Consider the following 116,855-nt stretch of genomic DNA (forward strand, 5'->3'; position numbering starts at 1 on the left):
CAAATATCCTTTATGTTCTTCTTGCTGCTCAGGTTTACCAATTCCATGAATTCTCTCTGATCTCTTGAGTTTTCTGAGTGATTCTTGTAGAGACCACTGTTCCTTCGCGATGCAGTATTTTCGGCTTTATCCCGTATTTTACTGGGAGACGCCGCTCCCATTGCCATGGCGATGGAAGTGGAGTCGGCGGAATGCCGACGCGACGTGACTGCTTCGGCAGGCACCAGCCCGAGGAAGAGAAATTGCCCTCGTAGTCAAGCTGACAGTGAGGACACTGTGTTGTACACTGCTCAAGCGATGACTCCTCAGATGAGGAAGGCTTCGAAAGAGTGGCACACTGGAAGGCCAAGAGAAGAAACATCACTGGACGGTCTTCGTCAAGTAAGTCTACCATCATGCCACAGGAAAGGCCATCGGTGCGCAGAATTCTTTTTGTGCCAGACGCACCTGCCGACAACCACAACCACCTTAATGGACCAGCGATTTCCGTTCCTCTGGAGGCGCTTGTCCCTGGAGAAATCAAGGATATTAGAACTAATACTCGAAAGAACATCCTGGCTATTAATGTCAACAACCGAAGCGCAATCAATGCTTTCATGGCAGTAAAGCTCCTCGGCAACATCAATGCCCACTACCTCATTCCGCAGGACAACGAAACCGCGGCTGGCGTCGTTTATGATATTGAAACATCGATTAGCGACAGCGACCTGCCAATTTTTATCAAACCTGCTACAGATGATGTTGCCTTACTGCAAGCTCGGCGCCTTGGCAAGTCGACCTCTGTAAGGCTCGTGTTTGAAGGTGGCTGGCTACCATCACATGTTAAGCTAGGCCACTTTCCGCATGTGGTACAACCTTTGGTACCGAAACCACTTCAGTGCAGAAGGTGTCAAAGAAGTGGACATGTGAGTGCTGTCTGCCGAAATACAACAATATGCCCACTATGTTCCGACCAACACGACACTGTCTCTTGCTGTGCAACAGAGCTCAAGTGCCCAAAATGTCAACGCTCGCACGCTGCACCCTCAAAAGACAATGCATGGCTAAAGAAAGACCGGAAAATATTGAGAAAAATGGCCTGAGACGGATCATTACTCAGAAGTGCTTCTTCGGAGGTAAGACGACATCGCTCCCGGAAAGAAAAGTCTAAGAAATACTCTTCCCGTTCAAGGGTAATATCTAGTCCGGCAACACCACCACCGGTTCCATCTGTCTCCAATAAGAGCACAAATGACAGCGAGAAAAGCGGCCGTGCTATTCATGCTTCATTAAGTGAGGTGTGGCCAGCACTGCCGAACACATGCCACGAACCAGAACCACAGCACATGACTCGCCACATAAAGTACAATGTCGCTGCAGTTGGCCACATGCGAGACGAGGATTCTCAAGTGATTGCTATGCTAAAGTCACTCGCGAATGTCATGCGTCTGCTAAGCACAAAAATGAACGTTTCGGCTGCTCGTAGCGCACTGCAAGTATTGGACGCGCTGACTCCAGTGCTTGAAAGCTTCGCATAGCACCATCACCTGTCCCTCGCTGCCCTTCTACTAGGGAAGCCAAGACAGCAACTGCATTGCAATGGAATGGCTGCGCCTTCAAATCGAGAATTTCGCATTTCAGACACTTTGACTTCGAAAACCGTTTTGCTATCCTCGTAATTTGCGAGCCGAGCGTACATTATATCATACGTATTATCTGACTATGATGCACTCATGTCCTCTACCTGTGATGATGTGAACAAGGTCACCGTATATATTAGATGTGATTTGACGTACGTGCTGCACCCAGTGCCGTCTCACGACTACAACCACTACTTCTGTTTACTTGTAAAAGCTAAGAAGCTTACGTTCACTCTCGTCCCTGATAACATTGCTCCTTCAAGTTTCTTCGACTTTAAACGACTTCACGGCGTGCTAACAGTGACGCCCTGCCCTGCGATTGTCATCGGAGATTTTAATGCTCACCATCCGCTTTGGGTGAGTTTGAAGATGGAATCCAGGGGAAGGGGACTAGCATCCTTTGGTGCACAGCACGACCTATACTAGCTCAACGATGGTAGTCCGACATATTTACGCGGGCTTACATACAACAGCTGCCTAGACTTGACCCTAGTTTCTCGGCGTCTTAAAAGAAACATGCAGCGGTTTCCAGACTTCGAATCACATGGAAGCAAACATATTCCCGCATACCGGAATATCAAGGGACTATAAGATGCTCCTCCACGACCCTCCGGCGAATTGACTGGTTCGCGTTTCGGTCACACATGGAGAGAGTATGTCAGGAAGGGGACCATTGAAGTGTGGAACACGAAATTCAAAAACCCATGCAAGAGGCTACGCGGGTTTTCAGGCTTTCCAGAAATATTATTACGATATTCTCCGCGACATGCTAAAGAGACGAGCAACCGCGATAACGACGAAGTGGGTCTGTGCCTTGGCGCGAGTGACTGTCGTCCTGGCTCTCTGGCTCCAGTATAACTAGCCTGTAAATAGCCCCTTTCGTCTCTGTCTTTCCACGCGTAACATTCTGGTGGAGGTTAGCGGTCCCCGTCCTCGCGATGGAACTGCAAAGTGGTCAGTACATCGAGCTTGTCACCATGCCTCCCGGTGACGAGACCACCTCTGCAACGGCTTCAGCTTGTCCGACTGCTCCAGTCGTCACGGTTTCCCAACAACGCCACCATGGTGTGTTCTCTGGCCTGGAGACACAGGATGTTGACGAATGGATCAAGCTATATGAACATGCCAGCGCTAATAACAGATGGGACACAAACAATATGCTCGCCAATGTCATTTTTTATCTCGGCGGCACCCCAAGCGTGCAGCACCAAAGGCATGACGACGAGATAACCAGTTGGGGCAGTTTCAAAGAAAAGCTACGGGAACTCTCCGGTGACCTCACTGGGCGCAAGGTTGCCGCGAGAAAGGCTTTTGCTCCTCGTGTTCAGACACCTACAGGGTCATACGTTTCATATATACTCGACATCTTGGCTCTATGCCGCAACGCTGACAATGCTATATCTGAAGCAGATAAAGTGGCGCAAGTGCTAAAAGGCATCGCCGACGACGCTTTCAGTTTGCTTGTTTTGGCAGCAGGCCCCCCGGGCCAGCCTCGAGCGCCGATCCCAGCATAAAGAAAATGGTTGCGATGGAGCTGTCCTCTAAGTAGTCTGAAGAGCTTTGCCAAGTATTGTCGTCCTACCGAGATATTTTCGACTTCGACGATCACCCTTTAGGCCTGACGCTCACGGTCAAGCATCGGATTGTTACTGGCGATGCTACACCCATTCGTCGATGACCGTATCGAGTTTATGCGTCGGCACGCCGAGTAATTAAAAGTGATGTGAACGAAATGCTAGATAAAATCATCATGGAGCCTTCTTCGAGCCCCTGGGCGTCATCTGTGGTGCTGGGTAAAAAGAAGGACGGCACTTGGCGCTTTTGTGTAGACTGCCGTCATCTGAACAACATTACTAAGAAAGACGTCTACCCGCACCCACGTATAGACGAACATCTTGACTGCCTGCACGGTTCCGGCTATTTCTCTTCTTTCGATCTTCGTACTGGATACGGGCAGATTGCTGTTGATGATATGGACAGAGAAAAAACCGCGTTTATCACACCTGCTGGCCCATACCAATTTAAAGTAAGGCAGTTTCGATTATGCAACACCCCTGCCACCTTCGAGCGTATGACGGACTACTTGCCCCAAGGTTTCAAATTTTTCATGTGCCTCTGCTACCTCCACGACGTCATCGTCTTCTCGCCAACGTTCGACACTCACCTTGAGCTTCTAACAATTATACTTCATGTATTTCAAAAGGCGAAGCTGCGGCTTAACTCACCCAAATGTTGTTCTGGCCACCACCACATTTCTCTTCCGGGCCAGCTCGTTACGTTTCCGGAGTACAGCCTCATCCCGACAAAACTCTTGCTGCCCGAGACTTTCCGGTTCCCAAGACAACCACAGACGTTCGATGTTTTGTAGGGCTATGCTCGTACTTTCGTTGTTTTGTTCAAGATTTTGCGGCACTTCCTAGACCCCTCGCTAATCTTTTGAAGAAAGGCATGAAATTCTCGTTGGATACTCCGAAAGCCGCCGCCTTCTCTCATCTCGTCACTCTTCTAAGCTCACCACCCATTCTCGCTCACTTCCACCTTGATGCCCCTACAGAATTGCGTACAGATGCCAGCGGTCATGACGTAAGTGCTGCCTTAGCCGAGCGTCAGCGTGGCCAAGATCGCGTTATTGCTTATGCGAGCCGCCTCCTAGTGCCTTCGGAGCGCAACTATTCCATTACGGAACGAGAATGCCTTGCTGTTGTATGGGTGGTGGTGAAGTTCGCTCCTTACCTTTACGGTCGCCCTTTTTCTGTAGTCACTGACCATCACGCTCTCTGCTGCCTCTCATCACTAAAATATCCTACAGGAAGGCTTGGTCGATGGGCTTTGAGGCTGCAAGTATTTTCAGATTCCGTGATGTACAAGTATGGCCGCCTACACCAAGACGCTAACAACTTATCCTGTTACCCTGTTGGCGAATCTGAGTCCTGCAATATTACCAGTGCTGCTTGTATATTCTCTGTAACACAGCTGCTTCATTTCGCCGACGAGCAACGTTGGGACGCCTACATCAGAGTACTCATCGACCGTTCTGAACACTCTCCCGCCGATACTACCCTACGACTCTTCGTCCTCCGCAATGGTACTCTGTACCATCGTAACCTTCATCCGGACGGCTCTGAGTTCCTACATCTCCGCTCCACCGTTCTAGAAGAGCTTCACAACGCGCCAACGGCAGGCCACCTCGGCATATCTCGAACCTATGACCATGGATGTCGCCGTTTTTTTTCTGGCAGGGCCTTGCCCGTTCTGTACGACGTTACGTCGCCGCTTATGAACTTTGCCAACGACGCAAGAAGCTTTCTCAGCTCCCCGTGGATACCTGCAGCCGATCGACATCCCTGCTGAACACTTCCATCGTGTCGGCTTGGACCTTCTCGGCCCATTTCCAGAATCTACATCAGAAAACAAATGGGTTGCAGCCACGGCGAACTACGCGACTCGCTACGCCGTAACCCGCGCTCTTCCGACCTGCGGTGCAACTGATGTTGCGGACTTCCTTCTACATAATATCAATTTGACGCATGGTGCTCGGCGTCAATTGCTAACAGACCATGGCCGTAAGTTTTTGACCAAAGTCATTGGCGACATCATGCGTACCTGCACAATACCGCTTAAATTTACCACTTCCTACCACCCTAAAATGAACGGCCTGACTGAGTGTTTGAACCGCACCATTACAGACATGCTATCCAAATATGTTTCAGATGACCACCATGACTGGGACCTGGCTATACCTTACATTACCTTCGCGTACAACGCTTCCCGTCTCGACACTGCTGCCTTTTCGCCGTTTTGCCTTTTGTCGGGCCGATAACCAACGCTACCACTGGACAATGTGCTTCCTTCCAACACATCTTCAACCAGCGGGTATGCCCGGGATGGAATCGCCCATGCTGACCATGCTCGTCAACTAGGGCGCACTCGTCTACAAGTGTCTTAAGATAAATAGAAGGAACGCTACGGCCTCCATCAACTAGATGTCCATTTTGCGCCCGGCACCCTCGTGTTGCTTTGGTCACTATCGCGTAAAGTTGGCCTTTGTGAAAAAGGCTTTCCTGTTACACAGGCCCGCATCGCGTGCTCCGCCAAGTGACCGATGTCACCTATGATATCGTTCCAGCCACGCCCACCACGTCTTCCGCTGTGACAACCAGTGACATTGTCCACGTCACCCGACTAAAGCCCTACACCTCTCCACGCGCTTTGGATATTTGACAGCACCGTGACGGTGCTTTTGCTGCCGGGGGGGGGGGGGGGGGGGGGGACTTTTACGATATTATCCGTAACATGCCCAAGAGACGAGCCACCACGAGAACGACGAAGTGGGTCTGTGCCTTGGCTCCAGTGTAAATAGCCTGTAAATAACCTCTTTCGTCTCTGTCTTTCCACATGGAACGATATGCAGAATTTGCAGCCGAACTGCAGTGACTACAAGCGATTCGCCGAAGGTTGAAAGAAAATACAGGACAACTAAATCCATCCATCGTCTCAAGAGAGGCAAGGCGGATGCAAAAGAAGATTCAACGCAGCAGTGATGCAATATAATCTCAAAGATGGAAACGTTTTTGTGAGGCGTTGCATCCACATGCGCGATTATCTACTTTTATCTGAACCGGCCTGCTTTTTCCCGATTTTTGTATTAAACTCGCCCTTTACTCTAGTACACTGAGTTTGTACTTTTCTGATAGCTAATTCGACATCTTCATAAAACTGATGTACTTCATTATCATCTTGACTGGAGGTTGAAGCATGGGCTTGTACTACCTTTAATCTCTACCGCTTATTGAGTTTCATTACGACTATTGCTGTGATCTCATTAATGCTGTTGAAGTCGTCAAGGTTGCTTACTATGTCCTTATGTAAATTATATACGTATAGGAATCCTACTATGTATAACTTCCTATCTGGGAGTCCTCTATAGCAGAGGACGTGGCCATTAGTCAACACTTTATAAGCCTCGCCAGTTCTAACTTCACCAAGGCCAATGATACCCCAAACAATGCCTGATATTTTTGCAAACAGCCCTGCTATGTTAGCCTTACTCAAACGAGTTCGGGAGTTAAAGGTTGCAAGGGTCAGTTTCCCTTGGTGGAATGTCCGGGTGCAGAGATTCTTAGCAGCCTGACCGACACCTTGGTCAGGAGGCGGTCAGTCCCGCAGCCGCTGGGGACTGAGAGCCATGGCTTCATTGTAGGAATCATGAGGAAGGGAGGGGTCGAATACTGCACCATGGAGGCCAATTTGTGTTCGGGTGAAGGAATGTACATCTTGAAGCTTAGTAGGTTCTTTCCTAATTGGATTAATATAGCCCCACTGGTTCTCGGGGTTTTAGCTTGCATCAGGCGCCACTCTAAGCCTGGAGATCTTTGAGTACTAGAGGTGGTGAATTCAAGATTACCATATTCACTATGAAATAAAAAAGCCTCGAGGATTTGAACTTCTAAGAGAACCGAGCATACAAGTTAGCTCAGTCAGATAACGCTGCAGGCTGTGAGGCTGCCTTGTGGCGGAGAACTTCGGCCGAGAGTCTTAACGTGCCTAAAAACTCCTTAACGCAATATAGAATGATTTCTAAACGGTGCTGACCTCGTAGTTCCGGAATATGATGTATGCAGACGGCCGTCCGCTCGGCTAGGTACATGAAGCATTTCGGTGTCCTCTGACAGCATAAAAACGAGAATGGGACAAAATAATGGTGAAACTGGTCGCTTCTCTGACCCGAAAGGCGACAAAACACGGCGTACTTCAATCTTGTGCTGCGTCTAACGCCGAGCCATCGAGAGCGGATAAACTGAGCTGTCATATACATATACGTATACATAAAGGGAAACTTTCCCTCACGAACGAATCGGAAGGTTCCAACACCGGATCTCCTGCCACATGGAGCCCCAAACGCTGCTTGCGTTTCAAAATACCTCAGTGCCTTTCCACTCTGTGAAAAAAGATGACCAGCCAAGCTATGTATGTCGGTCCCTTAATGGCGAACGGCACCTCCAGCGCGGACTGGCACGGCATTACCCTATCTTCGGCATTGGATCACGTGTGGGGAGTGCTTAACGTCTGCTTCTCCTCCGCCGCGGGTTGGCCCGGCATGACACACGAATTAGGGGTGCTTAACGTCTGCTTCACCTCCGCCGCACGTCGGCCCGGTATGGCACTATCTTCGGGATCGGCCGACGTTTGGGTAGTGTTTAACGCCTGCTTCCCCTCCGATGCACGTCAGCCCGGCATTGCACTACACTGTAAAATAATTTACACCCCTAAGGGTTTTTTTCGGTGTCTATAACTAACCCCCTAGCACCCTTGAAAAAGGTGGGTTCTATAGGGAATTACACCCTTATGATGGTTATTCTATATTCCAATAACACCCTATCCCTTGAGGGTGTTTTGAACAACATATTACCCTTCGACCCACGGGGTGTAAGGGTGTGATCAGGAATATATTACCCCTTCACCTATCGGGTGTAATGAGCAATATAATAACCCTTGAAGTATGGCATGTGGATGCGGGTTCATATGCACTTCATTGTTTGTTTCGTAAGTCCACAGTCAGGCTAGCACACAGAAATGTTAAGTATGGTGTGCATACAATAGGTAATGTGTTTCCAAACGCACGGCATAGCAACTTTGAGAGAAAACACATAATCATGTGTGATGGTCCCATTTACCACAGACACAGAGTGACTGCATGGAGGGTCATTTATTCTAGCCTCCTGTACAATATTTAGAGCTTGCACTATGCCTTGTATGTGGTGACAAGTCTTGTGGCCGTTCTACGTTGAAGAACAGTCTCATTCAAACCAAAGTTCCAGGGCAGAGGCAAGGATGATGCCTTTGTGTAGCTGCATTCCAATGTCCTAAGGCGAGCCATCATAGATGAAGCCATTTCTTCACTGATCGCTGTAGCCATCTGCTTCTTTTCTGCCTGCAAAATGATTAGCAATTTAATGTCAGAAAAAGTACACAAAACATGACAAGCTGTGCTTCCCTGCATCATTCACCTTAATATTTCAAGATCACATGAAGAGCAGGTTAAAGAAACAAGCACAGATAGTGCTTACTTCCAAGAAATCGTTATTTCGAAAGAATAAGGCATTCAATCTGCCACATCATGAATGTAGGAGAGACAGGCTACAGAATTACATGAGGGCAATTCAGAAATTATTGCCTCCAAGCCCACTACTTTGCTAATATTACAGCAAACATTTTGAACTCTATCATTTATGTACTTTTGTTTAAGCTATCGAATGTCACTTGCCTCGCCTTCCTATCTCTTCTCGTTCCAGAGTAATCGAGCAATTCATGGCATCCAGTGGTGACGTCCAGTTGAAACAACAGGCTGTAATTGAATTTCTGACTGTGGAAGGTTGTGCGCATATCAACATTCATGGCCATCTGACTGCAGTTTACAGGAATGCCTGTGTTGACATCAGCACTGTGCGGAGGTGGGCAAGGACTGTGAAAGACCAAAATCCTGCCTCATCAGATCTCCCGGATCAGCACCGAAATGGACGGCCCACAATGGCTTCTGATGAGGGTCATGAACATCAGGCAGATGAGTTGACTCGGGGCAATCGCAGGATCAAGCAACACCAGATTGCAACAACACTCGCCATTTCCGTTGGCTCAGTGAACCACATCATTAACGACCTGCGTTACAAGAAGACTTGCGCTTGTTGGGTCTCACGGCAACTGACAACTGACATGAAAAAGTCGAAGCATAGCCAACAAGTTCAATTCTTCTTGTAACCCAGGAGGTTTTTAATTATGTGGTTCACTGAACCAATGGAAATAGCGAGTGTTGTAGCAATCTGGTGTTGCTTGATCCTACGATTGACCTGATTCAACTCGTTTGCCTGATGTTGATGATCCTCATAAGAAGCCGTTGTGGGCCGTCCAGTTCGGTGCTGATCCTGGACATTTGATGCGGCTGGATTTTATGCGAAGCATATTACGAGGGCTCAACCCAGCTCCTCAGGCGCGGCGGTGACCATGAAATCACGTGACACCGTGACGTCACGACAGAGGAGAAGTGGCTTTGGCTCAACTCTTGCAAGACGGGCTGGGTGGGAATCGAACCAGGGTCTCCGGAGTGTGGGACGGAGACGCTACCACTGAGCCACGAGTACAACGCTTCAAAGCGGTACAAAAGCGCCTCTAGTGAATGCGGTGTTGCCTTAGAAACGCGCTGTTTCTAAGGCGTGCGTCTCTTGCTCAGGCGCACATTTCGTTGCCGCGCCGAACGCTGCTTTGCTCGACGCTCACCGCGTCCAATGCGGGGCGCGTAGTCGCTGCCCTGTAGCCCATTGTCTTACACCCCTTGGCGGGTCGACGGGAACGCTGTCGCGTTCCACTCTTGAAGGCGAAGAAGTAATGCATGAGTTGTTTCTTCGTCTAGCCGAACCAAATATAGCCAAGCAACAGCAGTTCACCAGGCTAAACAGTGGTTCAACAACTAAAATAAAGGCTAGTATGCTTCGCATCCTGGGCTTAACCTTACCTAAGCCACAGCCATTTTTTGATGTTTCTCAGTACTTGCCCACCTACGCACAATGCTGACTTCAACACCGGCATCCCCGTAAACTGCTTTCGGATGGCAATGAATGTTGAAGGGCGCAGAACGTTCCGCAGTGAGAAATTCAATTCAATTACAGCCCACTGTTTCAACCGGACATCACCACTGGATGCGATGCATTGCTCGATTACTTTGGAAGGCGAAGAGATAGGAAGATGGGTAAAGTGACATTCTATAGCTTAAACATCAGTGCATTAATGATAAAGAGCCAAAATGTTTGCAGTACTACTGGTAAAGTAGTGGGTTTGGAGGCATTACTTTCTTAACCGCCCTCATATTACAGCAATAACGCTGTAAGTTTGTTTTTGTGTGTGACATTTGACCCAAAACTAGAATTTAGTGATCTTAGGTTTCTAAATTCGCCTCACTGGTGTGCTGTTGATCCCTAATTGTCATGGTGGTTGCTCTGCAAATGTTTATCAAGCATGGTTCCTCTAAAATATTTGACACAATTATTTGTAACATATTCAACGAAAATTTTAAAATGTGAGTTGAGAGCATTACTTGTTTCGTTTTCCTGTTCTCTTTATACTAAGCATCACTAAGCTGACCTTTATTTTTTCTTAATCTCTGACTTACACAGTGGCTGGTAACAACCCCTCTGTCAGAACTATTTGGCATCTCTACTACAAAGAAGCCCTACCTACACCTTCTGACATCATCTTAGCCATCTCCACTAAGCAAGCACATAATCCTGCTGGTATTTTTATTACAGAGGTTTTCCCTAAAGATCTTCCAAGCAAGAACACTTTAGCATTTGATCAATTAGGTGCTTTTAACTGAAAGAACACAGTGAATCCATCATGCTTAACAGAAGTTTAGCTATTTTAATCAAAGCACAGTTAAAGCCTTTCATGTATGAAGTTTGTGATCTGCTTTCACTTGATCTTGCTGGTTATATGATTGTGAGTTACACTGAGATCAAACATTCTAATGGCCAACATCTTTCATCTGTGAAGCGCAGAAAACTTTAGTGCACTTGTCAGTGTTGTTACGGCATTCTTATATGTGATGATTAGGCTGCTGGCTGTTTAGCACTGTAGTAGGATTGTACAGGGTGATCATTTTTAAGTTTTATGGAATTTAAAAAAATGTCCTGCGGCAGATGGCATAATTCTTGTCCTTGAGCTAGATTATTTGAAGAGGTGGACATTACTAGCATGAGAAATCGAAACACATGCTCAACTAAATAAAAAAATCACTAATTAACTTCGTAACTAATTATATTACTGCACATATTGCAATTTATTAATTGTAGCCAGTGAGCTTGGAAGACATATGCATTTGAACTTCCAGAATGACACCAGTTTAGGAATATTTCCCTTATAAAGACCAATACACAAGGGTGTTCCCGTTACTTTTGTGCATCAGTGCATAAAAGCACATTTTGTTAAAAAAGTAAGTGGAACAACAGTGCATTTTTACAGCAAGTTTGATGGTGCATATCTCCAAACTGACGCCATTCTGGAAATAAATTCTAAGTAGATACACCTTGTAATGTCACTGGCTATGATTCGTAAATTACAATATGTGCCCCAGATATGTGGTGGCGCAGGCAAACACTCCCAGGGTTCTACTAGGAAACATAAATACCCAAGAAAGTGATGGGGAAACGGCGCCCGCAGTAGCTCAATTGGTAAAGCATCTAACGCGTAATGCGAAGACATGGGTTCGTTCCCCACCTGCGGCAAGTTGTTTTTTCATCCACTTTCATTTCCATTTATTTATCATTTCTTTATTTCATTTGTTAATAACAAGTAATTTACCCTAACTTGTCCTTGGTGTCAGTGTTTGCTGGTTTCTCAGGATATGATTAATAAGCATCGGGTTCATCGGTTAAGCCGCTTTCTTTTCGTTTATATTAGCTATAATGTAATTCATTCGAAAGATAATAAAATTTTCTAATTAGCTTGATATGTTTCGATTTCTCGTGCAAGATATGTCTGCCTGTTTGAATATTCCTGCTCAAGGACTAGAATTATGCAATATGCAACAGGGCTATAGTTAAAAATTCCACAAAACTGAAAATCATCACCTTGTATAAAAACAGTGTGAATTTAAAAACAAGCTTCAGTGAACCTTAATGAATGAGCAAATGGCCAGTGTAACTAGTCTGATCATCCTGGAAATCTTTTGTAGCTTATAAGCATAGTGCATTTCAATTCCACATTTAGGAGTGCAAATTTTTCTTGAAGTCAGCTTTTTCTTTTTAACAGCTAGCATCCCGGCCAGTTTGCTTAAACATAATGTAGCATGACTTCAACAGTACTGCACAATCAGACTTTTCTGCTCACAGTGTCTAGTGATGTGTCTTTAGCAGCTGAGATAATTAATGTTCATGCAGATAAACATCAGAAAACATTGCAATAACTGCCAAGAAAATGCAATCATGCGTTTTGTTTACAAAACAGCATGTGCTCTATCTTCTGCCAGGTTTGTTCTCCATGTCAGGCTAGCACGGAACTTGCACAAGAGGCACCTTTTGAATCCATGAAGATATTTTATGAGGTTATGGTGGTGTCGAAACATAATATAAACCATAACACTTTAAACTATTTTACGAAACAGTTGTTTGTACAAAGATAGAAAAGGCACCAATTTTGAATTTATCACATTTGGTTTAGAGTGCCATAGTATAAATGGCCCGACTAGTACAGGTACGCAAACGGGCTAGTTGGTACTGGTCGATGACGTTAGACAATGTGAACACGACAAAGGATGGAGAAAGAGGCGATAGCATTTGTTCGATTTCTCGCCACTTTTGACGTCCCTTGTACAAGTCTGCGCTGTCGAACATTGTGGATCAACTAGTACAGTCTGAAAAAAATATGTCATGAAAGAAAACTTGGCTTTCAACCTCGACAATTCTGCCTGTTAGGTATTATGGTTTCTTTAGAACTTATTTCTTTATACAAAGTCAGACCCATCAAGTAAAGCTCGCTGAGAAAGAAATGAAGAACAACATCAACACCTCTCAAGGCCCATGCATTAAAGGAGTCAGAGCATCATACACATTACCTTTAAGTGCAAGAGTATTCTCTTTCTTAGGCAAACTGCATTTCTAGTTTCTTAAAGCCTATATATTTATTTGCCGCAGCTATGGGAAGATCACAAGGTGGAAAAGATGTGTTGGTGCAATTTCAACTATTATGTACAACAACAAAAGGTAAAGCACAGGAAGTCTCACTGCTCTTCTGTCTAAATGACATTCAGTTTCATTTGTCATGTCCACTCCTATCCTGATGGCAGCAGAAACAGGAAGACAGCAGCGTGGTTCAGAAAGCAGACGAAGGAGCTGATATCCTAGCTGACATAAAGAGTAAAGAAGGGAGCTGGTCAGGCCATGTAGTGCAGACTTGAGACATCATTAACTAGCGCGAAAAAGACAACGGACGACAGCTAGAAGCACACAGGACAGAACTCTAGCCTTCAACTGAAATTTTCGCTACACAGAAACATAGGATTCAGGGGATGCGACCTCGACGCATGGAAGCAACATTTATCTTTCCTTTTCCCTGCCTGACGCAGGAGGTATCGGAGCAAATCGATGGGCAGGTTCATTTCGAGATACGAACACTCTTTTTTGGCGAGAGCCAGGGATGGGGTGCTTACACACCTATCACCCGCTTTTCGATGTGAAGTGCTTCGAATATTTTCATGTCGACCTGCATCTAGAGCCGCCTGGGCAGATGAGTGCTTTGAAACTGCTCAGTGCATGAGCACTTACAGCAATGATGGGCCAGATGGCCACCAGCCATGACAGCTGCCCTATCTTTGTTCCCCCAAGCAGTCGTTTAAACACCGACCTGTTTGGCTTGAGGAAACATAGGGCAGCTTTGAGTGCCTTGGTGGCTGGTGGCCACATGGCCAATCATCGCCATATGTGCTCATGCACCGAGCAGTTTCAAAGCAATCGTGTGCTCAGACAGCTCCAGAAGCAGGTACATAGGGAAATATATGAACCACTTTGCATCAAAGAAGCGGGGAATAGGTGTGTAAGCACCCGTCTCTGGCTCTTACCAAGAATGTTCGTAAGTGAAATTAACCTGTTCATAAATTTGTTCCGATAGCTCCTTTGTTGTTTCTGTCCGTCGGCATTCTGTGCATTCCATGTTTCAGTGTAGCAAAAATTTCAGTTGAAGTTTAGAGTTCTTCCTTATGTGCTTCTTGATGTCTTTTTCACGCTAGTTATTGATGTCTCAAGTCTGCAATGAGCACCAACTAGCCAAAGTGCCTTCTTCAACCATGTAATACATAGGGCATATAACCGGTGGCACATTCGAGTTACAGAATGGATGCCAAGAGAAGAGAAGGGTAGTCAAGGACGGTAGAGAAGTAGACTATGATGAAGTCAAAAAATTTTGCAGGCTTCACTTTGAATCAGCTAGCGCAAGACAGGGGTAATTGGAGCTCACTTGGGGAGGTCTTCATCCTCCTGTAAAAAATATGTAGGCCAATTGTGATGAAAAAAGTATACCTGTCGGCTCAGACGTCTTCACTGCCTTTTCAGCAATGTGTAGGCCCAAGACAGCCAGTCGGTTCCCATGCAATTGCTTCATGCTGACTGTAACTGCATGGGCACAAGAAAACAACCCACCATTAATACCACCCGAGATTGACCACTCAATAAAAGAACCTCTCAAAACAGCAAATACAATTAAGCATTTACCAGCTTAATAAATACATATATAAAGGCCAAGAATAGTTACAATAACGATACCCTTTATACCTAGACATTAAAATAAGGTAGTGAAACGTACTCTAACCGTAGGACGCTCAGTGCAATTCATTTCAGAAATACTGCTGACAACTGACAGGACGCCTTAGGCAGGGTTCAGTCACACAACAAGAAAACAAATAGTAGTAGTAATAAGCACGCCTGCGTGAAACCAAGAAACGAGTTCAAGGACGAGAAAAAAATTGATTAGGCTCGGTGTGCTTATTTATACAAAAAGATAAATTTATAAACAAATAGCGCAACCACGCGTTCATCCGCAACAGCACAAGAGCTTCTAGGACAAACGAGCACAACTTAAAGCGAAAGATAAGTACATAGCCGGGACGGTCGTGGTTCTTTTGTTTTGCATTAGTTCTAGTCATGAAAGCACAAGCATTGCAAGCTGCCGGCGCCATTACCTACCACGGGACCTCCGACAAAAAAAAAGAACAATAACAATTGAGTGAAAGTACGCAAGCGACATTTAATACGGTTGTCACACTGCATACTTTTGGCCGCGATCGATCCTGACTGGAATCGAATTTCTGGAGGCGTTTGGCCTCGTTGCACAATCGGCGGACGGGAGCCAATCGCGGTCGAAAATTTCGATCCAGAACAGGCTCAATCGTGATCGAAAGTGGCCGTGTGACACCGGTATAAGTATGCGCCCATCTTTAGTAACAGAATGAACTAATTAGCCAAACCAAAGTATTATTTACCTGCCTGCGCCGGATACTGACGCGTAGCAGTACTTAATTCTCTACAACTCTAGTTGAGGACACGTGAACAATGAAACATTCTTTTTTTTTCTTTTTCACATTCGGTGCCCATAGGCTACGCCTGGAGTACATATACTACACTCGCATCCAACACACCTTGTGCTGTCCTTTAAATAAATTGCGCGAAGATTACTACCACAATGACGCCCCATAAAAATGCGACGCTGAACGTGGCTACGTACGTACCTTTTATATGAGCAGTTCATGCGTCTTGCAAAAGGCCCTCGGTTTGAAGGCGGAGCGCTGCCACGATGTGTACTGTGGGCACACCATTTCGATTACATAGTGGATGGACGATGTTGACGATGGATTCCGCCGAAAAACAAAACGTCCACTTCATCACTGTTCAGGCCGAATGGAAGATGTTTTTCTCCGTCGCCACGAATGACGGCCGTCGTAGGCGTAGTAAACACACTGTCACAAAGAAACACCGATGTCGTAGGCCGCTGCTGCCCTTCTTTCTCACGCACAATCGCGTCGTCTTCACTCCGGACGCTCACTTCGCGTTGATGAGCACAAAAGTACGCGAGAACAACGAGGTGGTACAACCTAAACGCAGCAAAAAACAATCTAATTACTCACAACTTCAAGAATGTCACGGAGAACACACATGCACCCGACGGCCCGACGGCCCGCCGCGAGAAGTAGGAAATGACGTAGCGGCGATAGCGGCGACACCCGTCGGGGGAAGTTATTTCAATTTCGGTTTCGTTTTCAAGGCATAAAAACAAATATTCTTTTCAACTACGTGTGTGTATTACTTTCAAAGCTATTTATTTTACGCTACGTCTAAGCCATTTTCTGTGTTTACGGGTAGTTTCACTGGAAATTTATTCCCAGAAACATGGGCTGATATCAAATCAAATGGGGCAAAGGTGGGCTGGTAACTGCGTGTAAGTGAATTTATTTCTCGATGCTTTTTTTTTTGTTTGCTTGGACGTTCATTTGTAAAGAGACGTGGCCCTTCCTGATTTTATAAGATACAGAGGTACTTGCGAGTCTGTCTTTTCTTTTATGCGCAGAGAAAGAGAGAGAGAGAAAAAAAAGCTGTAATTGGCATTTTCAAGAAGCTCACAATGCTCATATTTCTGAACTGGTGTGCTCACGCAAATTTTAAATAGCTTGGATGAACGGCAGATATAAAAGTACTTGCATAATAGCTTTCTAAACGGATAGGCGACACCACGAAATTTCACATGTGCAGAACTACACGAAAACCTTAAGTTTCCAAGTACGAAGTCTTTGCGTGGTGTCGTGAAAGTGCAACCGAAGCGAATCCAGATCTCGGGTTTTTTTTTTCTTTCTTTTTTCTTAAGAGCGGGTGAGCAAGTGCGGCCGATGACCGCTCAAAAGAAAGAACAAATATAACAACGACTCCTCTTTGGTGGACAGCTCCGTGAGTTGTCGCTTACAATCTGATGTCGGTCTTTGTCTTACTGCAGTTGCTTATAATAGCAGTTTGACGGGTAATGAGGAAGATATATTCACAATCGAGGTATTTTGTGCATGCGGTAGACAAGTCATTTTCAACCCAACTACTCTCGCCCTCAAACTACCACGAGCAGAGCAATTTAGTATTGTTCCTATTCAATAGCTGTGCCTATACCATCGCCGAACCCCTTTGCTCGGCGAGGGTGCAGCTGTGGTAAAGGCTATTGAATGACAACAACAATTTCTTGGTAAAGTGTGGGAACTGTGATGACATTTCGTCTGGGTGTTGGCTTTAAGCATTCGCTTGTCTCCCCTTAGTATCATACTGTCTCTCCTCTGCGCTGTTGCATGTGAGTACAAAAAAGTAAGTGCTGCACCTTCTGCACTACTTTTGCGGTGGGTTGGGGTGGGCAGAAGGGGGCTAACGCATAATTAGTCTTCCAGAGGGCATTGTGTCGATGGCCAGGGTGTTTCAGTGAGCATTGTGACGGCCAAAGAGGTCCAAGAACTATTGTAGCGATGCCCACGAAGTTCTCTCTAAAAGGACTCGCACACGCCTTCCCCGCGTCCCTCTCATGTTCATTGTGCACGCCCTTAAACCACCCACCGACGCGGCTGGCAAGCCAGTGACAGCAGCAGCAGCAGAATTGGAAAGAGTGACGGAGGAGGCATAGAAAGCTTCGTTTTAAAATCTGGCAGAACGCCCCTGTGCACGCTGTAACCTACAATCCAGAGCTCTGGTGTTTTGACAAAATTCAATTTCATTCTGCAAAGTATTTCTTTCCCGTATTCAGCATGCGCATCTGTCCTACCCGTCTAGCGAGGGGAGACGGGCGAGTCTCGCGAGACGGGTCTGCATATGCCAAGACATCGCGAACCTACTTGGCAGGTGGGCAGTAGCGCGCACACTTGAAAAATGGCTCACCACTCTTCCGTGAACAAAGATGGGTCTGCAAATGCCCCTCCAATTTCTGGAATCTCGTTATATCTGCAATGATTGGCTTAATATCCTATTCATGCATGCAATAATACTGTCTCCAGTTTGGGAGGGGAAATATTTGAGTAAATACCGCTGTTAGTCGGTGTTGTAAATACTTTATGCATCGCAAGTTGTACGTTGGTTCTCTATACTTTCTTAGATTATTCTCCCTTTCTTTTTGAGCACTCCGTTCAGGCAGCTGTTTGTAAGCCAGCAGAACTTTCCCTTACTATACAACTACAAACTTAACAGTTTCTTTTTGTACAGCCAGCATCGTAAATTGACGCAGACGCGAAGCCATGAGCGTTTTGCACGGCTCTTTCCGCAGATGCTGCTTGAGCAAAGCATTGTGGTGGGTTGTTTGCCAACGAACCTACCTTGTTTATAAACTTGAGAGAAGCAGAACGAATGGGGGTTATTGATTCGGCGAAAGAAGGTCAGGTGGGGTCAAAGCTTCTCGAATCGGCGTATCTTTTGTCCGCGTATTGTTCGTCGCACCCTTTTCTGCCTGTTTTGTCATGCTTGAAAGAAACCTAGACGACCGCACTGCTTTAGAGCAATTGTGGCACGTCCAGCTGCATGCTGTCACGTGGCCTATTCATTTTGCTAGATTCCGGGCGTCCCAAAAGCAAGAGCTCCACTAGTTCTGCCGTGCTGAAAACATTTTGAACATTTTTCTTTTGGTTAAATACTCAATACTAGAAAAAGTAGGTGCGCGCTTTTGGATTCCTCGGAATTTGTGCGTTAAGAACTGTGTGCCACCTGGAACACTGTGACATAGTAGATAGTAGTGCTTCAGCAACAGGTTTTTCGCAGGACATATTTAAAAAGGGCTTATCAAAACAGACAGTGAAACGGAGGGGGACTCTCTTCAGGAGTTTTGTCGGCACTGAAAGCCCGACATGTCTCGGGGGGAAGCGGTTGGGGTAGGGGAGGGCACATTTCTGGATCCGCCACTGGTTTTTAGTGCCGTGGGACACACCGTCTCTTCGTGCAACTGTATGTTTGTGAATGTGATAAAAACAAACAAAAACACCCTTGCACCCACCCCCAATATTCTTAGTCAGTGCACCCTTTCGGTGGGTAAAAGGGTGTTATGGCACCTAGAACTTCCCTATGCTTCGCAAAAAGTCGTGATGATGGGATGTTTCTTGAATGAAAACACCCTTCAAGGGTGTTATGATTCGCAATTCTCACCATCAAGGGTGTAAATTATTTTACTGTGATATCCCCGCGATCGGCCCACGAATGGGGAGTGCTTAACGCCTGCTTCACCTCCGCCGTGGATCAGGCCAGTATTGTACTATCTTCGGGATTGGCCCACGTGTGCCTGTTTTACCAGGACCAACGATCATGAGACCTACTACACCGACGCTAGCCTTTGCTCAGTAACACCACAAAGCTGCAGAAAATAAGCACACACAACGGCAGTAACCAACAAAAACAAGTTGGTGGCCTGCACGTCTATACGGACCACATTAAGCGCCACCACAGAGGCAGCAGCCATAGCCCTCCAACCAGAGAAGCAGAATGACGGGGTCGCCCTACATATATCCTGACGGATTCACAAGCCATTTGTCGGTTATATCTCTGAAACACACTTTCCGCGTGTGTCATCGATATCCTGGGCCCCGGATTGACTCAGGACCATGTCGTCGTCTGGTGCCCTGGATACATGGTCCTGGGTGGAACGAAGATACGGAATGCGTAGCTCGAGGACTTGCTGACCGAGCCACAGAACCCTCTTCAAGACCCCCTTCAGATTACCACGAAGAAATCATCACGAGCGGGCAGATATTGGACGACCAGCGCCTCACCAGACGGAAGTGCTCTCCTCCCCATCCCAAGTTAAGCAGGCAAGAAGCCAGGGACTGGCGCCACCTTTAAACAAACACATACCCGCATATATCTAGACTGCGCACAACCTTTCCAGACGTATAAACAACCATGATATTTCCTTGGTACAACAACCACACAGCCACACTGACACACATTGCTTACCAGTGTACGGAGCGCCCAGCTCAGGCAGTGTCCAGGCTGGTGAGCTCATCACAAACACTGACGATGCGGACGATGCGCACCGACCTGGACAAGGTCGGTGCGCCGCCGCCGCCAGTGGTGCTCTACAAGAGGGCTCCACCCAAGATTAACCACACCGAGTTCCTTCGTGCAATAAAGTTTATTCTCTCTGTCCCCCAGGGGTCCGCGCAGCATTGCAATATATCCGGGATCGACGCACGTATGGGGTGCAGCAAGAGGAGTATAGCGTTTTTTGCTTACCACGCCAACGAAACGGAAATTTCCTTGGATGGTAGAGGTATAGAGCGTGGCTGTAAAATAATAATAACGTGCGCGATGCGCTCACTTCGACCACAAAAGGGGGACATCTAAGTAGGCACGCCTCGGCAGCGCACTTCGGAAGTTACTGCTGCCCATTTCGTAAATCTTACATGTCTAAAAAATTCCTTCATTTAGCGTCGAAAGATGTGTTTTGCTGATGGCAATGGGTAACGCAACATAGAATTATTTGTAAATGGTTTTGACCTCGTACTTGCGGAATCTCATGTATGCAGGCTGACGTGAACTCGGCTATGTACAGGAGGCGTTTCTACAACCTCTGAGCGAACTTAAAACGAGAAGGGGGCAGAATAGTGGTGGAATTGGTCACTTGTGTCACCCGAAAGGCGGCGAGACATGGGGTACTTGCACTTGTGCTCAATGCTGGACTTAGTGCATGATTGTGTGGGCTATTTCATAGTAATATAGCGACTCCCAACGGGAGCTGATGGGATAGTGAATGGCAACAGGAATCAATGGGAATGGTAACGTCACTAAATTACTTGTTTAGCTTGCAGTAAATGATGCGATCGCAGTAAAGTCCACAAATAGATCCTATAAGTATTCCGGTGCGTAGGCCGTTTGAAATGAAGCTGAAGATTGCAAGATCACATACGGCTGTTGATGAAAGATATCAGAGTACAGATAACAGCTAAATGTGCTGCTCACCTCTCTCCAGGCTATATACGAAGTTTGCATAGCAACTAGAGAACCAAACAGACCTAAACTCATAGGAGGTAGTCGCAAGAATCAGGTCGTTCGTTTATTTTAGCGGTGTTCAAGCGGGTATAGCTGCCGCTGTAACACCAACACAAAAGCTTTGTTTGACGGCCATTTTGTTTATTATCTCTGAAATGAAAGTGTACTCCAGAAAGTTATTATTGAACAAGATATTGAATATATTGGCACGGACAGCCACCTTAAGACATGAGCCGAACATGCCCCGGGCAGAATTTATTTATTTATTTATTTATTTATTTATTTATTTATTTATTTATTTATTTATTTATATGGTGCCCCTTTTAGGCACGCGTTCGTGCGGCGAGCGTCGGCGTACCTCATAACCGAGCGAAAGCCCACAGCCCAGAATGAAAGAGCGATCATGATGCGCAGCGGGGAAAGAAAGACAATGATAGCAGAGAGAGCGCGAGGAGAAAATCGGAGGAGGAGGGTATGGTGAAGGCATGAGAAGCAAAGCATACTACCGTGTATGGCGTGCTCTGCGGCGACGATGGCTACGAGACGGCGTCATCGGAGCGCGCGTCGTCTGTTCACCGATGACACCACCAATAAGATACATGGAAACAAAGCGCTGCAAGAACGGAGGTCTGTCGGGGGCGGCTGCTGTGAATCACGCCCACACGTCACCTACGCGCTGCTTCTCGTGATCTCGCGATTAGCGAGGCAGTCATGCCACACTTCGCTCCGTTTACAACGTGCCGCAATGGACAGATTGTCCGCGCGAGCCAATATTTCACCAACTTCACAAACGTATAGAGCTGCGCTCAAATGTCGCATTAGCTAGCATCGCAATCATCAGTGAATTTGTTTAGTCACAAGCCTCCCAGGCTCCAGCAGGAGTAATATGGGAGGGGGTTAGTATACATTAAATTTGACAAGTTGAATCATTGTGGAGTTAGAATTAACGAGACCACGATATCAGCAGGATGTCGAGAAATACATAAAACAAGGTTGCGTTCTACAGTAGCTACGATGTTAAATATCAACTAATTGAACGGATGCAAGCACACGCAAAAAAATGGTGCATCTCGTAACACCGTGAAGTTATGCGATTTTCGAGAATCCTACAAGAGATTCACAAGCTATAAGAGAAAATAACAGTGAAACCAAATGCTCACGAGAAAATGACGGTCACTTCATATCGAAATATTACTGTGTCGCGAATGGTCATTATGACATCGGGAAGACCATTCCACAGTAGAAGTGCTCGTGGTAAGGCTGATGAATACGTCATACAATACGTTTGTAGCTTTGCTTGTTGTGCAACTGGCGAGGCGTTCGTAGCGGTCGGGAGACAGGGAGGGTGGTTTGGTGTGGAGTAGATGTTATTTTATGAAATAAAAAGACCAAAGCGATCATTGTGAGTAAATCTAAAGAATGTAGCGGCAGGCATAATTTACTGCTGGTAATACTGGAATCACTCATTGTCTACTATGCACTGAGGAGAACAAATGAAGGAAGTAGTTGAAGCAAAGCCTTCTTGTGAAAGGCACATTCATGGCTTGCGAGTCGCGGTATTTATTAGAGGCTAACACCGCCTGTAATAAACACCGTAATCATCGAGTCAACCAACCAAGCACCCAGCGATAATGATGCGAAAACATAGGCTTAGAAGGCCATGGAAATTCATGCTGTCTAGTTATATTATCAAGAAAAATTATAACTGCGAATAAAATGATTAGGTCTAAACATGAGCATATCCTGGTATAGGAACCAACGCTTACATAAAGGCAAACAGAGAATAAAGTAGGGCAGGTAAGTTGACGGCATGTGAAATCTCCAGGAGGCTCTCGACGCAAGGCTTTGAATCTCGTGAATGTTCAGTAGGCCTCTGGGTTTCCTGTCCGTTTGCCAGCATGAGAAAGATAGCGCCGGCTGTCCAATAGGTCCTTCGTACTGACCTGCTGTGATAAAGAAAGCACCCGTTGTTCCATATGTAATTTGTGCGGACCCGCAGTGAGGAAGACAGCACAGCTGTCCAATATGTACTTTGTGCTGACCTGCACTATGAACGAAAGCACCTGCTGTCCAATATGTACTTGGGCTGACCCGCAGTGAAAAAGATAGCACCCACTGTACAATCTGCACTTTGTGCTGAGCCGCAGTGAGAAAGATAGCACATGCAGTTCAATATGTACTTTGGGCCGACCCGCAGTGTATTAGAAATTGTGTGAAGATACAGTAACTAATCCGACCAACTTCAGAACAAATTCTCATATAATGCGGAAGATTTATTGCTTAGTTTTGTTGATTCACTTTAAGTTGTAATTTAAATTATGCAGTTGAAGCGAAGCAGAGGTCAACTTCACAATTGAGTAGGAGGAATCCCTATAGCAATTCCACCTTGTGCATCCTTTAAATAGGAGTTAATTGCTGTTCAAGTTATCATTGTCTCAAACTCCTAGAAAGATACCTTTAGGAAACAGTTACGTGGAACAGCACTCTATCTTGCAGCCCGTTTCAAGCACGCAAACCCAGAGTGGTGCGGCGCTCTTCGTATTTCCGTTTATCAGATCACAGCGGCTGCACTCCAATTTTGTATTTGCGACTTATTTCCCTAATATAGTAAGCTAATTACCTAATTAGTTAACATATTTACCTACGAGAAAGAAAAAACTGTTTTTATTGCATGTATTTTTGATTTTTAAAGAAATGCATCTGTGAAGGCAAACCTCACCACCTTTCACAATTAATTTTTTTTAAAGATGTGTTTCAACTGTAAAAGAAACAGGAAGTACGTTACTGCTCACGTGCTCACTGAAACTGCCAATTTGAAGGGTCAAGATATGTCTTGTCCTTGTCGTCTATGAGACGGTGCGGTACAGTTTTATTGCTATATCACGAACTCTGCTGACCAGCGAACTACCATATGTGCGCATGGACTATGTACTGTTGACTAAAGCAGCAGTAACCACATGTCACCGACACCGTTGAGAATAATTCGAACTGATAATTTCTGATAACAGTTGGGATCCAGCTTGTAGGTGCGGACAAGCGCACAAGGACGTGAAGAGAGTAGGGCAAATGCACATATAACATAAATGTACTTACATATTAGTACCAAACTAACTAACTTGCCACCCCTTGGTATGCCAAGTACTGCTATACATTTCCATAGAACTATCATTTGAAAGTATTCCTTACGTACTTACTACAACCAACAGCAATGTAGCAGCATAGTACACTTTAGCCAACATCAAAATATTACCACGCTCTTTCCCGACAAGGGGAACAGAAATTTACTGTATCTATTTATATACAGTGCCCGCACAGCCATAGATGAAAGCACAAATCATGAGTCAAATAAGACGCACGAAGATTCAGCGCTATCAGTGAGTCTATGCTTAAGTAGAGCGCAGTGATTCCCAATAGGTGCGCGTCGGAGACTGAATTAGGCCTTTTTAAAATTTGTAGTTGTAACACTCATTTCTAGGCGTGCTCGAACAAGACCTAATGGACGTGATGTTCAGTATGATTGCGTACAGTTGAGCCCATATCGGTATTTCTCTCAAGAAAAATGCTCTTATTCCGATTCCATTGAACGAATGTAGACGTATCTCGAGTGAGTGTCAGTGAACGAACGTTTGCGTGGGTCTAAGTGAGTTCAAGGTAGTTTTAAACAAACGATTTCCTGTGTTGTTGAGTCTATGAGAACACGTGCTGAGTGAGGCCGCATGATCGCCAGTGATTGTGCCTGTGAGTTCAAGAACGGGGTTCGCAGGATTCAGTAACGTTCATTGAGGTCACGTGAATACAGGAATTGCGTGTATTAAATTGTTAAACGTAAGATTTCACTGCAAAATACATGAACCTTTCATGTGAAAAGTATATTTGAGCACAGCTTTATAGCGCCCACAGTTGGCATTACACAGAGAGTGTCTAGGCTTTCTTTTCGGTGAGAGAGTTCAAACATGCGCGCTTGTCCACTATTATTTACGCTGTGTTTGCGTCAGTTCAATCGGTCTATATGAAAACAACAGTGTCCTTTCAAATAGTAATAACAAAAGCTGCTACATTGCACTATGCGTGAATCCTATACAGCACACAAAAAACAATGGGCGCGTTTTGTGCGATAATTCCTGCCACGTACGAAATTTATGTGCTCAAGAGAAATGTCTTGTCAAATATTTCTTTGGCGCATGAAACTATTCCTGTAACCTTTCCAACTCCGTCCTTCATCGTACCTTATGTAACCGGCATCATGAGCGCAATTCACCGCCCTCGTTTTTAGTAGAAAACTAGGCTGGCGCTTTCGGAAACTTCAAATGCGATATTGTATGCGATTGCCTCTTTAGAGTGTTCTCGTTTCTTGCGTCAGCAGCTCCCTCGTGGGGTGCCTGTTAAGGTAGTAAACGAACATGCAGCCTTCCCTAGTACGCAGTTCTGTAAGCGCTAAAGAAGAAAAAATTAATGATTATGATTACTTCGTTGGAAAATACGATTGAATTAAATATCACTAACGCACCATTTTATTAAACTGAGGCAGTGCACTGAAACTCTATTATTATTAGTCGCTTTCAACGCTTTCGTTAGAATGGAATAACGCTAGCGTTGTCAATGAAAAAAGAAAACTGATCGCCCAGAGGCGATGCACATATCCATGGCTGTACTGTTCACGCACACTTCTGTTACACCCAAAGTGGGCAGACAATGTGCCTATTCTAAAACGATTGCACAGAGACCTGACTCTAAAACGACCAAGTAGCTCCTTCGTGAGTTCTTTGTCTGTACTTCGGATTCGTTATGTGGTCTGCGATTTTGAGTCAAGGCGATTTTGATTCTTCGAGTTTTAGTGAGTGCGGGATGCCACAAGTCTGAGTCAATCTGAGCTGGTGATTTAGTAAATTTTAGTGAGTAGGCGAAACGGTTATCTCAGCATAACCGAGGGATTCTGAATGATGAGCGCGGGATATATCTGTGGCCTATTTTGCTCCGATCTCCTGTTAATTCAATTCCGAGTGACTTAAGGGGCCGAGGAGGTCTGATTTCGGTAAGCTAGTATCACACTGACATTGGCCGGATATTGTACTAGGCAGTTTTAGTCAAAAAGACCTTTTGTATGGTCTTGATGAACTTGAGTTGGAGTGTACAAAAAGCTATATCAAATAATATAAAGTTCTGTCGAGGTTTGTATATTATGCGGTTCTATTTCTGGAGCAGCCTGTACCCCTCTGTAGGATAGGGATAGGAATTAGACTGGTTAGTCAGACATAAAACACAGGAAGTCGATAATCTGACGCACAAAACCACCAATACAATTGCGTAAGATAAGAACTATATCAAACGATCATCTTGAAGCAAAACAACATTTGTTTACTATTAGGTCAAGAGGGGAGAAAAGGTGGAGAAGCTGGAAGCATTTGCTTGCTCCAGCTTTATTTGAGTTCTATTTGAGCTAAGGGATACTGTAAGTGAAAATAACTGATAGGGAAAGCAAACATTGTTATAGACGCAAAAAAATGTAAAAGACGCCTTGACATACAGAAGCAGAACGTTGAAGAAAAAAAAGAAGGAAAGCTTAGAACCTATGAAACCTACCCTGAGGCTAGCCCATGCGGAAAAATGGAGTGACAAAAGAAATTTCAAAGGTTGGAATGTTGGATAGAAGAGAAAATGCAGGTGTCTACCCCGCAGCCGAAGGCGAAGGAGAAAGATAAAAAAGGATCTGGGTAAAAGAGATGGAGAATCTGCACATGTAAGTGGTAACAACCGGTCACGATTAGCAAAAAATTCTGCACATGACCGAACGGAAATAACAATCGTTCAGTGCTCCATAAACGCACGAGATATGACAAGTATGTACTCTACGAATAAACTATGACAGTTCTGGCACAGAACCTAACGTCATCAAGTTATTGCTGCAAACCAGCATGAGACTAAACGCAGTTTCACATAATATTGCTACACGTCAGCTACACGTAACAATATAACAGACGATCTGACGGCGGCGGGGGGTCAGGGGTTGGAGGTGTGGTCCGACGTAGCAGAGTCACCGAATCTGTTTGATAATTTCGACAACACCCCCCCCCCCCCTCACAATGAATGTCGACGTTGACGCGAACACCATTGAAACAATGTAGCGATAGAATATTGCCAACGCGAAAAAGAGCAATGCAGTGGGATTCCTCGTGCTTACCGAGCACGTTGCGTCATCTAGAGGTGCCCCCACGAAGTCTGCGAATAGCGCGGGTTCAATCACGCCGATAACGGTAGGAATTTATTTATTTTTTTTATTTTTAGTCACACCGTAAAGGTACATAGTTGTACATTGCATAGGGGAGGGGCGAGAATACATTTCAAGAGTAAAAAATGCAGGAATAATTCTAAGAATTCACAGTGCAGCGAACAAACGCGATATGAAAAAAAAAACTAGTAGTGCATTCATAACAACCAAATCAGAGGCTTACGTAATATGAAAATACAGAAAGAGTGCACTTTAGCAAGCAGATAATGTTCACGAACACGTACGTAATTATGCCATTTGCCACCATACATTCCATACATTCCAGACGACTAAATTCCTAGGAAGAAAACCATGTGAGCACGTGACGTTGTTATGAGGGGGTATCTCAAATTTATGTACGTGATCACGACGAGCCGAATAATGAGGCGCATAGGGGATCCAAAGAGGGTGAAGAGTTGCGTTGTGGTAGTCGATTTTATGAAAAAGGGAAATGCGTGATTCCTGTCTGCGAAGAGATAATAATGGGATTTGAAGGGTACTCTTCATTAACGTAACACTAGCAGTGCGATGGTTGTTAGCTAAGATGAAACGAACAGAGCGATTTTGCACTGATTCGATTTCGTTAATTAATGTGATCTGATGAGGATCCCAAACAGATGAGGAATGTTCTAATTAGGGGCCGACGTATGGTGTGTACAACAGCCGTTTTAATAATACAGGTGCCAGCGAAAAATTTCTGTTCAAGTATCCTAAGCAGCGGTTAGCTTTATATATTAGATATTGTACATGCTGCTTCCAAGAAAGATGGCTAGTCATATGAATGCCAAGATAGTGGTAGCATGTAACGGATTGAAGGGGGCAGTCATTGGGGCCCTAAGTGGGGCAAGTTGTGTTAGAACGAGAAATCCGCATAGATTTGAAGTTATTAATGTTGATTTCCATGCAGAAAGTGAGGCACCGATTCTACATGTTATTTAAATTAGATTCAATGGTAGTTATATCAGGGGCACGAGTTATCTTTCGATATATAACACAGTCGTCAGCGAATAAACAAATTTTTGAGGAAACGTTATCAGACAAATCGTTAAAACATATTTTTAAAAAAAGAGGACCAAGAACAGACCCTTGTGGAACACCAGCTTCAATTGGAGCCGCGTTAGATGTGGATTCATTAGTTACAACAAATTGGGAAGGAGACGAAAGGAACGATTGGATCCAGCTAAGTACTCAAAGGTCAATGTTGAGTGCGCTTAGTTTGTGCAGTAGTAATACATGTTTTACCTCGTCAAAAGCTTTCGAAAAATCCAAAACTGTGCAATCAGTCAAAAACCGCTATAAGGTATACATGTAAGTCATTAGTGAAAGTTACCAGCCGAGTCTCACAAGAAAAGAACTTGCGAAAGCCATGTTGACTGTTAGAGAAAAAAATGGCTGTGGCTTAGGTAAGGTTAAGCCCAGGATGCGAAGCATACTAGCCTTTATTTTAGTTGTTGAACCACTGTTTAGCCTGGTGAACTGCTGTTGCTTGGCTATATTTGGTTCGGCTAGACGAAGAAACAACTCATGCATTACTGCTTCGCCTTCAAGAGTGGAACGCGACAGCGTTCCCGTCGACCCGCCAAGGGGTGTAAGACAATGGGCTACAGGGCAGCGACTACGCACCCCGCATTGGACGCGGTGAGCGTCGAGCAAAGCAGCGTTCGGCGCGGCAACGAAATGTGCGCCTGAGCAAGAAACGAGCTGTTTCAACTCGTTTCTAAGGCAACACCGCATTCACTAGAGGCGCTTTTGTACCGCTTTGAAGCATCGTACTCGTGGCTCAGTGGTAGCGTCTCCGTCCCACACTCCGGAGACCCTGGTTCGATTCCCACCCAGCCCGTCTTGCAAGAGTTGAGCCAAAGCCACTTCTCCTCTATCGTGACGTCACGGTGTCACGTGGTTTCATGGTGACACCGCCGCGCCTGAGGAGCAGGGTTGAGCTCTCGTAATATGCTTCGCATAAAAATTGTTATTTTCAAGAAAGTTGACAGGGTTGGAAAATATAATTGGATCCGTCATTTCCGCCTGTCACGCAAACGCTTTCGTTTTAGCAACATGTGCAGTGGCCTTTGACTGGGGGTTAGCATTCTTAGTGACTTATTGGATCTAGCTCTTTTCCAGCTTACCTGCGTCGCTGGGCAGTACGTGGTCGAATGGTCAGCGCCTAGCGCTGTTATTCTTAGTGACTTATTGTATCTAGCTGTTTTCCAGCTTACCTGCGTCGCTGGGCAGTACGTGGTCGAATGGTCAGCGCCTAGCGCTGTTATTCTTAGTGAATAGGGTTTGAAATCAACCATCGGAGCAACTTGGGTCACTGAGTATGTGCCAATGTGTACATACGTGCCGCTTTTCGACAATTTTCTGTCAAGCCGACATGGGTCACTGTACATCTGGGACTAGGTAGAACTCCATCAGGTGGCGTTGAAGCACTGCGTACGTACCGCTTGGTCTTCACTAGTCTTCAATAAACGTATATGATGCCAACTTAGGTCACTCGGTATGTGTCAGCAGGTGTGTGCCGCCCTTCAATGAACGTCTTTGGCGCCCGCTTGGGAAAATAGGGATGTGCCGCTAGAAAGGTGCCGCTCTACAATTAAAAAAAGACCCCCAAATGTCTCCGAGGCCATGCAGAATCAAAGCCACGTCACAAGAGTTCCTCAAGGGCAGCAACACGACGCACTAGCAGGCAGCGCCACAAATGCACTGGGTATGCGCCACTTTTCAATAAACGCCTTTCACGCAAACGCTTTAGCGAGATGTGTCATTGAGTGAAGTCGGTATGTGCCGCTATTCCGGGAAGGACTGGCCAATTCGGGTTACTGAGTGTGTGCCACTGAGTGCGCGGCAAGTGAGAAAACAATTGCCAGCGTTCGCAAGCATGGGTGCGCCACGGATCTCCTCTCAGACGCCATGCGCGGAGTTCTCGGCAGGTCCATTAGATGGCGCAGCGTTTCCAGAAAGCACTGCGAGAGAGGACCCCGGTTGCTGCATTAAACGATCTCTAGCGATCGCACACACCGGCGCACCATGCATTTCCGAGGCTATGCGCCGACTTCGCGGTGGCTCCGCTGGATGGCGCCGAGTGTATATAGATGAGTCGTGATCAACTAGGCTGCGCGACTGTTTGTCTCACTGGGTTTCAAAGAGGATGCCAATCAAAATCATCCACAGTGCCATCGAAGCTTGTAAGAGGGGTCCCGCTGCAGTACACGCCTCATGCGTTACTCGGTTCGATGCGTATTGTCTTATTACTAAACGTTTTACCATCGATATTTATACTAAAATGCGTTCCACCAATTTTTTGTGACAGAATCGTGGCATGTGCGCTTCGAAACGGGCCTTGTTACCCATGCTGGCGTCAATTTTATGTACTGAAGATCAACACATACCTAGTGACACAGATCCAGCGACGGAAGTTGCCCTCATAAAAGTGTCCAGGGGTTCAAGCTTAACTGACGGCTAGTTTATAAACATGTTCCCTTAGCATAGCAGACCATTGCGCTAACCATAGGCTACCCACTCCCGGTGACTGACAAAATATGGCTGGAAAACACATGCACAGACGGATAGATAGACAGCTGCATAGATGCATAGATTGGAAGACATGCCGTCGACAAAGAGTGCGCGATGTACTCTAACACTGCTAACAGGATTAAAATGATGTTATCCTGATATACGTCTTTTTTGCAAAAGCTTTCCTTCACTCTAGGCGTATCTGCTCCAGCGGATGCCCAGCCTGGCCTCGGCAAGTATCGCGCATGGCTTACTCTGTGAAGACACAAGGATGCGTGAAAAATGAATTCCGTCGAGCGAAAAAGGAATGTCTGTTGAACAATTCGCGTATTCTGTGAAGACGTGGTAGACGGCACATGAATAAAGCCCCCTCACCTCCCCCCCCCCCGGAATATGAAAAAAGACACACTGTTCCTTGCATACCTTAGCGGACCATCTGGCTGTTCTTAGGACATACAATTCATATATATAAACGATGGTGTGCGACCAATTAAGGGACCATAGTACATGGAAACTACAAGTATGGCTCGTTATGGAAGCTTCACGGTGAAATAGTGCCGTCGTCCGAATTTAGGTCGCCTTTTTCTTTTTCTTTTCTCAAACGTACCCAAAGTGCACAATCGAACTGTAGTCAAGAGCGAAGAATCTGCGTCTATATTCCTTAACAAAGCGAGGAATAACAGGCTTTCTCTGTCTCCATTACCGTAAAGCCAGTCTCAAGATTATCCAGAATAGCTTTATGAAATGTAGCATATCCAAAGCACTCAACATCACCGGGCACAACCTATGTTGTGGTGCTGGGGACGCTTGCGAAACCTCCAACTAGAGCGACATTTCTGGCAGTTCCGAAATGGATGCAGCTTGCGACTTCAACTCGCGAGACTTAGTAGTCGAGCTTGCGGTAAATAGAGGTGAGTGATGCTCAAAGCTTATGACGCTCAAAGTCCAAAAAAGAAAGGATGGATTGACTTGTGTTAGAATTAAAATGTTTTATTTCTCAGGAAGGTAAATGTATTTGGACCGACCTATCTTCGAGTTAATGCGGTCAGTGTTTCTGATGTTAGCCAGAAACCAGACCTAGTAGTAGCATTAATGTTTTCTGTTTGAAGGGTATCGCACACGCAATCCCGCTGATTGCGAGATACATGCGTTATGAAACTTCTTCCAGAATATTATTCGTACGAATCTTTCGTTAGGAGTTATCATAAAAAAGGCTATCTGGCATGAATTACGCATTGCTATGTAGCCTGAAACTGAAGCGCTGCATCTGCAAACGAAAATGTCGATGTACTAACAGCGGTATTTCATGCGCGACCTCACAAAAATTTTTATTTGATGTAATTTTAATTTGAAATGGTTCACATCGAAAACTTTAAAGAAAAAAAATAAAAAATAGAGAAATGCGCTATGTGCGCCTAACGTTCGAAACAACTTTTTCTCCCGGTAGTGTTAGCATCAGCCACTAAGAGCTGCGGCATTCAAGTCGTGCAATGCTGTTCAGGAATTATATTCATATCGAAAATTGTGCAAAGAGGCATCTGTTCATGTAATGCAAGGCCCTTCTGAAAAACAGGCGCTAAAGTCGAGAGTGTACTTGGAAATATTTTCCGCCTGTTGAGTCGCGAGGATGCGAGAACATAGGCTGAGTCACGAGGATGCAATACATTGCACGTGGGTGCTTCTTACGCAGTATGCTGATTGTCAAGTTTTGCGACACAGCAGAAAAACAGCCATGGCAGGGCTGTGGAAAGGGGAAGAAGCGAGCACACCGGGAATGACAATATTTTCATGAGTGTCCTCAACACCTGGAAGCCATTCAAATAAACAGCGCTGGCGGCGGAAAGTATATGCTCTATAAAAGTTTATAGAGAATTCAACACTTTATTCGGATTCACAGGTTTAGGATTTAGCTTCTCGTTGTACAGGGTGTCCCAGTTGTTATTTACTAAGTTTTAAAAGAATAAAGTTTTTTGTTGGCAACTTATACCAAGTGCATGTTGGTTAGAGCCGTGTTGAGAAACCATCAGTAATCTTTACCCTATGACATCACGTTAGCTAACTATAAATAATTATCCAAAAATTAATTTTTCTCATTGTCAAAAATCTGAAATGGGGTTTTAGTAATCGCATTTTGCATTGCTGGCCCTACCGTGGGTCCGGGATGGCGCTACAGGGCCGTCCATAAAGCAAGATTGTATGCATGTGTACGTATGTGTGTATGGGGCGGGGGGAGGGCTCAATGGATGCTGTGACGGGCATGGTGCAACGTAGACGCGGACGTTGTGATGTCGACAACGCGAATAGCAGCTCTGCGGCTCCGTGCTTAGCACTCTATTTCTTTCTTTTTTGTTTTTTCATACACTCCTGCGAAAGATGGTGCCCTCCTCTGTGATAAGCTCTTCAGGTTGCGGGCATTGCGCTGAATTTAGGGCTTAAAAAGATTACACGGCAAGGCATTCAAGGCTCCCTGATAGAAGATGAGTGACGAAATTTGTGCAGTTTGCAAATGCGTCGTTCACTTTACAGTATTGTGCACATTAAAAATGTATTGCATCGATAAGGGGATATTTCTAAGTAAATATTAAAGAGCAAGTTCTTTAGTGATAATCTCTCCGTCTTCACGAGCTGTGCATAGCTCCCACGCATCCTTACCTTGGCATTGTTGTGCCTGACAGTCCTTCTGGACAAGGATTCTTCACTGCCAAACCGACAGCTTTGAAATGAGGTTGTGACCTCGCCCCGGCAGACAATTACGCCCCGATCGCCGGCGCCCGGCGCCATACCTATCCGCCCCCTTCACTCTTTAGCGACCGAAGACAAACTGGGTGATGATACAATAGCGTACCGCACGTAGGTGGTCTGCACGTTTCGACCACGACCAGGATCGGAGAAGTGAATTTCAACCGACTGCGAAATTCCTAGAAGGGTTGCCAGAGATGGCGCAGGTTGTCAGCACTCAACCTTCGAATTTTTGCGCCGTCAACTGGACCTTGACATTTGAGAGGGGGATAGGTACCCTCTCCGTTCATGTGCGTGTTCGTCACTTATAATGTCCCTACAAGTGTTCCCGGATTGGAGCGATCCTGGCCACCACGTGGATAAAGAAATAGGGGAGGGACCATCTCGGCTAGTTAAGCCGGCGCACAGAGGAGCGCCTAAGTGTGTTCACTGTTTCTTCAAAGATGTAAATACATGTATAACGTTTTTTTTTCCGTCCCTGAACTTGTCCTGATGACTGCCTTGATATGACACCAACTCGACATCACATCGGCCAAGATAACCCAGTCGCGACATCAGCAACATACTAATTTTTTTTGCTTCTGCTAATTATTACTGTACTTAATGCGACCGAAGTGTGGTATACATTTTGCGGTGTCAGATACGGTGCGAATTCACATTTTATTACAAACATTACAACTGAAAGATTTAATCTGTAGTCAATAAAGATACCAGCATGTGATATTTTGCTCAGTTTGCCGCTATTTAACGTGAAAATTGAGGTAAGGACACGGATGTATCTAAACCATGAACAAAGACAGTTTATGCCAAACCAGGCATTGATCTTCCTTACGCATGCACACGTGATCTGTAGTATTTCGCTGGCTGTGAGGGGACAAATAAGTCAGAAGCACATGTAATGCGAGCCGAAGTATATTTTTACAGCTCAACGAGCCTTTTATTGTGCTTGGAGGTGGCAAACGTGCGTTGAATCATGAGACAAATAGTTACGACTCATGACGCTTCGTGCCGTTCTCACGCGGTTTACTACCGCACTGATCACACAATCAATACTTGACAGCATTTATTAGCGACCGCAGGTTTCCGGAAGCCGTGCAGCTGAACAGCCCTTTTTCCTATTTCCCGTCATCAAGAACACTGTTTCCCGCTGGCCTTGTATCGTGGCATGCATGTTTCACGCTTTGTCTAGTGAAAGTTAACAGGCTTCTGTTTCTCTCTTTACGCCTAGCGCTAAAGTCAACCGACTTTTAAGCAAATGAGAGTGAGATGGTCTGTTTAGCCCGCCATGTTATTGAACTCTCTCTTCTTCTCTTCCCCCACCCCGAGTCTCGATCGTCGTCTTCTCTTCACGGAGGTTCCGCTTCAGGCACTTCACATTCTCCGCGGCTTTGATTGTCTGCCCTACTGGGCAATATTTATTGTAGTAATAATAATATTAGTAATATGGTAAGGTTTATTGAAGTCTCGGAGTACTAGAACAGGATCTGACAATACTGTCTTCACTAGCTTGCGGTAAATATCCTCGCATTCCTTACTCCAAATGTACGGGGGTGTCTTTTTGTTTCAGGGCTGTCAAACACCTTCTTTTTGTGGCGAAGACCTTGGTGAAGGCCCTGAAACGTGCGGCTAGGCCAAAGAAAACCCTGAAAGAGTGCAAGTGACTATGTTTCATCAAAGTTTTATTCTTTTGCACTGGCTCTTCCTTCGTACTTTTTGTATGGCCGTCAAATGTCCTTCCTAGAAAAACTGCTCACCTCTTGAAAAATTCACTCTTTTCCTAAATTGATCTTCAACTTTGCTTTTGCCAAAGCACTCATAACTTGCGATAAATGCAGCTAACGTTCTTCTTTTGTTCTAGAACAAATAATAATGTCGTCGACGTGCACATTGTAGCATTTAGCAGTCAGAGATCCTAACACGCTTTTCATCATTTTGTGGAACCATGCCCTGAATTTTCCCAGCCAAATGGGAGCCGGTTATATTCATATATATCAGATGGGTTCACAGAGGCGGTGTATTTTCTGTACTCTTTCTGGAGTGGTATTTGCCGATACGCTTTACACAGGTGAATTCTTGAAAAACAATCACAACCCCCTGTTTCATTAATAATATCATCAATGCGGGACATAGGAAACCGAAACGGCTCTGTTTGTTCATTAATCATACGATAATCAGTGCAAAGGCTGACTCTTCCATCTTCCTTTGGCACTATTTAAAGGGAGAAGTATATGCCGACGTTGACGGACTTATAATGCCCGCTGCGAGCATCTTGTACAGATCCTTCTTCAACCACATGTTCTTCTCGTGTGATAGACTGTATGGTTGTACCTATTTTTGTCATCAGGATTGACGACCCATCCTGTTTGGGCCGCCGTAGTGGTTCGTAGTATGTAAAAATAAATAAATAAAATAAATAAATAAATAAATAAATAAATAAATGTTTTTTACAGACAGCAGCTGCCTCTCATAAATTAAATGGGACTTCAATAAACGATGTTGCATGAGGGTAAGGGCCGATGCATACGTGTTCTCCGTAAGTACTTGGAACATACTCTGACGTTTTCACAACGCGGAGATTTCTGCTTCTTCTCCTGTTATTTTTCTCTCGCGCGTGATCGATAGTGAGTTCGTCCTGCCATAGAATACTGGTCCTCAAAAGTTTCACATCTGGCCTTCACATTATGAACTTGAACTCGACGTCGTTCATTACTATTGCTTCAATAGGGATAGTGGAACCTATAAATTCAGCTGCAATTGTCGCCAAGTTCCCTAGGAGTCTTGCTTTTCCATCATGACTACGCACCTCAATAATCTTGTCTTTGCGGATTTGAGTTCTCTCTACCAAACTTGAGTTTATCAAGCCCGCGAATGCGTCTGCATCCACAAGAACATTTACCTCCTTTCTATTTAGCATCGTTCTCGCATAAAGGATGTTGTTCTTTATCAGATGTACAGTGTGATATTTTTCAGGTAGTTGGGGCAGCTGAGATGCAGCATGGGTGGGTATATTCGGCATTTACACATTCGGACATTTCACCCTATGTGGTGTATTTGGTGTAGTTGCACGATAGCTCTTTGACTGTCTGGTGGCGATGCTTCCGCGCTCACTACCGCATAATGTGGTTTCTATAACAATGTCTTTCAGACAGTAAAGAATGACATCTGCAGTCTCCACCTGCCGAGATTTCATTTGTGATGGACTCTTTACACATACTAAGCAACAGACAGGCACGACTGATGTTTCTGGTAAATTGGGAGCGGAGAGTTGAAGTAGTGTCCTTTTTCGAAATAGTCACGGACATTGCCACTGGTGTGCTTATATGGAATTGCTTTGTCCCACTGTTGTAACACATTTCAGGAAAAACAGGACAACAGGCTCTTCTTCCATTTAGTCCACTAGTCACTAACGTGTTCCACACGTCGAATGTCGCACCACTTATTTGCAGTGACACACAGAAATAAGCATAAGTTAAATATCTTGTCTTTGTCAGTCACCCACTCATTCTGCACACATGCGTAGTCACGAAACTCCGCCACTAAGTTGGAACTGCTGATGTCCCATCGAACATGTCTGGTTTTACGGTGTCTCTTCGCTGATAGTTCTTACGTTGCATCGCTTGTACCATAGAAGACATGAGCTGTTTTTAGTTTTCTATGAGTTCGCGTTGAGTCTGGACGAGCTGCACAATTTCTGCGGTGATGTGTGGCTTACGATCAATAGTACCTTTTAGTTGAAATGGTTGGAAGAACTTGAGTAATTTTCCATGTTAACAGAAACCTTCGCAGGATCTTGCTCAAGGAGTCCGGCCACAGTTGTACCGGACTTTGACGCGACCCTGGTAACGACCACCATTGAGCTGTCTCCACGTTCGAAACTGACTAGCTCTTTGCCTTCGATCTGGTAACTTTGCACGTATCTGCGTCCATCATGGTGTCGGCCGGTTTAAGTGTGTGCCCGCATTAGCTTCAGGTTGTAACGGCTGCGCCAAAAATGTAAGGAAATAAGAGTGAGACGGTCTTTTTAGTCCGCCATATTAATGAACTTTATCTTCTTCCCTTCCCCCACCGCATGTGGAAGGACTACATGGAGGTTCCGCTTAAGGAACTTCACAAAAATCCCAAACTGGCAGACTTCAGAGAATTATTGATTCCGTGGAGGCCACGAATCAAGGTTTCGGCTACGGAATTCACTTGGCATTAGGAGTGAAGAGTACACCGCTTCATGGCATAATTCTCTGAATATGTTGAACTACTTCACCTGATGTACTGATCACTTTTTTCTTTACTCGAAAACCCTCGAGGCCCATTCCGGGCATTCGGTAGGAGGGTTGGAGTGAAGAAAATCTGCAGTGTTTCACAGCAACACTAACTTTACATATCAACATACAACAAAAATAATCGCATCAAAAGAAAATTATAATAAAAACCATGTCTTTATCAAAATATAATAAAAACTATATATGTCAGGGGTCTGGACTTGTGACATCATTTCGATCGGCGAAGGCGGAAGTCCGGCGAAGCAGCTACGCGGGGAAGTCCAGGGAGTAGAGCTTCCGTCATCGGGTTCGTCTCCGTCTTACCCCGCACCTTCCGCCAATCTGTTAAGGGGCTGCTTTAATGATCAGCAAGGCACGAAAACCGTTAAAATTGTAGGAGCAACGTCGTCCTACCCATTCTCCACTCTCGCTTCCCGTGTGTTTCACTGGCAGTGACCCGTTGTAACAATGTATATATACAATATATATATAAATATATATATATATATATATATATATATATATATATATATATATATATATATATATATATATATATATATATATATATATATATATCCCGCTCAATTCGACCCGATGAATGCGCAACACAGGTGGGCTTGGCAGAGCTAGCTCGCTAAAAGATACTGCCGGCAACCCAGCAAATACTGCCTATGCTTCACCTTGTTAGCGACAATCACGTGTCCTTGCCCTCGTAAACCAAGCGCATCTAACTGACCCTGGCAAGAAGACAACAAGCGGTGGAAAGAGATAAATATTGAAGCAGATACAACCACAATGTTGGAGAAAAGGGGTATACTCAGAGGAATGGAGGGTGGCCAATACTATCCTCATACCAAAGCCAGGCAAACAACTCACTCTAGACAACCTCCGTCCTATTTCCTTAACGTCATGTCTAGGCAAAGCTATGGAACATGTCATCCTAAATCGACTCACGAAATACGTTGAGCAGAACGAGATCCTCCCATACAACTTGATCGGCTTTCGTCCAGGGCTGTCAACTCAGGATGCTATGCTGCTGATCAAACATCAACTTATACAGGCTAGCCCAGCGCATACGAAAGCTCTTTTGGGATTGGATGTGGAAAAAGCTTTTGATCGTATAAAGCATAAGGCCATACTTGACGTTCTCTCGGAGATGGGTTTGGGTAAGAGACTTTTTAACATGATTAAGGACTTTCTTAGAAATCGAACTGCACAACTCATGCTGGGTGAGCTTAAATCAGAAGCTAAGAATTTGGGAAATAGGGGCACTCCACAAGGGGCTGTGCTCTCACCCATGCTATTCAATTTAGCAATGTCCAAGGTTGCAAGAAATCTGGAGAAAATTGAGGGCATACGTTATGTGATATATGCAGACGACATAACCATATGGAGTGCCAAGGGCAATATAGGACAGACAGAGAACAGATTACAGGAAAGTTTATACGTTGTAGAGAACACACTGAAAGCCATGGGGTTGAAATGCTCGGCAGCCAAATCAGAACTCTTAGTCATTAAACATTGCAGAAAGGGTCGTAAACCAAGAGGTTACATTCCGGAAGATGAGCCAAGAGTGTGCTTATATACCCATGAAGGATCCGCAATCAGGCTAGTTGAAAAAATCAAGGTTCTTGGGTATCACATAGACGGAAACAATACTAACTACAGAACAATACAACATATCTCGAATAAAACAGATGAGGTCATTAGGTTACTAAGGAGAATTACCAATAGACACAGAGGCCTGGGAGAAGACAGCGCTTTGAGGATAATACATGCCTTTGCTCTCTGTCACTTCACTTATGTGGCTGGATTATTCAAATGGAAGCAGGCAGAACTTAACAAACTTAATGTGATGCTCAGGAAGCTCGTTAAAGTAGCCCTAGGTATACCCAGTAACGCTGCAACCGACAAACTCATGAGTCTAGGGGTGCACAATACAATGCAAGAAATTGCGGAGGCCCAACAGCTAGCGCAACACGAAAGATTGACAAAGTCACGAGCTGGCAGGAACATATTACAGGCAATAGGTGCAGAACTGAATACATCGAGGAGTCCGATAGAGGCTGAAGTAGAATTAATGACTGAAGTTAGGAGCAAGATCAGAACCAACCCTCTCCCCAGAAACATGCATCCAGAATATAATGTCGAAAGGAGAAAGGCAAGAGCTAAAGCACTCTTGAAGGAAATAGAGCAGCAGAACCAACTGGCAGCTATAGTTGATGCCGCCTGGGTGAACGGTAAAGAAGCCTATACAGCCATTGTATCAAATTATCAAGGGAAGGTGCAAGACGCTCTCACAATTTTTACCAAGGACCCCACGGTGGCGGAACAAGCGGCAATTGCTCTAGCCATCAGGAGTAATAAGTGGGCCTTCATTTACAGTGATTCGAAAACCGCTGTAAAGTGTTTTGATAAAGGCTACGTAGCTGGAGTTGCAGCTAAACTTTTTGAAAACATTGTGATTATGACAACTGAAATCCGATGGTTTCCTGCGCATATGGGGAAAGTGGACGAGACTCGGGTAAACCTCAATGAGGTTGCTCATGACTTGGCACGAGGACTTGCTAACCGTGACAGTCACAACCGAGCCGTTCACCATCAAGCGAGGGAATCCAGAGATCATTTACTAACATACAATGATGTTACCAAACATTACTATTTAGGACGCCGACAATTCCCATTGCCACATTCAAAACTGAACAGGGCTCAGGCAGTCTCACTGCGCTTATTGCAAACGGGTACATATCCCACACCGTACACCATTAATAAAATATATCCAGAGAGGGAGATTAAGATGGAATGCAATGATTGTAATGGCATCATTGGAATCAGACATATGCTGGCGGGGTGTCCCGCGACTCTCCCCAACCTCGTTGAAGAATGGACACAGTGGGAGAAAAGGATTCAAAGCCCATTGTTTCAGGACCAACTAAGGGCAGTCCAGAGGGCCCATGATGTCGCTGAGAGGCTTGGCCTGACAGTGCCAACGTGGGAGCCGCCCGCCTTGGCTTGAGAAGTCGAGCCTCCGGACCTCTGTACAATAAAAGTTTTCACACACACACACACAACGCACAAGCTCATGCATCTATCAGAAACGAAGCTTTCCTTAAGCGGCGCACACTTTATTAAATCCCCTCAACTAAGCGTCAGGCGTGAAACTTTGCTTATATTTCATGGTATGGGGTATGCTTATGTTTATATATCACGACGTCACAAATGTATTCTCGTGCGATTTCTGCAGTTTACGCAATACATCGCTCCCAAGCTACATGTACCGAAATGTGAACACCAAACTAGTCGAATGTACACTGTAAGGTCCCTGCGTAGTGGTGTCAAGCATACGAATGGATTGCATGATGCTTGACGAGGAAAGAATGATGACCACAGGGTTATGCACAGAAAGGTATGGCACATACCTGGCTACACTTAGGGATTCAGTACCTCTTGTGTCACAGTGGCGCACACTAGTACCGGAGAAACGGCCAACACCCAGCGCATGCATAAGAATGGCTACCTTGAAGACAATGCACACTTCCGTCAAAATGTGTGCGTGCTGTAGAGATGCATATAAGCAAACAATGCATAATATGTGTTCAAAATTTATGTTGGAATTTTTTTTCTCGCTATCCTCAACAAGGGGGCGCTTAACCGCACAACATTTTCGGTCAGCACACATGGGTTATACATGGGTAAGGACATGGGTACGTGGGTAAGGACATTTGCTGGTGCTCGCACTGTGCCCACATAATCTTTCTATATCAATACACAAATACTTCTGCCGAGCTACCGACTAACCCAGCAGCTGCTGCTGTCTCCTGGTGTCTGCTGCTGTCGCTTAACCTGGCGGGTTTGGACAGAGAAAGCTACGCTTTAAAGTAGGCTCAAAAAAGGTTGGTAATAATGTTACATTAGGCAACGTATCCGAGTATAAAGAAACTACAGGGGCAGCATGCTCATCGTTGTCCCTTAATTACTCATTTTTGCCATTTAGATGTTGAGATATCGTGTGCCTCTAGTACGTACGACTTAGCCCTTACCGCTCTAGGAGGGCCCGTCAATTCTGTCGAGTGACTCAGCCTGCTAGAGAGGCTGGCACTTACAAGTCGGCATTGCCATCTTCCATAGTATGTAGCTTTCGGTCATTGCCAAGGAATACGTGCATAGTTTGTTATTATTAGGTCCAAAAAGGGGAGCGGTATTCGGGAGGCATTCACTGTTGTTTGTGCACTTCTGCTTGTTAGCCGACACGTTCGCAGATAATGCATTCCTATTTACTTTGCCCCGTGTCGTTCGTTTCCCCGAATACCGCTGCTTAGGTAAGCGGTACAGCTGTTGTGCTTCCCTTCCCATCCATGTAGCGGTTTCTGCCAGACTTATTCGAGAGTCAAAAATCATCTCTAGTTCTGGCTGTAAAAATGGCGGGCTGCACCTGCACAGTGCCTGAGTACGAAACAAAACAAAGACATAAATTTAAAAAACGGAAGTGCGCACGTTGCCTTTACACGGAATGCGATAAATAAAAAAAAGCAACCGCTACAATTTCAGATCTGATCACTAGTTCTGCGCGGTAGCATCGTCGCAGCAATCCAGTGTAGAGTCGTACTACGCCGACCATGTATCCTGTTCCGATTCGGACCCATCATGAGGGCTGTTCTTGACAAGGTGCATATCTTCAAACTAGGGCAGTGCTGGAGCTGACAAAAGGTGCCATTTTTTCCTATATATTATTGTAGCATGCGACGTTACGAAAACTTCGCTTAACGTTTATTACGGAAGCGGTTGTCATGGTTCACAACTGCATTGTACTCAGGGCGAAGAGGAACCGTATACGAATGTTTGTCGAGGCTGTTGGCGTGCTCAAAAATACGAGCATGGACCCAGTGTGTAGTGATGCACCGTACCTCACTTCGTACGTTTTCTTGAATAGAACTTCGCCACGCTGAACTAGTATCTAAGCGATAGCGACAAAAACAAAACAGATGTCTCATCCTGTCCTCCAGATGACTCTACTGAACTAATGGAAGTTTAATGCATTCGCTGCTCCATTGACGGTCTCTGATGAGTCATCCGCAGCGACATACAGAAGCCAAGGCTGGGGCAGACAAATCTTATGGCGACTCTGTAAGTATGAACTTCCTTGTCTACACATCATTGAAATAGTTCTAAATATCGAAGATAGACGTAAGAATATTAGTAAACTTCGAACTGGGCCGTGTTAGAACAAGAACAAAGAAAAAAAGACTTCAGCAGCCAGGAAGGATGCGATATCTCTTCAATAATCAAACAGAACATATGCCAGAATTTTTTATACAGTTTAGTCCAAAATACACGCATCTGGTAATTTTTTATTACACCATGTGTGTTGCGTGTATACTCGTTAAAACAGAAAACTTCCGTCTTCATTTGTTTTCAATTGCTGTGGGATTGCAACTGTAGTATTTACTCCTGATGAACGTTTAGGGTGCCGGTACCGTCGTATGCGGAAATGTTGCAAGAAGAATCAGCATTCACGAGTACCTTCTTTCGCACCGTTACTTAGCACTGGGTAGTCACGCCAGGAATATGGTTGTTAACCTCCGTCTTTCTCTCTCTATCAAGTTATTTTGTAAATTTTTAAAAGCCAAATAGAGCTTTTTCGCAGCTTTTCTATTTTCTTTATACAGAAGTGTTCATAAGCGTTACAGAAGCGTTCTCAGACTGCGCTTTGTGAAATGAAGCGATGACTGCATATAACTTTATCATATGACTGCATATAGATTCATTTATTGTACCCTCAGGGCCGAAGCATATGACTGTATAGAGAGCATATGACTGTATCCGCGTACTTGTGCGCAAGAAGCAATGCGCAGACCGAAGCAGCGCAGAGATTTCTCATTGCGAAGCTCAACAAGTGAGGGCGAGCATTAGGGAGCCTGTTCTCTCTTTACTTTGTACTTACGACGCCTCTGAGCTCGGCTATTCAGTCCTTAGTGTGGCCAGAATGCTGTTTTAGTCTCGCGCAGTGCATCCGAGAGCTAATTAGGTCAAATTAGAGAAACTAACATAATACGTGAATATTTTTAATATTTTTGATTCACCGTTTTGAGCCCACGTAAAAGCATTCCTCATGTTGTTGGGTTCTATGCATATTCGCTTTCGGCTGCTGTGCCAACCACCTGTATTTGAGATTATTATTGCACTAAATTACATGCCGAAACACTCTAGCGAAGCCTTCGGAACCATAAACGCCTAAACATTTTTGAGCATTCAGCAGTAAATGCGAAATAATAGCTAACGAGCAGTAACCATTCGTTCTGTTCTTTTTTTTTTGCCTGCGTGGAGTGAGGAAAGGCATCGAAGTGTCCCCGCGTGTTTCCTTAACGAAGTAAACGAGCACTGATTACATACCCTCTCGGCGGTACAAGTCGCTCGTATAGCGGGCATATTCTGCCTGAAAGTTTGTATCCGTTGCTCCGTCGATGCTAAAGGGCAGGTAAAAGCAAGTTTTTTTCACGGAATCTGACCAGCTTGTCAAAGTGATGGGCGTTTTGCACCGCTCTTTTCACGTAGCAGAAAACTGAGCACGTCGACGAATATTCTGCGTGGCTACTTTCACTGCCTCAGCGGGCGTTTTGAGCCTTGTCGTGAGTCATCTTGTCCATCAAAGTCCTGAAACGTAGTTACGCAGAATGCGAAAGAAAGCTTAGCGCCTGCGGGCACACAGGCGCGAAGCGCGGCGGATGAAAGCAGTGCTGGCAGCCACAGTGCCTAAAAAGTGCCATAGAGGCCATGAAGTACTAGCCCTTTCTCAGGAAGGACATTGTTGTGGGTAGTAGTAAGTGCAGAGGCTCCAGCTAGGATAGGATAGGAATAACGTTATCAAAATTCCGGCAACCGACGGTGTAATGCGTCGTGACGTTGGCCAAGCGTGGACAAGGAGCTATGTCCTACTCTGCACTACCCCAGTTCGGCCCATTTGTGGTAGATTGTGAGGCTTGTGCTTTGCGAGTGAACCCGGGTACGCTGGACGGCTATATTTGAATGTCCTTGTCTGCAGCTAAAGGCTGGCGTAGGCGCAGCGCCCCCAATAAGAAAACATAAAAAATTAGGGTATTTATGCCGCCAAAGAAAAAGCCTAAAGCACGAAAAGGCTTTTCAGTACGTATTTTCCAAAATGGTCTATTCGTGTACTTAACCGCAACCTGGTGTTCTGAAACAAAGCTACGCCGCGGTCGTCCAAATGGTCCCGTCGGAATGCCCTGCAGTGGCCTCATCTTACTGTTTTACGAGACCACATGATAGACTCGTTTCATGAACTTCCTGTTGCCGTTACCATTGTAGCAGGGAACGTCCAGTAATCATGCGGGGCATGGCACATATCGGGGATATCACGGATAACATTCAGGGACTCCCACCTTCTAAGGCTTTGCTACGCCAAGCAGTAGCCGGCTATATAGTACATATATGAGGCGCAATCACGGAACCTCTAACCACGACTGCGCGTGCATACGTTACGGTAACCCTGGCAAATATATGCCGGTGTGACGAACTTTTCTTCTTCTTCTGGCCCGTCGCAGGTTTTAAACATGAGAAAGTAGTGGGGTATGGCTTAGGAGATGAGGATGAGAAGGTAGAAGATCGTGTGCAAATCATGTCAAAGGATCATCATGATCATGATAATGATTATTATCAGAAATCATTTAATAACTATCGATGGTATCGCTGATGTTGCCCTCAAGTTGTTTCGTAGAAGCACTGTCGTACCCATTAAATGTTCACTTAAGCGGGGTGGTCTTACTAAATTGCTCTAATCCAGTCGCTAAAGTTGAATTTTAACATATTTTCCAAGCAATACTAAACATTGTTCCATCAATATCTGAGTAGTGTTTTGGAAGAGCACTTCGCACACCTGGATACAACGACCGGTATAGTAACGGAGGCTTGTCTGTAAAGAAAAGGCAGGTGTGGGCATTTTATCGCCACATCAAAATTGTTTTTTTTTTCCATTCGGCTACCTGACATCACGCGTATCTTTCAGGCAAAATTATTGGCGGTTGCCTTAACTTTACAAATTACCATCATACCTGTCATCAGCCGTAATCTTAACTGATTGCCTGTCTGTCCTTCACTAACCACTTCCAAATTGTCAGAATGATTAGAAATTTTCTATTCTCTTCTCCCAATACTCTTACGTCTCGTTCGGCATGTGTGGGTGCCAGGCCACAAAAGGCTAGCCTTAAACGAATATTCAGATGCACTCGCAGTGGCATCCCATAATGGCCCTATAATCCCCATTTTACCTACGTCCGCTTTCATCACTGCGGCGCGATTCAGAATATATACTGCTGCAAATAACTTCGAGCAATCATCGCTGTCAACTTCTGATTTCCCGCATTTTCTAGTGGAGCAAACGATACTCCACTAGAAAAAATGAAGCAACGATTATGCAACTACGGTCTTGGGTCCCCCACTGAACGTTTACTTCCACAGGTCTGGATTGGCTAGATCACCTTTGTGCCCTTTATGAAGTGAACGTGAATCTATAGAATTACCCTTCCGAAAGCTTGTCCTGATTTGTCTCTTCCCGCCATTGTTTCTTTTAGGGCCACCGTTGTAGAGTACAGCCACAGAAACGTTATTAAAGTCATCTGCATGTTTCTGCCTGAGACAAAAAGAATTGCATGCTAAAATCCTTATGAATACATATTATACTCAAAAAGTATTTTTATGTAATATTTAGAGAATTGATTATTCATATCTCTAACAGTAAACCGTTTAAATCCCATTTTAGAAGTTATTTCATTCCACCCTAATTTATTTAATAATGAAAACAGTTTCTTCACCGCCCAATTCATAGCCGATACCCCAGGCTGGTTTGCGCGCCATTTCACTAGGGAACAGGAAGAAGATCAAATGAGGGGCCGCACAAATAAAACCCCTGTGCTCTTAACTTTGCTTGGTGGTTCCAGGGTTATTGGTGCCCCGGACTAAATGGATGAAACCCACACCCCAGACGACCTTAACTCCGCTCCTACTACCTCTGCAACCAGTCCGGTACCTTCTACGGGTGTTAAGCTACAGCTGCCATTAAGTTACCGCAACTATGGCTTGCCGATTCCACGTTATTGTCCATACAAACTGAGAACAAGTTCCGCAGTCATCGCGTCACGTCGAAGTTTCGCAAATATGAACTCCTGCTTGGCCGACATACGCGACATCCTCGTACAGCAATATACGGCAATCAAAAAGGTTCTTCTTTGCCGTCTCGTCCCGCCTGCTCATCGGCATACTCTGCAGCTCCTGAACAATGAAGTCCTCGGTGACCGACGTTCAACTAAGTTTGTATGTCACCAGCGACACCTCAATGGTAAACCGACTAGGCTCATTGGACCCGGCCATATTACGCGGGTTGTTTGTACGACGTCTTCTAGCCAATGTGCCCGTGGCTCTCTTCGCAGCTAAGCATAAGCCCTTGTCGGAATTCACCGAGCTGGCAAACGATGTGACGAATGACGCTGTGGCAGTCAAAAATTCTGTCAGTGTCCCTCCACTTCCTGAAGTAGATTCCTTTCGGGAAACAGTAATATAGCTCGCATCTCAAGTCTCCGACTTGAGTCAACAATTGCCAGACACTCGTTTCTTCAATGACTGACCCTACCCATCTCAACAGCCTCTCACACCACCTATGCAACGGCCAATTCACCAATAGGAGGGCAATTTTTCAGCACAGAGTCTGTGCTACTACCACTCATGTTTTCCTACCGCGGCTCGTCGGTGTGTTTCACCCCGTTCGTGGCACACGGGAAATGCTCAGGCAGATCGTCAATAATAGCGGCGGGAGTTCATGGCCACATGTCAAGCAGCCTTTTCTATAGAACCGACCGAACCACAGGACTGCGTTTTTTGGTAGACATTGATGTGGACGTCAGCGCAATTCCTGCGTCCAGAGCGGACCGGCGTCTACGCGCAAAGTCAATCCCCCTACAAGCTATGAACTTTTCCTTCATCGCAACTTACGGACAGAATTCTCTTGCCTTCAATCTCGCTTTCAAGAGAAGGTTGCCATAGCTATTTTGGATAGCAGACATCTGCTATGCTATCTTAGGGGCGGATTTCTTTAGCCATTTTCATCTGCTCGTGGAGACGAGCTGCTGTGAACAGGTGGATAACATCACGGGTGTGTTTACCAACGATTTTCTGTCGTACACTACTGCCCTCAACCCTTCTTTCATCAAACTTTCTGCCTCACGATATGCAGCTCCACTCAACGAGACACCGAAAATTACTACACCGTCTCCAGTGAATAAAGCCCCTAAACACGCTGTAACCCATTGTATCGTTACCACAACCCCACCTGTTCACTGCCTCCTCCGCCGACTCGGTCCTTATACACTTGGAGTTTCGCCGCAATGAATTCGACCCTACGTTGCAACTGAAAATCAGTCGTCCTTCATCAAACTCGGGGTTGTGAGCACTATATATGGTGCCTAGGAAGAACAATGATTGGAAACCCTGTGGTGATTATCGCGCACTGAACGCGGTCACTATTCCCGACCGTTTCCCGTCACATAATACACAAGATCGTCCGCACAGGATCATTAACTCAAACGACCCATGGGTTGCTCACTGACAGATCAGGTGCGAGTCTTGAACTAAACGCGGTCTCTGTCACGAATTCAGATATAAGCAATGCACGCGGGTTTTCTTCTATGTGGACGCCGCTTTCTGGACAAACATTTCATCCCTGGAAATCAATGTGGCCGAATGGCGGTTTGAAGCTAACAGGTGGTTGCTTGTTTTGAAAGTGATAGGGGCCAGAATATACGTCAGTTGTCCTTAGAACATTGTACCTGGCACATTTCACGGAGATACAGCATTAATTTATAACTAAATGCATGCGCTTGCGTTTTTCCTTCGCCACTTCGTCATCAACGACTTATCACTGCGTCAGCGTGCCAACATTGTACAGAACGTACAGGGTAATGAAACTTTTCGGAATGTGAAAAAAAGAACACTATGCCGCACGCTAGTCGCATCTAGCACGTTTTCTGGCTATTGCAGTTGTTGTACCTCATGATCCTGTCTAATAAGCAGGCGTCCTATAAATAAGAGTCGCATACCGATTTCACGTTATGTGCTCACAAGATTTGCCGGCATGCCGTGAAGTTCACTGCTGCATGACAGGGGTAATTATACACTGTTCGTTGCGGCATGCGGGTGGTAGGAAACATCAAATAAGCCCATATTTCGGAGAATGATTATTGTGACGATGATGGAAATGATGACAACCACGCTCTTATATTCGGAATGTAGCCTTTTGGTGCCCAATGATGCCTACAGTTTGTGCAGCGCAATATTTTTTATGAGCATGTGACCTGCAATATAACGTTCCAAGGGGACGTGAGAACGTGTGCGACGTGCACGTTTAGATGATTTATTTTATCAAATGATACTCAATGGAGGGTTTAAGGCGAGACAAGGGATGCGACAGAGAGGACAGCTGAATATCAGCTGATGATATTATTGACTTCAAGTAACGCAACGTTCAGGTACAGCGTGAGATCTGGAAAGTTAGAGCCCACAACAGAGAAAGAATGCAACATTCACAAAACGTGATTGTTTTATGGCAGTGGTTGTTCGGCGCGGTCAAACTGGACGGCGGATTCTAGGCGGTAAATCATGGAAACAAGACACCTAGAACTTAAAGAAAACGGTCAGGAACGACGTTTTCTTCACCTGGAAGCCAGGACATCAGCAAATGTCATTTTCGGTTGGTTCTTCGCCGCCACATACGTGACAGGCAGAACTGTCAGCCAACCCAATGCGTCAAGCGAAACATATCATAGAACTACACCAAATCATAGTCGGTAAGAACTGTCATCCTCGTTCGAGAGAGCCCAGATGGGAGAATTATTGCGAAACAAATGTACAGGCAATTCATTACAATACAATACAATACAATACAATACAATACAATACAATCTTTATTGTGCATAAGGAAAACAAAGTACTAGGATAAGTCCTGCGTATAAAGTATTAGGATGTGGGGGAGCGCTGCTGTGTTCTACATGGGCCGCATGGCATAGCGCGCGAGCGTGCGTAGCTTTCTTGACCCTTCTGTTCTCTACTGTATGATGGGTTTTGCGGAACATCTTCATGACCAGACCACGCAGCTTAATCAATAGCTTTGTCGTATGAGATACGAAGGTGGTCTGGCCTAGGAGCCACTAGAAAGGTCCACCGTGTTTATAAGCGACTTAGCGTGTAAGCTTGATCTTCTTGCTGATCCACTGGGAAAAGGACACAGCGCAAAAGAGACACAAACACGAGGGAGCGACACAAACACGAGTTTGCGTGTCGCTCTCCCGTGTCCCTGTCTCGGTAACAAGAGACAAGATGGACTTTCAATTAAATTTTGTTAGTTAACCGGGCGCAAGCATGTTCGCACACGAAGTATGACTAGCATCCGATTGTTAACAAAAATGAAACGAGGAAACTAGTAGAAAGCCACAATAAATATTTTACCAAACACGCCAGTTGTAGAACTATGACCCGAGCTGCTCGCACCAAAGAGCCCTTTGGTGCCGAACCCGGCCCGAGAAGTGCTAGTTTAGAGCCGCGGGAATTGCGATAGATAATGTAGCTAGTTCTGTGTTAAGTACATTCATGCAGCGCTGAAGCATTTATTCTCGAGGCGATTAATATTTGTCGGCTCGATAATTTTGCTTGTCATCTGTTCAGGATATTTGGCGATCACCGCGCAGCCAAAATTGACTGTACGGTGTGTAGGTTCCGTGATCAGGATGAAGCAACGGTGGTGTCCCCACCGTGGTATCCACTGACGGAGGCCATGAGCTGCGAATAACTGCGGCGAGAGAACTATGTGTGGTCAGACATTTTTTTTATGAAACCCATTATAATGTATTGTAACGTGGAAGCATCATAGAGAAACTATTTACAGGAAATGGTTTCCAAGGGTAGTAAACACTGGCTAACAATGAAGCCCGCCAATATCAAGAAAGGCAAGTCGTCAACATGAGATCAGGCAGTGGCCACCTTTGGGTACATCCCACTGAATCCAAATGTCTACATCATCCTGTTCGAGTAGCAGGTAGCATGATCCCCGGAGGTATATACGCCGGCCTGGCAGGTGCCTTTCAGAAAGCCCCGACGTCTGTAGGGGGATCAACGTAGCACGCGGGCCCTCAGAGCAGAACTTTCGCCTCTTGTCGCTGGTCGCCGGGGTGCTTCTGATTGTCTTTGGAAGCAGCAAGTCTAATACGGGCTATCTATCGCGCGTAATCAGCCCTGGCAATGGCGTCGCGTTCATATTCACTAGACGAAGTTTAAGGGGAAGGAAGAAAGGTGTCAAACGGTAAAGTTGGTTCACACCTAAAGGAAAGCAGAGCATCCAGCAATGTTGTGACGGGAGTAAATATATGCGAATGTCACGAACGGCAGTGCCAGGTGACAATCACGGCAGTCAGCCGACAAGTATATTAAAAACATGTCCGTTAAGGTCTGATTCAAGCGCTCGGTGAGGCCGTTCGCCTGGGCATATTACGGTGTGGTGCTCTTGTGCTGCGTGGAGCAGACGCGCAGCGTTCAATTACTTTCAACAGGAAGGTACGGCCTCGGTCAGTCAGCAATTGACGTGGAGCACCACATACTAAAATTACGTCACGGAGGAGAAAGTCCACCACGTCATAGCACCGCTCGTCGCCAACGCTAGTCATTGCGTACTGCATCGTGTAATGGGTGGCGACGGCTACCCACTTGTTTCCGGAAGCAGATGTAGGAAAGTTTCTGAGATGGTCCAAACCAACACGGAAGAAGGGGTCAAGTGGGACGTCGATGGGCTGAAGGTACCAGGCAGGAAGCCTAGGCGTTTTTTTTTTTTTTGCCGTTGGCAGCGCTGGCAGGCGCTGACGTAACGCCGCACTGAGCACGCTAGGCCAGGCCAAGCCAACAAAAGCGACGTTGCTTGCGGTCATGCGTGTGAGTAACACCCAGGCGGGCAATTGTTGGGGCATGGTGAAGCTCACAAAGAACTGTGGAGCGCAGGTGTGATGGCATAACTAGAAGGTGAGGGCCATCAGGGTACACGTTACGCCGATATGAGGTGCCACCCTGCATGGTGAACATGCGCACAGAGCCGTCGTTGGGAGAGGATTTCAGGGGCTCGATTCCTTTCTTAAGTAAGTACCCTGACGCTGTTGGTCCGCGATGTTAAGCAACTGGCTCACGGAAAGGGCGCTATTGAGGGACTCAGTGCGCAAAACGTCAGTCTATCACAGTGCTCCGGGGAAAAGAACCCGCATCTTTGTGCACGCGGGTCTTTAATACGACCGTATAGGTATACTCGTTAAGGTGCAGTGCTCATCGACTGAGTCTGCCTGTAGGATGTTCCAAAGAGACGAGCCAAGAGATCGCATAGTGGTCCGAAACTACTGTGGACAGTGGGCCGAGCAGGTTAGGGTAAAATTTTGCGACTCCCCTTATAAAAACGAAGCACTAACGTTCTGTAATTAGGCCATTTCTCTCCGATGCGCAGAGCACCCAGCTGGCGTAAGTGATAACGCCGTTGGCTGTACGTTGAGGTTGGGCCAAGAGAGCGCTTATTGTGTGCTCATTCGCGTCCGCGCGGACTTCTGTTCGCGCTGATAGGTCAAGTGGGCCTAAATGGAAGACGTTGTGAGGAGTGTGGTTAACCTATAAAAAGCGCAGCTTGTGCAGCACTCAAGGTGCAAGTGCACACTGGCTTAAGACGATCTGTGAGGGGCCCAGCAATCACTGCAGAATTATTTATGAAACGGCGGTAATAAGAGCACAGCCCCACAAAGGTGCGAAGATCTCTAAAATACTTAGTTACGGAGCCGTTCTTGACGGCTGAAATTTTCGGTGAGTCAGGTAGTACACTGGCCGTGTTAACCATATGGCCAAATATTGTTATGCGGAGGCCGCCAAAACGACACTTCGATGAGTTCAGCTGAAGTCCAGCATGGCGGAACACGTCAAAAAAAGATGAGATGCGTTCAAAATGTGTGTCATATGTAGGCAAAAACACAATCACGTCTTCTGTATAGCACAACCTTGTATACCACTGGAACAGAGAGTCCACCATTCGTTCGAATGTGGTTGGGGCATTACCCAGACTGACAAGCACGACCTTGAACTGGTAACGCCCATCAGAAGTTATAAAACCAGTTCTCTCCCGATGCATTGGTGCCACAGCGCTCTGCCAATATTCAAATCGAAGATCGATAGAAGAGAAGTAAGCACCACCATAGAGGCAATCAAGGGAATCATTAATTCGCATTAAGTCCCGCGGCTGCTTTTGCACAGTCTCTGGTTTATTCACCCAGGAACTGCAGGATTGCTCGATAATGTCCTTCGCAAGCATCTCGTCGACTTCCTGCTTGATGACGCTTCACTCTGGCGCGAACACTAGGGGTGATAGGGGCTACGAGAGGGGCGACGGTGAACAGGGCTGATATCACCTGTGTGTATGTTATGTGCGACAGCGGACGTCTGGCTCACAGGCCGGTTACCGAAGTCGAGAATGTCTCGATACGATGCGAGAATATGCGGAAGCGCTTCAGCATGCTCTGTTAAAGCGGAAAGTCATTGGTGATCAGGCTGCGAATTTCGCGATTGCCACAAGTTATTGGCGTCGGAGTGCCCTTCTGAGTACACGTAGCATCCAGTGCAAAAGCTTCCAGTTGAAAATCTTGCAGGTACCAATGGTCGACTACGAAAAGCCCCTGTGGAACTGCTTGCTTGATGAAGTGAAGTTGACAAGTGGAAAATACGTTCTGTTGGCCGTAATTGTAATGGCCATGCAGGCTGCAGTGACACGGTTCATGAGCATGACGTCAGCAAGAGGCGTCACCTAGTAGTCGCCATCTGGAAAAGCTGGCATAGATGATAATTGAACATACGTCACTGGTTTAGATGGTAGGCAAACACAGTCGCTGCTATGTAAGTGAGACAGAGGAGGTAGGTCAATGGGTTCACAGAGGCGAAGCAGTTCAAGGCAGAGAACACGGATGCACATTAATCAGCGCGGAACGACAGAAAAGAAATCAAGTCCATGTACGAGGTCCAAGCAGACTGCATGCTGCAGTCGCACCAACTGGTTTCCATTGGTGGGCATTCGCAAGCTTTGCGGCAAACTAAGCAAGTAAAACTTATTGCAGGAAGTGTCAGGGTAATATGGAGAACGCAGCATGTCATTAATAAAACATATAAACTGTAGGAAGACAGAAATATTGCAGAGGACGTGATTGTTAATTAACGCGAATCTGTATCTCAAAGCCCCGGTCCCGTTCTCTTGCATTTAGAAGAAATCATTGCTGTGTGAAAGTTACAGGTGAACCAACGGTTGGCAACGTTGAATTCAAGGTGCATAAAGGTCGGGTAGTCATCGCTGTTTTTAAAATGTTTAGGTGCGTTTGCCAGGATTTCGTTTTCACGAGCATTGAACGCCTACCAATTCGCAGGCATAACGTGGACCGAGTGCTTGTCGTCGTGTGAAAATCTCTTGTTTTTTAAAGTGGCGCTTCATGTGTATACCCTTATAAGTTTATGTGAAACTTAGACTTTCCACTATTATCATCCGTTCTGTTGTAAATAGATTAGTGAAGTAAAAGCCTTTCTAATATGTACTGATAAGTTCACTGACTGTTTCTCATCTGTGTGGGCCATAGAAATGCATCACTCGATCTTGTTCTATATAGTACTGTTCTAAAGCACATACATAATTTAAACACTGACTTGACACTTTTAGTGACTATTTTAGCTACTTTGAAGCAATATATACCTAACGTTTAGCTACTTTTACTCAGATCAGTCAGAAAAACTTCGCTGGAGATTCTCTGTGAGACACTTCTGTGGGGTATGTGGACTAATTCAATTCGGCCCTTGTTTCTACCAATGTTTCCGTGGCGATTTTTCATGATTTCTCGAGACTTTTTCTGCACAATGGCTTCGTGAAGTTGCAAGGACTCTGTGTGCCCTTTCCTAAGCACTGTGAGTGTTTATGTCTACCTTCTACAGCAGTTTTACCATCGTAGCTCGGCTACCGCATCGCTAGCTCTAACGAGTGGAACTTCTAATCCGACTTGGAGAGCGCATGCTAGCGAGACGCCGCTTCTGGCACGTTGCTCTCTCTTCCACTTCGTCGCCGGTACCGCTTGGCCTGCAATTTTTGTGCTCTGATATGGAATACCAAGTGGCCGGGGAGGGCATTGCCCTGCAGGGAATCACCTCGGATCAAGGCTGGCAGACAGCCACGTCTCTCCCGCGCCGCAGCCAAACGTGAGAGCGTTAACCCTACTCCGCCATATGGCGTTTTGAAACGTGAAGGACCTGAGACGCGCGGCCGTGAAAACGTTAAAAACACCATTATCCGCGCGAGCAGAATGACGCCATCGCCAAACGATGTCCTTATTATTATAAGGTCTTGTGGGGGACTTAACATTGCAAGGGTTGGCCTTGCGGTGGTTGCCGTCGCCATTGCCGCCTCGGCCCCGCACAACATTCCGATACGCTATGCGCCGACAATACGCAGAATATCTTAGTGGGAAGCACTCCGCTCAGAGAAAATGCTAACCGCTACGTGCGAGTGAAACAAATTTGCATCCAAGGCTTTACCCACGAGATCAGCGCCTGTGAAGCGCACCACAGTCCACTTGCAAGGGAGTCATCCATGCGGTCTCCATGATGGACATCGACTCAAAAATCGTCAATAACAGAAATCCACTGGCAGTGGCGGCTAAGCGCACAGGCACCACCACCGCAGTAATCGTGGCATTCGACAGCCATCGAGTGCCCAATTTCGCGCGCTACGGAACTGTTTCATGCAGTGCACGCTATCCCGCAGGCAGGTCGATATATGTTACGCTTGCGGTCGGCTCGGCCAACGTGCGGACGTGTGCCCAAACCCCAGGGACTTTATCTGCCGAGGCTGCGGTGCCCCAAACCCCAGTCGGGAGCACCACTGTGTACCCAAATGTAAGCTATGCGGCGGCCCCCATCTCACCGCCAACAAAGCCTGCAAGAAACTCTACCACATTCCATATGTGGGGCAACGACAACGATATAATAGAGCACGTTCGACGAAGAACGGCAATGACTGTACTACAATGCCCAAGTCCGCCATCGCTGCCACCGAGGAAGACTACCCGCACCTCCCTGGAGGTGCCCGGGCCGCTGACAACAACCGATCCCAGCCCAGATCCATGGGCCGATCCCGGAGCCACTCCAGGTGCCAGGCGGGCATCGACAATTTGGAGCCGACCCCAGGCTCGCTCCTGTGGTGCACCGCGCGGCGCATCTCGGGACCACTCCGTTTCTCGCTCCAAGTCCGGGCCCTGGTCCCGTTCTTGCTCCTGTTCTGCATCCCACTCCGGAACCTCCTGTCAACGATTGTCGAACTCGCCAGCAGCAATAATGAGCAACAAGAAACGAGGCACCCTCACCTGGACGGACCTCGTCCGGGGAAGAAAAAAAGACACGACATCACAGGTAGGGTCGAGCTCACTCCAAGAGCACGATACAGTATGTATGTATGTATGCTTTATTTCCACAAAAACTAAATACAGCATTGCGGGGGTAAAGTGGGGAAAAAAGCTGCTCGTAGCAGCTTGACTAGCCCCAAGTACCCTTACCGCCACACATCCGAAATAGCGTTACACACATCAGACACTAACACATCCGAAATAGCGTTACTCAAACGCGAAAATGCCGCTATTAAAGAAACAATCCCCAAACTTACGGCCGCGATTGCCGAACTACAAAACGAGGGGAGCGCACGCGCAGCCGTTATGCCAACCGCCGAGAACACCGCCAAGGCAGTAGCTACATCACCACCACCCCAACATGTTAGCGTTGGTAGCGCCGACGGCGAGAGCGCGCTCAAGAAACGCGCCATCTCTCGTACCCTACCAGAACTGAAACCCTAGTTAGACAAGATTAAAGCACGCTGTCGGCAATTAAAGGGAGTCTCCGCTTTGGTGGAGAGATTATGGCCCACCTGCAGTCCACCCTCAAGGCCCACGGTAATCGGTTGGGGACAGTCGAACATTATCTGGAAAACGTCGTAGCCGTCGGCATTGCCACTGGTAAGCGGGTCTCGCCACAACGCCCCACGCCCTATCTACCCCCACACGTGGCCCCCTTCAAATAATTGGGCGCCCGGGCCGGCCCACCGTAGCGTCAAGATAGCCAGTCCAGATAAAGTGTTCCGCATCTGGCAGTGGAACTGCAGGATTTTCACTGCGCGGAAAGCCTCCCTGCAGCAATACCTACTCAGCTACAACGCCAAGGCTCACGTAATCCTACTTCAATTATCTCCCACACATACCGCCAAGTTCGCCGGTTACCAGTGGTTAACCAGCCTCGAAGGAGGACGTGGTACGGCCACGCTCGTCTCTAAAACGCTCACCTGCCTTCCACACGACCTCGGCACGTCCGAGGTGGACAACATGATGACGGAGATTCTCCCAAGCGACGCCTCCCGACAAACTGTACATCCTCAGCGTGTACAGCAGCCCTGTACAGCGTGTACAGCGTGTACAGCGTGTACAGCAGCCAACGTTTCTGACGCCTATACCAGAGAGCCGTCTGTCGCGCAGGCTCAAACCCGGTCGTGATAGCTGGCAATTTTAACGCTGCGCATCGCATCTGGGGTTACGTGTATGACACCCCTAAGGGTAACACGCTGTGGCAGCATGCGAACGACCTGGATCCCACCCTAGTGACGGACAAAGCATTCCGTACCAGCATCGGCACGTCCACGCACACAGACACGACCCAGGATCTCTGCTTTGTAAAGAACACAACCGGTGCCCGCTGGTCCAGTCTTGAGCAGGATCTTGGCAGCGATCGTATAATACTGGCAATGCACTTGCCCACCATCGCCAGGAAGCCCAAATCGTACACGTGGGTCGACTGGGACCTCTTCTCATCACGACTCCCTCCCGACACTGCCCCGAACCTCAAGACGCGGACGGCTGAGCTCAGGGTCGCCGTCGGTAAGGCCACAAAAGCATTCAGCACGAATATGCCAACCGAGAAGATGGACAGCCACCTCGCCCACTTGCTCGCGGCCAAACAGTCTCTACTGACATGATGGAAGAGCCAGTGTCTCAACCGCAGTCTCTGCGAACGCACTGCAGAACTGAACAAGACCGTAACGGAACAGTGCAGCACCCTATCCAAACAGCAATCGGAAGAGGATGTAGCTCGGTCGATGGACAGTTCCGCAAGGGCAAGACATGGAGCCTCCTCAAACACCTGCTCCACGACACCATCAGATGTACGAACCAGCGCCACTCGCTCACCAAAGTCCTCACCAAGTGCCAAGCTCAATACACTCATCCGAAAGGTAGTAATGTGGGCCCTCGTGCTCCCGATCCCCACGCCGACGTATCGACTCCTCGAGCTCGTGGTGCACAATACGCTCGAAGAGATCGCTGAGGCTCAGGAGAGAGCGCAGATGGTACGACTGACGATGACCAAGACACATCCTGCGCGAAATCGGCTACTCCCCACCGAACATCCCGGATCCATCGGAGTTTACACCGGTTCCCCGCGAGCTCCGCTACCTGATCGCGATTGCACCCATTCGCCGAAACGTACATCCGGAACACAATCGACGCAGGCGCCTAGCCCGGGTGACCGCATTCCTCTAACGCATAAACAAGGAAGCGGACGCCGCCGTGGACGCCGCCGCCTACCGATGCAGCCGAGCCTTTTCTGCAGTTGCGGTCTCGTCCTCCCAGCGGACCGTAAACGCCACCACATTACTCACACGCGACCCCGAGGTGGCAGAGCAAGTGGCCATAGCCCTGGCAATGCTCGACGACAAGCGAAAGACAATATTCAGTGACTCGAGACCACCTATCAAAGTGTTCCAGAGAGGAGACGTCCCCGAACAGGGTTACGCGCCCTCCGCGGCTCTGATTCGAGCACCCTCAAACACCACACCGTCATCTCGCTTCCCGCCCACCTGGGTCGGACGCCGGGCGCCCCACCCAACCTCAACGAGGCATCCCACGACACTGCGCACGCGCTTACCGATCGCGCCGTCACCCCCGGTCAAACGCGCCTCGATGAGTTGGAAGCGAACAGGGACGCCCCAGTGACGTAAAATGAAATCACCAAACACTTTTACTTCGGACGACGTTTCGTTCCGCCCCCGCAACCCAAACTTAACAAGCCGCAGGCGCTAACGCTAACGCTAACGGGCGAATAAAACTGCATTGTATTGTCGCAAACACATACCTTTTCCCAACTCTGCCACCTTATACACATCTACCCGGACGTCTACCCCGATGATGCCTGCCCCTCGTGCGCGGTCATGGGGACCCTCGCACGCGTGCCGTGGGAGTGCACAAACGTTCCGCCCAGTTCTACCTCCGACAAGTGGGAGAATACCCTAAGAAGCTAGCTCCTACAAGACCAGCCATGGGCTTTCCAACAGGCTCGCGAAGTTGCGGTCAGGTAGTACTCCCTGTTGGTCCCTGCGTTGAAGACGCCCATTGGGCGCTGACGTGCATCCTGCTGGACCTTTATTAAAGTTTGTCCAACCCAGTTTCGGTAAACTGGCATACCGCAAGCGTCAACAGCTGAGTGAATTGAATGCACGGCATCTGAGAGGGCACATCCAGTAGAACTCCATGGCTAAATAAAATTATAGTTTTGCGCATAGTGTCCATATTTCCTACATGAAACTCTCGCGTCCCCTTAGGTTTCGCGACATTTAGCAGTTGCTAAATTCACATAAACTAAGGGCGCGCAAAAAGAAACAGTTTGAAGTGTTTTGATGCAGACCTTATTCGTAGCAGTGGTCACACGAAGGATGCTTAGTTTTTCTTAAAATTCGCTGTGTCTCGGGAGCTCGCATTAAATGCATATAGGATTGTGATTTACCATTCTTAGCTTTTGGCTGCCGATGGTCATAGCGATCACTGTCAAGAAGAGCGCGCAGCTGCAGGAAGCACGACGCAGGAAATGTGGCACGTGCTGAACACTATCGAAAATAGGCCGATTCACAAATTACTCGGGCTCAGCTAACGGAAACCCCAAATCGCGCTCACTCCCATTCTGCGCCAGCTGTCCAAAACATGCAGCAATAGAGGCTAAATCATTGGATTTCGAAGGTTTTCGACCCTGTCCTCTTAATAAGGGATCTAACTTATGCAAAGGCACAGTGCCATTTCGCCATTTCTATCCGGCGCTTGTTGATCCGATCGTCTCGTACTCGCAGAGGCTTATTTTCTCATATCGAACCACTTCCTGCACCAAGGACATTAAACCCAAGTCGTAGAGTAGTAGAGTAGCACACAATGTCTCGTGTTTTCTTTTCCGTCTACTTTACCGCTCAGTGCTAGAACACCTACTTCAGAGTGATATACCTGTTGGAAAATGCACTGATGCTTGAGTACACTTTAACCAACGGCTAAAAATGTCCAAATGAAGACGCATACGTCAAGCATGTGATCCCATCGTGACGGTGGATCACAGTGAGATTAAGAGACGTTAATGTTTCGTCACTTGTGGGTTGAATTCTCCGCGCCGGATCACATCCGCACTATATAATAAGCTGTTTGTGATTATCAGTAAAGGAATGATGAACGATGCTTTGTTTGATGTTTCTTCAAATGCCCTCACCTAATTTTTTTCTCCTTATTCACTTCTGTGTAGCTCAACACTCCTCGCTCAATGACAGTTCTGGTCCTGTCTTGCTCACCTACCTTCTTTCTCCACACTTGGCTACTTCTGTTGCTGGGTTTGTTCTCTGTAGCGGACTTATATTTTTCGTTGCCGACACCACTTCTTGCGTCTTGTTCGTCTTGCCTATTGGGCGACCCACCCAGTGCCACATGTCCATTTTTGGGTATGGGCCAAGAATGTACAGATACCCAGGGCCACTTGCCGAGTTTCACATACCTGGCGTCCTAAGTTGTCTGTTGCGTCACATATCCAATGGCGCATAGCTACTGGCTCAAGTTATTGCAAGGTCGGCATGAGAGCAGCCAACGGACAGTACCCTGCATCCACACCATCGGAAGCAAGGGTAAGGAAAGCTGCACCTTAAAAATACTGCATGACATGTGAAAGAAAGGTGTAGGTATACGTCGTTTATAATTTGATGCAGGATTAGTCTAATATTTTTGCGTCACAAAATAATATTGCACATTCTCTTCAGAGGAGCGAATTATTCACAGCGATAGCAAAGTTTGTATTTACGCACGAGCTCCTGGGACGATGTTTTAACTATGTGGAGGCGCGGAATGGAACACTTTCTCAGCAAAAAGAACAGTGGCCTTGCAGCTACCATGCCTCTCACAACGCTGGCGCTATGAGACCCTCAGTAAAGTTTCAGAGATTGCAGTGGTTGGTGTACGAGATGAGGATGTTAGGAAACCGTCGGTGTTGGTCAGTGCCTATTGAGATATTACATTCATTATAGCTATTTGAAGACGCCAAAAGCAACGCAAAGCACACAAGAGAGGGCAACGAGATGGCGTGGCACTCACAACTACATTATATACAAAGAAGATACGTACATACATACCCTCAGTCAACGCCTGCGCAACAAGCACACTCAAGTGTCAAGTTCGCTTAGATAGGACTCTTTCAACAAACTTTTTTTATGGCTTACTCAATGATAACGACGTTTCACTAACACAAGAGCTGCCTTTCTTAGTGATATGAAATGCTTCCTTTAGTTCCCTAGCTTTCGTATTTTTGCTTCCGGCCACAATCCACGAGGGGCCGTTTCTAATATTCTTTTGTATATATGTGCCCTCTTTATTTTGCTCAACATTCCGTTCATGTTCCCTGATCCGCTCATTTACAGAGCGCCCGGTCTCTCTTATATAGGAATAACCACAGGAAAAGGGATTTTCATACACTACCCCTACGGCTCATATTATGAACTGTCGCCCATGATTGATTCGGCAGCCTCTTTCTTTTCTTTTTTCGTTCTTTTTTCTATCCGAGAGCAAAGGTCTCCGAGCTTCCTAGGAGCTGTAAGCTTTTGCGAAGCTTGAACTTCAGAGATGCTATGGGCATTACTTTATCGTTAGTCAGACAGCATAGTAAAGGCTTACATTTTACAAGTGAACTGCCTGAGGATAAATATTTACTGTTTTTAGATTTGATAATTGGAGGTTAGTTCAGATCGGCTTTGTTGGAGTTATGCGTCGCGAGCGAAGAAAGGGCTTCTGCCATTCGACTTTTTCCATTTGAAACTAGTCAAAGAGGAATTCTGTCCTGAATCCGCGATCAGTAAATCTTGTGTTCACAACATGGATTCGAGTTTCTCAAACCAATTGGCGAGGCTGGCTTAAACTGCGCTCCCTCGTTCACTTCTAACAGGGGTTGTGGAATGTTTCTTCCAAGGAATGAAGAGAAGGGCTGTGAGAGCTGGGGCTAAGGTGCCCCAAGAAAAGGTGGTGGCCGTGCCGTATGTGCACAAATTGTCCCACAGTTTGAAGAAGGCAGCAAGCAGGCATGGTGTTCCGCTAGTTTTTAGAGCTCCTAGGAAGCTCAAAAGCAATTGCTCTCGGATAGAAAAAGGAAAGGAAGAATAAAAAAAGAGGCTGTGCAACCAAGCATGGGCGACGGTTCATAAAGTATGCCGTAATGGTAGTGTATGAAATTCCCCTCTCCTGTGGTGGTTCTTGTATAGGACAGACTGGCACTGTGTAAATGAGTGGATCAGGGAACGTGAACGAAACGTTGAGCAAAATAAGAAGGGACCCAATATGTCGAGGCATTTGAGAAACTGCCCCTCGCGTTCTTCTGAGGCATACGTTTCTGACGTGCGGATTCTGACCAGAAGCAAAAATACTAAAGCAAGGGTAACAATGGAAGCACTTCATATCAGTAAGAAAGGCAGCTTGTTTGTCCGTGGAACGTTCTTATCATTGTATAAATAATAAAAAAGTTGTTGGTTGAAGGAGCGTTATCTTACCGTACTTGATGCTTGAGTGTGCTTGTTGCGCAGGCGCTGACTGAGGGTATATATGTAAGTGTCGTTTTTGTCAACAATATAGTTGTGATTGGCGCTAGGTCCCGGTTGTCCTCTCTTATGTGCGGTGTGTTGTTTTTTGGTTCCATTAAGAGAACGTATATTGAATGAATCCCCACTTGCCCACCAAGAAGTTCTCTTAAGCCATATTTATAGTATAGTGGGCCTGTCTATATGCGTGTCATCTCCGTGGTTCATAGACGACTGGATTTCACGTACCATCGTAGACCTCTGTCGCGCAAGGAACATCGCTTTCTGCATCAAGAACGAATTGGTTGCTGTCGAAGTGAGTGCCCTCGTTCACCCGGTGCTACCATCTTCGGGACATGTGAAACGAATTAGCATAATTCTCAGGTCTAGGGTATGGCGCCGAATTCGCCTGCATAACGACCTTCTTCGTGCCACTTGCCTGACGCAATATCATTGCCTGGCTTGCTAGAAGGAGCATTCGTTCTTTCAAGAGATTGGCCTCCCAGATGACAGAGCAAGAATGGGGTGGGGGGGGGGCGGAGTTCGCCGCTTCGCGAACCCCACCCCTTCCAATAAATAGTCGCGAATGAACGTCAGCATCGTAGAGTTGACGTATGTGATTTGATAGACGCATAGAATTGAGGTTCTCTTTAAAGCGATGGAAGACCGTGGGTCACCTTGATGTTGCCCCTTAAACCAGAATGATAAGTACGACTGTGCAGAAAGCATCGACTATGATTGTCAATATAGGCGAATAACCCGCGCGGAGAAAGCAACGAATGAGGTTGCAAACTACCGGACCGAGGAGCGAATGGCAGACGGGCAATTGAATATATTGTTGGAATATATTCAAGTCGTTAAGTAAATGCTATACATCTAACCGCGATGCGTTGGTTTGGGATTTTAAAGCGAATAGTTTTCATTGCCTCTTTCGCGCGCGGCGGTCTGTGACTGCTCGAGGGTCGGCCGACAAACTTGATGTAAGGTGCCGGTGCTAAGGGCGTGTTCCCTAACGCAACCTTAATGCGGGGTGCGTTAGTCGCTGAACGCCAAATTTAGAGCTCATCGATGCACATGCTTTTCAGTCTAAGGTGCCGCAGTTTAGATGCGGCAGCGGAGCAGTGGAGTGGCAAGGAAAACGTCGGTTTGTTTGAGCTGTTGGATTACATTGAAAATCATTGACTATGGCTTGGGCTCAATTTTTTCCTACGGGACGTGTATTCAATTGTAATTCACTTGTATTAACTTGTAATTCGCGTGCCCCAGAGATGTCAGAGTTAATACCATGCATTTTTTTTTCACATTTACACATTACGCAGTCGACAGGCTATGCCGGAATGCAAATACCAAATCAGGAGGATGCGCTTGCTGTGACCTCTACGGCAGCGATGTTACGATGTTGCAGATATATGTACGGCATATATCTAACGACATTTCATGATTCTCTACCTCTCTTGCCACAGTGACACAAACCCAATCCCGACGATTGACGAAGAAATAATAGATAATTACACAGTGCCTATTGACAAAAAAAAGCTTCACTTCGGAACTGTGTTTCCTGGTGATGCGTAGCAGCTGCGCAATTTGTTGAGCGTAACACATAAACCCCAACACGTTCTAGTAGAGGCGTGCCATCGCGAGCATACGCTTTGAGCACACATGTGCCGAAAGCAGGTTGATTTTCTTTAATTGCAGCACACCGCGCGCAATCGGAAATCTCTTGGTACAATGCATGTGCGCGGCGTGCGTATTCGACCAGCGTATCCCATGTATATCAACTCTGGGCTAAGGCAGGTAAGCCGTAAATGAAATGTGTCTTTCATTTCCCAGGTATTCTGACCTCCAGGGTGTTGTAACTTGTAACGCAAATTTAATTTCATCCTTCTGCTGGTCGCATATGAGCAAAAGATTGTGATTTAATTTTATTTATTTTATGCTCAGAGCCGTAAACGGGCTCGTGCAGGCGTGAGCAGCATGTTGTCCAGGCGGGAGGTTAACAAACCGTTAGCGGGAACAAAGACACTACAGTTACAATTCTGCGAAAGCACACCGTGTGTAACCGCTGCTCTACCCGACCGGAAACTGCCAGGTGCGCATAAGCTTTTACGTGTAAACGCTCTCGTGCAGACGTTCTCCCGACCAAGAATGCTATGCCATGTGATGTACTCGTCAGGCCTGTGAAAAAATCTCGAGAAACGTATGCGTGCGATATTTTTCTAACAGTTAAAGTTTCGGGTTCTCGTGCTTATACACAGAATTTTGATGGCATAATCCGGGGCACGTATTATTGCCATATTATTTGTTTCTGAGCTATAATTATTATGTTAACTGTGAGGAAAACAGTTATACAGCTCATGATTACGTTTAATTAGCAAATTTGATCTAAAGTACTCAAATATACTGCTGGTTTCTCAGACAAAAACGACGCAGGACAGTTACTAATTCTTATTCGGATCCAGATGCCTTATTTTTATTTGTACTTTACCAAGGAAGGTACTGGAGCAAGACTTATACCAATACCTCACAGAGCTCCCTCTTCCTGTTCTACAAAAAAATTTAACATTCCAAAGATATTCATAAGTGTACAACATGTAGCAGGTTTCTTTTTACTGTTAAAGGGGTGACGACTTTTCGTCGAACTGCAGATATGCATTTGAAGTGAAAATAGGCTATTTCACATACACTTCGCCGAAAAGAGTCATTACATGTGTTCAGCAGAAGCGGAGCTATTGACAATGAAAAACGGCCTTCGCGGTGCTTCCGCTCATTATTCAATGCCTTGCACTGCGAAGGCTGCTGGGAAGCGGGAGGTGCTCACAAAAAGCTGCCTGCAGAACGCCACGGTGGCGCGCAGTTTCCATTTCATTTCTGATGTTAACGTAGACACCACTACTTCCGCCTTTGGTACCTACGGCGAGCTAAACATAAGCCAAACGCGGCAGTCCTCGGCGAGCCGCAGTGCGCTTAGCCCGTGGACTCGTGGCGGCAGTTTGATGTCAGCTATCGTCCGACATCAGCCGTCCAAGGGAATGATGAAATAGTGCGTCCCATGACGAAACAGAGTGTCTAGAAGAGGGTGAGGACAAGGCCTTCTGTTGAAAATGGAGCGTTTGAGAGAAAGGTGACTTCGCGATCCGCTTGCGAGCTGCATGCGGCACGCACGACAACGAAACTTGGCCGACATCTTCACAGCAGCACATGCTACTCGTGGGATGTGTTAATTCACGAAGGCTGAAGGGTGGTACAGGGCCCCTTTAAACTAGAAGGCGAAAAGGAAAACAATTATCTTAAATAATAAAGAATAAAAGGTTAGTCAGTTTACAAGGTGTTTTACCCAAGGAGGTGGTGAAAACGAAACACCACCTAACAGTAATGCTAATGCATTAGAACTCACCTAGGTTGACCGAAATTAACCAACCTAATAGACATGAAACACAAGACACGCATGACAAATATAATCCATATAAGGCAAATAATTTGATGTGCATTATAAGGAAATAAAATTAGCTGAACTGGATAAAGCAAACGTGAACGTTCTGGTTATTAATATATATATTTAAATTGTTTCTCAAGGACGTGTTCAAATTTGATTCGTGTTTATTGGGCAAGAACGTTGTTTGGTATGTCCTGGACTGTTTTCCGTAATTACTGCGCGCCACTTACATGTTTTGTTTTCGCTCCCTAATGTAGTCAGGCGACTAAATATAGTTCCTTCTTGTGCATAAATTTTCCTGAAGCATTATTTGGAGTAACTTGTAATAATAGGTATGAGTTGCCCAACATATCATGGCTTTAAAAGAAACGCCGCGTTCTCACATCCTATATAATTCCTTCGTAGCGTTCATAGCCGCGCAGTACTCTTGGTTCCAAAACTAACAATTTATTGTAATTTCCTTGAGTTGTCGTTCCCTATACTAAATTGTCATAACAGAACTTTTAGTACAATAATGTATTATGGATAGATTTTAATACTCATCTTCGGTTCAAAGCGGCTGTCTTGTACAAACACCCCATACAGTTTCCAAGGTTTGCTCTTAAATTAATTATGTGAGCATTCCACGATTTGTGCTCTTCAAACAATACCAGAAATATTTTTTTACTTCCTCTAATAACACCCTTTCCTTAAAATTAAATTTTGAACTTGTTAGAAATCCTTGCGTGTACTGGACGAAGTAGAGGGAATGTAGTTTTGTTTGCGTTAAGCTGCATTCGATTTTCTCTCATTGAGCATGCATGAGAAGACAAGCAATTGATAAATTAGATTCTAGCGTTTGTAACTCCTTCGATACGAAGACTACATTCGTGTCGCCACTGTACATGATTATTTCGGGAGAATCTGGTGTCTGTAATAAGTCTTTCATGTAAATAACAACAAAAGGAGCCCTACTAATTATCCTTATGGTATAGCTTGCCTTAAAACTAGTTTGAAGGTTGTTACGATATTTATCAGAACTGATTGAAAATGACCACCTAGATAATTATCAACTACGTCTAACGCAGTCCGACATATGCCATAACTTAACATTTTTTAAAGGAATTTTCGATGATGAAAGCAAAACAATCATATACGTTGTGTTTGTAAAATTTTTATTATTACAGCTTTAATGACTGTCAGAGCTCGCTTCCTTGATTTATTCTTCTGAAGGCTCCGTTGACTCTTCCTTAAGAAGTTGTGCTTATCTATAAAAGATATTGATCTACTATGCATTGCGCTTTCGAAACTTTAAGTATAGCTCAAAGGACTGACACAGGACGATAGTTATTAAGCGTATCTCTTGTACCACTCTATTAGATGGGAAGTGGATGAAAAAATAATAACTTGCCGCAGGTGGTATACGAACCGGCGCCTTCGCATTGCGCGCGAGATGCTCTTACCAGCTAAGCTACCGCAGCTTTTTTTTTCTTTCTTTCATGGTATTTATTACAGTAGCAGCAACCCGATATTCATCAGTTGTGCATAGTCAGAGAATGGAGAGCACAATCGTAGTCACTCAGAGAAAAGGCATCGTTTATACTGTGGGTAGAAATGGGGCTATCCTTACCACCTTTTAGAAGGGTGGTAAGGATAGGCAGCTCACCGAAATGGGGTACTAGTCCGGCTGGGTATCAAGTCCATCATAAACCTGCTTTAGGTGTAGTGTCATTGTAGTGTAGTGTACAACCGCTTCGGCGTTTCGGTCCATCATTCGCGTTTTCCACAAACTGTGCATTCCGATGAGAAAAAACATATCGAAAAGTGCACTATTATCAGCGGTCGGCAGCAGGTATCGCACAGTATGAGCGTTGATGGCAAAGTCTTTTTTTAAAGTCTGTTGGAGGGCATCCCAAAATAGTATGGCGTCGGTGCAGCTAACAAAACAATGTTCAGTCGTCTCTTGCACGTCACAAAGGCGACAGTTAACAGAAGAGACAAAGATACCCTTTTTCTGTAGCCATGTTTTAATCGCTATGGTTTCACTATGAAGTTTATAAAAGAATGTTTTGCAGCAAGGGGATATATACATTTTACGAACTCGCTTTAGAACATCGTGACCTGCCCATTGAATGTATAGTGATCGGCAAAATGGAGGCGGTAAAAGCATGGACAATAGACCTTTGTATAACGTTTTACGCGACACAGAATACAAGTATTCAGTGGAAAACCGAACTGTACGTCAGGAAACGAACCGCCAAGTAAACTTCTTGCATGAACCCCCACAAGCATAAACGCGAAGAAAAATTTGAAGAAACGATTAAACCAGGTAACGCATTAACAAGTGTGACTAGCATGAATGACCGAATTATAGGAAGCGATGTATCGCGAAAAAAGAAGAAACGAGACACTATTTGCCGCACATAGAGATGTACTAAACCCAGCCCACCTTCACTAACGGGTCTGAAAATATTGTCGCGCCTCATGGGCTCAAAAGTGGAAGACCATACGAAGGTTGCAAAGATCCGGTGAAAGCGTTGGATGTATAGCCTAGCACAATGTATAACTTGCAATACATAGTAAATTTTCTTTGCCAAGAACTTATTGCAGGCCTCGGCTTTCCCAAAAATAGAAAGTTGGTAGGAATGAATGTCTGGGCGTAACTTTGCAGGGCCGAAACCTGTTCTTTCCAATAGTGTGCGCTTAATTTATATGCGTCTAGCGGCACGCCGAATTACTTTGGCGGGACACCGGTACAATTAACGCCTGCGAACTGTTCTGGTGTATAGCACCATAAGCCAAACCATAAGCCTAAGCTTTTTGCGGAGTTCATTCATGCTCCTGATACGCTGCCAAATTCCTCTATTGTTGATACTACCTTTTCAACACTGGACTTATCCGTGCAAAAGAACGCCAAATCATCTGCATAAGCTAAGACTTTTACTTCCTTACCCAGTATATTGAAGCCATGTATGTAACTCGACTGAATTACGCATAAGCATAGCGGTTCCAGATAAAGGGCGAATAGTAATGGGGACATTGGGCATCCTTGTTGTACCGAAGAGCAAATGGAAACGGGTTTAGAGAGTCGGCCATTAATAACTAAACGAGTGGTACAACACGTATAGGAAAGCTTAACGCCTTTAAGCACAACGGAGCCAACATTGGCATGCTCCAGAAGTGTAGATAGGAGTGATTGACATGGTCAAAAGCTTTAGCAAGGTCTACCTGGAGCATTGCAAGCTGGTCAGTGGAACCGTAACAATATTGAGGGAGTGTACGGGGGATATGTATGTTGGTTTGAATGGATCTGCCCCTAATTCAACCCGTCTGTTGGGAACCAATGAGAATTGACATCGCAAATTGCAATCCATTAGATAAAATTTTTGCAAAAATTTTATAATCGTCCTTTGACAATGTGATTGGTCTGTAGCTTTCAACAGAACGCGGTTTCTCCTTATCTGAACTTTTTGGAATTAAAACTGTGTGGGTTTTGCAAAAAGATTGCGGAAGGGCGTCTACCTCTAAGCTTGTAAGAAAAGTGTCCGATAATATGGGACTGAAATTTGATTTGAAAGCCTTGTAAAATTCAGAGGAAAGTTCATCAGGGCCGGGTGTTTTCGACAGAGGCAGCTGATCAATAGCTAGCTCAATTTCTTGTATCGTAAGGGTATCACTAATGCATGCACAGTCATCATCCTGTAAAGGTTTTACAAGAGACACAAAACTCTCTAAAACTTTTGCATCGTGATCATCGGGCCGAGCACTAAACAACACACTGTAGTAAGTTTCGAACTTAGAAATTATGTCATTCGTATTTGTTAGAAGACTACCTTCGGAGTATACTTCCGGAATTACTTTGGAAATACCGTGACGTCAGTCGTCAAGTAAAGCTTGACGTGTTGGTTGCTCAGACTGCAGAGCACGCCTATTTCGAGATCGAACTCGCGCACCTCTGTAACGCAGTGCATCATACTTTTGTAACTCACATTTAAGATTGTCTATGTCGACTATGTAAGTGCCTGGCATTTCGCATTCCATCTGGTAAAGGTTGTGTAGGCTCTTAAGAAGTATTTTTTCTTCATTCTTTCTATAGAATGCTTTCAGCGATCCAATTTCTATAGCCACTGTACGAACCACTTGTTTAAAGAGTTCCCAAGCTGCAAATAACGGCAAGTCAGTAGAAAGATAATTTTTTAGGGTCAAGCGTACGCGATTAATAAAATCCTGATCACTTAGGAGATCAGAGTTAAGCTTCCAGAGTGTCCACTTTGGTCGAAATTGGTTACAGATTTCTCACGAATCTTTGCGATAACCATGCAGTGATTCTAGAACGAAACTGGGATAGTAGTGCAGGACAGTTCCCGGGAGAGGAGTGATGAAGAAACATAAGTCCGATCAAGGCGGGCATAAGAGCAATCTTGAATTCGTGTATAAGAGCGAGCTCCCTGTCCCGACACTCCTATATCAATGAGCCCTGCATTTTCTATTAGGTTAGATAAAACTTCACCACTCCTGTCATGCTGAGTGTTAATGCCGCTTCGATCGCACGGATCACATACACAATTGAAATCGCCCATTAACACAATGCAACGATCACAGTCCATTAAACTACACACAGTATCAAATAAGACAATTCGTTTTGCAGCGTCATTAAATGCATAGACGTTGACTAATCACCATGGCACCCCCTGCAACACAAAATCGCAACATATATATCGACCTTCAGCGCCTACATGGTAACTTATAAGTGCTGAAAAAAGTAGGCTCTTTTTCAGAAACAGGAAACAGCCCGCGGATAAACCAAGAGCGCGTGAAACGCAGACATAATATTCAGACAGAAAAGGTCGCAAAGCCCTTTTTGTCTCGTCATCACTCTTAATCTTCGTCTCCTGCACGGCGACGAAGTCGAGGTGCTTCCTAGACAAAAGCCGGAGAGCTGCACCTGTTTCTGCAAAGACCTAAGGCAGCTCACGTTCCAACTATTTGAATATGAATACCAATATGAACTATGAATACCAACTATTTAGACTTAATTCTCTGTGCGGTCGGTCCTAGAGGGTAACGGTGAGGCTCCCTCCGGACCCTCACCAGGCCTCCTGGACCGTGATCGCCAGCACTGTCCTGAGTGTGTCGATGTTTTGCGGCGACGTGCTTTTCTTGTGGTACTGGCCTTCTCGCTGTCCGTGCTTGATTCTGATCTGTTAGTCGTACGGCGCTTCGGAATTGACGTATCCGCGCTACTTAGTCTGTCTTCTGCCAGCATAGCGCACGTGTTCAGATGCTTCGGTGTAGTAGATGAGTCATCAGCGGCTGTCTCATACGCTGGCTGGGCGGCAAATGGCTGCGTGGTAGCGGGCACTTCTTTCTCTTCGCTACTTTCCTTTTCCACAGACGGTTCTGCGATGTCATTGTCTTTAACATGTAGAGGGGCTTTACTGGCACAGCTGGTATCCGCGGAAGAGGGAACGTCTCCCGTTGCGTCGAGAACCTCAGTAACATCCATTATGTATTCCTGCAAGCTTTCTTCCGGAGGCCTTGTCCTGTGTCGTAACTTGTCGGCGTATGTCCCAACGCATTCTTCATCTGTGTGGCCAAAGCGTCGGCAGGCTTCACAACGTGGGGTTCTGCAGTTTCGACGAATGTTCCCAACCTTGTTACAGCGGAGACAAAGTGTGGGGCCGGCCTGGAATCAATACAATGCTCTGCACTCCACAAAGGTGTAGCAGATGTGGAACGTCACCCACGCTGACTCCATCGGCCAGAGTCAACACCACGTCACGATTTAGGCTACGCATTTGCTCCATTTCCGATACTCTCCAGCTTTCTGCTGATATGGACTTCACTTTCCCGTAAGCCTGCAGCGCATCTCGAACCTAATCGTCTGCCAAACGCTCAGGAAGCCATAAAAGCTTCATTTTAACTTCTGTGGGCTCGGGGTCAATGACGAGGCAGCGTCTACCTTTTGTGGATAATTCTCCGCACGTGACTAGCTTTGATTCTGTAATTGATGATTTGCACGTCACCATCCACTCGTGCGACATCTGAAATTGACCGTTGGAACTTATTTCCTTCAGGTCAATAACGCTCCGAAGGGCGTCTCTGAAGTCTTGGGCTCTGTATGGTTGACCACTTAAGTCAGCATGCAGGAAAACGGAGTCCACAACCAGCTTACCGGTAGGAAGACGAGGTATCACAACACGGTAGTCATTGCTGCTGGCTGAAGCCTGAGCAGCACCTCGGCCAGGGGCCGATAAATCCTTTGGAGCGGAAAACACGAAAAAAGCGACCGTTAGGAACGCCGTCTTCTTCTTTCTCCTGAGCTACCGCGGCGCCGTTTACACGTTTACTTTCTGGGGCATTTATGTTCGACTACTCCAATCAACCTGGGTGTGTTAGCCACCGCCATCATTACCAAACCTTGGCGGCGGACATGGAACATCCTTTTTTGCTGCAGGCATCACGTATACGTGATTCATTTAGGTAACGCAACTGGTCAATAAACTTACACATGCTACCTGAAGGCATCAATGTTGCCGGGTTCCAGGACATTGTAGTATAATGCACGAGAAGAAAGGGGGTTAACCGAGTGGCCCGATTTCTATTAATCATATCAAAAGAAGCCAAAAACTCAAAAAACAAAAAACACTAATCACAATAGTTTACGAGTTGTTCAGTTGCCGTCACCGAAATAGATCACGCACTTGGGACACCTGCGGCAGAAATGATGTGCCACATATGCCGCAAAGGTTTGTGAGTGGTGGCACTGGCTATCTTAACCATTATTTAATGTTAATTTTATTTTCCATACTACGTCATATACACAGAACGGTCGATCAGTAGAAAAGAGGCCCGTACATTTGAGTTTCTGAGAGAAGATGCTGGCTATAGCGATTGCCGGTATGAGCAGGAGTGTGTGCCGGTTAACGCGAGTACGAATGAAAGTCACTGACAGTAAACTGCAGTCGACGCGTGGTATATATGACGGCAGTTACTGCAGGTGAGTGTGTGTGCATGGAAGTTAGGCGGGAGTGGACGCCAGTGTGAGCGTGATTGGGTGGTGCAGGTCAACGCAAGAGATTCTGAGCGCGGATGAGTGTTGATGAGGATAAGTGGGTGCGAGCATAGGAAAGTGAGGGAGTACCTAGGAGTCTGAGCAGCCTTGATCCTGAGTGGGGCAAGGAGCCTGCCAAAATATTGGTGAGTGAGTATGAGCGACTGTGCCCTATTCTGCTGACACGTGCTGCTTTGTGCGCAAGCGTTTGTGAAGAGACGACGTGTCTTTGCTCTCATAAGCACGTACTATAAGACCCTAAGGCAGCAAATTAATTTGTATTCCCAATGTTCCTCGCAACGCATGACGTCGCGCACCTGTTTTTTAAACACCCGAGGCAGCTACAGCCAGCAGTGTCGTAGTCGGCAAAAGCTTATCTACCATCTTTTTTCTTTCTTTCTGCGCCTCGCTTGGGGAAACATACGTCTGAGTGGAACTGCCACAGGTGGAGTCAAACTGAGTTTCCACTTCGCCGTTCGCTCTCTCCCTAGCGAATAAAATTTCCGTCGCACAGTGCGCGCGCTTACTGACCCATAAGTTGACTCAGCGCAGCTTATCTTTATGACCATACTGTCACCCGAAAAAGAAAAGTGCTTTGCATTTTTTATCGTAGTTTTCATTTTAGCTATAGTCACAATAGTTGTATGTATTATTGAAGTAAAACATGCATTTTGAACGCGTATATGTATTGCGTGTGTGCGCGTTCTGTATTTTTTTCTATTATTTCCTTTAATGTCTCCCCATCTAACCTAGATTGAGCCAACGGTGCCGCATTCTACGATCTCAGCTTCGCATTCCGTATACCATTAAATTATTATTTTTCTCTAAAAGAGAATCCTGCACCTGTGGGAAAGGGCTATCTGGTTCAAAATATTTGAGCATCAGCGCGCTAAGAAACAAATGGCCTCATGAATAGGAAAACAGTGGGACTGTGATTGAAATTTTTGCTCGCCGAATGGCTTAACATTTATGTGCGCGCCTATTGGTTCTCACGTTAATTGTGTAGGCGATAGGAGTAAGCAGTACCGTCGCCAGTTTGTGACTTTCAGCGAACACTCCCTTTGTTCTTTTCGACTCTCATTTAAAAAGGAGTGCAGCGTTCGGTACAGAACGATTCACTGCTGTGTGGAGCGCACGAGCCTCCGGCTCAATCTTGTTCGAGTTACTACATGTCGAAGTACGCGGACCTGGCGACGGCTGCTGGGTTCGCAATATTGCTGATATTACTCCTTGAAGCACGTGTAGCCACAAATACGTGCAGCATGCCGCTGGAATGACAGCACAAGATATACCTTTGTTTACCTTAGTATGCGCTTAACATCAGGCATGCACTTAGTATCTCAAGTGCCACATATACTTTGCTACGAAGGTACTAAAGTTGTCTACAATGTAAATTGTGGTCAATGTAGAGATTCGTTTCATCTTCGTGCTGATGGTTTGAAATATTCTTGAGGCTTTGTTTACGGTGTTCTTTCTTCCTGCATCAGCCTAAATTTTGCAGCAATCCTATAAATTTAAATGCATACGGCAATGAGACCATGCACCCATGCTAACGTATTGCGAATTTTCGAACTTATAAAACAAATTTATTTCAAACTCAACAATATATAAAGTCACAAAATAGTCTGGCGCAGGAAGAGCAAGCTTTAAGCAAATGCATATATTAACCATAACTCCCAAGCTCGATGGTATGCCATGCTTGCAGCTTCTATAGGCACCACAGCCTGAGTTCTCTCCTGTATGTTTTGCAGCGAACTTTGCGAAGACGTCCACCGAGTGAAGTGATTAACGGGCGTAGTTATCAGGTCGCGCGCGCTATCATGCTGCCCTGCGCTGCAGTGACATAGTGCCGTCAAGCCAAGCGAACACCTGGAAAAAAACAGGCTTGTCTACATCGGTGCTTGTTAAAAGCTATGTGCGCGATGTACATGTATAATGGGCCAAGCGTGCTCCTCAGCCCACTACGTTAGGTCAGACAGCCACTACCAGGCGACACCCATTTACGTCGGAGCGTACTTGAGCAAGTTATTAAAACTGAGAAAATTATATTTGGGTGGCATGAGAGGTCATCTATAAGGGAAAAGGTGAGAAGGATAAGGCAAGCTCGTACAGGTCAGTTGCAGCAACGTTGGTGACTAACCGAATTGTGATGCAAGATATAAAATGAGAGATGTGACAGTAGGCGGAGAAAAACGACATACTGAGGGAACTACCCCTTGTGATCAGGCCTGGCAGTCGCTTAGCGTATATACTTGTACTAACGCGGTGTAGATTTCAACAGCTCCAAATGGACCGTCACGGATAGCTTTTATACATAAGGGAGCTTACGACAACGTAGACAAGGAATCACTGCGGGATATTCCGAAGCACAAGTGCATAGACGACAATTTCCTGTAAGGGTTCAGGGAAATAGTTAGGGATAAACGAACACCAATAGTGTGGGAAGACCGCGAATGCTATGAAGATATGGAACTGCACCGAAGATCGAGGCAGGAATTCCCTCACCCTCAATTGTTATTTACGCTCTGTATTAAGGGCATATAACAACGACTGGAAAGAAGTGAATTTGGTTTCATCGGCCATACATCCTGAATGGACAGAATGCGCAACAAAGGTCGCTGGGCTGATGTATGCGGACGATATAGTGCTACAAGCGGACAATGCAACGGTTTTACAGGTAGTTGAAATTATAAGTAGCAAAGCACTCTTGAGGTTTAGCATAGGGAAATCACGAATTAGCATCTTCATTGAGGATACAAATGATGACGCATTATCACTTCAACAGGAAGTCATACCCATCGTGAACCAATATAAATACCTGGTTTAATGCATAAACAAAGGAAACGCCAATTCAAGTGCCCACGAAGATAATCTAAATATGAAAGTGAAGCGGGATTCAGCAATAATAAAACGTGCAGCGCTTTGAGACTACAATAAATATGAGGTGATTCGACCATTCCAGAAAGGAGTAATGGTACCAGCACTAACATACGAATATGCAATCGTGGGCTATATATCAAAAATCTTGTCGGGGTTGGATATTGAACATAGGTAGTCTGTACGACTGTCTTTGGGGCCCAAGGCAAAACCTCAAATGGGGCAATGCAAGGTGACATGAGTTGGCCTTCTTTAGAAGTCAGAAAAACTCAGAACAATATTAGACTTCAGAAAGGACTGGGGAACATGGATGAAAAAATATCGCTAGGCTAATGCGTACGAGCATGTATACCTCAAATGCGTGGATCCGGAACGAAGATGGCAAGGCAGTTGGCAACCAAATACATGGTAACTGATAGTGCAAATAGACAAAGAGGTGTCGTAAAAAAAAAAACGTGACAGAAACAGAGACGGTAAGTTTCACGCAAAGAACAGAAATAAAAAAAATGCATCATGAAGATTACAAATACGACAGGAAAGAAATCAGGAGAGAATGTCTGTATTATAATGCAAGCGGGAGCTCCTTGCTATTTCAGCGCAAAGCTGGCGGCCTATTCAGAAAACATACCGGAGGGAGTATTTGCCACAGGATGAGTGATGTGCCTGCTGCAAAAACAGCCCTGAGAAGGCTCGGCACATTGTTATGGAATACCAATGTATTCAACTTACGACACCCGTAGGGGGCGCCCACCTTTAAGAAGCGTTAGGATATTAAGATGGTGGAAGAAATGACTGGTCCGCAGTCTGGATAACCAAGAGACGATTAGAGTATTGGTAAAAGAAGAAAGAAAACAAGGAAGATATTGATAGAAACGGAGTCATTCCAAGCGTAGGTAATGGTACAATATAGTCAGTTCTAAATATGCAATTTAAGATGCAAATTATGTATTGAAAAGGCTAGATACAGATATATTTAGCAAAGCCTGTTTAAGTAACCCATGCTAAGCGGCTATTAGTCCCCACTAAGCTTCAGAGGGGCTGTAAAAATCATCATCATCACCAGTATCATCATCATTATCATCATCATCATCATCCTGCACCGCTGGACAATGTGCACAGCAGTGTACACCACCAAATACTTGTCCAAGGGGGCGTGCGCACGGTGCGATAAAGGGAGCGCTTCAGCCGTGGGCCGCTGACTCACCACAAATGTGCTTTGAGTCTGCGTTCCAAATTAGGCTAGTAGCCACTGCTCTCGCTTTTTGTTTAGTAAGTTATGTTTTCTGCAATAAGTGATATAGCCAGGTCTGCACACGGCACCTGCAAAAAGAAGCCGCGCCTTATCGCCTTGCGCGGGCCATTGGTCGGCGCTGTAGCTGTCCTCGATGTATACATACAGCAGCGCGACTGGCAGTCTGCAAGTGTAAGGCATCCATTGCTCAAATTAAAACGGTATGCAGCAAGCGAGTTGCGCTGGAAGGAGAAGAAGGACGCAACCGTACTCCACTAGGCGTGTGTGACGGGGACTTGAAATAGGACAAACACGTCATTGACTTTGCGAATGACCCTGTAAACAGGAAATCAATGAAAAACCGGTATTACAAAGCTTCACCATTCATTGGAACGATCCTACAGGAGGAGTAAAACGTTTGTGCACCCAATAAAACGTCGTTTTCGCGAGGGGCTTGTAAGCGTAGTGAGCAAAACCGCACGTCACTACGTTCTTCGATGGACTAGTACATGTTGGAAATATTTACCATACTGCATGCTTTGGCTGCGCAAATTTTCAGCGTTTTCTCAAAGATAGATATAGAAAGATATAAACTTCCAACAGCGACGCCGCGTGCGTCCCTAGTTCTAGAAAGGTCTACTTTGATCAAAAGAGGGGGCAAAGCCAAGTTAAAATTTTCATTAGAACCAGATATTGCCCTGCTTAATTAGCATCTAAAGGTAATAAACGGCGATGGTGATGCACGTAGAAAAAATAGAATTATGTAATAAATTTAACACTGTAGTACAGAATAATAGTTTCCTACGAGTTTCTTGGGGCGACAAGTGCTTTCGTTACGATTTAACTTTCTCTACGGACTATCTGGCTTGAAGCAAAAAAGAAAAGCTTCCTTGTTAGTACAGTGCACGTTTCCAATTAGTGTGCTCGCGTGTGTTTATCAATGCCTCGCTGTAAAGAAATTTTCACGCGGAGATATCAGCTCTGCCAGTGGAAAAATTAAATCATGAACTGCATGCTGAAGCGACCTTATGCAATGTCACTCTTGAATTTGTGTTCTAGGGCTTCTACTGCATGATCCATGCAAGTTTACACGATGCATAAATTCAAAATATAGCTGGCGCGTTTGCAGAAAGCCGATACTGTTGCTTGTAGCACCGCTAAGGCTTTGAATGCAGTGTGGCTCGGAATGATGCGTTGAATGTTACACTGATCTCCAAGCCTTGAAGACAAGTCCACTTGTTGAAACGTTGGCTCCTGCTTTCACCTTGTTCTCGTTTTGCTCAAAGCCTTAAGACAGTGCGATAGAGGCTTTTCTTTGGGTTCACATCAATGTCGATTGTGGGCTCTGGTAAACTAATGAACCATTGCGACTCAATACCTTTCACGTGAATCTGGCGAATCTTTTCTATCCCACGGTGAAATGACCGAGCATCACCTGTTGCTTTCGGAGGCATACGAGTGCTGCCGTCTGGTAAGTACCTGTAAAATGGGCACCTCATCACGATAGGCTGGTCCTCAACGACGCATGACGATAAAGGAAGAGATCTGAGCGATGAAATTAAAATAACTGGCGTAAATTTATTCATTGAAGCTGATAGGGCTGCCCTACGAGTTCAGCAGAACCACGAAATCTGACTGGCGCCCCTGGTAGGTCAATGGAAGAGTAACTTCGTTGCTATAGAAGGTCAGCCCAATATGGTGGCTGAGTAAAGCATAGGACGCATGTTATGAAGGTTTATGTATGGACTCAACAAGAGGACTTTAGTTACTCTCATGGTAGCTGCAACATTATCAGCAGGCAAGGCGCTTGATATATATTCTGCTGCGCCTGCTGCGGCTATATTGAGACGCCAAGTCTAAGTGATGAGCAAATTTGTCAAGTGTGAGGGCTATGAAAGAACAGCCGCAACTTCATAAATCGTATCTCTAATGTGCTTCATAGAGACAGAAAAAGATTAACGACGTATGAAGAGGTCAACTCGGTGACAGCTTGGCTTGCCAGCCAGGGGAGATGACTGAGAAAAAAAAAGCATACGCGCATTATTACACTCACGCGCACGTACACGATTATATAAATAGCCTGCAGAGTCTCATTGAGGCCTCTACATCGCAGAGGCATTGTGGTGCCTTAGTGGCGCATTCGTCAAATCCAAGACACTATCATGGCCCCGGAACTACCCTCAGCTTAAACCACGTGTTGAGCTGCGTGTTTAGAGAATTTGACGAGATAGCGGTTGAGGTTGTAAATTATCTGCAAATACAAATTAAACAGTAAGTCCTCGGAAACACAGTCGGTGGGACACGATAGCATCCTTCATAAATGCAGCGTAGCCTTGAGTATGACGCAGATTGCCTACACGTGCCACATAATCCCTTCCACCCCCAATGCAAATTCCATAGGGCACGTGGTCATAACCGGCCTTCGGCACATTCGCTTTGATGTTAATTACACAAGATGCTATTTACTTAACGACATCGAAGGGTTTCTCAGTCGCTAGTGGGAAAGTAGTAACGCTTTCCATTTTTCATGGTACGAACGACTATTTCATCTATGAAGTGAATTAAGGTCTTTTGAAGACCGCAGAGACCCTGTGCACGGGTAATGATCTCAGAGTTAGATTTGAATAGAAGGGCTACGGGGAATTGTCTCAATTTCCTCCACTCACTAATTTGTGTCTGTGCTTTACCAAAGCGGGAACGTGTTCAGGTATGCAAGCACATAATTTCTAACACACCGGTATTGCTTGAATTCATGTTATAAAAATAAAATAAAATAAATAAATAAATAAATAATAAAAAAAAACAGTTTAGATTTAGATATGTGAAGGTTGTCGGTGTGTGCCTTATGCTTAATAATTGTTTCCTGCAGTTACAACAAATTACTGGTTAGTGTTTTCAAAAGCATAAATGCCTTTTAAACGTCCTGTGGGGATGTCGGGGCTAGCGAAGGACGAATCCCAACATAAAAACGCAACGCGTCTTTATTCGGCGAACGATGTCAGCGGACGGGCGTACCAACGCTACGTTTGTCACAGTAGCTGGTGGTAGAAGGCGGCTTTTATCAGCCAGGCAGCCTGTTCTTATAGCCACCGTCGGTGACGCATACCTCGGGTGACATGGCGGTGGCGCTATGCTTTATCGGCCATGCAATCCAGCGTGCAGCTGTGGTATGCTTGGCCAGATGATAAGATGGCAGGTGCGCAGAAATATGCGCAGAGTGTGTCGCCACATCACCCCCCCCCCCCCCCGCGGAGTGGAGAGCCCTCAGGGCTTGAAAAAATCTGGGCAGCGTACGAGACGTCCGCTGCGCGTAATGACGGAAGCAGGCTGCGATGTCGGCGGTCGTGGATGGACGTCTGTGGGTGTACTGGTATTCGCTGGTTCGGCGGCATCGGTGTAGGCCGGCTTCAGCCGGTCGATAGAGACGCGGACGGCGTTCCCTTTAATGCGCAGGGTGAAGGTTTTGTCATCGCGACGGATAACTGGGTAGGGTCCGCTGTAAGGTGGCTGTAGAGGCCGGCGGACGGTGTCGTCGCGGAGAAAAGTGTGCGAGAACGTTGCCAGATCCTTGAAGACGAAGGGCGCTGTCTTACAGTGGTGATCTGCAGGTGACTGGCGGAAGGTAGCAATAGTGCGTCGGAGCCGGGCGATGAAATCGGTGGGATCTGACGTCGCGGTGGTGGATGGCGGTGCAGCGAGAAATTCGCCTGGGAGGCGGAGAGGTTCCCCGTAGACGAGCTCTGCGAGTGTAGCCTGAATGTCGGGCTTAAAGGTGGCGCGAAGACCTAGGGTGACGGCTGGGATGGCTTCAGGCCAGGTTGAGTCCGGGTGGCACATGATGGCTGCTTTGAACTGTCGGTGGAAACGTTCGATCATCCCGTTCGCGCATGGGTGGTAGCTGGTGGTCCGCGAGCGTTCGAACCCGATGGTCAACCCGAGCAGCCGGAAAAGGTGCGATTCGAACTGTCGTCCTTGGACGGTGGTGGCGCGGCGAGGGGGCCCGAAGCGGGCAATCCAGCCGGCGAAGAAGGCCGAGGCGACGTCTTCCGCAGTGATTCCCTCGAGGGGCCATCCCTCAGGCCATCGAGTGTACCGATCGATGGCGGTGAGGCAGTAGCGATAGCGTCCAGCTGGAGGCAAGGGCCCTATGATATCAAGGTGGACGTGTTGAAACCGACCAGAGGTCTGGGGGAATGCGCCGAGTGGTGAAGTGACATGCCTGGTCACTTTAGCGCGCTGGCATTGAATGCAGGAGCGCGCCCAAGTGCGGCAATCACGCTGCATGGAGGACCAGACATAGCGGTCAGCCACGAGGCGTGCAGAGGCGCGTATGCCGGGATGGCTGAGATTATGTAGCTGGTTAAAGAGGCCACGGCGATGGGAAAGGGGCACGCAAGGCCTGCTTCGTGCTGTCGACATGTCGCAGTAGATAGTCTTTGTCGATTCAGGTATGGGGGACTTGCTGCAGTTGTAGCGAGGACCCGCCCTTAAGAAGCTCCTGCAGTTCAGCGTCCGTAGTCTCAGCCTCGGCGAGGACATCAGCTGTTATTTGTGAAGGGCTAATAGCTGCCACACGTGAAAGCGCGTCGGCGACCACGTTGTCCTTCCCGCTGACATGTTGGATGTCGGTGGTAAACTGGGCGATGAACGAGAGCTGGTTCTGCTGAACCGGTGGGAGTTTGTCGCGGCGCTGAGAAAAGGCGTAGGTCAGAGGTTTATGGTCGGTGTAGATAGTGCAGTGTTGTGCTTCGAGAATGTGGCGAAAGTGCTGAACTGCTTCGTATATCGCCAGAAGTTCTCTGTAGTAAGCTGGCGAACTCGACGGCGCGGGGGTCGTGGTTTCGTCGGTGGGAGTGGCCGCAGAAGGGGTCGTTTTGCGAGCTGAGAGTTTCTTGGAGAAGAACGCCAAGGGATGCCAGGTGTTGTCTACGTGCTGCATAAGGGCGGCGCCTACGGCGATGCTAGAGGCGTCCGTGAAGAGCCCCAAGGGAGCGTCTGGCACAGGATGGGAGAGAAGTGTGGCGGTACAAAGAGCAGCTTTGCATTTTTCAAAAAGTTCTGTTAAAGGCGGTGTCCACGTGATGGGTTGGTTTCCTCGTAGACCAGCCAAGGCATCATGGAGGGGAGCCTGGTACTCGGCTGCGTGTGGCAACAAACGCCTGTAAAAGTTCAGCATGCCGAGGAAACGGCGAAGGTCTTTAGCGGTGGTTGGTTGAGGGTAATTTTGCATGTCAGATGCGTTCAGGTAAGGGTCGAGTTCCCTCTGACGAAACTTCATGGCCGAGGAATTTGACGACTGAAGCGCCGAGCGTGCTCTTTGGGACATTGACGAGAAGGCCGTGGTCATCGAGGCGTTGGAAAAGCAGGCGAAGGTGCCTGTGGTGTTCGTCGGCGTTGCGGGAAAAGACCAATATGTCATCAAGATAGACGAAGCAGAAGTCGAGGCCGCGGACGACTTCGTCGATGAAGCGTTGAAAGGTTTGCCCAGCGTTCCTCAGGCCAAAGCTCATGAAGGGAAACTCGAACAAGCCGAAAGGAGTAATGATTGCAGTTTTCGGGACGTCGTCCGGATTGACGGGTATCTGCGTGTAGGCCTTGACCAAGTCTAGCACGGAAAAAACGTGGCAGCCGGAAATGCGATGTGCGAAGTCCTGTATGTGGTGAACGGGGTACCTGTCCGGAATTGTGCGGGCGTTGAGCGCACGGTAGTCCCCACAGGGCCGCCAGCCTTCGGTCTTCTTGGGGACGAGGTGAAGTGGTGAGGCCCATGGGCCGTTGGAGGGGCGGGCGATTCCCTCCTGGAGCATGGCTTCGAACTCTGCTTTGGCTATGCGCATGCGGTCCGGGGCAAGGCGACGGGCGCGACAGAAAACCGGGGGCCCTGGGGTGGTCCGGATGTAGTGCAAGGTGGTATGCTGCACGTCGCGTGGCAACCTGCTGGGGTGCGTCAAACCGGGAAATTCGGCGAGAATGGCGTGGTACGGTGAATTATGTTCGACGCTGAGTACTTTGATGCTTGGCTGGTGGGTAGTCGTTCGTTGGCCTGGCGCAGAATGTCCCGTTGTCGCGTCGATGAGACGGTCGTGGCGGCAGTCCGGAAGGAGGTTGTAGTGCGCCAAAAAGTCTGAGCCGATGATTGGCTCTGTGACGTCGGCGATGACAAAATTCCAATGAAGGTCAGGGCGTAGGTTTTTGAGCTGGACGTGCAGGCGGAGCGAGCCGTAAGTTTTGATAGTGGACCGGTTTGCCGCGCTGAGCTCGAAAGACGTAGAAGGACGGGGACCCTGTAGGTATGCTCGCGGGTAGCAGCAAATGTCGGAACGGCTGTCGACCAGGAACCGCTGCTTTGTAATTTGGTCGGTGACGAAGATGCGATGGCCCCCAGGTTAGCAGCTCGCAGCCGTGGCTACGAGCTGCCGTTGGCGTTTCCCCGATTTCTAGCGGAGCAGGGCGGTCGACATTGCCGTGCTCTGTCCCCGAAGCGTCTATGGTAGTAACACCGGTCGTCGTCACCAGGCTGCTGCGACGGGGTAGTGTTCTGGCCACGGCTTTGCGAGTGGCGCGTCGGGAAGTGTTGATCCAGGCGTCGTTGAATGGAGCTGAGCTGTCGGTTGATATCGTCGATACGCCGCGCAAGCTCTATGGTGTTCGGCGGTGCGGCGACAGCCTGGACGGTGGGCGATAACGGCGGCAAAGAGACCTCAATGACGCGGTCAGCGATCCCGGCGAGTTGGTCGAGAGGTAGCGTAAGCTGAGCCTGCAGAATTGCCTGGACGTGTGGTGGAAGTCGTTGAAGCCAAAGTGCTCGCAGTAAGGAATCCTGGACTTCCATGTTGCCCGCGAGAGCACGCATGTGGCGGAGGAGCTGCGAAGGCTTGCGCTCGGCAAGTTCTGCGGACTGAAGTTGTCGCACCTTCTGGTCGTCCGAGAGTGACAGGCGGCGAATGAGTTCCGTCTTGAGGTGTTCGTAAAGGTTGGCCTTTGGTGGATTGGCAAGGATATCCCGGACCTCGCTGGCGTAGCGGGCATCTAGGTGGGCGACGACATAGTCGTAGCGGGTCCGGTCTTGTGTGATGTGCGCAAGAGAGAACTGGGCCTCGACTTGGGCGAACCATACTTCGGGCGAGTCGGCCCAAAACGGCGGAAGCTTGACAGCGACACGCCAGACGCCATGCGGGGCAGCGTGCGGGATGCCGTCTGCCGGGGTTGTGGCGTCCTCGGCGGAACCGGCAGGATGCTGCTGCACGGAACCAGTGAGCTGGTCGTGCCGTTCCTGAAGCTGTCGCTCTTGCCTCTGGATCACCTCTTGCTGCGCGTGAAGCTGTCTGTTGAGGAGTTCCAGCTGTCGTTGAAGGGCGTCTTGTTCGTCCATGGCGATGCGTTGCTGTTCGTTGTCCGGGTCACCAGATGTGGGGATGTCGCGGCTAGCGAAGGACGAATCCCAACATAAAAACGCAACGCGTCTTTATTCGGCGAACGATGTCAGCGGACGGGCGTACCAACGCTACGTTTGTCACAGTAGCTGGTGGTTGAAGGCGGCTTTTATCAGCCAGGCAGCCTGTTCTTATAGCCACCGTCGGTGACGCATACCTCGGGTGACATGGCGGTGGCGCTATGCTTTATCGGCCATGCAATCCAGCGTGCAGCTGTGGTATGCTTGGCCAGATGATAAGATGGCAGGTGCGCAGAAATATGCGCAGAGTGTGTCGCCACAGTCCGTTTGCATTATATGTTAAATGTGGCACACCAGTACCAAAACAACATCGAATACAGGAGTACTCCGACGGTGGCATTTAATTTCATTTAATTCTTTTTTTACATACCGCACTTTGGGAATGGAGAAACCCAAATACTCGATCTTGAATAAATGTAATAAGCAAAATCCTCCAAAAAGTTGTTTCAGGCGAGAAGCTACGGGAGCTAACCAAAACAAACGAAGACCTATTTCAGGCACAACTTCCGCAACTGTGAGTCAACAGCCTCTGAACAATTTAGAGAGCTCCACATAAATCTCAAATAGGACACATTTGGCACCTTTCTTCGTGAACTCGGCGTGGCAGAGTTGAAAGACCGTGCACATCTCACTTGTGTCCTACGTTTCCCGAAAATGCTCTACTTGCGCTTTGCACTGTCGAATCTTGGCTGATCAAATTCTCTTCGGTGTGGTAAAGGGAACAGTGGAGATTATGTTTTCACCGGTTTTCCTTGTGTGAGGTAGAGTGATGCTTTGTTTGGCAAAAGAATGTAAGTCCTGTCTTAGTTGGTGTCCTTCGGTTAGACCATTATTTTAGCTATAGGTATATGACTTTTCATTTGTTAATTAGTTGGCGAACCACGGAGGTGAGCAAAGCCCATCAACGATCGGTGTGTGTTTAATTAACGCGCGTAACTATGTGAAATAAGAGCTAAAACGTCATACACAGGCGTTTTTTTAAGCTGTACCAAATTTTTTAGTGATTGCCGGTGTCAGATGGCACAATTCTAACTCTTGATCTAAATCACATGACCAGGCGGCCATTACATCAAGAAATCAGCATGTTCAATTGAATAATGAACGTCATTACGCTAGTTAACTTTTTAATTGATTACTTTACGCTACATATTTCAATCTGCGAAATATAGCCGTTGAGTTCACACGGCGTATCCACTTGGAACGAATTCTGTGGACAGAACCAGTTCCTCAGAACTGGTGCTGTCCAGAGAATTCATTCCAAGTTCAATTCAATTGAACTTCAATTGAACATTTTAATGTCTCGTATAAGTATTGGCCGCCTCATACAGTAATTTCGATCCAGGGTTAGGATTGTGCTGTCTGCATAGGCAATCTTTAAAAAAATTGGCACAGGTAGAAAAGAACAGCGAACGACGAAGTGAAAGAACAGGGAAAGAACGATTAAGGACTAGCATACTTCGTGATAATTGCTTATGTCGAAGACGTGGGCATCTTACGTGTCAGCGGCGATTTCTTTCCGCTGATAACTCTGCAGAAACAGAAAGAAAATAACAAATTAGGCGATTTTAACAAGTTTAATCCAGAAACACACTCAACGGAACCTATGCGAACCACAAAAACGTCCAGACAAAATAAACACTTGAAGCACTGTTACAAGCCCTTCTTATCCCAACTACGCCCTCTCGATGCATGTTGCTCAGTGGAGAACAAGCTGAAATTTGTTCCATTCGACAGGCACAAACTGTTGGGCTAGTTTGTCTTGCACATGGCTTATGGAAATTTGCGCAGAAAATACATAAATTTTCCCCGCTTTCTTGTGTGGTGCAAATTTCCCTCATCGCTTAACATAAACGAAACGCAAGGAAGAGTTACTAAAGTAACGTCGCGGTGTGCTTTATATGTTTTCAGTTAGCAATGACGCAAAGTAGCCTGTTCCATTGCAGTAGCTTCTTTCAATTGAAGCTGACAGAACGTAGCCGATAGTATATTTGGTGAAATGGCGTCCCTGCTAATTATAAAATGTTTTTGACAGTCGCTAAAACTAAAGATAAGGCACCATTGCGTTGCATCAAGCTTTGCGTTGTTCAAGAGCTGGGCCCCAGGGTTAGACTCGAGACCATAGAGCACTGCTGGAATCTTCCCTTACGCAATGGACCTTCACCGAAAATGAGTTACTCCTATCTTTCGGATCTCTCTCTTCTCTTTGTCGTATGCAACATTACACCGTAATTTGTGTCGCCCCGCCATGGATGCCTCTCGGGTAGGTGTCCCTTAGTCAAGCGGTATTTCGAGCGCCGGTGTGTCACGGTATTCTTTCCCGTCATTGCTTCACCACAGGCACCAGGAGGCGGAGAAGGAGGGGCTGATGTTGGCATCGATGCTTCTGAGGACGGCGAGGCGACGGAACTTCGGTCAAACTGGCACGTGATCCTAATAGCAGCCCTTATGGACTTTGGCCAATCGGCTGCCTTCCGGTCATCGGGATTCATCTATGTGGCGCTGATGGACCACTTCCAGGTCGACCACGGGACCGCATCGTGGCCCGTCAGTGTCCTTGGCACTATCGTTGACGCAGGCGGTATGTACTTCGAGTCACTGCCACACGGGAAGGACTCCTTCTTAGAAGCCCTTGTACATTCTGATTGTGCCGTCAATGTGTCCCTTTTCTGAAATCAAGTTTGGGTAGCTCAGGGAAATGCACACTTTGGTAAACCTGTCACTGAAAAGACATGGTGTCAGTTTTTGGCTTATCAGTAAATTTGCTTCTGGTGGTCTCCTAAATTTTCCTCACGACTGCAAGAAGATGGTGACAATTTAACGAGACTTTCAGATACGATTTGGGGACTTAGATTAGACATCATAAAAGAATGGAATTCAGTGCTTGAGAGCGAGCCCTCTCTAGGCTGTTAAAGCTAAATGTGTAAGCATGGTCTCACTTGTAGCCATTTCTTCAATGTTTCCTTTACCACAGTTTCGATGCCCACTCGCGCCCATAAAATATACCTATAATAACAGGAGTGAAGGTCGCTATATAAAAAGCACTAGAAAAGAAGTGACAATATGAAAAAGACAATAAAAGAAAGAATGACGGGAGGCATGTAGAAAGAGCTGCACAATTTAAATATACAAGCGTAGAGAACACCGCATTCTAGCGCAAGATGAATATATTTACCAGGAAAACCTGCTCCGTTTCGCGTGGCTTGTCAAAAGGGGCTTAGAAAGCTTGTATTTACATTTTTTTATTAAATTGAGTTTTGGAACTCTTTCGCGTCACAATCGCGATATGATTATGAGACGCAGCAGAGTGTTGGATTCCGAACAATGTTCGACCATCTAGGGTTTTTTTAACCGGCACCAAATGCACGAAACATGGACCTCTTCCGTTTCCCTGCCCCTGAAGTACGGCCGCCTTGTCCGGGCCGTTTACGCACCTTCAGATTTAGCAGCACAACGCCATATCCACTACGACACTATGGCGTGCGTTCTTTAATTTTTAACGATAAACAATGTAGTCTACTATGTAATAGTATTTATGATATTGTACTATTGTAGCTCTTTGTACTCATAGTCAACTGCTAGCCACCTGTCACTGTATGTCCTACTTACCCATACTCCAGTGAGGACTAACGAGGTAGAGACATTCTGCAGGCCGAGCTCTCCTCGTTTCACCTCATTAAAATCTTCGCATCCTCCTTAACCTTAATGAAGGAGCCAGTGGAAGGAAAGTAATTCTGCGCAAAGTGATCTTTACACTGACAGAAGTAAATTTGCGTGCCATACTACAAAGAACCTTCTGCAAGCTCATGCATGCTTAAAATTCACATTTCCACTTAGACAAGTGCGGAACGCAAAGAATGAATACAACCAACTTTAGAGGAAAAGCTCCACACACCACCCATGCATTTAAATCGGTAACTGCAAGGGCGTGGCCATGTTGCTACTACGTGCAGGCTCGCAGTCACAAGCGACGAGGCGGGATTTAGACGAGGCGCGCGATCAAAGCAATTAACGTCATCTCGAGCCTTCGTGTAGTGGTGCCATGTAGTTCAAGCGCAAGCGACACTGGAGGTGACCCTCGAGGGACACAACATCCCGGACAAGAACATGATTAGGATCCTGCGCATGTGGCTACAAGGCAGCCGGAAGTGCAGCCACACCATTAGCCTGCTGAGCAAGGTGGCGGAACAAGTGGGCCGCATGATCAATAGGGTATCCCAAAAGAGATACGGAATGAAAGAAGAAGACACTCTAGTCAACAGCCAGATTGTCAGCCGAGTCACGTACTCCCTGCCGTACCACGTGACAACCAAGGCAGAAAGAGAGCAAGCAGACACCATCCTCAGGAAGGCGTACAAGACGGCTCTGCGTCTACCGAGAAACACGTCGAAGGAGAAGTTGCTCCAGCTGGGCAAGCAACACCTTCAGTGAGCTCGCCCAGGCTTTGCTGGGTACGCAAACCGCGAGACTCAGAGGCACCCCTACGGGACGAGCGCTCCTGAGGAGATTGGGTCGGGACACGAGCGGACTGACAGACAGATACGCGGACGTACCAGACCACCTCAGGAAAACCATTAATGTGGGACCACTGCCAAAAAATATGGATCCCAACCTACACGAAAACAGGCGAAAAGCTAGGGCCGAATACGTTGAGAGAACCCTAGCCCAGCTAGACAATACAGCGTACACGGACGCCGCCGTATATCCAAACGGAAGAGAACGCGTGGCCGCAACGATAGTGGTTAACAAGGAAGGAAACCCGATCACGTATGCCACGGCAAAGGTCGCTGGCACAGCGGAGGCCGAGGAGATTGCCGTAGCGCTGGCGGCAGCGGAAGGTTACAGAACAGGCCGATCTCTCAACATACTGACAGACTCAAAAGAAGTGTGCAGGAACTACACGAGAGGCAGAATCAGCAAAACTTCCCTCAGAATTATCAGCGAAGCCACCTCCGCCGAGAAGGAAAAGCCCAGGCACAAATTATTCTGGATCCCGGGTCACGGAGGCATAGTAGGGAACGAAAGGGCAGACAGGCTAGCTTGAGCTGAAGCGTTCCGAGCTGGGCGTTCGAATGCCCCGGAGACCCACCTACAGGCATACGCAGAGACCCTGAACTTACATAGAGGAACTAGAATTAGATATCCGCCACCACACAAAGACCTCACAAAGGAGGAAGCGACCAGCTGGCGCAGACTACAAACAAGCTCCATCCCCAACTTACACGTGCTCAATAAGATGTTTCCGTCACAATACAGGGCCGCCTGCCCTTGGTGCGGTGCCAAACCTACACTCTACCACATCACCTGGGAGTGCGAACGCAACAAAGCATTCCAAAAACACGAACACCCGAGTGCGGAGCAATGGGAGAGTCGGCTCACCAGCAACGAGCTCACGGCCCAAAGGGCCCTAGTGCAGCACGCGAGCGATGCAGCGCGACTCAGTGGAGCCTTGAAATAGGGGCCCACCCTTGCTGAAGAGAAGTCTCAAGTCGCCAGCGCCAAGAAGATGAAGACGACGGAGACCTCGTAACCGCGAAACTCTTGAAAGACTCAGAAGTTTTCACTCACTCACTCACTCACTCACTCACTCACTCACTCACTCACTCACTCACTCACTCACTCACTCACTCACTCACTCACTCACTCACTCACTCACTCACTCACTCACTCACTCACTCACTCACTCACTCACTCACTCACTCACTCACTCACTCAAGCGCAAACAAAAATTTCTTCCATGCACAGAACATCTCTTATTTTCTCTCTTTTCTCTCTCTTCTTTCTCCTTTTATTCCCTTTACCCCTTTTCCCAGCGCAGGATAGCTAGCCGGCACTTACACTGGCTAACCTCCTTGTCTTGTCTTCCCTTTTGTCTCTCTCTCTCTCTCTTACTCTCAAAATTTTATAAATAGCCGTTGTAGCCTTCAGAAAGAAATTAATTTTAGACAGTGTTTATACGCATGTGCTAAGTGTAAATGCTTGTTTTTGCATCGTATTGTCAATATTTCTAGCGTTACATAAGTTAGAAGTGGCAACATGGCGGTGCCTTTCAGGTTGGCACTTCTTTTTCGCCCTGCTTTCCCTCTAGAGTGAGTATACTAACTCTGCGGAATGCACTTAACTGACGGAAAACTCACTTTCTTAGCTACACACAGAATATCCTAGTAATCGCCGAGAAACTGTTGTTCTTGACTCACTCCCTCAGTCTCTCATATTTACGCTCACTCACTCCATCAATGAAAAATAATGAAGTGCCATAATAGCTTACTTCCAATTACTGATTGTAGCGAAAAGGTTTAAGTATGCAGGACTTCTGTACCCTGTTGGTGGTTTGCACATAGCTTGATAAGTTGTCCAAACTGAGTGCGTTTACTGTTCACAGAATAATGGCAATATAAAAACAATGTAAAGGCTCGAAACAATTATGCTAATTTGCAGCAAAGGTTGCACCAACATATATTTGCGCTGTTATTGCTATTCAATCTTCAGTAGAACGTGCCCTAATATTTTCTTTATAGTGAAGAACAGGACAATTTTTGATGCGAATGCATCAGACGGCCCATTGAGCGAAAAGGCTGGCGTCTCTAGCAGCCAAACGGCAAATGAATTCCCTTTGGCTGCGACGCCACGTCATGTGCTCGCCTCGACGGAGCAGAAGGGGCTAAGAGAACACCAACTGGGCACGCTGGGGCCACAGGTGTTCCGCGAGTGTAGAGGGCACCTCCACGTCACCCTCTCTCTGGGACGTCTGTGTTATCAGCACGTGTCTTTACCGTGCAGGCTCTCGCCTGCGTTGTAACTGTACTTCCGCAATCGCTATACAAAAATTAATGTAGAAAATTCCACAATAAACCCGAAAGAGATAAGAAATAGAATTGGGGATAGTGTGTTTCGAGCCTGCAGCCTGCGCTCATAAATCGAGTGCCTTTCCCCGTGCGCTAAATCAGCGCCGCCCAGATAGCAGGCCTATGCACGCTGCTTTATGACATCATGCTGTTTGGAAGGAAATTTCGGTTGCCGTGCCCGTCGCGACGAAAGCGGTCACGTCAAAATCACCGCGGACTACGCGGGAGCGTCCCCATTAGATTTTATGGCAGTCGGGCACGGTAGCATGGCGTCACGGATCGAAGTGCACCGGCCTTGCGTTATCTAGTAGCCGTTGGCCAAGCACCTCAGCGCGCTCGCTTGCCAGCAATGAGTTCTTAACTCGAAGAACCGCTCAGTGGCGTTGCAATGCACATTAATGCTTCGGCATTCTCAATTCAGAAGAAGTGCTTAGGAGTCCTCGGTTTGTTTTTCATCATGAGCGAGTAGGCACCGAAAATTCTGGAAGAACCATCTTGCGAGTAGCGTTAAAGCAGTCTGGCGATATACCGTTTTATCGCCGCCGAAACGCATCACGACTGAGGCGTGCACTCTTGCCGGGCTCCTATCTCGCCCTTCCTACTGGACATGCTACGGCATCTAGAGGCCCTGCAGCAAAGCCTCCGCGTGGATACCGAGATGCGCGCCGAGCCGCTGCGAGTGAGCGCTGGGAATTGTTTCTTTGCTAGCCGCGTGAATGCAAGGCACAGCACTAAAACATCGAGCGGCTGCGTTTAGGGAAACCATTTACGGTGTGTTCAAGTCTGCCCAGTAGTGCCAGAATGTTTAATGATATTTTCAGCGGATGAAGACGTAAATTATGTCCGATACACACATACATACATACATACATACATACATACATACATACATACATACATACATACATACATACATACATACATACATACATACATACATACGTACATACATACATACATACATACATACATACATACATACATACATACATACATACATACATACATACATACATACATACATACATACATACATACATACCCGCGTACGTACATACATATATGCGTAAGTTCACACCGCGAAGTGAATAAAATTTGCCCAGAATTTTAGTCGCATTCGAAGCCTGCGAAAAAGCGTGTGACAAGCAAGGCGTGCACAGAGGTAGCATGAAAAATGGGGCTCTAGTCGAGATAAAAGTTCCCAGAAATAGGGGCCCTTTGCATGCGATCACGCGGGAGGTCTTCAATACGCAAGCAAAAATTTGGAGTCATGAGAAATTATAAATAGCTTGCTAATTGCGTACAATACCCGCAGCTAATTTTGCAACAATTGTGAAATAATACAATGAAAGAAGTGACTGAGTATCTTTCCAAACATACAGCATGTCCTTTAATTATGTGAGGCGATTGGGGAGTCAAAATGAAGTATCGATGTCGTACTGATTACAGCGCACAGCACTGACCAGCAATGAAAAACGATCACTGCAAAAAAAAGAATTATTTCTAGGTTCACAATTAAAACATGAAGGACTGCAGGAGATGTATTGCAGAATTTTTAAGTGTGTTGAGAAACTTTTGAAACCAGAAAAAAACATTTCAAAAATGGTTACTACTGAGACGCTTTCGAAGGGAACAAATTATTTTATAAAGCATAGTTAAAACAGTAAAATAAAGATTTAAAAATTATACACGGTGTAAAGTTGGGCTAGTTAGTGCAAGCCTTATGCAATACCCACGTAATTATATCAGTGCATGAGTGAGTGGTGTCATCTATATTTGTCCTATTAAGTTGGAAATAATTCCTTAGCCTCGTACCAAGCGGGGTCTGGCAAAGCGACGATGACGAAATACGTACAAGAAATCGTGTGGCCAGCGTGTGTCACGGCTGTAAGGTATTAATTCTCAGAGCGTGCAGCACGCTATGGTGGGGAAGCGGCTAGGCGTGATAGCGGCGCTGATGTTTGCTAAGTGATTCTGTGAAACATAATCTTGGATTGTAGCGCCAAGTGACACGGACACTGACTAGAAGCAGACAGGACGAGCGGAGAAGCCTGTGAAGTTTCGTAGGTTTCCCACGAAGTTTTTCTTAGGTCATGCGTAACGAAGCCTTTAAGCAATCGCATAGCGTGAGCCAGCCTAACAAGGCGGAGGAGTTACAGGAAGATGCGCACACTGATCGATGAACAGTGGGCCACCGTTTTCCTAACGAAGGCAAGTCAACTCAACACAAACTTTGGCTCTATGGGGAGACTTCAATCACTATACCATCCCCATCATCGTCATCATCGTCTTATCAAATCATTAGGTACAAATAAAATGTGTACAAGGCATGCTTTGAAGCGGAGGGGCCAAAGTCAGAACGGCAAGGGGCACCTCCAAACGAAACGTAGTCAGGAAATAAGAACATATTACTCAGCCGAAAAAAAATACAATATGTAAAATGCGCTCATGTTTTGCGACTTCGAATAACAATAAACACCTTATTTAAAACAACACAGTATAAGAGAGCGACAAAGATATCAACGCAATAGAGTTGTAATGAGCAAATTTTAATACGTCGACAGAACGTGCATGGTGCACATGAATTTAAATCAGATGGTAACATGTCACAAAGAGATATACATGAATCATTGCTGTTAATTTACAGCATTTGGAAGGTACGGATAGTTGGTAGTGATAGATTAAATGGTGAGGATAGATTGTGCTTTGTTCAAAACCTATGTGGGAGGCGGCGCGACAAGGTAGCCGCCGCGGCCAGGGTTCATTGAGTCCGGCCCGCAAGGTGCAGAGGGATATCGGGAGTGGCTCACACCACGTCCGCTCAGGTGGAGCGTGCCAGAAAGTTCTATTCTGGCGCTACATGCATGTCTGCCCTCTTCTTCTTCGCCAGCTTTGAAAACTATAGCTGCACCGCTACGCCTAGCGCTCTTATTGTTTAAACGTCTAAAACACGGTTAATTATTTAAAAGGCGACGTGTAACGAACAATTATTTAAGACTAACAAGTTCGCATAGATATAACAATTCAAGTACTGAAGAATAGGTACTGGATGAGACTAAAATGGGGTTGAAGGTGTTCGGACGTAATGCATTCACTTGGAAATGTTCAATGCGTGTAAGATGCAACCGTTACTTATCGCCCCGCGTGGATAGGCAGTACACAAGATCACTATGGATAAAGGCATCATAGAAATATATAAGGATTTCAGTTTGAAAGTAATACAAACTAAGTTTTTATATTATCGTGAATGCCAAAAAAACTGTTTGAATGAGTGTCTGAGTATGTTTACGTAAATTTGATGGCTATCTAAGATAACTATAAGAAATTTTGTCGTCTGTGATCTATCAATTACGTATTAAGTGTCACCGCTAAGAAAGAAGTGGTTGGTGATAACTGAGCGGAATGAAATACTATGAGTTTTGTCCTGAATGGAGTTATACGTAATGCGTTTGCTATGCACTGCTAGTGAATGTTGTTTACAAAGTTTCCTTTTAGCTGCCGTTGTCTATAAGCCAATACTTTCAAGCAAATGGCAATCATTGTTTACTAATACAGCATATCCAGTTTACTATTTATTATGATTGCTCCTTCTCATCCGTATTACGAAGTTGATATTTTTTCAATTCTTTATAAAAGTAAAAGCTTTGTCGCTCCCATTTAATTCAGCGTGGTTTGCTTGCAGGCATCCTAGCCGGGCCGCTGTGCCAGTGGATCGGTGCCGCTGTTACACTAAGAGCCGGAGCCCTGGTAACTGCCGTGGGAGTAATGGCATCGGTCCTTGCACCAAATATAGCCTGGATGACAGTTACACTTGGCATCATTCATGGTGAGCGATATTGTAGAACCAAAGGAAAGGACTAGAATGAAGTGACGACACAGAGGAAGCGCAAATGTCAATTAAAGGAAGCAGGTGCAAGCTCCAATGTTTTTGCTGACGACTGAACTGAATGCTTTAATGTCGCAACAATCTCTCACCATTACTTCCAGCTCGGCGCTGGCCCACATCAGAGTCGATAGCGCCCGCGTTACAAAATACATCTAAAGGCAAATCGCACTTTTGCAGCGCTTTCGCGTCCCTATAGGTCCCCATACTTTCTTGTAAAAAAGATGCAAATATTGCTTTTATTTGGATCGCTGCCTCCTCTATCCTTGCAACGCGTTATCACCTTGTAGGCGGCTCCAAGGGAGCTGGGATTACCATGCCCAAGGTGCTTTTATTGGTTCTTCATGAGTAGTACCCAGGCCTCCAAGTGCGGCTGCAATTGTCGCATTTGCCGTTGAACGGCGACAAAAGGTGCTAAAGCAGCCGCGGCCTCACATAGTGTGTCGCCCCAACGTGATGGCTTAGTGCATTAGGATGCGCCTACCAAGGAGCTCTAGCGCAAGACTTAGGCCCAAACAATGAAACGTTCCTTTCCTTCGAGCGCTTCCTAACCTTACGTGAGGCCTCCTTACAGCGAAGGACCGATGGAGGAAGCAAGCATACTCTGAAAGCTCCCTTCACCCGTCCTCACGTAAGGAGCGGTTGCCGCCATGCCTGGGTTCGAGATTATCTCTTAAAAGCTTTAGGCGAACACCAGAACACCACTATTCAATCAAAAAGGTTGTATCGTCACACAATCTTTAAGTTGATGAGCTAATATAGAGAAGCGTGGACGCTTTTTTCTAGTTTTGTTTATTAAACCTAAAGAAGTAGCGTGTTACGGTGCAAAACTTGATGTGATCCAGCAACGCTGGTACGCCGGCGTCGTGCAACGCCTAGCAACGCTTCCATGCCGCACGCGTGACTGAAACGAACGTGCCTGGCAAAACGTACCGTGCTCGCGCTTCTCCGAAGGTGGGCGACAGCACGCACGCGCAAGCAAACGTCACGTGGTTAAGCAGTGAGGCGAAGCGCTCGTTCAGGGCCAGGAGCAGCGTAAGGACGCATGAAGGTAGCTTGGTCCAAACAATAAAACGTTCCTTTTAGGTGTGTGCGAATATTGAAATTTTCGATTACGAATCGAATACGAATAAGGCGAAGAACTCTCTTCGAATATCGAATCGAATATCGAATACTTGTGTAGTATTAAAAAATTGCAAGAGAGGTAACAATAGCTTTATTACCCTTTTAAAAATAACATTGCATTTTACAAGGTTGCTTCAAATTAAAGAGGTACTCAATTATAGATCATGGACTCAGGTAATGCCCTCAGTCAGGTAAAACGCTTGTTACAGATTGTCGTGAAGGAAAATTAACTGCTCAATATGGCCAGAAAGTAAACGCTCTCTATGCACTGTCACATTTCTACCGGTAGAAAAGACTCTTTCACTAGGAACTGAAGTGGCAGGGATCGCCAAGTACTTCCGGGCGAGTGCACTTAAAAGCGGGTACCTGAAGCGGCCAATGGACTGCCACCACTCACAAGGATTCATGCCCCTTTCCAGAAGAGGCTTTTGCGCGTAGTCTGTAACTTCCCCCTCAGGGGCAGATGCCAAATGTGTCTTCTCTTTGTTCATCACTAGATCGTCAAAAGCATTCCATACACTCGATGCCACCAGTGGACACGAAGTCGACGCTGGCACGGCGGTGTCCCCACGGTGTTCCACGACGGCTTCCTGGAGCTCCCTTGTCACAAGGTTTTTCAGCCAGATCATCTGAACAGATGCCTGATGAACTGTGGCCATAAAGCGCGGATCAAGAAACATGCCTAGGCTGGCCACTCCGCACAAAGAGCCTTGATATATTTTGAATCAATGTTAGCAAACCCTGAGTTGCCTTTGCAACCTTCAAGGCAATGGGGCATTCCAAAAATAATTGGAATTATAAAGCTTGGTGAAAAAGAAACCGAAACTGATCATGTCTCAAATGCCTGAAGCAGATAGACTGAAACAGAGCATACAGATAATGGCAACTCAGGGTTGCCTTTGCAACCCTGAGTTGCCTCTGCAACCTTCAAGGCAATGGGGCATTCCAAAATAATTGGAATTATAAAGCTTGGTGAAAAAGAAACCGAAATTGATCATGTCTCAAATGCCTGAAGCAGATAGACTGAAACAGAGCATACAGATAATGAGCGGATCATGCGAAGTTCTCAGTTAATAAACATGTTCTTAGGAGAATGCGGAGCAAGCATACAATTGGTTAATTGCTCAATTATTCGCAGTCTATCCGAATATTCGCCGTTTCCACCGTTATTCGGCCGTCCTCGGATATTCGTGAATTTCCGAACATGCATTTCTCGAATCGAATACGCTTCGAATATGGAAAATATTCGATTCGTATTCGAAATTCCGAATATTCGCACACCCCTAGTTCCTTTCCTTCGAGCGCTTCCTAACCTTACGTGAGGCCTCCTTACAGCGAAGGACCGATGGAGGAAGCAAGCGTACTCTGAAAGCTCCCTTCACCCGTCCTCACCTAAGGAGCGGTTGCCGCGTGCCTGGGTTCGAGATTATCTCTTCAAATCTTCCCGCGACCACCATTATTCTATTAAAAAATGTTGTATCGTCGCACAATCTTTAAATTGAATAGCTAATATAGAGAAGCGTGGACGCTTTCTTCTTGTTTCGTTTACTAAAGTTAAAAAAAAGTTGCGCATTACAGTGCAAAACTTGATGTGCTCCAGCAACGCTGGCACGCCGGCGTCTTGCAACGCCTAGCAACGCCTAGCAATGCTTTCATGCCGCACGCGTGACTGAAACGAACATGCCTGGCAAGACGTACCGTGCTCGCGCTTCTCCGCAGGTGGGCGACAGTGCGCATGCGCAAGCGAATGCCACGTGGTTAAGCAGTGAGGTGAAGCGGTCGTTCAGGGCCAGGAGCGGCGTAAGGACGCATGAAGGTAGCTTTGGAGCTACCTTATGCTGAGGAAGCACCAAGGAAGCCTTCACCGAGGGCCCCTCAGTAAGGAAGCTTTCAGAGTGACATAAGGTAGCCTCACACCAATGAAGGCTTCCTTAGTGAGGTAAGGAAGGTTTCATTGTTTGGCTTCTTATGCTGAGGAAGTACCAAGGAAGCACCAAGGAAGCCTTCACCGAGGGCGCCTCAGTAAGGAACCTTTCAGAGTGACATAAGGTAGCCTCACTGCAATGAAGGCTTCCTTACTGAGGTAAGGAAGATTTCATTGTCTGGCCCTTAGTCTTCATGCCGCTGTTAATGCATCTGCTTTCACACGAAAGTACAAATTTTATCCGGCCAGTACAAGAAAAATAAAAACATTGACTTGTATGCTATATGTGTATTTCATGTTAATTCAATTTCGTACTTACTACACACATAAATGGGCCGGAGCAGGGTAGGCAAAAAAAGAACAAAAAAAATGTACCACACGGCGGCAATGTAATTTAAGACAAGGAAGACATTGCTAACAATTCGTACAGGTTACTCAATGTGAGTGTTTGGCGCATGTTCTTGTCTTATAAGTATCCGTCCTGGCGTAGTATGTGGGTTGCCAAGTTGTGTTAGTCTAGTTGCTAGTTGTGACAGGTACTCGTTGGGGTAAGCAACAAGCTTGTTATTCAGGAGCAGGGATATGAAGTGAATACACTGAGATTTTCTGCATAAGTATAATGGCTCCATAGCATTCCTTTATTAGCGGGAAGGGGGAATCATGCCGAAAATAAATACAGCAAATGAATGTAATGGTCTTTCTCAGTATTCACTCAGTGTTATTAAGGCTGTCGTCAGTATGTGGGTCCCATGCAACGCAATCGTATTGAAGCGTGGGCTGCATAATAGTAGTGTAGGTGTTTAGTTCAGCGTGGGAAAGCGCGCTGTACAACTTGTGTCTTTGTAAGCATAGCTTTCGAAAGGTGGAGTGCAAATATTGTCAATGTGCAAGTTCCAAGATAGGTTATTAGTATTAGTCATAGTAGCTACCAGGTATTGTGGCTGGAAACTTCCTGCAAGTGTGAAGATCCAAAAGTGTTAGTGTAAAGATACAGTATTTTTTTTTTGCTCATGACACAAAGGACGGTGTTAGTCAGCGTTTATTGCCATTCCCGATGTCTAGCACCAATCCCTGTACGTGGCTAAGGCAAATGTTAAGTCAAACTTCATTGATGCTGCTACAGATCTTGTGGTGCAAAATACAATCGTCGGCAAACAAACGTATGCAAGTACAATTTCCAATACAATGTCATTATTGTACAACAAGAGTAGTATGGGAGCAAGGACAATCCCCTGAAGGATGCCGGATGTTACTTCAAGACAGTCCGTGTGTTGCCCATCTATTTCCACAAACTGTTTTCGGTTAGCTAAATAAGAAGCAATCAAGGGTATTATTGTTTATGGCAGGCCAACATTTCTCAGCTTAAGTAATAAGTGGTTTTGATGTACAAGGCTGAATGATTTACCATACACTCGAGAGCTATTATATTGTTGTCGTTGGTGCCATTGTTGTCGAAGGATTATGCTAGTAGTGTGGCAAGTATGTGGACTACTGTGAATAATTGAGTGTATATTACATAGGAAGTTCTCCAGCCGATAGTGATACACGAAGAATTACAAGAAATTTGGCAAATCACTCAACCTAACGCCGCGTGAGCATCTCTAGAATATTTGATCAGAGCCGCAAGACAACTTTTGTTTCTTCGTAGAAGAGGGGGGAAGCACTGCATAATAGAAGGTGTAATTTGTCGGTCACAAAAAGAACGATTATGCATTGAGTGCGCACACACTGGGGCTCGAAAACCCCCTATAAGGACAGTTATTATAATTTACAGCAATTTGTTTCGTATTGATTATCATTGTCCGGCTGGCTGCGACCTGTAAACCAGTTTACTTATCTCTGTGCTATAGTTCCAGAGTTTAACCGAATCATTTTTAGACGAAGCTGGAGCAACAGGTATTGGAAGTAGGAGCGATTTCAATTTCCAAGCTCACGTGTGAGCTGCTCTTGCGGTTCACGAATAAGCGTCGTTAGTGCATGTTTCTTTTTTTTTATTCGGTTCAATGAGTGCCTAAACTTGAAGATGCTGCGCGACACCCAATTGGTTTGTTTGATAATTGTTTCTGCTTATTTGGTAAAAAATTGTTCATGCAGGTCTGGCGTATTTATATAAACCTGTCCAAAGGCAATAACATTAAGAAGGCAGCTTTCAAAGCGCTTTATTATGCGCTTATCATTTTCAAGCAAGAAATCTTCGAAGGAGCGCGATGAGGATTTGGGGGGACACAGAGTGGTAGAACTGGTAAAATACATTCACAAGATTGTGCTAGAATAGCCCTTGCTCTATGGACGCATTGTGACAGGAAAAAAAATTAAAGAAAAAAGATATTAGATCTAAAAGCGTCTTGTGCGCTGCACGTTTGTTGAGGAAGACAAGTGGGGCATCGGGAGACGTGTAAACTGTGTACCGTTTAAATGTAACACCCCAGCAGCACAGTATTTCACTTAGGCATTCAAGCTTTGTGACTGATGTGTTCTAGCAAAGCAGCGTCAAATTTATTACTTACTAGGACGAATATGCCACTACATTTAGTAAATCATTCGTTTCTGAACCCTTGGTGAGCGGGAGAAAAATTTCTATCATGACTTATTTCATTGCGTAATAAGTGGTCAGTTGGAAAAGCAATATGAATTGCGTTACAGAAATGAAATTTCCAATAATTCTTTCTTATTAAGAACCCTGCAGATATTCAGGTTGCATATACTTAGGTGTATTTGCCTATATGATTTGTCGTGTGAATAATGGTGCTGACAAAAGCAGTGGCTGCAATTGTAAGACGTTTTACCATGTTGTCATTCCAATAATGAATGTCCTTATCTAATTTGAGTTTATCCTAAAGCAAAGATACTTTTATTTCTTTGTACTTTTCAACCTTCGTGCTTTGCAACAGAAGCCAGCATGATTATACAGTAGACTGTGCGTAGCCGCCTTTAATATGAATGGATAGCCCTTTTAAATACCGCATATTATTTGAACGCATTACCCGGTTTCCTAAGTGTATGAATTCACCCTTGGAAACTACAATTAAGCTATAATTTGTGTCTGAAAAGTTCTGGGACACATTGTTCGTGTAAAGATAATTTCGTTTAACCTGGAATTTCAGGATTACCGTTAACCACTAAGTGCAACCACTTTTTTGTATATTCGAATCTCTGTCTACTTCCTTCTTTGAAAGTGCATAACCTGTTGGATAAGCTTAAGGTACCTGATTTGCGTGTTCTGCATCACATTGACGTACAGCAAACTGTCGCATATTAGTTACTCATTATGCATACACTGTCTTTTAAATGCACCAATTTGTTGCCCAATAGCATACTGACCCCCGAGAAGCTTCTGGAATATTTCCTTTTGTGCCGGTTTTGGTTTGCCGTTTATATGTCCGCACGGAAGCAGCTTCCATACAAATGGGACCATTATACAAAATCAAGAAGCTTTTCGTGGCATGGCAGAAGCATATAAAAGCGCCAATCATTACGACATTAACTGGCATCTAGAATAACCTGCACAACAAAGAGCTGAGGCACGGGTAAGGCTATCTTGCCACTGATTATGTCATGCCCACAAAAGGGGAACTGCTGAGGCGCGTCTTATGTATGGCCAAGGCAAACTTGTGGTGAGGGGACGAAAGGCGGTTCAGTAAAGAACGCTGGTAGCGCTGCGATGAATGATAATGGCATTCCTCTATCTGTGCTGCCGTTCTTGTAAACCGTGCTGCTCAGCATCGCAGAAAGACAGCCTCGTGCGTACCATCTCAGTAGAAAAGGGTGGGGTGATGCCAGGCAAAAAGCACTGCTCAATGAAGAGTCGTGGCACGGTTAGTGCCACGTTGCCCCTGGTTCTGTAGTGCCCATTGTGTAGATATAATGGCATGACGTAAATACGTGAATTCTAAATGTCCGAATTCAATAGAAAGAAAATGTCAAGAAATTGGGATGGCATTAGAACAGTGCAGCACTTTCAAATGTTTGTTCTTTGGGAAACATTGATAGACTTGTTACCTGAAATGTGTGACAGCTCACGTAGGAAAAAAACAACCATTAGTGACGCATCACATCAGTGAATCAGTAGCGACAATCAGTGTTTGTACGTCTAGCAAAATATGCTAGGAATATTCATTTGTGCGCCATTACTATTTATCGTCTAACGTTTCCCGATATCTCACGGTTTTACTCAAGACTCTTGCAACTGGCCGCGCGTTTTGTTACGTGCGCTGTTTTTGTCTCCTACAAGTATTTTTGTTGGATGACACCTCCAATAAATCCCTGAGTTTCCGCACGTGACGCCTCGATGGAAATATTAAGCATGGTGACGAGTAAGTAGAAATCAGGTTAGCCGCTGGGGTGGCTTAGCGGCTTCGGTGTCGCTCTGCTATGTACGTCGTCGCGGGATGAAATCCTGGCCGTCGCGGCCGCAGTTCAATGGGGGCGGAATCGAAAAACGCCAGTGTCCTGTGCATCGGGGCCACGTTAAAGATTCCCAGCTGGTCAAAACTAATATGAAGTGCCCCACTACGGCGTGCCTGTAATCAAATCATGATTTTGGCACGTAAAATTTCTCCATTAAATTCAAATCGAAATCACAGAGTCACCAATTGTAAGCTTCTGTCCATGCGTTACTGTGCGGCTTCGCATATGCCTGTGCGTGTAATCAAATACGCCCTATTTTCATACCTTCGCGCAGGAGCCGGAGCCGGAACCGTGAGCATGATGCTGCAGGTCTTCCTGAGCATGCGCTTCGTCAAGTACCGAGGCACGGCACACGGGATCATGTTCATGGGATCGATACTTTCATCCCTCGTCATTCCGCAAGTGCTGTTTTTTCTCGAGAAGTCCTACGGATTCGATGGCTGCTTGCTTATATTCGGCGCCCTGCTCTTGCACTTGGTTCCCATCAGCTTTCTCCTGCGCTCTGGCTCACCCACAACTACTGCGCTACAGTATGATCCTAGGCAAGAAGTGTTAGCAGAGAAACGTGACGTCAACCTGAACATCAAGGATATTGTTCAGTCAGAGCACCGTTCCCGCACAAGTTCATCGAGCACCGAGCGAAAACCTGGCGTCCTCGAGAGCGCGACTCAAGTGCTACGCCTACCCATGTTCTACGTCATTCTCGTCACGTGGACAGTAATGTGCTACAACGAGGACATTTTCTTGACGACTATAGTGGACTTCGCCGTTGACAAAGGCGTGGCGAAGCATTTGGCGGTACCGCTGCTCTCATATCTGTCCATAACTGACGCCATAGGACGCATCGGGCTGCCGCTGCTCGCTGATCGGAACGTCATTCGGCGAAGTACGCTTGTTGGATGCAACGCAGCTCTTACTGCCGCCTCCATCGCCATTCTACCGGAGGCTAACTCATATGCTTTTTTGGTGGTAGCAACCCTTCTTGCTGCGTGTTTTAACGGATGCGGCATGACAATGCATGGTGTCCTCATGGCCGATTACATTGGTATGGACAACCTTCCCGTTGGATACGGCGTCGCTGGAATCCTCGTCGTACCTTTACTGCTGATCAAACCAGTGCTAATAGGTAAGGAGCGGTAATATAAAAGTATATAATGAAAGACAGTATATCAGAAAGCGTTTAACATAAATGGTTGACCGTTTTTTCATAGTGACTGAAAGGGGTCTTCTAGCGTCTTTGAATAGTGATGTTCTTGGCTCAAGGTGAAAATATTTTTATATAAAAGACCAGGACGACGCTCCGTCACACACAATATTGCTTTCTTTATTTGTGGTATTGACGCTTATGAGAGTAAATATTTCACTTCATGTGTACATTTTAATAGTAACTCCTTAAAATATATAGCAAATATTGACGATCGAAAGCCGGACCGGTGTCAAAATGGCATTCCAATTATTTTTCTTTCCGGTGCTTTCTCAGTCGTGCGGGTGACGTTATGTGCTCGTTATCACAGGCACGGGCCAGTGGTTAGCGACGAATTATAACAAAAACTAGAATGAATGAAAATCATTTTATTATACTGACCCGAAACGTGAACTCGAGAATGGTTCCCAAAGACATCCGCTCTTTAACCGCAGCTATTCGACATTTCAAGGAAAATTGAGCGTGTAGAGTGTTCCCGAGGCAGTCGTATAATGCTCCGGTTTATTGTAACACAAAGCAGCGCGAGCACAGTCTTTAGGAGAATACTAGATCGCTTGCGCCAAGGAAAATAATTTCTTCAGCCTTTCGTTTTCTCGCTAGCAGCAGTTATTCGACGAATCTCACGTGGGCCTGCCAAGCTAGGTTCACTCGATAGGGTTAGGGTCTTAAAATTAGCCGGGTTCAGTATCCGGTGATGGTCTGTCAGGATCGGGATATTCTTAGCACCCTCTGCTGCGTCGCAGGTCTGACCGCCGCCTTGGTCAGGTGCTCCGCAGCCACGGAGCACTGACATTCAAGGATAATTGTGTTATGAGAGACGTAGTGGCCGAATACTGCACCCGGGAAGTGAGCTCCTGTTCTGGTGAGGGAGTGTATTTGTTGAAGCCTAGTGGTCCTTCGTAATTTGCTTGCATGTGGACTCGTACACCACCACTGGCTCTGAGTATATTTTTGTCGGTTAACTTTCTCCAGTAAGCGGAGTAGCATAAAGTGTGCCTGGAAAAGCCCTAATGGAGAAACAAGAAATGCGAGAGATAGCATACTCTCTGCCAATCCTAGCTGTTGAGATGGGTTTGGACAAGGCTCACCCTATAAGCGCCGGTTAGGGAAGGAGACTACGTTCCTCCACTCCGCAACGCCCAAATGCGCTACGGCAAGGTTTGTCTGCTCTCCGACACAGCACAGAAAAGTCTCAGGGGCCACATCGCGAGTAGACACACGCTTATTAACCACCTCGTTGCGGAACTCTGAGCATCTGCTGCGGCGATGAAGCACTCAGTGGAAGAGAGCTCTGGTGGAGAGGGCGACCTGGGCCGCCACTCGGGAGGCGAATGAGAGCACGTCCCTATGGCCCTTGCTCGCGCATTGACTCGACTGCGTGAAGGAGAAGCACGGTTTGCGCGGAAAAGTAGTTCCGGCATGATAGTCGTGTCTGCTATGTTGCCGCTACCGCGATGCTTCGCAGAATCGAGCTAAGCACAACGGGTCAGCAGGGGGGCAAGGTGTGGCAAGGCACCTCGATCCCACAGATCATTCTGCATGATGGGCAAGTGTCAGGTTAGGTAAAGGGCGATGACCATCCTTTAGGGAGGTCTAAGATTGCTTTCAGTTTGAAGAGAGAAAGAGCAAAACTAGTTTGAAAAGGCAAACCTAGAAGTACTAAGGTTGAAAGCAGACGAATTCAGACTGGCACTCGCAAATAAATATGCAACTTTAGAGCAAGGAGATGAAGATAACGTAGAGGCAATGAATGAAACCATAACTTTGCTGAATACAGAAGCAGCAACTGAAGTGCGAGGTAAGGCCCCAATGCAACCAGTAGATAAACTGAGCCTTAGTAAAAAAAACGTAATAAAGAAGCGAGAAAGCATGAAAATGTATAACTCATGAGGTCAGATAGAATTCACTGTACTTTCAAAGCTTGTAGATAAGGAGAAAGTAAGCGATACTCCAAAGAATTACATCGGAAAGATTTAGGAAGTGATTATAATTGCCACAGCAAGAAATCATTCCGAAGAAAACCGAGCATACGACCGGGAAAGACGTATGCCGTGAAAGCTAAGCATGGTAATGTCATCAGCTGTTCAGATTATATAGTAAAAGCAGCACATAAATTCTATCCTGACCTGTACGGTACGTAGAACAGCTGCGTAACCTTCAAATAAAGTAGTGAGGACCAGGACACGAAGGCTCCTTCTATTACTAGCGATAAGGTTAGACGTGCTTGCTAGACATGTACTTGGGAAAAGCGGCAAGAAAAGACGGAATAACAGCCGTTTTTATAGAATATGGAGCTTATATTAGATTTGCAAAGCTTCCACCCCTTCATATGCAATGCCTCACGAATTTAAGTGCACCAGATAGCCAAAAGAATGCTAATGTTATACGCATCCAGAGGAAGAGAGACCCTAAAAACTGAATAATTATAGGTCCATTAGCTTTCTTTCACTTCGCCAAGATAATTTCCAACAGATTTAGGGAAACATGGCTTCAATCGGTTTATTAAGGGGTATTGTGCAATTGATCACATCCATGTCCTCAATCAGGTAATTCAGTGCTCTGAGGAATACAATAAACCTAGCCTCATAGCTTTCAAAGAATATGGAAATGTATTTCATTCAGTAGAGATACCAGCAGTGATGGATTCATTGCGTAATAAAGTACAGGACAGCATACGAGAATAATTCGAGAAATTTCTGCAAAGGTTCCACAGCTGCATTGGTTTTCCATAAGAAAAGTATAAGTTACATGTCAAGAAAGGGATCTAGCAATGAGACAAAATCTCTCCAATGATATTTACTGCATGCTTAGAAGAAGTATTTCATTATTTAGATTAGGTAGGCGTAGAAGTACAAAATTATGGCAAATATCTCATAAGGCTTCAGTTTGCAGATGAAATTGTCCTCTTCAGCAACAATAGTGATGAATTGCGACAAATGATTCAAGACCTTAACCAAGAAAGTATAAGAGTAGGGCTCGAGATTATAGGCAGTAGTCAAAGATAATGCTCCGTACCTGACATGGGAGCAACAATTTGTGATTGGCAGTCAACTTCCTGAGTCTGTACAGTAGTACATATATCTAGGTGCATTATTCACAGGGGACTCAAAAGAAAATTTACAGAATAAAAAAGTTCGAGTGCATACCGCAGCCATTGCGAAACCCTGCATGGAAGCTTACCACTGTTGTTGGAAAGAAAAGTGTACAACCGCTGCATTCTTCCGGTGCTAACATAAAAATTAGAAACTTTTAGAATCTCAAGAACAAGTTGAAGGCCATGATGGAAAAAAATGCCACGCGTAACATTTAGACATAGGAGCGAGCGGTGGGCCTCAGAGAGGCGATATCTAGTTGACAATTAGACAGAAAAATAGAGCTGGGCAGGCAGTGTAACACGCAGTGCAGATAACCAGTGGAGCACTGAGGTGTCAAGGAAAGAGAAGCACCGTTTCGGACCATAGAAAATTAGATGTGGTTATGAAATTAGGGAATTTGTACGCGCAAGATGGAATAAGCTAGCGCAGGGCAGGGGGAATTGGAGGACCCAGCGAGAGGTCTATGTCCGGTAGGGGAGATAAAAGAAGGCTGCTGCTGCTTCTCATAATAATGATGGGGATGAGGAGGACCTGCATGGGTGAGGGTGTTTCTGAAGGGATTGTTCGACCGGAAGGTAACTGACTCAGATACCGCGAATTGCGCATGTAGCCGTATATGCAAGAGTATACGCTCACTGTCTTAAAAAGAAGCATGATACTTTTGTTAGCAGTAGCCAATCTTAATCATTGCTAGCAGTACTATTTCCCTGTGATAGAATATAACCAAGTTAGCAAGCCACACTTCAGAGACTTGGTACAGCGTTTACCAAACCTGCCGTGCATAAAATAATCCGCTCTGACACTCCGCTATGGATTTTGGACCGCGCGACATCCGCGCTGCAAGCCTTATTCACGTTACTAAGATTCCCGTGTCCTAAGGGCCTTCACGATGGAATTTACCAATGTCGTCCCCTACCGCTCTACAGCGTACGGGGTTTGTTCTCGCTCGTCAGCGTTTCTCCCTGCCTCACCCTTCTCTTTTTATTTCCATACTCCTTTACCCCGTGCAGGGTACCCAACTGGAACTACCTCAGGCTAACCGCCCTGCCTTTCAATGCATACTCTCTCTCTCTGTCTCCCTTTGGCCACGCGGATGAGCACGTAAAATATATTGAGGGATCCCGGTCACATTTATTTCGTCACGGTCCTTCAGAACTATAGGCCGACGAAGAATGACTCACTCCAACATGGCAGAGCGCGTAGCCGGTCCTTTCGCAATTTCCCCCGATCGCGATCTGCTCAAGCACAATCAGCTCTACGATCCGAAGGTAAAAGAAAACACAATCTTTTACTAGGATGCCCGGGGCACGATACTGAAAACGCAATCTGATGTGTACACTAATGACATTAGGCCACGGGGCTTTGATCCTCAAAAGGATCTTAAGCTTATGGTCAGAAGATTTGGATAATTACATATGCGAAGGCCTGCCGGTCTCCCGCAATTTCTGGAATGGAGTAACATATTTGTGAATGAGTCTTTGAAGTTTGCACTCATTTCTGCGTTATAATTCGTGTTGCGCTTTCTGTGACGACTTTTTCTATAATGTGATTGGAAGCACTACGTACTTAGAGAAGCTATGCAAGCTAGCTCACCTCCCGTTATGTGTATTTTGTTATCTCTCTTGGTGATGTTTTTATAAGATTCATGCGAGCTGACAATGCATTTTTGGGTGGTGTATGCGACCTCTTTGTGAGTTAGCAGTCTTTTAGCCCTGTATATGACAAAGACATTACATTTCAGTAAATGGTTTTGAAAGCACTTGTGCCACCCAAATTTAAGTCTTCATTTTTAAGGCGTAGCGTCTGTAGCCCATATCGGTGTTTTTGAGACCTCTTTCATTTAACCTCTATCTACGGCGGAGGTGTACATTGCCATAGAGACTGCGTGCTCCTAAAGCTAATAGAAGTCGTGCCGCCATATATAATAATGTAACGGCTTATATAGCGCGAAAATCAAGCCAAACGTCCTGCACCGTTTCCGTACTCTTAAATTTCATGAATATCTATTCAGTCCCTGACTACGATGGTGTTTCTCTAAACTTGGGTAAAACACGTTGGCGAGCTAGCTTGCTTGAATGCGTGATAGAGCCTCTAAGCGCGACTGAATGAGAACGTAGAACGAAACAGACACACAGAAACAGTGGTACCTTCAAGTATAGATTGTATTTTCACATTTTTGCATGGTCAATAAATACATACGAAATGAATGGAAACAAAAGAGGCGAGAAACAACATTCAGTGGTGGTTGTCGAGCAATGATACACGTCCCTAAGGCATGATTAAAACATGCACTCAATAGTTACAGCGATAAACCAAGGAATTGTATTTATTTTTCAGGTAGCCACTCTGATGGCTTGCTCACGTACCTTTCTTCCAATTTTGCAATATTATAGGGCTGCACAATCTCTCTTGTCATCGGTCAATGAGCACTATACAAAATAGTACCATCACACATGAGTTGCTGGGACAATCTCGGCAATAAATGCCCATATGGCCGGAGATTACTCTCGCGACGTTATAGTGACGTTCTTTTAGTATCTGATTGATGCATCTGCCCGTTCGAGCAAAAATGCGTTCTTTGGCGCGAAAGCGGAACATTATTTATGAAATTTTTTTACAAATACTGCTCTCTTTTTCGAGACATAGCAGGAGGGGGCACAGATTAGAGTACATATACAAGAAGTTACTCTAGAAAAGAACAAATCAGCATGCGATATGATTAGGCAATTGCTCAACAATCTCTTGAAATGGCAATACGCGAAGCGAACCATCCAAACTGTTCCAGATTTCAGTTGTAAGCGGAAAGAAAGAAAACTTATAACAGTGAATATGTAGCCTAAAAGGAACGATGTTTAGCGGATGACTCTGTCTGGCTGAACGTGCGCTCGAAGATACAACAGAGAAGGGTGCCTGTATGCCAGATGACTTGAGCATAATCTTATGCAGCAAGATGGCACATTCATGTGTGCGTCTATGTGTGAGAGTCTGCAACGATATTATGTGGGCGTTTGTCGAAGGTCAAAAAGCAGTGAACATTTCACAACACCTTGTTTCAGTAATTCTCTCACGAAGTAATTTGACCTCAAAGTGGAAACCAATTTCGGAGATTAGGCCAAGCGCCTATCAAATTTTGGTAATCCGATTTGTGCTCGTTGAGATTATTGCTGAAAAGTTGTTGTTCTCTCATTCATTCTCTCATGAAGGCATGGGACCACAAAGTGGAAAGCAGTTTGAGAGATCAGGTCATACGCCTGTCAGATTCTGGTTATCCGATGCGTATGCTCAGCTAGATCGCGGAGGGCTTCAGCAGAAAGCATAAAAACGAATCGAAGGGAACCAGTAGCACTGCTAAGGCTAGGAAAATTACTGTGGTACCATGCATTCAGTGTACTTCACATAATATCTGAAGAAAATCGGCAAAGCGTGGGGTGGACAGGGTTTTCTCTGCCCATGAGCGTCTAAAGAAGCTATGTAAACAGGTTAAATAAGCGAACAACAAAACGAACGCATGTTCAACTCAACATCGCAAACGATTTTTAACCTGCACTCATAACGTTGTCTACGCCATTCTGTTTTCGTGCGGAAGAACTAATATTGTGCAAACTGGCGGGTTTATCAATAACAGACTTAAAGAGCATAAATAGAGCGTCACTAGAGTAATCTCGGGCCATTTGGGCATTCATCGCCGATATTGTCCCTGTACACGCATGATTGAAAGTACTTCTGTTTTCTAGCGGGCTTATAGCAAGATGACATGAGAGATGGTGGAGACCCTTAAAATTGCAAATTTTGAAGAAAGGTGCATGAGCGTGCCATCAGTGTCGCACTGTGAAAAAGACATACGATTCCTCGGTTTCTCGCTGTATCTATAGCAGTATATGTTTTGGTAATGCCTTAGACACGTGTACAGTTCAACGACAAGCACCCCTGAATGTTCTTTCTGTCTCACTTGTTTCCGCTCGTTCGGTATAAATTTAACAATGCACGCGAAAATAAAATCTATAGTTGAATGTAGCTCACTCTCCGTATGTGATTCTTTCTACATCCTCGTTCGGTCGTGCTTACACATACTAACATGGTTTCTCGTAACACTGTGCGTCACATATGTTTTTAGTTCACTCACCTGATTTTTGACGATAGAAACGCGCGGAAATCGTTGGCAGGATATATTACGGCGCTAACAAGTGCAGTTCCACTTCGCAGAAAACTGCGGAAATGTTCTTTTAACTACTAACGAATCGGAAAAAGACTATTGCAGCCAACAAACGCATACAAAATAGGCTTCAGGCAACGTTTTGTTTCATTTGGGAATGGCACCCCTTCGGAAAATCCACATAACTGCGGAACAAACAGAGAACTACTCGAAACCGTGGGCACGTCATTATTTGCAAATAAAGTGACGTACACAGTGTGCATACCATGTGTTCTGTTTAAATGCGGCGTCCTCCAAAACTAAGAAAACTTTCATTACATGGACAGACATAAGGAATACATTGTGCCAAACGTTTTTTTTTTTTGTTCTTGGTACTCCTTTTAAGCATGGTCAGCTTGTGACTCATATAAAAAAGAACATATATGCACTGGTGAAACAGCAATGAACGCCAGAATGTTTGGTGTATTTCATGTGGATGCACACTCATTTTGTTCTGTACCACTGCTTTTGCGCAAGGACGATCTTGCCAACGCCGCACAGCAGGCATTCGATGTAAGCAAATCACAAGAGATAGCGTGTAGATGTAGATCTAGTTGCCCCTTTGGAAATATTGACAGGTTCCCACTCTGCATGATTGGCCGAGAACACGGTAGGTGAAATTAAAGTAAAAAATACGAGGACATAACTGCACGACAGGTTACTTACAATAGAAACATATAGATGGAGATGGGCAGAGACTGAACTGTTTAATTAAAACGCGAAATTAAGTTATAACTGTCATCGCCAGTGGTCAAAAATCGGCCAGCATCTTCCTTATCATCAAACTGTAGCCTGTACACGTGGTAAATTAGTTGCTTGGCTGCTTGGATGGCCAAGGTTCAATATTAATTGCATCGCTTAAATTTCGCGCCTTCGTCACTTTTCATAAGGGGCGAAAAACACTAAGGGCGCTATAAATAGGTAAACTATTCAAGAAACAATATTTAAAACAGAACTCTTTGAATCCAAGGTGGCATGGACTGTGGAGTAAGGGCACAAAGTTTCCAGTGCTGGAATGACGCATCTTTACGCGCTTCACCATCAGTGTTGGTCACACAGTTCCATTTTTAGTGTGCGTAGTTTAACTGCTTAGTGGTTGTTGCCTGTAAGATACAAGCTTCGGTTGTACTTGAAAAATGGGTATCGCTGCGTCACCCGCCATTTGTCTAATGTGAGCAAGGACTGTGCCACAGAAATTAACAGTTACTGTTAATCGTGGTGGTACAAGCGCCTTTATTCAAAGGCGACCTCAGTACCTTCCTTTGGCCCCATCTCCTACAACATAGAAAGCAACACAAATTTTATTGGCACGCTCGAATCAACGTATTGTAGTCAATCTTAGACTCATATTCGCACAATCGCCATGAATTCGCTGATGTTTCTTAAATAAAAATAAGAAATTAAATAACGCCTTCATATTTCCTGTTTCATCCTGCACGCAGGTTACTTCCGGGACACACTCGGATCTTACAACAACCTCTACAGAATGCTAGGAGGAATGCAGGTCGTTCTCTTCCTTCTGTGGTTGTTTATATCGTACCGGGAGCGGCGCAAAAGGCCTTCTCCGCCTGCATCACCTATTGAGGAAACAAAGCCGCCCAGCCGAAAGGATATATGCAACGTGTCATACATCAAAGAGCGTCACCACTCATCTCTGACTCCCTGCTTCTGCCCAGGGGAAGAGAAGTGCCACATTTCCAAGACCTTCAAAGAGAGCAGAAACTCACTGCCGTGGATTGTGAATGCGCCATCGAAACGTTTCTCGTATTTAGACGCAGCGAATGTGGGTTGTCAAAGGACAGCGAAGAAGTGCTATAGCCTGGAAAGCACGAGACGGAAGCCTGTGGGTGCGCAGCGCGTTTCGAATTACGGCAGTGTAAGCGATTTCAACAGTGAACAAAAGATGCTGGGCTCGCTTTGACCTGGCAGTGCAAAACATTTCAGTAAGCATGATTAGTGGTCTGCAGTCCTGTCCTGGTATACCGTACACGTATCGTTTAAAACAGGGAAGGTTTGTCGAAGATAAGAAGACGTGAAATTGAATTACTGTTGTGAACATAACTTTCTACATATTAGAGTGTGGCCAGCATTCGTAAGGGTGTAAGATGTGCCTGCAGATCACATCTTTGCTACCAAAATAATAGGCCATTTTGAGGAGACGCAAACATCATAGGAGGAGTGTTGTACATGGATGTGCTGTTTAGGCGATGAAGCAAAAAAAAAGCATAATTTACTGAAATCAGTCAAAGGTTGTTGCTAGCAGTAAGAGAGCCGTCTTAAACGAACATTTCATTTCCAGCAACTGCTTAAGTTGGTAAAATAAGTGGCCTTCTTCTCTGAGCACTCCATGTATAAAGAAACATGTCCTGCACAGAACGTTGTCGCCGACAAAGCCTGCTTAGTTCACAGGTGGTTGTAAAGGTCGTATAAGTGTTTATGTCGCAGACGTTACAACAATACCACTTTCTGTAGAAAACAAAGTTGCAGGAAGGAAACCGTTTTAATAGTCAACTGATCAACAGGCGTAAGTTTTCCGTCTACATTGTTACGTTCCCCAGCTAATTCAGTTCATCAGTAGTGAGAAAAACACATTGAGCGGCTGGTACGTTCACAATTAGGTAGAGAATTCCTTTGCTAATAGCAACAAAGCCAGACCACAAGAAGAAATGCAGAAAGCAATGTATGCGCAACCGGTAGTCTGTGCTTATAATAGTGCTACGTGTCTTCTCGTGTGCTGTTCCTTCCATCGGGCTCACGCACTAACTGCCAAGCGCAATTTTAAGTACTTGATGCATTTCATACACTAATTAGATAACAGAATGTTAAACCTAACCGGTGCAAAACTAAAGACAAAAAAGGCTACACATTTCATTTGATTTCAGTTATTTACTATCAAGGTGCACAACATTATAGAGAGGGGTGGGTAATATGGGGCAATTACATCAAGTGGAATTTTCTGTCTCAAAATTATTGTCATCATTGACGGAGGCCAAGTTGGCGCGAAGATAGTTCCGATCGTACTTGTGGTCGGTAAAAAATAATGAAAGTACATATTAGTACGACAATAAGGCACAGCAACTTCGAACTGATGGTCCTTTCATAAAAAATTCAAGTGTGGGATGCGAGGGGCGAGTTATGTAGAACAGGCTTGGAATGGTATACTTCATAGAAAAAACCGAGTCGAGCAGATTTACGCTGAAGTGAAAGAGCAGACAAATGAAGACATGATTTCATTCATGTGACACTTGCAGAATGGCAATAGTTGCATAAAACTAAACGAGCAGAACGGTTTTGTATGGCTTCGATGCAGAGAGATAACGATTGAAAATAGTACGATACGAAGATCAAGTAAGCAGCCAAGAGCAGGAGAACAAAAATAATTCAGCGAATAGCCTGAAGTAGTGACAATACCGCTTATACGCCATGCTCCACCAATAATTTAAACCTCCCATTTCCGGAACATAAGCCAGTCGATCGTCTCCTTGCACGAGTAAAAAGCTACCCGTGCAAATGATAACGATACGCATCCACGAGCTTATAGCACCGTCATAACGCTTTAAGAAGCCTTTTAAGGGTATTGTCTAGCACCTAATGCTGAAAGAGAAGCAGTAAAGTAGAAAGGAGCAATCAATTTTATGTTTTCTGGCCCGAAGAGCTGTAGTACATTTAGTGTGAAAGAATAATTGGTTGTTCCGACACCAGATATCACATTATTGCCATGAGACACTACAAAACCCTTCAATACAAGAAATTTAACTATATCGGTAAAAAAAAAGAAGACTACCTCATGTAAAACACTATGGCTACCACTATCGGTGACACTAATATCAGTGTCACTGCCGTTAATGCAACGTACTTCAAAAAATGGCAGCTGACCATTCATTATGCGGGATACTATTTGGTAATATCGGATTACGCAAAATTAGTTCCAGAAGAACCGTCTACATTTATAGCTCGGCGAAGTGCTGGTCGTCTTGGTGTATATTTGCCTTGCCTTTTGGAGAGGTGTCATGTCCAGTAGTGTTTGTGGTTATTTCAAGCTAACATAGCCTTACCTTGTTTGTCCGTCATTTAAGCGTCCCTGTATTGTGCGTTATATTTCAACAACACACACCTTGAAGCTTAGTGTGGGTCATTTATAAAATATTGTATGGATTGTGAAACTGACTATAACAACAGTGTTATGAGGTGTAACGTTTGCGGAAAACAGAACTGTGGAAATGAAATGTGAGGTTTATCATTCTTTCTTTTGTTGCTTAACAGCCTTATACCACTTCACAATCAATAACGCTTTTCCCCCCGTTCAGAGAGGGTGTGCAGGGTGAGAAGATGACACGTGGTCTGCTACACAATGTAGTTCTGTGATTTCACGTGATTATATTGTAGATGTATCTTTTATCATAATAAAGAACTACTTACGTACTTCTAAATATATGATGTCCTACCTAGCTTGTGCATATGTGCTATTAATGGCCTAAAAAAGGCGTAGCGGCAATACCAGGGGCTGGCTGCAATTGTTGGCCTGCGGACTGATCAACTTTTCCTCGCGGCGCGGCGATGGTAGGCTGGTCAAACACACAGTCCGACGCGTTCCTTCCTCGGTTGAAACCCGAAGCCGTCGGTGGCTGGGCCGCCATGCCGGAGGAAGCCCTAGCTGGGAACCAAATACTCCCTCAACCATTCAAGTACGAGTCTCTAAGATATATCCTCCGACTTGACATAAACACTGAAACCTGCCGCTACAATCTCCAAGGATGACACCTTGCAATGACCTCAAGCTGCACCTCTTGACCTATTTCGGCGTGCCAGTCTTCCGAAGTCACCGTCCACCAACGGCTGCTTTCGGCGCCCTGAAGCATCAGAGCGTGAGCCGCACGACGTCCCACCTCAGACTGTCGCGTTCATGCCACAAAAAAAAATAAAATGTCAGTGAACTTGCCTATTCTGGAGCACATCGAGCACTGATGTGTCTGGATAACATTCTCAGAGATTTCAGCCAGCACCGAGAGCCAATTCGCGGCCCTTTGAATATCTATCCGCAACCATCCAGGCTTTAACAACTACGACGGCCAAAGGAATGAGGCCACGTTGAGCCAGCCGACCTGGTATACAAAGGCGGGCATTGCCAGTTCCTCAAGCAGCAACCTCATAGGTGGACAATGTGCGTTGTATTTCGCACGCGGGCTATCCGGCCCCGGCCACTTGAAGCGATTCGACAACCCCTCCACGAAAGCCAAGCTC

General features: G+C 45.9%; 1 protein-coding gene across 5 annotated transcripts; it reads left to right on the plus strand.

Annotated features, from left to right (window-relative positions):
• The first annotated feature begins 42,484 nt into the window (after positions 1-42,484).
• Positions 42,485-116,271, plus strand: LOC135901836 (monocarboxylate transporter 12-like). Of its 5 annotated transcripts, none has more exons than XM_065431684.1 (6): positions 42,485-42,625; positions 42,922-43,042; positions 87,280-87,520; positions 95,467-95,610; positions 103,398-104,249; positions 113,057-116,270. In XM_065431684.1, exons 2-6 carry the CDS (start codon positions 42,980-42,982, stop codon positions 113,533-113,535), a joined length of 1,779 nt encoding a protein of 592 aa, XP_065287756.1. In that variant the 5' UTR covers positions 42,485-42,625; positions 42,922-42,979; the 3' UTR covers positions 113,536-116,270. The 5 variants fall into 5 exon arrangements, with proteins under 5 accessions (XP_065287756.1, XP_070389705.1, XP_065287757.1 ...); XM_070533604.1 differs by lacking the exon at positions 42,485-42,625 and adding an exon at positions 42,650-42,830; XM_065431685.1 differs by lacking the exons at positions 42,485-42,625; positions 42,922-43,042 and adding an exon at positions 62,986-63,231.
• The last annotated feature ends 584 nt before the right edge of the window (positions 116,272-116,855 follow it).

The sequence above is a fragment of the Dermacentor albipictus genome, chromosome 2 (assembly GCF_038994185.2).
Source record: "Dermacentor albipictus isolate Rhodes 1998 colony chromosome 2, USDA_Dalb.pri_finalv2, whole genome shotgun sequence".
Taxonomy (NCBI): Eukaryota; Metazoa; Arthropoda; class Arachnida; order Ixodida; family Ixodidae; genus Dermacentor; species Dermacentor albipictus.

Bases quoted from the DNA above. Each gene is read 5' to 3' on its own strand.
- LOC135901836 (XM_070533603.1), top strand. From the start codon at position 80,620: ATGCTTTATCGGCCATGCAATCCAGCGTGCAGCTGTGGTATGCTTGGC. The intron at 95,611-103,397 runs GTGAGCGATATT...ACCTTCGCGCAG, and splicing joins TACACTTGGCATCATTCATG to GAGCCGGAGCCGGAACCGTG. The intron at 104,250-113,056 runs GTAAGGAGCGGT...TCCTGCACGCAG, and splicing joins GATCAAACCAGTGCTAATAG to GTTACTTCCGGGACACACTC.